Source organism: Ornithodoros turicata, chromosome 2 (assembly GCF_037126465.1).
Source record: "Ornithodoros turicata isolate Travis chromosome 2, ASM3712646v1, whole genome shotgun sequence".
In the NCBI taxonomy this organism is placed as follows: Eukaryota; Metazoa; Arthropoda; class Arachnida; order Ixodida; family Argasidae; genus Ornithodoros; species Ornithodoros turicata.
This window is the reverse complement of record NC_088202.1, coordinates 50,123,804-50,267,982: the sequence shown is the minus strand read 5'-3', so window position 1 is coordinate 50,267,982 and position 144,179 is coordinate 50,123,804. Positions and strand designations below refer to the sequence as shown.

Below are 144,179 nucleotides of genomic sequence, written 5' to 3'. Positions count from 1 at the left end.
GTACTAGCAATCGATTCTACACAACTGACTTTTACGTGGTGCACGCAGTTGCTTATCAACCAGTCAATAAACTTTTCTTCACACCTACAGAAACAAAGATGTACAATGAAAAAAGACGCGATAGCGAACAACACAATCCCAAGCAGTAATGCTGAAAGCGCGAGCATGTACGGCTGGATCAAGATTGTAAATCTTCAGAAGAACGCTGATAAGACAGCACACCTGCTAGCACCCTCTCCACAGACGAAAAAAAAAAAAAGCCAGGAGTACGGCTGTCGAGAAACACGCGGCATTAGGATCGGGATAGATTTGATCCACTACGGCGTTAGCTGTATCAGGTATGGAAAATAAAAGACAGGAACGCAGGAACGATGTTTTCCTTTTTTTTCGTTGTCTGAAATTGTGCTTATTTTGATGGATTTCGATAGATACATTTTGAGAGATGACAGCAACAGAAAGTCGCCAGAAAATCGCAAATCAAACTCAAACTCAAACAACAGAAAATCGTCATCTCTTAACTTTTTTGTTGTAGTTTCGAGGTGTACGACAAATCTACAGTATCTAAAAAATGCAGATGACATTGACAAGGCAACTAGCATTATTGTGATCAAAAGGGAGCAGAGTAATGCGTTATAATACAAATGGGCCAAGTGACCGCCTTTTACACTTGCGTTTTGCTCGCTAGAGAGGCTCCTGTGTTCGCGAGGAAGCGTGACATCCTATAGCTGTATCATAAATTGTCTTCAGGTATTAATAAGCCTCCTCCACCCCTCCCCCCAACAAAAAAGAAAAAGATAAAAGGAGAGAGCGAGAAAGAAGAAACGAAAACTAAGCCTCTCAGATATCTTTCCTAGCCGGTCGCATCAGTGTTCGATGGCTAACTAAAATGGTATACTTAATTAGCTTCACTAATTTTCAAAGATTGACCCAATGACAGCATCGAAGCCCTTGGAGTCATTGTACATTCTCTATGACCGACACGTTGGTGTCTATAATTATGAACCTATCCTCGATAAACTTGGTTTGACAACCTTAGCACATCGTAGAACCTCAGATATCACATTTTCCTGTGCAAAGTAGTACATGTTGTCTTAAGCTGCCGTTGGTCTATTTTCTGCCGTTCATTTTAGTTATTTCTTGTATTTGCATCCTTTTTTCATCATCTTCACATAACGTTCCACGTGCAGTGATGTAGGGTACGCACCTCCGCGGTGAAACACCCCATCTCATCGTCATCATTTATGGTTGTTGTTGTTGTGCCGTTCACTCCGACCACACCTTTATGTTAGGTTTTGTTTGATTGCTCACAGTTTAGCAGATACCAACAGACTTCGTAACAGCCATAACGTACACGCGTTTGCTCTTTATAACAACCTCAACGATGTTAGTTCTCCTAACAGCTGTCAAGTTTTTCGTTTTTAAGATCCTATACCCTTACCACGTGACGTTGCACACAAATCTGGGCTCCCCGTGTTGTTATTTCTTGTTTGTCTTCTCTTGTAGTCTCTTCTGCGCTGAGCGATTTCCTAAACCTGTGGTAGCGCACGGCCTTGAACGTAGGCTTCGCCGCAACGTGCTCGTGCGGCGATGTAAGGCTCCTTTACAGGTTCAAAATTTGGAACCCGAATGGAACCTTGAAGATGCCACTATTCATGCCCCAAAAATTGCTCAAAAGTTTTGTCCTGGCAGAGGCAAGATGCCATTAGAGAACGAATGCAAAGCGCTGCCAGCAGAATATGTAGCACGCGCTTTTCGTTCCAGAATACACAGGCTCTATGGGAGCTGTTTTAGGTGAAGCCTGCTTTACGTTTTGTCCCTAATTCTTGGGCATGAACATTTTCTTGTGCAAAGTAGTACATGTCGTCTTAAGCTGTCGTTGGTCTATTTTCTGCCGTTCATTTTAGTTCTTTCTTGTATTTGCATCCTTCCTTCATCATTTTCACATAACGTTCCACGTGCAGTGGTGTAGGGTACGCAACTCCGCGCTGAAAGACCCCATCTCATCGTCATCATTTATTGTTGTTGTTGTTGTGCCGTTCACTCCGACCACACCTTTATTTTATGTTTTGTTTGATTGCTCAGACTTTAGCAGATACCAACAGACTTCGTAAGAGCCATAATGTACTCACGTTTGCTCTTTATAACAACCTCAACGATATTAGTTCTCCTAACAGCTGTCGAGTTTTTAGTTTTTTATATCCCATACCCTTACCACGTGATGTTACACACAAACCTTTGCTCCCCGTATTGTTATTTCTTGTTTGTCTTCTCCTGTAGTCTCTTCTGCGATGAGCCATTTCCCAAACCTGTGGTTGCGCGTGGCCTTGAACGTAGGCTTCGCCGCAACGTGCTCGAGCGGCGATGGAAGGCTCCTTTACAGGTTCAAAATTTGGAACTCGAATGGAACCTTGAAGATCCCACTATTCATGCCCAAAAAATAGCTCAAAAGTTTTGTCCTGGCAGAAGCAAGATGCCATTAGAGAACGAATGCAAAGCGCTGCGAGCAGAATATGTAGCACGCGTTTTTCGTTCCAGAATACATAGGCTCTATGGGGTCCGTTTTAGGTGAAGCCTGCTTTACGTTTTGTCCATAATTCTTGGGCATGGTTTGACTTGGACACCCCTCGTATATGACTGCGACAGCTTATATCTTGTTTCTCGTTGATCACTTGCAACCTCGATGTCTCTGACGGAATCGTGAACGGAGCCACCGCGATCGAAAAGCACAGCGACTTTGACGAAAAGGGTTTCGATGACACCGAAATAAAAATAAATCGTTGAAAATAAATCATGTAAAAATCCACTTTCAAAATAACCTCTCAAAAATAAGCTCTGTTAATATTTACGGTGGCCAATTCCGCTGGTAGATAAACACTTGACGAAATCCACTGTTCAAGATATATCTTTCAAAGGGTTGCAATCTTTGAAATGCAAAAAGGGGTAGAGTATCACCACTGGCGACGAAACACCCCATTCATCATCTCAAAGTAAAGTTGTTGTTCCAAAACAAATCCTATCTGAGTGGTGGTCGGCCGAAGTTCCCTACGTCCGCCTCGGAAAATAGTAGGCTGTCGCTCTTGGTGTGGGCCTTGTGGGAATTCGCCTAAGAATGAGACTATTTTGCTGTATCGATTGTGGTCGCCGATTACCTTCTATGAGAAGCCACCGGAAGTACGTCTTCTGGTTTAGCCTCGTTCACGGCTCAACACGGCTCAAAGGTGCATGTATACCGTGGATCACAGGGGTGACACACACCCGCCATTGTTGTAACTACCCTCAAGGGGGTGCTTTTGGCAAAACTGCCATATTGTCCTTGTCGCACGTCATAGAAAACGTCATTTTGAGGTCATGTGACTTTGTTTACATGTTGTTTTGCCGCTAACCGACATATACGACCGTCATAACGGGAAAAAAGTATTTTGCCAGCGTAAGCTATGCGGTACCTTCTACCGCCAACATGGTAGCCCATTTCCCGTAAGTTTAAGTACATCGCATCGGGCCGCAGTGAGTCTTAACGCGCGGTCGTCATCACATCTTTGGAAGTCGTCAACAGTACAAGGTCTTATGTGCAAAACTGCGCGTTTTACTGCGAGATTATCGGATAAAAATAATTGCCGTGACCGAAAAACATCCAAAACGTCGCGCAGAAACAACAACCGCATTGTTTTCAAACGGTTTGACCGCGGATCACGGGCGCCGCCATCTTTAATGTCACTGTGCCTCGACGGTTGCTGTGACGTGCGACCAGGACCTGTCCAGGATGCATTGCGTTCGCCCAGCACGCTTTCGTTTACAGAGCAATACATTGGATGCCACTCCTGTGCCGTGGATGCTTGTTAGTCCTGTATACATACGCGAATCGTCTTCTGTACTTTTAAACTGGATATTTCGACTCTTCCAGGTCTTATCAGAAGACACAGAATTAATAATGGTAGAAATATTCATTAAAAAAGTTCGGAATGTGTGTTGCGGTTAGAACAACATTGTGTTGCCCTTAAATTAACGAACGGCACATTCCTTCTCTAAGCCTTACTATGATTTATTTTAACAGTGTTCATCTTGAGAGCGTGGATTTTTCAGCTGGTCATTTCCGAAAGTGGGTTTTCACGGGCGTATTATTCAGGGTGGACTTTTCGACGTTTTATTTTTAATAATTTATTTCGGCGTACGCCCAGGGAGTTTGCCGATGCGCGTGTGGCTTCACGTCGAAGGAGGCGACGAGCACTTAAAAACAGCTCTGTCGCTGTCGTTAAATTGATGCTACTGTAAGTTGCATCATATCTGCCAATTTTATTCAATTACGTTTACTCACTGATTTCTCTCGAGCAAAAACTCGGTCAAACTTGAACGACACCAGCACATTCCAAAATTGCAATACTGCTGAGCGCACTAGAACACCGCTCCTGTATAGCTGGATGCGTCAATAGACCGCTCCATTCGCGAGCAGCTAGGTATGTAAGAAAGGAAGCTGTGTATTCGTGGATAAAAATATAGAAAACTGCTTCTACTTGGTTTAGACATTTAGTTTGCGTCATATCAGTGGAGTTTGCGTTGTATCTTCAGTGACTATTCTCCGCACAGCCGTGTTTCCCTCATGAAGAAAAAGGCTGAGCTTGCTTTGCTGTCTGAGCGTCGCAAGATCGCGTCTATTTTTTACAAGATTTTCCACAACAAGGCATTACACACAGATATGCTACAGTGTGCATATTACAGTTCTTCGCGCCTTGACCATCCTAATAAAATAATGAGGCCATTTTGCAAGCACGACTTTTGCCAGGAATCTTTCTTGCCTTGTTCAATACGACACTGGAATGATCTTGACCATGATATTGCAACCATTACTAATCCTGTTTCATTCAAAAAGAGAATTGTTGATTTAATGGGTGATTTGAGCGTTTAGTGTCCACAACGCTTTTTAAGTTATACTGTATAATGTTCATTGTTTGTTTGTTTGTTTGTTACTGTTAATATAAGTGTTTTTGCCTATAACTTATGTTTTGTAAGTTGCTACTAAGCAACCCACGACTCCGTCATGTTATGCCTACGCGCCTTTGACGTATAATAAATAAATAAATAAATAAATAAATAAATATCTCTTACGTCGTAGCAAAAAAGTTACTTACTGTCATTCGCCACACGAGGATCGCAGCATTCGCTGTACGGCAATGCGTACAGCGCTGCGATGAGGCTCAGTACGAAGCAGGTAGGACTCATAGCGAGTTGAATGGCTCGAACTTGGGCGACTTCTTTGCTCTGCTTCAGTATAGGTGTTTGACCACATAAGATTTCACCCTTAGATATACAGATACCAGACGGGAAAAGGTAAGGGCAATCGCATGTACATCCGTTCAGGTGCGACGGTGACTTATTGGAGCAATATTTCTTGCAACACCAAGGAATAGCTGCGTGTGACAAGTTAGTAGATTAAATACGCGTGAATTATCTTCTTCGATGGCATTACGTGCTAACTTGATTCCAGCGGACAGCGGCCTCAGTGAAGGTACGCAGCCTTCTCCTGTACAACGTGAGATTCATCTTCATTAATTGTATTGTTGCTGGAAATAATGTGTCCGGAATGGAACGCATTGTGTCTGCACTCGGTGCTGCATTGTTGTTTTAAATTAATATCCCTCTGGGGAGGAGATGTCAGAGAACCATGCAGGCAATTCACCTCAATTCAATTTACCTGCGTGCCCATGATGGTCTGTCACGTAGCAGGCGTGTTACTTCCGTAATCTTTTTTTCACTTGCGTGCTCTTAAATTGTTCAATGGCTACATGTTCAAGTGCCTTGACGGCGATCATCAACCAAAAAGACCACGTCAGTCTTAACACAAAGGTAGCTTCCGGCGTGATGAGACACCTTACAGGGGAGTGTATTTCATAACGTAATAGGAACAGGATTATACGATTACTAGGCATCATGAGATTTCTGGCTATAATGAAATGCTCGTTTTTTTTCTCCTAATGGCATCGCTAGTGTTCAACATGAAGGACAGGGTTGCCGACAAAAAGTTGAAAACACTTTTATGCGGAACTGTCAACGGTATCGCTACCATATCATCGTTATTGCGTGCCCTTGCGACAAGTTACCAATGAGCATAAAAGGATTATGCAAGGGAAAACAAGCGTACAACACAGGACAAGATTATGAATGAATGAATGATATTTTATTTTCACTTCAATTTGTGCTGGGAGCCGTGAAAAAAAGTCGCAGTAGCGACTGCTGAAGCCAATTTCGCAATGAAGCTCATTTCGAATGAAGCGTCCGAAACAGTTGTTATTCCCTTGTGTCATAGGAACCTAAGAAGGAAGATGTTTTGTTCAAACACGAGTTGGTACAAGGCCTAGCGGAGTTGGTTTTTCTTGTTACGATGGTCACAATCGTCACCAGGTCGTATTAGAAGCTCGCACACCAATATGCTGAGCAATGACCATATGCTTTCTCTATCACACTTACTATCGTGTCTTCTACAGACACCAGAAAAACGGTAATTTTGGGGTTTCTACGTAGAGACCACGCGAAAGCGCGGGGAATGACGTCGCATCACGTGGTTTCCCTCGTAGAAGCCACAAAAGTGGCGTCTGTTTTATGCTTCGCAGTTTCCTCCTTTTCCGGTCGTTTCCCCCTCCCCGCGTGCTCCTGCTTCCCCTCTCGCCCGTCGCAGGCTTGGAAGGGAGGCTTGCAGTCAACAGAATTTGTTTCAAAGGGGATTGAAGACTTTATTTCGGCAATGTTGTAAAATTGTGGCAGTGATACAGTGAATATTGACTAGACTTGCAAACTATGCAAAATACCCTGTTCAGAGACTCAGACAAAATAGAAATGAATAAGAACCACACATAGTCAAAATATCACAGATTGCACAAAACGGCGCGGCTCGACGCCGCTGCTGCGAACCTATTTGCAAGCTTGAAACTCGCTACGAAACAAGTTTCGCTGGGATGCAGACCTGTTTGTTGCTCGGGGCATATGATCACCATATTTCAGCGGCTCTACATCTCTTTGTGGGGGCTGTTGATATGGCAGTTGTCACTGGTTGTGCAGAGTTTCCTCCATGCTTCCCATCCTGGCCTCGATTCGGAATTCTGTTTCAAGGCATAACTGTGACAAAGTAAACGACGACAAAGACGCATTATAAAGTGGATAGGAACAACATTAAGTGTAATAAAAGTCGCTATCGACAACAGTGAAAGGGTACGAACTATAGCTTATACTAAAACGATGATAGGTGAGGCAGCGAGGAGAGAAAAATGGTACATTGGTACCAGAGCAGTACCAAGTATGTAGGAGGAGAGATCAAAGAGGTATCTTACTGAATGCGGCTGAGATCAACACGCCAGTCAGGCCGAGCTTTCCATGACGAACGAATAACTGAAATCAACTCGTCTCGCATGCAAGGCGAACAACGCGGCCACTTGTATTACGAGCTTGCACATGTTTGACAGGTGAGTGTCAGCATTGGACGCATGTTCCTGGTAACACTTGTGCCGTGTACCGGCTAACCCAAAGAACACACGCGGTCCTCAGGACGTCCCCACAGTGTCATCGTGTCTTCGTCCTTGGAGGTTATCCTCAGGACGTCCTGAGATTAACACTCTCAGACTGTCCGTGAAGAGTCATTCCAGTACGTCCTGTGCCCGTACCTGTGGGTAGCTAGCGAGACGAGAAATATTACTTTGTTCAGTTTACCTGTTCAGACTTTCTAAACACATTTGTTTTCTTTTTGGGCCGATCCTGGGACCTGATTGATATTTTTCTGAAATAAAGGGTGGTCCAGGGTAAAATTCTCTGCATCTAAAAAGGATGACTGTCTATGATAAATGGAGCGCATTACTTGTGGAATGGAGAGAAACGCGCGATTCTGTCCCACTGCTTTTGACTTTCAAAGCTCCTACCTGAACGTCTCAAACCAAAAGGAGTAAGAAACACCGACTTTGCATTGATGTGGACCTAATACTTCAAAATACGGAGGATCGCGTTATAAGCAGTAAACAGTGTCTGTTTTGGCTTCGGAAGAGAATTATAGTACCTCTCGGAGTGGGTTTCTCGGACTCCGTGCCCCTGACAAGATTTTTTTGTGTCTTTTATATTTCTCTCTGCTTTCTTTTTAAACCGCTGCACTGGTTGTCGGTTATGAATTGTACTAGAAACAAAAGCGAGATTGTATTGCGGAAGTTAATCAAGATGTATGGAAAAAGAGAAGTTATCAGGACTGCGTCTGGTTTCGTATAAATTATACGCAGAAAAATGAGGTACAGGTGGGTGCAGGTGAAGTCGTCCTCACAAGGTCCTGCGAGTGTTCCAGGTTGACACCCTGAGGATGTGCAGATGACATGACCGGGAGTCCCACTTTAACACGGAGGTAACACTGGGAGGACCAGTTGATAACTTCCTGAGGATGTCATCGTCGTCCGGGGTTGACATCCTGGGGACGATCGCAGGACGTTTCTGTGTTGTTGGGGAATATCTGTCAGTCTTCGGTATGAATCGCACGGACATTTCCTCCAGGCGGCACGCTGAACACCAGTGAAGTCTTCGTTGGTGACGTCCACACCCACTGCGGCCAGCTGAGACAGATAATGGTTACTCAAACCACGATCGAAACGAGCCTCCGAAAGACAAAAACATCCTGTGCCATACACAAACGTTAGCGCTCGTAAAGTCCACGTTTAGAGGCAATTCTAACAGAGCTACAAACCGGGTACAGCTGATAACACATTAGCGTCTCTCAAATACCTTCACTACTCAACTTCTCAAGCATCACCACATAACTTTCGTTGACGTTCTGTCACGACCGCCATGACACTTCCATTCGCTCCTGCACCTTCCAAATGCTCGTTAGAAGCGTGGGGAAGTAACAGGTAGCCACTACAATAGTAGTGCTGCTAGCATAGTTATAGCAATAAAATTTAGTAAACGGAGGTGTCTTACCTGTCAAAGAATCCCAGAATCAGCAAAGCGGGGAAACGCTGGCGGCAAGGCATCGAAGAAGAGGTGTGACCAGTGCCGCGCCACCAACATATCTGGCCCCGTCGCATAGTTCACGTGACTCCGGTCCTCGACGCCAGTCAGGTGATCACTCCGAGCGCATAGAAACCACGGCAAAAATTTAGACAACACGAAATAGACGTTACGACGTCCGATTCCTGGTCACGTGATAAACGTGTCTTCTACACGGCGTACGCGCAAAAAAAAAAAAAAAAGCAAGACAATTTTTTTTGTATTTTCTTTTCTCCCGGGTCACGTGGGCATCTGTCGTCTAAAACTTCGGCCTTAAGCGTGAATCTAGAAGACACGGCAGCTCTTGACGGCACGATAGAAGACCTATTTCTAAGAGTGACATGCGCGTTGGTAAAATGAGGTATCAAACAATTTCACACAAACTGTGCTGTTGTGACGGTTGTGTGATGTTCTTCAGAGCTGCGCTTCTCCCTCATATGTGTGAGAGCGTAAGCGACGAAGGTAAGCATAAAGTTTTTAATGAAAAAGTTTTAAGTTTTAAGGAAAAAAAATACTGTAGATTTCTTCATGAAGAAACAGCCCGCATATAGGGATCATCTGATACCCTCGGAACACAAAGCTTATAACGATCGCAACTCGTGCCCCTCGCGCGGTTCCGGCCTTTGTTTATTCAACAATATTTGAAAAATATTTGCTCTCGAGTTGTGTTCCAGATAAGCTTGCACAATTTCCACGCTCAAGGAGTAGTTTGAGTGTCACGCCGAGACGCATACTGATGTTGTTGAATGTATTCCACTGTATGTGGTTTTTCAGGGTTCACTCACTGCTTTGTAATGCACTTTGCCTGTACTACGTAACCTAAATAAAACAGTGCCTTTTCAAAATTGTCTTATTATTCTTCTTTTGTTTATTATTCTAAAGATCAGTTTCTCAAATGAGGCTTTCGTCGCACAATCGATTAATTGTGTAGGAAATCCAGCGAACAGGTAAGGAAGTATGAAGGCAAGTGCCTCAGGACGAGAGCCTCGGACATTGCGAACAGAGACTGTTCTTCTTCTGGGAACCATCCTCGTTATTGGCCTGACATTTATAGGGTTAAGGATGACGTGCTAAAGGTTCCGTCGTCAAAGGTTATCCCTGCATGAACCTTGTCATGCCTAACCCTTTAAATCAGGGTGTCGAACCGAACCCGAACCGAAAACCGTACTCGAACCGTTATTTTTGCCGGAACCGAACCCGAACCCGAACCGAAAATTCCATGACACCGTTGAACCGGAACCGGAGCAGAACCGTATGGGAAATACGGGTTAAAGCCTCCCGGTCAACTTCAACCCTTCCGTGGGTGCTCTAATAGCCAAAAGCCGTTCCCTATTGTCAAACAAGAATGACTCGGACACAAGAGATGTGACTTACATGGTTTAATCTCTGCCGCCAAAGCACACAGCTATCTACAACGACCGTCACAGCCCGATTCTCCTCTGTCCCGTTGTTTTCCCCCACGTCCCTTCTCCTCCTGGGGTCCTCCCTTGACCTTGGGGACTTGCGGTCGCCCAAGGCCAATACGGAGTGCTAGCCTCCTACGAGGGTGCCATGGAGGACCCCACACCTCCCCCCACCTAAGGCCCGGTCTTGGGGTCCAGGAACTTGAGGAGATCTTCGTCCAGGGACGCAGGGCTCGGCGACGAGTCGACCGCCATACGGTCTTGGCCCGTGGTCACAGGCACAACTGCGGGATCAGCCGGCTGTGGCACTAGGATGGGCGCTGTCCCTCTGGGGTCCGTCCCGGCGATGAGGTCCGGGCGGAAGGCCCGGAGGATTTCGACGGCGGCTGCGACGGCCAGGTCCGCGGTGACCGCAGCAGGTGCCACAGGCCCCTCAGGTGCGGGTGCTGCCGGCGTGGCGTCCGGGATACACTGCGTGGCTCCAGCGAGGGCAGCGACGGCGCTAGCGTGGCGGGGACCTCTACCTCTGACGTGTGTAGGCTGGTCGATCACCAGGCCCCCGCACGTGGTGCACAGACGCGCAGCCTCCTCGTCGCTGTAGACCGCGGCCGGCTCGCTGGGGTAGCGGTCTTGAAGAGTCATCCCCCGGAAGGTGGCAGCCACGCTGTCCGGATCTGCACCCTTTAGTGGCCTGGGCTGGTGGCGCCACCGCGAGTGGGACACGAAGCTGGCCGTCGTGTCCCCAACCTGCGCCGTCCAAGTTGCTGCCGACCGGCGCTGAGGAGTAGCGGGCTGGACTGGTCGCTCCAGCACCCGTCGGTCCCATGCGCTGCCCCGTCTACTCCCGGAACGGGAGCGGGGAGCACCATCCTTTGGTCGTGCTCTGCTGCCAAGAAACCTGCAAGCAGTTGTGCGGAAGCACGGCATGGTTAACGAACGCGCAAATTGCATGCATGCGACCGCTGTCCCGCTTCTCGTGCTCCGCCGCGGGTGGAACAAGCCGTCCTAGCACGCCGCGTCGGGTGTGAACGCCCCGAGTTCTGTTTCGGCTCTCTGGACACATCGTCGCCCTCAGAGTCAGCCCCCTGATCGCGTTCATGGTAGCGCTTTAAATCACCAACACGAACGGGACCAGCCTCCTCCCCCGTTTCCACACGGCGGATTCGATATGTCAGGCGGGATACCCGGGATACTACCCGAAATGGCCCCTCCCAACGCTGAGCCAACGATGCTGCAAAACCCATCGCAGCATTGCTCAGTGGATGCGTTCGCCTTAGGACCAAATCCCCGACCTCGTACGACAGGGCACGATGCCCCTTATCGTACTGAAGCGCCTGATCAGTGCGAGCGATGTCTAGGCTGTCTCTTGCGCAAGTCAACGCGTCCGAAAGCCGACGTCGCAACTCGCCCGCGTACTTCGACAGGCTACGAGCAATCGGCGTGGTCTGTCTCAGCACGTTCTCCATCGGAAAACTAATGTCTTTCCCGAAGTTCAGGTACGCAGGAGAAAACCGTGTCGGCCGGTCCCATATCCGTTCCGACACCAGCTTCCTAAGCGGGAATAGCTCCACCCACTTAGAGAAATGATCAGTGACCACCAACAGGTACTGGTTCCCGCGTGAACTTCTCGGAAATGGTCCCATCACGTCGCACGCTATGATATGCCAAGGGTAGCTACTAACTACCGGTTGCAACATGCCAGGAGGCTTACCACCTCGAGGCTTTGCCTTCTGACATACCAGGCAGCTACGGGTAAAGCGCATAACATCCTGCCTCATACCCGGCCAAGTCACAACACGACATAAGTTATGATAAGTCTTGCTGCCGCTGCCGTGACCCGCCAGAGCTGAGTCATGGAAGTACCGCATAAATACCTTTCGCAGTCTCCTTGGAACCACAACCTTGAAAGGGGAAACACTCTCGTCCTCCTCGTCTAAGCCGGGTACGTATCGCAGCAAGAGCCCGTCATCACTCAACAAGTATGAGTCCAGGCAGCCATCAAAATCCCTGTCAACGTTCCCGGTGTCAGCTGCACTATTGTCCGCCAGCTTTCCAGACACCCGTTGACATACCCCGTCTGATTTCTGTGCCTCTAAGAGCTCTTCCCTGCTTACGACCGTTCCCCAAGCCGAGGAGTTACCCGCGGGATTCGAACCAATCGCCGCCACGAGATGTCCCCTCTCAGTCTGGCTTCTACAACCATTCCGGAGACTTACACACTTACCTGTGTTACCAGTCTCTCTTTCACCCTCCTCGCTTACCGCAAGAGAGTCTGCTCGGCCCCCATGTACGGACTGTACGACCGGGCCAGCATCATACTCATCTCTGGGCATAGCTCTGCCCTCCCACTCAGATTCCTTCTGTGCATCAGAACAGCGGGAACCCAGTGGCGCACGAGACAATGCATCAGCCGCCTTGTTCGTGCTAACCTTCAGGTACTGTACCTGATACGAATAACCCTGGAGCGCTAACGCCCAGCGTGCTAACCTGCCAGCCGGTTTCTTCAACCGCTGCAGCCATGCGAGTGCCTGGTGGTCCGTCTGAATGGTGAAAGTCGTCCCATCCAGATACATGTCAAACTTTTTCAATCCGAACATCACCGCCAAGCACTCCTTCTCCGTAACGGAATAATTCCCTTCCGCCGGGGCGAGTGTACGACTTGCAAAAGCGAGAGGGCATAAGTCTCCCTCATGCTCTTGCAGTAGCACTGCTCCAACCCCGTAATCACTCGCGTCCGTCTGCATCACGAACGGCTTGTTCAAGTCCGGCAACCACCATCTAGCTGTATCCGCTATTGCTTGTGTTAAAGAGGAAAATGCCTCCTCCTGCCTAGGACCCCAAGACCACTGCATATTCTTCCGCAGCAGCTCGTAAAGTGGCTTAGCCAGAGTCGCACATCGCGGAATGAACTGGCGATAAAAGCCAACCATTCCTAAGAACCTCTGCAAGCTCTTGATGTCATGCGGACGAGGATAATCGATTACAGCTCTCAACTTTTCCTCGTTCGGACTCAGTGTGCCACGATCCACTACAAACCCTAGGAGATCCACCTTAGGGGATGCACTCTGAACCTTCCCCGGATTAATTGTCAACCCGGCGTCCCTCATTCTACTCAGAACAGTACGCAAGTGAATGAGGTGCTCCCTGAACGACCTAGAAAATACCACCACATCGTCCATGTAAGCCATGGCATAATTGAACTTCGCGTCACCCAGCACGACGTCCATTAGCCTCTGAAAACTAGCGGGCGAATTGGATAATCCAAACGGGAGCCTCGTAAATTCAAACAAGCCTCTATGACAAGTGAATGCCGTCTTTTGGACATCCTCCGCCGCTACCGGTATCTGTAGGAAACCCCGACTACAGTCCAAGATTGTGAACACGCTGGCATTCCCCAGCGCGTACATGATTGACTCGATAGACGGAAACGGATATGCATCCCTCACCGTTAGGGCGTTCAGCTGGCGATAATCCACACACAGCCTTGCCGTCCCATCCTTTTTCGGAGCTAACACCACCGGAAAAGCCCAGGGGCTCTGCGACCGCCTAACCGCACCTGTCGCAACCATCTCCTCTAGCGCCGCGTCAAGAATCTCCCTCTTACGCGCGCTAAGAGGCCTCGGATTACACCTCCAGGGCCTTGACGTACCAGTATCAATCCGATGCTCTAAAACATCAGTCGTCCCTGGCCTCTCAGTGAACATCTCGGAAAACGGGAGCAAAACGTCAGCAAGCTTGGCGCGCTCTGCCCCTCCGCCCCCGAAAGATGCAACCACCCTCTCGATTACCTGTGGCGCATTCCCCACAGTGAGCACAGCCTCTCCGCTGTTCGGCTCATACGATTGGGTGCCCACGCGACTGGTTAAGTTACCAGCCGGCGGCGGAACCGCGAAAGGAATCAACGGACTCAATGGACCGCCGCACCGATACCCATTCGCTTTTAAATCGAGAATCAGTCCTTCTCGGACAATGAAATCCCGCCCCAAAATAATTGGAGTGGACAAACCCGACAGATAAACAAACCGCTGTCGGCATCGCCTTCCGCTGAAGCACAATGAAAGTCTCACAGCGCCTCCAGCATTCGTCACACCCGAAGCTAACCGCATGGGAATGTTGACCTTCCTGACGCGAACATTTCGTTCGCGGCAATCTGCGTATACGGCGTCCCCGATTAGCGAGAGCGTGGCGCCGGTATCCACCAAGCCCATGTACTCTTTACCAGCTATCGTTACGCCTATGTACGGCGCAGAAACGGGGACGGATCCCTGTACTCTGCAAGCTAATGGGGCCAACGCTAACCCGTCCTCGGCAAAATCTTGCGGCGAGGTACGAGACATACACCCCAAGCTTTCACCTGTCGCCGACGACGGATCAGGGCTAACCCCAACTCCCGCCGCCGGCTCTACTCGTTTCGCTGCGCTAAGCGAGAACTCCGCTGGCGGTGGGGACAGTTGCGCTTGTAATGACCCAACTCATTACACCCATAACACCTGGGCTGCGCGCGCCCGTGGTCCGCCAGTGGCAATCTGCTACTGGGGACTTTCCTGACCGGCTGTGTCTGCCGGCTCTGTACCCTTCGGGCAGGGAGACAATTCCTCTCCCCACGCGGACCGTCGTGAGAGTTTTCACAAAATCCCGCACGACGCCTCTGCTCGAAGGAAAAAGGATCCAGCGCCCGAGGCAAAGCGAAATCGTTCGCTCTCCCTCCCGTACGCCCGGCATCCGCCAACATGGATGCCACCTCCCTTCCCCTCGGAGCAGAATCCCGTACTCCACCCCACGCACATCCCGGTTCAACCGACTCTTCGGGTCGCGGCGGTGGACGGTACTGCAACTCAGACAAAAGATCTGCCTGAATTACACGAGCCTCTCGTGCAAGCACATCGAGAGAGTCAAACGTCCTTCCCCGTAGATAAGGGCGAAAACTAGGGTGGCTCTGCCGTATGACACGAGAGACCTTTTCCTGCTCACTAGCCCCGGGGTCGGCATTACTATAGAGCTCCTGAATCGCCCTCACGAACTCTATTAGGCTTTCATCGGCATGCTGGGTACGACGAACTAATTCCTCGCGCACCCGCATCGCGTAATCCGGGGGCAAAAACTCCTCCTCGAATCGCTGCCTGAAGTCTGCCATCGAACTGCGACGCTATCTGATAGGTCTCCAGTTCCAACAGGAAATCTGTGACCGACTTCCCGTCAGAATAGCCCGAGTACGTAGGGACAGCCATACTCGGATGGGGCCTCGGGGGAAAAGAGGAATGCGAGCTCGTTTGCACCACATTCATCTGTTGTGTCAGCGCGGCAACAAGGTTTGTCACCTGCAGCAAGACATTAGCAGTATCTGCCGCCATCGTCTGGGGAGGAAGAGGCGGCGAATTTTCAACAGCTCCTGCGCTAGTTCCGGCGATGGCGCCGTCCCCGCTTTGTTCTCCCGCGACCTCGGGGTCAACCCGATTATCGCCTGCCGCTGCATCGTCGCGGTCACCGGTGGACCGTGTAAATACCATCTCGCAAGTGATTAACACCCGCGAACCCCCAAAATCCTATCAGGGCCCCCAAACGGTGCGATCGGAGCCACTCCTGGATGACAAACAAAGGAACGGCCAAAACGTTGGGCGCCAAATATGGGAAATACGGGTTAAAGCCTCCCGGTCAACTTCAACCCTTCCGTGGGTGCTCTAATAGCCAAAAGCCGTTCCCTATTGTCAAACAAGAATGACTCGGACACAAGAGATGTGACTTACATGGTTTAATATCTGTCGCCAAAGCACACAACTATCTACAACGACCGTCACAGCCCTATTCTCCTCTGTCCCGTTGTTTTCCCCCACGTCCCTTCTCCTCCTGGGGTCCTCCCTTGACCTTGGGGACTTGCGGTCGCCCAAGGCCAATACGGAGTGCTAGCCTCCTACGAGGGTGCCATGGAGGACCCCACAACCGTAAAAAATAATAGCGGTAAGCGGTTCGCACCAAAACAATTAGGACATAAAAGAAGTCAGCATAAGAGTTCCTCTCTATCCACGAACGAAGTCACATTGGTATCATCATCACGCGCCTATATCATGGATTTCAGAAATTTTCACCTAGCAGTCAGACGACGACGTATAGTAAGTATACTTTCAGCGTCTTTTTAACATGTTGAAGCGCAGTTGTCCTTGTGAGCGCCGCGGCTAGCGCCCCACGCACTCGGTGCGGCGTCTACTCTTCAGAGACGAGGTGCCACGCGGACGAATGAAACAGGAATATAGTAGGCCAGTTACGTAGCTCTACAGGACGAATATGTGATCAAATAAGCGCAAAAGATTTCCCTTTACACGTGAGCAGTACAAATTAAACAAGTCAGAAACATGAGAAGTGGAGAAGGAGCGTACGCAGAACGGTGCCTGTTCGGTGGATTGGTCGTGGTTTGAAAAGTAAATGTGGTTCTGCTTATTGGTAGTGCAGTTGTGTCATGAGACATTGCCTTTGTGTTTTGGCTTAACTAGTACACTGCTGTGAGCTGGGACAGAGTAAGGCTGGCAGGCTTATTTCCGACATGCTTCAGTACGGTTTCAGATCGATTCACGCTGCGAAGGCAGTGTGCCGGCAAGTACTGTCGTCTACGTTACGCTGTCCATCTCATTAGGCTTCCTTGAAGTGTATCTTGCTCGCACTGTGCGTGTGAAAAAAGAGATTTTGGGAACAAAAAGTAGCAGGACTACACCGCTTGTACAGCGTGGACTGTATTTGCAATAAGTGTTCATCCATTTCTCATTTCTCTCGCTGGAGGGCTACCTCACCGCTAGAGACGTCAATGCAGACAACAGCAGTAAGCTATTAGCCACGCATTTCCTGATAAAAGCAGTTTTATGGAACATATAAAACGGAAGCGTTGAACCGGTCCGTGAACCGGTTGGGGCTAAGAACCGGTTAGCGAACCGGTTCGATTTTCGGCGTGGCCAAACCGGAACTGAACCGGAACGAAATCAAAAGACAACGCGAACCCGAACTCGAACCGAACCCGTATTTTTTGCGGTTCGACACCCTGCTTTAAATACCATGTCAATTACGAGGACTGTGCCCAGAAGAACACTGTATGTTCGAAATATCCGCGACACTCATCCTGAGGCACTTCCCTTCATATAACCAATTAGTTCAGCGTTTAACACCAACTCAAAGCTATATATTCAATAACTGGGAACGCTCACCCGGGAAGCCAAGCCGTGAATAGGGATAACCAAGTTCACAATGCATTGCACCTGCCGATATTTATGCAGGATTGGCGGCAGCCTCTTATTTTGCCGCAGGTGATGGAGAAAGGATATAGTGTCATGAGAATGGCATGCAGTCTCGGGGTTTTAAAAAAAATGTGTTGTACGTATAGCTCGCCATTCAGGAGAGATGTGTTTTTCATCTGGAACGGAAACGAGAAGAGATGCATTCTTGTTCCGCTTCTGTGATGATTCACGTTGTGAATGGAGTGTAGTGCGGTGGAAATTAAAGAAATCGTGAGTGCAGGAAATATAGTGCAAGTAGAATCTCGCTCAAAAACGAAGCGTATTACTACTCCACAATACTAGACACGGTATCCCGTCATCGCGTTAATATAATGAGGAGTAGCTGACTTACGTCAACAGCGTCTCGTACGTGACATTGTAATACCGCTTTGTAACACAGCGACGAACGAGCACGTGTAAGCCGGTCAGTTTGCCTCTGGAGACACGAAGCACGAGAAAAGAAGTATCAACACAGCTCGCAAATACCGGCAGTGACCTTGCAGCGAATGAAGAGAAAGGAAGGAAATCATCAAGAAAGGCTGCAAGCGCGCCAGCTGCAACAGCAGGTAGAAGCGTCATTTGAGTTCGTTGCCAAGGGTTCCATTCGATGGCTCTACAGAGAACTCAAGCGCCTGAATACACGTAATGGACTTTGGATTTGTCTCAAGAGACCGCAGGGATATAAATTACGAGCTTTCTGTGATGCATGGCACTAGTACTCGTCTTGAAAATACACAAACAAGCAAGGAAAGAAGTAAATTCAGGTTGCTTGAACTAGTGGGCTCGTGAGACGATTGGAGTTACGTCATTAAAAAAATTCACGGGCGGGCTATCAGTATAAGTAGAGCTCCGAGCTTTCGTATTTAGCCGAAAAAAAAAAAAACAAAAACGAAAAGCGTACGCCAGTAAAACTTTGAAGCCATATATGCTTTTGTCCTCTTCAAAGTCGGCAAAGCAGCATGGATGAAATTCAAATCATCTGCTTGAAAGTACAGTGTGACAGTAAAGGCTGGTTCACACTGACATGTTTACGCTTGCGGTTACGGGTTACGGGCGCTTACGGTGGGGGTTGCCATGACGACGAAGAGACGGCGCCCGCAAGATCGTTTCCGCAAGGAGTTGAGGCAACTTCAACTTTTCTCCCGCAAGCTCCGTAACCGTAAGCGCGCTGGCCAATAGGATAGCAGAAAAGTTCGGATGCCGCGCAAGCGTTTTGTCTCGCGCGTCTCCTTGCAAAGATGGCGGAAACATTGGATGTCTTAGAAGCTCTTATTCTCCAAATTGAGAAGTTTCCACGAAAAAAGAAAACTCACGGATGACAATTTGCATAGCAGTTGGTCTGTCAGGTGATATCTTCACTCAATGAATCTGTCCGAAGTAGCGAGTTGTACGTTGCACTGTCGACGATGGCGTTAAGTTAAGAACATAAACAGTTAACAGTTAAGAACATCGTCAAGGAATGCCTGTTTGTCTTCCAAAGCAGCCGGCACCGGAGTGCTTGACGCTCGACGCCATGCTACTCTGTGGCTCTATTTCACTTTTCTTCGGAAGGATGGCGCTCTAGGAGGCCGCTCCTCATTGGAGGAACGGAGCGCCGAAACGTAGTAATATGAACGATGGAGGAACGCAGCCGGCAACGAGATGGGTATTACGTAAGCGCAACCCGTAGCCCGTAAGCGTGAACGTGGCAGTGTGAACCAGCCTAAAGACCGCAAGCGATCGCTGCCCTGCGGCCGTATCAAGGGATATTCAGATAGCGAGATATTCACGTCGCCAGGTTATCTTGATACAGATGCCGTTTCCTGAAAAGTACGTCACGTAAGTGTAACGTTGCAGTGCAGTTCCTCATTATTTGTGTGAGTTTCGTTTTAAGGACATCGCTTCATCGCCGAAATCACTGAGCATAGCATCTAATTCTTGAGAAACAATAAAACCTGAACTGAAACACACTCCAAATATATGCCGTAAAATAAACTCCACAAACCTAGCCATAATGTACAGAAACAGGCGGGAAATAGTGATGATTCCTGGAAACTAGCGTTATAACTAGCGCAGACTCAGCGGTCGAAGTGTGGAATACCTGCGGTTGTTTAACGTGCGCAGAAATTTCAGCACACCGACGTACCGTATTTAACGCCCCGGCAGGGACCGTACCCGCAACCTTTGCGGTCACGCTAACAATCAACTGACCCACAGAAGCCGGTCAGGCGGGAAATAGTTCAAAACATGAAATAAAAGAAAATCCTACGTAGAATAGGTCACTAAAAACACCAGAGTAAAATGCATCTTGAAGAGAGTATAGAAGGCACCCAGAACATATATATATATATATATATATATATATATATATATATATATATATATATATATAGATAGATAGATACTCATTGAACGATGCGACAGCACCAGAGGACACGTGTTTCGCCGTGTTTGCGGCTCGTCCGCCCTGGGTAGCTGCGCATCGTTTGGGATTGGTAAACCAGGGGTCACTCAGCGAGCGATATACACCTGGGAGGGTGACTGAGCACTCCTCAATGCCACAGTGCAAGCCAGTGAATTATGAAGAGGGGGGAAAAGCCATTAAAAAATAAGTAAATGATGCTAGACGTGTTTGAAATTCAAACTTACAGATTAAAATGGCTTCTATGGCTGCACGTAGAGAAACAGATACTCATTGAACGATGCGACAGCACCAGAGGACACGTGTTTCGCCGTGTTTGCGGCTCGTCGGCCCTGGGTAGCTGCGCATCGTTTGGGATTGGTAAACCAGGGGTCACTCAGCGAGCGATATACACCTGGGAGGGTGACTCAGCACTCCTCAATGCCACAGTGCAAGCCAGTGAATTATAAAGAGGGGGGAAAAGCCATTAAAAAATAAGTAAATGATGCTAGACGTGTTTGAAATTCAAACTTACAGATTAAAATGGCTTCTATGGCTGCACGTAGAGAAACAGATACTCATTGAACGATGCGACAGCACCAGAGGACACGTGTTTCGCCGTGTTTGCGGCTCGTCGGCCCTGGGTAGCTGCGCATCGTTTGGGATTGGTAAACCAGGGGTCACTCAGCGAGCGATATACACCTGGGAGGGTGACTGAGCACTCCTCAATGCCACAGTGCAAGCCAGTGAATTATAAAGAGGGGGGAAAAGCCATTAAAAAATAAGTAAATGATGCTAGACGTGTTTGAAATTCAAACTTACAGATTAAAATGGCTTCTATGGCTGCACGTAGAGAAACAGATACTCATTGAACGATGCGACAGCACCAGAGGACACGTGTTTCGCCGTGTTTGCGGCTCGTCGGCCCTGGGTAGCTGCGCATCGTTTGGGATTGGTAAACCAGGGGTCACTCAGCGAGCGATATACACCTGGGAGGGTGACTGAGCACTCCTCAATGCCACAGTGCAAGCCAGTGAATTATAAAGAGGGGGGAAAAGCCATTAAAAAATAAGTAAATGATGCTAGACGTGTTTGAAATTCAAACTTACAGATTAAAATGGCTTCTATGGCTGCACGTAGAGAAACAGATACTCATTGAGCGATGCGACAGCACCAGAGGACACGTGTTTCGCCGTGTTTGCGGCTCGTCGGCCCTGGGTAGCTGCGCATCGTTTGGGATTGGTAAACCAGGGGTCACTCAGCGAGCGATATACACCTGGGAGGGTGACTGAGCACTCCTCAATGCCACAGTGCAAGCCAGTGAATTATAAAGAGGGGGGAAAAGCCATTAAAAAATAAGTAAATGATGCTAGACGTGTTTGAAATTCAAACTTACAGATTAAAATGGCTTCTATGGCTGCACGTAGAGAAACAGATACTCATTGAACGATGCGACAGCACCAGAGGACACGTGTTTCGCCGTGTTTGCGGCTCGTCGACCCTGGGTAGCTGCGCATCGTTTGGGATTGGTAAACCAGGGGTCACTCAGCGAGCGATATACACCTGGGAGGGTGACTGAGCACTCCTCAATGCCACAGTGCAAGCCAGTGAATTATAAAGAGGGGGGAAAAGCCATTAAAAAATAAGTAAATGATGCTAGACGTGTTTGAAATTCAAACTTACAGATTAAAATGGCTTCTATGGCTGCACGTAGAGAAACAGATACTCATTGAACGATGCGACAGCACCAGAGGACACGTGTTTCGCCGTGTTTGCGGCTCGTCGGCCCTGGGTAGCTGCGCATCGTTTGGGATTGGTAAACCAGGGGTCACTCAGCGAGCGATATACACCTGGGAGGGTGACTGAGCACTCCTCAATGCCACAGTGCAAGCCAGTGAATTATAAAGAGGGGGGAAAAGCCATTAAAAAATAAGTAAATGATGCTAGACGTGTTTGAAATTCAAACTTACAGATTAAAATGGCTTCTATGGCTGCACGTAGAGAAACAGATACTCATTGAACGATGCGACAGCACTGTGGCATTGAGGAGTGCTCAGTCACCCTCCCAGGTGTATATCGCTCGCTGAGTGACCCCTGGTTTACCAATCCCAAACGATGCGCAGCTACCCAGGGCCGACGAGCCGCAAACACGGCGAAACACGTGTCCTCTGGTGCTGTCGCATCGTTCAATGAGTATCTGTTTCTCTACGTGCAGCCATAGAAGCCATTTTAATCTGTAAGTTTGAATTTCAAACACGTCTAGCATCATTTACTTATTTTTTAATGGCTTTTCCCCCCTCTTTATAATTCACTGGCTTGCACTGTGGCATTGAGGAGTGCTCAGTCACCCTCCCAGGTGTATATCGCTCGCTGAGTGACCCCTGGTTTACCAATCCCAAACGATGCGCAGCTACCCAGGGCCGACGAGCCGCAAACACGGCGAAACACGTGTCCTCTGGTGCTGTCGCATCGTTCAATGAGTATCTGTTTCTCTACGTGCAGCCATAGAAGCCATTTTAATCTGTAAGTTTGAATTTCAAACACGTCTAGCATCATTTACTTATTTTTTAATGGCTTTTCCCCCCTCTTTATAATTCACTGGCTTGCACTGTGGCATTGAGGAGTGCTCAGTCACCCTCCCAGGTGTATATCGCTCGCTGAGTGACCCCTGGTTTACCAATCCCAAACGATGCGCAGCTACCCAGGGCCGACGAGCCGCAAACACGGCGAAACACGTGTCCTCTGGTGCTGTCGCATCGTTCAATGAGTATCTGTTTCTCTACGTGCAGCCATAGAAGCCATTTTAATCTGTAAGTTTGAATTTCAAACACGTCTAGCATCATTTACTTATTTTTTAATGGCTTTTCCCCCCTCTTTATAATTCACTGGCTTGCACTGTGGCATTGAGGAGTGCTCAGTCACCCTCCCAGGTGTATATCGCTCGCTGAGTGACCCCTGGTTTACCAACCCCAAACGATGCGCAGCTACCCAGGGCCGACGAGCCGCAAACACGGCGAAACACGTGTCCTCTGGTGCTGTCGCATCGTTCAATGAGTATCTGTTTCTCTACGTGCAGGCATAGAAGCCATTTTAATATGTAAGTTTGAATTTCAAACACGTCTAGCATCATTTACTTATTTTTTAATGGCTTTTCCCCCCTCTTTATAATTCACTGGCTTGCACTGTGGCATTGAGGAGTGCTCAGTCACCCTCCCAGGTGTATATCGCTCGCTGAGTGACCCCTGGTTTACCAATCCCAAACGATGCGCAGCTACCCAGGGCCGACGAGCCGCAAACACGGCGAAACACGTGTCCTCTGGTGCTGTCGCATCGTTCAATGAGTATCTGTTTCTCTACGTGCAGCCATAGAAGCCATTTTAATCTGTAAGTTTGAATTTCAAACACGTCTAGCATCATTTACTTATTTTTTAATGGCTTTTCCCCCCTCTTTATAATTCACTGGCTTGCACTGTGGCATTGAGGAGTGCTCAGTCACCCTCCCAGGTGTATATCGCTCGCTGAGTGACCCCTGGTTTACCAATCCCAAACGATGCGCAGCTACCCAGGGCCGACGAGCCGCAAACACGGCGAAACACGTGTCCTCTGGTGCTGTCGCATCGTTCAATGAGTATCTGTTTCTCTACGTGCAGCCATAGAAGCCATTTTAATCTGTAAGTTTGAATTTCAAACACGTCTAGCATCATTTACTTATTTTTTAATGGCTTTTCCCCCCTCTTTATATATATATATATCTATAAGTGAAGAAAATTAGCAGAGGCTCTTTGGCTGCACGTTGAACATATGTTTATAAGTCCCAAACGTCGCCACACCAGCACTGGACAGCTGTTTCGGCCTTACTAGGCCTTCATCAGCAATGCGTAGGTGGGCGACGTTTCAGCGAGTGGCGTCGGAAGGTCACGTGGAACGTGATGTCCTGCCGTCAGGGGGAGAAACTCATCTCTCAAAGCCCAGGTAGGACATGACGTTCCACGTGACCTTCCGACGCCACTCGCTCAAACGTCGCCCACCTACGCATTGCTGATGAAGGCCCAATAAGGGCGAAACAGCTGTGCAGTGCTGGTGTGGCGACGTTTGGGACTTATAAACATATGGTCAACGTGCAGCCAAAGAGCCTCTGCTAATTTTCTTCACTTAATACTATACTGGCTTCGCACTGGACTTTCAGAGGTGAGTTTCTCCCCCTGATGGCAGGACATCACGTTCCACGTGACCTTCCGACGCCACTCGCTCAAACGTCGCCCACCTACGCATTGCTGATGAAGGCCCAATAAGGCCGAAACAGCTGTCCAGTGCTTGTGTGGCGACGTTTGGGACCTATAAACATATGTTCAAAGTGCAGCCAAAGAGCCTCTGCTAATTTTCTTCACTTAATACTATACTGGCTTCGCACTGGACTTTCAGAGGTGAGTTTCTCCCCCTGATGGCAGGACATCACGTTCCACGTGACCTTCCGACGCCACTCGCTCAAACGTCGCCCACCTACGCATTGCTGATGAAGGCCCAATAAGGCCGAAACAGCTGTCCAGTGCTGGTGTGGCGACGTTTGGGACTTATAAACATATGTTCAACGTGCAGCCAAAGAGCATCTGCTAATTTTCTTCACTTAATACTTTACTGGCTTCGCACTGGGCTTTCAGAGGTGAGTTTCTCCCCCTGACGGCAGGACATCACGTTCCACGTGACCTTCCGACGCCACTCGCTCAAACGTCGCCCACCTACGCATTGCTGATGAAGGCCCAATAAGGGCGAAACAGCTGTGCAGTGCTGGTGTGGCGACGTTTGGGACTTATAAACATATGTTCAACGTGCAGCCAAAGAGCCTCTGCTAATTTTCTTCACTTAATACTATACTGGCTTCGCACTGGACTTTCAGAGGTGAGTTTCTCCCCCTGATGGCAGGACATCACGTTCCACGTGACCTTCCGACGCCACTCGCTCAAACGTCGCCCACCTACGCATTGCGGATGAAGGCCCAATAAGGCCGAAACAGCTGCCCAGTGCTGGTGTGGTGACGTTTGGGACTTATAAACATATGTTCAACGTGCAGCAAAAGAGCCTCTGCTAATTTTCTTCACTTAATGCTTTACTGGCTTCGCACTGGGCTTTCAGAGGGGTGAGTTTCTCACCCTGACGGCAGGACATCATGTTCCACGTGACCTTCCGACGCCACTCGCTCAAACGTCGCCCACCTACGCATTGCTGATGAAGGCCCAATAAGGCCGAAACAGCTGTGCAGTGCTGGTGTGGCGACGTTTGGGACTTATCAACATATGTTCAACGTGCAGCCAAAGAGCCTCTGCTAATTTTCTTCACTTAATACTATACTGGCTTCGCACTGGACTTTCAGAGGTGAGTTTCTCCCCCGGATGGCAGGACATCACGTTCCACGTGACCTTCCGACGCCACTCGCTCAAACGTCGCCCACCTACGCATTGCTGATGAAGGCCCAATAAGGCCGAAACAGCTGTCCAGTGCTGGTGTGGCGACGTTTGGGACCTATAAACATATGTTCAAAGTGCAGCCAAAGAGCCTCTGCTAATTTTCTTCACTTAATACTATACTGGCTTCGCACTGGACTTTCAGAGGTGAGTTTCTCCCCCTGATGGCAGGACATCACGTTCCACGTGACCTTCCGACGCCACTCGCTCAAACGTCGCCCACCTACGCATTGCTGATGAAGGCCCAATAAGGCCGAAACAGCTGTCCAGTGCTGGTGTGGCGACGTTTGGGACTTATAAACATATGTTCAACGTGCAGCCAAAGAGCATCTGCTAATTTTCTTCACTTAATACTTTACTGGCTTCGCACTGGGCTTTCAGAGGTGAGTTTCTCCCCCTGACGGCAGGACATCACGTTCCACGTGACCTTCCGACGCCACTCGCTCAAACGTCGCCCACCTACGCATTGCTGATGAAGGCCCAATAAGGGCGAAACAGCTGTGCAGTGCTGGTGTGGCGACGTTTGGGACTTATAAACATATGTTCAACGTGCAGCCAAAGAGCCTCTGCTAATTTTCTTCACTTAATACTATACTGGCTTCGCACTGGACTTTCAGAGGTGAGTTTCTCCCCCTGATGGCAGGACATCACGTTCCACGTGACCTTCCGACGCCACTCGCTCAAACGTCGCCCACCTACGCATTGCGGATGAAGGCCCAATAAGGCCGAAACAGCTGCCCAGTGCTGGTGTGGTGACGTTTGGGACTTATAAACATATGTTCAACGTGCAGCAAAAGAGCCTCTGCTAATTTTCTTCACTTAATGCTTTACTGGCTTCGCACTGGGCTTTCAGAGGGGTGAGTTTCTCACCCTGACGGCAGGACATCATGTTCCACGTGACCTTCCGACGCCACTCGCTCAAACGTCGCCCACCTACGCATTGCTGATGAAGGCCCAATAAGGCCGAAACAGCTGTCCAGTGCTGGTGTGGCGACGTTTGGGACCTATAAACATATGTTCAAAGTGCAGCCAAAGAGCCTCTGCTAATTTTCTTCACTTAATACTATACTGGCTTCGCACTGGACTTTCAGAGGTGAGTTTCTCCCCCTGATGGCAGGACATCACGTTCCACGTGACCTTCCGACGCCACTCGCTCAAACGTCGCCCACCTACGCATTGCTGATGAAGGCCCAATAAGGCCGAAACAGCTGTCCAGTGCTGGTGTGGCGACGTTTGGGACTTATAAACATATGTTCAACGTGCAGCCAAAGAGCATCTGCTAATTTTCTTCACTTAATACTTTACTGGCTTCGCACTGGGCTTTCAGAGGTGAGTTTCTCCCCCTGACGGCAGGACATCACGTTCCACGTGACCTTCCGACGCCACTCGCTCAAACGTCGCCCACCTACGCATTGCTGATGAAGGCCCAATAAGGGCGAAACAGCTGTGCAGTGCTGGTGTGGCGACGTTTGGGACTTATAAACATATGTTCAACGTGCAGCCAAAGAGCCTCTGCTAATTTTCTTCACTTAATACTATACTGGCTTCGCACTGGACTTTCAGAGGTGAGTTTCTCCCCCTGATGGCAGGACATCACGTTCCACGTGACCTTCCGACGCCACTCGCTCAAACGTCGCCCACCTACGCATTGCGGATGAAGGCCCAATAAGGCCGAAACAGCTGTCCAGTGCTGGTGTGGCGACGTTTGGGACTTATAAACATATGTTCAACGTGCAGCCAAAGAGCATCTGCTAATTTTCTTCACTTAATACTTTACTGGCTTCGCACTGGGCTTTCAGAGGTGAGTTTCTCCCCCTGACGGCAGGACATCACGTTCCACGTGACCTTCCGACGCCACTCGCTCAAACGTCGCCCACCTACGCATTGCTGATGAAGGCCCAATAAGGGCGAAACAGCTGTGCAGTGCTGGTGTGGCGACGTTTGGGACTTATAAACATATGTTCAACGTGCAGGCAAAGAGCCTCTGCTAATTTTCTTCACTTAATACTATACTGGCTTCGCACTGGACTTTCAGAGGTGAGTTTCTCCCCCTGATGGCAGGACATCACGTTCCACGTGACCTTCCGACGCCACTCGCTCAAACGTCGCCCACCTACGCATTGCGGATGAAGGCCCAATAAGGCCGAAACAGCTGCCCAGTGCTGGTGTGGTGACGTTTGGGACTTATAAACATATGTTCAACGTGCAGCAAAAGAGCCTCTGCTAATTTTCTTCACTTAATACTTTACTGGCTTCGCACTGGGCTTTCAGAGGGGTGAGTTTCTCACCCTGACGGCAGGACATCATGTTCCACGTGACCTTCCGACGCCACTCGCTCAAACGTCGCCCACCTACGCATTGCGGATGAAGGCCCAATAAGGCCGAAACAGCTGTCCAGTGCTGGTGTGGCGACGTTTGGGACTTATAAACATATGTTCAACGTGCAGCCAAAGAGCATCTGCTAATTTTCTTCACTTAATACTTTACTGGCTTCGCACTGCGCTTTCAGAGGTGAGTTTCTCCCCCTGACGGCAGGACATCACGTTCCACGTGACCTTCCGACGCCACTCGCTCAAACGTCGCCCACCTACGCATTGCTGATGAAGGCCCAATAAGGCCGAAACAGCTGTGCAGTGCTGGTGTGGCGACGTTTGGGACTTATAAACATATGTTCAACGTGCAGCCAAAGAGCCTCTGCTAATTTTCTTCATTTAATACTATACTGGCTTCGCACTGGACTTTCAGAGGTGAGTTTCTCCCCCTGATGGCAGGACATCACGTTCCACGTGACCTTCCGACGCCACTCGCTCAAACGTCGCCCACCTACGCATTGCTGATGAAGGCCCAATAAGGCCGAAACAGCTGTCCAGTGCTGGTGTGGCGACGTTTGGGACTTATAAACATATGTTCAACGTGCAGCCAAAGAGCATCTGCTAATTTTCTTCACTTAATACTTTACTGGCTTCGCACTGGGCTTTCAGAGGTGAGTTTCTCCCCCTGACGGCAGGACATCACGTTCCACGTGACCTTCCGACGCCACTCGCTCAAACGTCGCCCACCTACGCATTGCTGATGAAGGCCCAATAAGGCCGAAACAGCTGTGCAGTGCTGGTGTGGCGACGTTTGGGACTTATCAACATATGTTCAACGTGCAGCCAAAGAGCCTCTGCTAATTTTCTTCACTTAATACTATACTGGCTTCGCACTGGACTTTCAGAGGTGAGTTTCTCCCCCGGATGGCAGGACATCACGTTCCACGTGACCTTCCGACGCCACTCGCTCAAACGTCGCCCACCTACGCATTGCTGATGAAGGCCCAATAAGGCCGAAACAGCTGTCCAGTGCTGGTGTGGTGACGTTTGGGACTTATAAACATATGTTCAACGTGCAGCCAAAGAGCCTCTGCTAATTTTCTTCACTTAATACTTTACTGGCTTCGCACTGGGCTTTCAGAGGTGATTTTATCCCCCTGACGGCAGGACATCACGTTCCACGTGACCTTCCGACGCCACTCGCACAAACGTCGCCCACCTACGCATTGCTGATGAAGGCCCAATAAGGCCGAAACAGCTGTCCAGTGCTGGTGTGGCGACGTTTGGGACTTATAAACATATGTTCAACGTGCAGCCAAAAGAGCTTCTGCTAATTTTCTTTACTTAATACTTTACTGGCTTCGTACTGAGCTTTCAGAGGTGAGTTTCTCCCCCTGATGGCAGGACATCACGTTCCACGTGACCTTCCGACGCCACTCGCTCAAACGTCGCCCACCTACGCATTGCTGATGAAGGCCCAATAAGGCCGAAACAGCTGTCCAGTGCTGGTGTGGCGACGTTTGGGACCTATAAACATATGTTCAAAGTGCAGCCAAAGAGCCTCTGGAATTTTCTTCACTTAATACTTTACTGGCTTCGCACTGGGCTTTCAGAGGTGAGTTTCTCCCCCTGACCGCAGGACATCACGTTCCACGTGACCTTCCGACGCCACTCGCTCAAACGTCGCCCACCTACGCATTGCTGATGAAGGCCCAATAAGGCCGAAACAGCTGTCCAGTGCTGGTGTGGCGACGTTTGGGACTTATAAACATATGTTCAACGTGAAGCCAAAGAGCCTCTGCTAATTTTCTTTACTTAATACTTTACTGGCTTCGCACTGAGCTTTCAGAGGTGAGTTTCTCCCCCTGATGGCAGGACATCACGTTCCACGTGACCTTCCGACGCCACTCGCTCAAACGTCGCCCATCTACGCATTGCTGATGAAGGCCCAATAAGGCCGAAACAGCTGTCCAGTGCTGGTGTGGCGACGTTTGGGACTTATAAACATATGTTCAACGTGCAGCCAAAGAGCATCTGCTAATTTTCTTCACTTAATACTTTACTGGCTTCGCACTGGGCTTTCAGAGGTGAGTTTCTCCCCCTGATGGCAGGACATCACGTTCCACGTGACCTTCCGACGCCACTCGCTCAAACGTCGCCCACCTACGCATTGCTGATGAAGGCCCAATAAGGCCGAAACAGCTGTCCAGTGCTGGTGTGGCGACGTTTGGGACCTATAAACATATGTTCAAAGTGCAGCCAAAGAGCCTCTGGAATTTTCTTCACTTAATACATTACTGGCTTCGCACTGGGCTTTAAGAGGTGAGTTTCTCCCCCTGATGGCAGGACATCACGTTCCACGTGACCTTCCGACGCCACTCGCTCAAACGTCGCCCACCTACGCATTGCTGATGAAGGCCCAATAAGGCCGAAACAGCTGTCCAGTGCTGGTGTGGCGACGTTTGGGACTTATAAACATATGTTCAACGTGCAGCCAAAGAGCCTCTGCTAATTTTCTTCACTTAATACTATACTGGCTTCGCACTGGACTTGCAGAGGTGAGTTTCTCCCCGTGATGGCAGGACATCACGTTCCACGTGACCTTCCGACGCCACTCGCTCAAACGTCGCCCACCTACGCATTGCTGATGAAGGCCCAATAAGGCCGAAACAGCTGTCCAGTGCTGGTGTGGCGACGTTTGGGACTTATAAACATATGTTCAACGTGCAGCCAAAGAGCATCTGCTAATTTTCTTCACTTAATACTTTACTGGCTTCGCACTGGGCTTTCTGAGGTGAGTTTCTCCCCCTGACGGCAGGACATCACGTTCCACGTGACGTTCCGACGCCACTCGCTCAAACGTCGCCCACCTACGCATTGCTGATGAAGGCCCAATAAGGCCGAAACAGCTGTGCAGTGCTGGTGTGGCGGCGTTTGGGACTTATAAACATATGTTCAACGTGCAGCCAAAGAGCCTCTGCTAATTTTCTTCACTTAATACTATACTGGCTTCGCACTGGACTTTCAGAGGTGAGTTTCTCCCCCTGATGGCAGGACATCACGTTCCACGTGACCTTCCGACGCCACTCGCTCAAACGTCGCCCACCTACGCATTGCTGATGAAGGCCCAATAAGGCCGAAACAGCTGTCCAGTGCTGGTGTGGCGGCGTTTGGGACTTATAAACATATGTTCAACGTGCAGCCAAAGAGCCTCTGCTAATTTTCTTCACTTAATACTATACTGGCTTCGCACTGGACTTTCAGAGGTGAGTTTCTCCCCCTGATGGCAGGACATCACGTTCCACGTGACCTTCCGACGCCACTCGCTCAAACGTCGCCCACCTACGCATTGCTGATGAAGGCCCAATAAGGCCGAAACAGCTGTGCAGTGCTGGTGTGGCGGCGTTTGGGACTTATAAACATATGTTCAACGTGCAGCCAAAGAGCCTCTGCTAATTTTCTTCACTTAATACTATACTGGCTTCGCACTGGACTTTCAGAGGTGAGTTTCTCCCCCTGATGGCAGGACATCACGTTCCACGTGACCTTCCGACGCCACTCGCTCAAACGTCGCCCACCTACGCATTGCTGATGAAGGCCCAATAAGGCCGAAACAGCTGTCCAGTGCTGGTGTGGCGGCGTTTGGGACTTATAAACATATGTTCAACGTGCAGCCAAAGAGCCTCTGCTAATTTTCTTCACTTAATACTATACTGGCTTCGCACTGGACTTTCAGAGGTGAGTTTCTCCCCCTGATGGCAGGACATCACGTTCCACGTGACCTTCCGACGCCACTCGCTCAAACGTCGCCCACCTACGCATTGCTGATGAAGGCCCAATAAGGCCGAAACAGCTGTCCAGTGCTGGTGTGGCGACGTTTGGGACTTATAAACATATGTTCAGCGTGCAGCCAAAGAGCCTCTGCTAATTTTCTTCACTTAATACTTTACTGGCTTCGCACTGGGCTTTCAGAGGTGAGTTTCTCCCCCTGATGGCAGGACATCACGTTCCACGTGACCTTCCGACGCCACTCGCTCAAAAGTCGCCCACCTACGCATTGCTGATGAAGGCCCAATAAGGCCGAAACAGCTGTCCAGTGCTGGTGTGGCGACGTTTGGGACCTATAAACATATGTTCAAAGTGCAGCCAAAGAGCCTCTGGAATTTTCTTCACTTAATACTTTACTGGCTTCGCACTGGGCTTTCAGAGGTGAGTTTCTCCCCCTGACCGCAGGACATCACGTTCCACGTGACCTTCCGACGCCACTCGCTCAAACGTCGCCCACCTACGCATTGCTGATGAAGGCCCAATAAGGCCGAAACAGCTGTCCAGTGCTGGTGTGGCGACGTTTGGGACTTATAAACATATGTTCAACGTGAAGCCAAAGAGCCTCTGCTAATTTTCTTTACTTAATACTTTACTGGCTTCGCACTGGGCTTTCAGAGGTGAGTTTCTCCCCCTGACCGCAGGACATCACGTTCCACGTGACCTTCCGACGCCACTCGCTCAAACGTCGCCCACCTACGCATTGCTGATGAAGGCCCAATAAGGCCGAAACAGCTGTCCAGTGCTGGTGTGGCGACGTTTGGGACTTATAAACATATGTTCAACGTGCAGCCAAAGTGCTTCTGCTAATTTTCTTTACTTAATACTTTACTGGCTTCGCACTGAGCTTTCAGAGGTGAGTTTCTCCCCCTGATGACAGGACATCACATTCCACGTGACCTTCCGACGCCACTCGCTCAAACGTCGCCCACCTACGCATTGCTGATGAAGGCCCAATAAGGCCGAAACAGCTGTGCAGTGCTGGTGTGGCGACGTTTGGGACCTATAAACATATGTTCAAAGTGCAGCCAAAGAGCCTCTGGAATTTTCTTCACTTAATACTTTACTGGCTTCGCACTGGGCTTTCAGAGGTGAGTTTCTCCCCCTGACCGCAGGACATCACGTTCCACGCGACCTTCCGAGCCACTCGCTCAAACGTCGCCCACCTACGCATTGCTGATGAAGGCCCAATAAGGCCGAAACAGCTGTCCAGTGCTGGTGTGGCGACGTTTGGGACTTATAAACATATGTTCAACGTGCAGCCAAAGAGCATCTGCTAATTTTCTTCACTTAATACTTTACTGGCTTCGCACTGGGCTTTCTGAGGTGAGTTTCTCCCCCTGACGGCAGGACATCACGTTCCTCGTGACGTTCCGACGCCACTCGCTCAAACGTCGCCCACCTACGCATTGCTGATGAAGGCCCAATAAGGCCGAAACAGCTGTGCAGTGCTGGTGTGGCGGCGTTTGGGACTTATAAACATATGTTCAACGTGCAGCCAAAGAGCCTCTGCTAATTTTCTTCACTTAATACTATACTGGCTTCGCACTGGACTTTCAGAGGTGAGTTTCTCCCCCTGATGGCAGGACATCACGTTCCACGTGACCTTCCGACGCCACTCGCTCAAACGTCGCCCACCTACGCATTGCTGATGAAGGCCCAATAAGGCCGAAACAGCTGTCCAGTGCTGGTGTGGCGACGTTTGGGACTTATAAACATATGTTCAGCGTGCAGCCAAAGAGCCTCTGCTAATTTTCTTCACTTAATACTTTACTGGCTTCGCACTGGGCTTTCAGAGGTGAGTTTCTCCCCCTGATGGCAGGACATCACGTTCCACGTGACCTTCCGACGCCACTCGCTCAAACGTCGCCCACCTACGCATTGCTGATGAAGGCCCAATAAGGCCGAAACAGCTGTCCAGTGCTGGTGTGGCGACGTTTGGGACCTATAAACATATCTTCAAAGTGCAGCCAAAGAGCCTCTGGAATTTTCTTCACTTAATACTTTACTGGCTTCGCACTGGGCTTTCAGAGGTGAGTTTCTCCTCCTGACCGCAGGACATCACGTTCCACGTGACCTTCCGACGCCACTCGCTCAAACGTCGCCCACCTACGCATTGCTGATGAAGGCCCAGTAAGGCCGAAACAGCTGTCCAGTGCTGGTGTGGCGACGTTTGGGACTTATAAACATATGTTCAACGTGCAGCCAAAGAGCTTCTGCTAATTGTCTTTACTTAATACTTTACTGGCTTCGCACTGAGCTTTCAGAGGTGAGTTTCTCCCCCTGATGGCAGGACATCACGTTCCACGTGACCTTCCGACGCCACTCGCTCAAACGTCGCCCACCTACGCATTGCTGATGAAGGCCCAATAAGGCCGAAACAGCTGTGCAGTGCTGGTGTGGCGACGTTTGGGACCTATAAACATATGTTCAAAGTGCAGCCAAAGAGCCTCTGGAATTTTCTTCACTTAATACTTTACTGGCTTCGCACTGGGCTTTCAGAGGTGAGTTTCTCCCCCTGACCGCAGGACATCACGTTCCACGCGACCTTCCGAGCCACTCGCTCAAACGTCGCCCACCTTAGTTCCACTACCATCATAGTTTGGGTTTAATTTTTCGTTTCATTTCGATACAGGGTGTGTCTTTTAGGCCATATAATTTTTTCATGAAAAAAACTATAAGGGTTATAGACATGCTGTTTTCACTTCTATCATCTCTGGGTCGGTGGTCGTTCTTCGCCATATGTTGCTCGACGGTCAAATGACTAATTACTTAAAAATCGTTAATTAACTTTTTAATTATAAAAGCTACGAAGTTGTTCCAAACAGCACATCTGTTCCTTCCGGTGACCTGATATCGTAGGCGTTTTCGGAACAAAAATCCGTTCGGTAGATCGTCCGCGAGAAATTCGTGAGGGAACACCTTTTTTTTTTCTTTATTTCGTTCATGGCGCATATTCGGAGACGCGTCTTTCCTTCGCCCCCAGTGCGAAATGGTGAACGAGCCTCATGCGTCGACGATGCTGCCACGGTGCTGCCACATGCGTCGAGGATGAGCTTTAACTTGCGGAAACTGAACAAAAACACATGTATCGGGTGACGCTATCGGAACCGCCCTTACCTTGGGTTGCATTTTCTGTTTTCTTTTAATCTCTTCCCAGGACGCAAGAGGCGACAGTGTGCTCTTTCACCCCCTGATATTGGAGGTGAAGGAAAGACGGGACTCTGAAGATGCGCAATGAACAAAATAAAGAAAAAAATGGTGTTCCTTCACAAATGTTTCGGGGACAATATTTGTTCCGTAAACGGCTACGATATCAGGTCACCGAAAGGAACAGATGTTCTCATTGGGACAACTTCGTAGCTTTTATAATTAAAAAGCTAATTAACGATTTTTAGGTAATTAGTAGTTTGACGGTCGAGCAACATATGGCCAAGAAGGTCCGCCGGCCCAGAGATGATAGAAGTGAAAACAGTATGTCGCTAGCCCTTATAGTTTTTTTTTTAATGAAAAATCTGTATCGAAACAAAAAAGGACCCCCTCTATATACAGGGAGCTTGCTCTAACGTATCCAGAAATTATATTTAAAAGAAAAGCAAGTGGTACTTTTCTGCTACTTGAGTAAAAAACTGCTGAGTAAGAAAACTTAGGGCCGCTTTCACCAACGCGAGTTAAAGTTAGCCTTAAACTGAGATCACCTAACGGCGCGCGATGACGCTGACTGCAGTTTAACTTAACTGCGTTTCACGAACTCAAACTGCGAGTTTAGGATGACCAGTTTACTAATCGGGTTCTCTGGCATGTAGACCGAGTTTCATTGGTTAGATTGTTGGTTTCCGGTACGGTCGCCAGGTGGCAGTACGGGAGCTGTTTTGTTCTCCGTTCTCTCGGCTTCTTGCATCTACGCAGTACCCGAAGTACAACAATTAGGATAGTTTTGGTGTGTGTACACAACTTCCTTGCGAGTGCTACAGTGCGGATATCCTGGTTACTGCGTGTGCGACGATTGTAAGTTTTCCAGTCAGGAGATGTTGCCACACTGTGCTGCCAAGCTGCTTACGTCCAACATACAGCTACGCTGTACGCTGAAGTCATGACTGCAAACAACTGTGCACGGATTTTGGAGATTGTGTGACGTACTGTGTTCGGTTTGCGTCGTTCCATGCTACCGACCGGTGTGCCACGAAAATATTGTGTGTATCTTTGCTGTTTTACGTGTCTGTACTGCGGTAAGCAATTCGTAAGCTTGTCTACATCCCCTCCCACAATGCCTGGCTCCATGGAGATAGCATTACTGTACTACAAGCAGCACTGAGAAGCAGACATAATTAGGAACGCTTGCATGTACAAGAGCCTGTAAATTTATTTGCAATAAAAGAGGCAGAACAGCGTTTTTCACTCGTTTTTAGCAATTATTCTAATCTGCAATCATCTTACCTGTTATTATGGTCTGTTATTTCGCAGACGACAGCATTTTCGAAGCTCTGCCGTATAGGTATTGCTATTTATTTTCCCACGATGGCGAAACGAAGCCCGAATTTTACCGAAAGTGAGATATCTACTCTGCTAGACCTCGTCAGTAAATATAGAACTGTAATTGAAAACAAGAAAACTGATGGGAAGACAGTTGAGCAAAAAAACGCTACGTGGAAGAAGCTAACATCGGAGTTTAATGCATTATCAACTGTGCACTTGAGGGTCACTGAGCAGTTGAAGCACTGCTACGAAAATCAAAAGAAAAAATCCCGTAAGGAACTAGCAAAGCACCGGAATGCAGTGTTTCGCACGGGGGGGGGGGGGGGGGGGGGGTCCACCACCATCACCGCTCTCCAGTGCAACAATTCAGATTGCCTCTCTGGTACCTGGAAATCTACAGCCACTGCAGAACTCCTATGACTCGGATGCTTCAAGAATATTTGGTATTTACATCTGCTCAGTTATTTTGTTATCTTGGATATGCGTAATTCTCAGGTGAATGGAATTGACCTTCTTTATTTTTAGATGTCATTATCAATGGGACAGGTACAAACGAGATTCCTGTGGTAAGTCTTTTGCTTATTTTACTCCGTTCAGTGATGTTATGTTCTGTAGAGCTGAAAGCATTTTGCTGTCGTGTTCGAGAGAGAATGGCTAGAAACCAAGTGAGCTGGTGATTAGAACTCGTAATATGAAAATCCACAGACTAGGAAGGCACAAAACACACACATCGACAGTCTCAACTTGGACACTTTGTCCTTGTCATTTGTTTTCATACTTCCCTAGTCTCAGGGGTTGAAATATTATGAGATGTACAGATCCCAACAAAAGTTTACGGAACACTAGAGCGACGTATTTGTTGATCTCAGCAACACCCTAGCGGCGAATGGGAGTGGACACACGTACTGTGTGGTGCGTCGAGTACCCGGTCACCTGTTTGTAAGTCTGTCTGCTCCTGTTTGTAGCAACCGTGTCGCTCAGATGACTATATACGCCACTCCAGTGTTCCATAACCTTTGTCGGGACCTGTACAAGAGATTTATACAAGGCAAAGAACAAACATTTGCTCTTCTTGCTGTTCTTCCTGGCATTGGACCTCATATGAAAATCAAAATGGCATTCTTGATGCAATGCATTCATAGGCAAGCCAAGCTAGGCTTGCCTATCATTTAGTTTGTCCGCCAGCTAGCCCGCATCTACATCATAGATCTTGATGCAAAGCCTGCATTCTTCTTTTATATTACAGGAGCGTCGGATTGATTCTGAGGCATGTCTCAGCGGTGAAGATCTGTGGAATGAGGACACACATGAACAAGGCACCTCAAGCTCAACAGGACAGGCCACCACAGAAATATCTCGTTCTGGAACTCTAGCCGCTACAGCAGGAGCCCCATGTCTACCAGGTGTCCCAGGGACAAGCAGGCAAGTGCACGACACCTCGTCACGTAGGAGGCCTGCGCCACCTCGACGCTCTGTGATGCAGCCAGCACAGAGATCTGCATTATGGTACAGAAAACTAGCAAAATCAAAAATCACACTAAACCAGAAGAGGTTGGACGTAGCAAAGCTCGAGGAATCCATAGCTAAGGAAAAATTGATTCACGCACAGATGGACACAGAGTACAAGGCTTTACTCCTTGAGTCAGCTCAGCTGGACTTGGAAATAAAACGAAGACAATTAAATGCATGAGTGTGGGAACACGTAACCATAAACAATGTCTATACCCTCTACGACAATGTATTTATTGCTGCAAAATCACATTGAATACTTTAGGACAAGAAACTTCAGAAGAGTGAGTGAGAGAACATGAAGGGCTCACTGACACAATTTCCTCTGCGGCTTATCTCTGTGAGCTTACTCAAGAGCCTTTTTGCCCACTCCAAAAATTATCAGATTATAACCAAAATGTCGATTCCAGTGTTACCAGTTCTGAGCTCACAAAGCATCTTCAGGAATGCCAAAATTCAGGGATGACCTAAGACAGAAAGCCCCTTGTAGGCGTTTATAGAGATTACGAGCAAAGGAAATTGTGTAAGTGTGCCCTCTGTGTCAACCCACTTTACTCTTCTGAGGTTCCTTTGCCTACGGTCACCGTGTTTGAAATAAAAAATTGTTTTGTTTGAAAATATGTTGTCCTGTGTGTATGCCTCTTCCATCATATACAACCAGCTAGCCTGCATCTTATGCGTCCTTCATGTGTTCTGCTTATCACCATTCTGGTAGCAACTGCTGCAGATCCTCACGGCTCCTTGCAAAGTTTGCAATTATTTGGGCTCTAGCGCTTGTGGCTCCTGGCTCTAAGGGACCGTTCCATACAACATCAACTGATTCATGCTCGACAACTGACTCACAAATGTCAGGCATGCAATTGTCTTTTTGTTGAGCAATGTTATGCAACACCGCTGTTGCAACAATCACCGCCAGAGCAGTGTCAATCTTCAAACGTAGCCCCATCTTCAACACAGGAAACCTCCTCTTCCACACACCAAAGAGCCTTTCTACAGTGTTTCTTGTTGCAACATGCTTGTTCTGATATCTCTTTTCTGCAACAGAGTTAGGTGCTGCTAAGGGTGTAAGCAGATAGGGCCTGCAAGGATATCCGGCATCTCCGAGCAAATGACCCCCTAAATTTGTCTCGAGGTGGGCTCGAATTCTCGAGCTGTCAAAAATTGTGGCATCATGGGTAGCACCAGGCCACCTAGCAACAATGTCGGTGATCCGCAAGTCAGCGTCACATACACACTGCACATTAATTGAAAAGTAGCCCTTCCTGTTCCTGAACAGCTCTGCTGTGTTACCACCTGGTGACTGTATTGCTACGTGTGTACAGTCAATTGCTCCAATGACTCCTGGAAAGCCTGCAATGTCATAGAATCCGAGCATTGTCCTTTGCTTTTCATCTTGCGTTGATGGAAATTTTATGTAGAGAGGTGACAGTGAGGCAAGAACATGTGATACTCGCTTGATTATACGGCAGACTGTGGACTTGCTTATGTCAGACGTGTCGCCTATAACTATTTGAAAAGTTCCACTAGCATAGAAACGGAGGCAGATTAGGAGCTGGCGTATTGGTGGTACTGAGGAGTTCCTGTCTGATGTAAACTCGAGGTGCTTCTCAATTACCAGGAGGAGATCATACACTGTACGTTTCATTAGCCGAAATCTGTCATGAAACTGCTTGTCATTTAGGGCTACAAAAGGGTCCGTACTGTCCCTAGGATAATATCGTGACGGCTGAACTTGAAAACTCAGGTGTAGATCTTCCAGATCCTCGTCAAAGTACTCCATGGCTTTGCATTAGAAGTAATTACCTTCTGTCTGTAGCAGACGACACATATTTATACTGAAGACGATCATAATAATTAAAATATTTTAATGAATAGCCTACCATGTAAACTTACTTTTCTTTACGCGCGTTGCTTATGTGAAAATACGTTTTTCAATCAGTTTTCTTTAGTGTCAGCGCAAACTATGTTTTGTTTATAATCGCAGACGGTAACACACGCACGCATACACGTATGCCTTCGTAACGAGGTGCGAACTGGTTACATTCAGCTAACACCCAAGAAAGCTGTCAACATACTGTTCGACTGAAATGAAGCTATCTATGTGCAAGAATAGCAAGTAATGCTTGAAATGCAAGGACAGGTACACTAACATATGGGGTACAAGGGTCCGCGATGCTGCTGATAATCCACGTACTTTATTCACAACATCTGCGACACATCCCTGCAAAACGATGCTCATTTCGAGACCAATTTCTCTTCTGAAGCACAAATCCGCCACGAAATCTTCCGCTGCAATACCACAATACCAACGCCGCCATATTTAACTCACGGGTTAACCGGTCGTTGACGAGCGATCAAGAAATCCGTCAACTTTAACGGGAGATTTGGCTAACCGGCGTTCGTGAAACAGGGTTGGTGGTTAACCTCTAGTTTAAGGACCCTTGATCTCGGTTTAACTCTTAACCAGCGTTGGTGAAACCGGCCCTTAAACAAGTAAACTTGAGTAAGAAAAGGTACTGCTTCACTAGTAGCAACTGTTTCTTAGTCAAGTAGCTGAAAAGTAGCGCTGTTTCTCTTCTACCGCTCACTTTAAATAAAACTTCTGGACACGTTAGAGCAAACACTCTGTATATTACCGTATGATATGTACATACTAGTATACCTTCGGGAGCTGTCACGCAAAATATTTCTGCTGTGAAGCGCGTTTTTCCCCAGAAAATCATTAGTTGGTTTACAAGGCGCGTGCTAGCGAGGGAAGCCGCTTTTCTGATCCGCAAGACTGAAAGTTCTCTTGCGCTCCTTGTGCGCTGCACTCGTACTTTTTGTAAGAATGTGTATACCAGGCATGTGTAATTCTAATCTCTGTTCCTCCTGACATATTTTTGATCGAGCCCATCCCTGCCCATTTGAATGTTGCATACAAACTAACATCTCGCGCCAGACACAGTGTTTTTTCCCCTTCTTTTTCTCTCTCTGTACATTCCCCCAGTATTTCGGTTTCCATTGCAAACAAGACGCGGCAAATTTGAAGTACAGGGAAGACAAATCATAAAGACAGGAGGCCGGACGACAACGGGAAAGGTGTGTGAAGGCGGACGACAGGCAGAATTGCATTTTCGTTCTTCGTTTTTTTCCTGCTGTGCATGTGTTCCCGACGACCTCCTCCTGACCATGTAGCAGATCATATTTTTGTGAGACTATACTAACCACACTTGAAGACTTTCATCTGTGTGAGTTTGCGACCTTTCTTCTCTCCCCCCCCCCTTTCCTCTCTATCCTTTCTTCTCACTCCTTCTTGTTTATATCTAATAGCGCAATGCCATTCAGTGCTGTTCTTTAAGCGGTGTGGATTGGCCAGCATCTACGTACAGGGAGCCAATTTCTCCATATTATTCTTATTTTCACTCATTTATTCATCTGTTTGAGTTCCATAATTTTTACTAATCATATTCCTGAGCAGCTCCTGTTCAGCTTGATACACGAACTGAGCGTGTTCTTCTGTACCTTGTGGACGAACATACCTTATTCTTCTTGTCTCCTCCGCCGTATGAGGATTTTCGAAGGTATGCACTTCTGAACACCTAGCATCTTCTTTCTTCAGGTGGCGTTTCGAAGCGAAAAAGAAGGTCTACGAGAATATTCTTCGCCAGTGGAGCTAACATCCAGGGACGTTCCAGAGAGACTTTCCCAGTGAATATACCGGCGGGATGTGCAAGAAATTACCGTGTTACGTATAGAGGTACGTATGGTTGCAGTTGTATTGGCGGATTCGCGCAAATATCCGCACGACATCTTGTTTTGGAGATGGAAATCGAAGGTTTTGAAATCCGCACGGATAAAATGCGGATACGACCGCACGTGGATATTGTCCACAAGTTAGCATTATTGTCTCTGCCGACGTTCAATAAATGCATCCGCAATTTAGGCTACTTAGTGAACCCAAGGTGTATCGTACGTTGCGTTGCCGCGAAATTAACCGCTATATGATTGGACAACTGTGGAATACGTGTTCCCACACAGTTTCCATGCTCAACAGTAAAAGCGTCTGTCGCGTAACGTTTTCGGCAAGCAGATTCTTTTCCTGAGAAAATGCAATGCCCTCCGGATGTGCGGACATATTCAATATCCGCGCGGATGCGGATATTGGCAATGTTATCCGCCCCCACATTCAGTTACACGTGACATACACTACTCCCATAACAAAACATTAATAAAGTGCTTGGTTGGTTGGTGGTGGATTATTGCCGAGCGCGCTGCCGACATAAACTCTTTGCGTACGCAACGAACGAACGAAGACTTTATCACGACTGAAATCCCCATTTTTTTTCTTTTTCTGTCACATCACATCACGCAACGATATGACTGGTGCGCACTCAGCGTGCGCCGAACGTGACCTCGAGCATCAGACATCAGCAGGCTATTTCGTCGCGCACGCTACAACTGAAACTCTGAAATCAAACAACTCACAAAAATGGTGCTGACACCATGGGCTCAAACTTAGGCCGTCCTGATTTCCGGTCAGGGATGGCTACGTGTTTTTTGCGATCCATGCTTGTGACCTGCCTCGACTAGTTCCCATTGTTTACGTTAAACTGAAACTCTCCACTGTTCTACAACGCTTCGCTATGCCAGTTTTGCGAACCACTTTCAGTTTTTCTAGCACAACGAAACGTCCTAACCATCATCATCATCATTAAAGTGACCAGCTGTTGCTCTTGCGTATAACCTAGTTCCCATAGTACTGCGCGCCTCGGTGGGCTTCCTTCGCCTTTAGTTGTCCTTCATATCACGCTATAATCCATTTATCGGCGTTCAGTCGTGGCCTGACCTTGTAAACGGTAGCTCTACGAAAAACGGCTGGCTCAGCAGAGAACGTGGCTCGATATAACGCGATGATGTAACTGACAGGGCTCGTCTCCTAGGTCGGCTAAGGTAGCATACCGACTCCAGGCACTTACTGACAGAGCGGAGCTGAGGGCGTCGCCAAGTGTCGCGAGGCAGTTCTCGAAAAGGTGTTTAATTTGGTAATCGCTAATAAGGGCCCGTAAATACGTAGTCTGAGACCTCGTGATGATGGCGTACGGGCTCGACCATATGCAGGACTTGCAAGCTGGCTTCATCCCGCACAGCATGCCCCTTTTTTACTGTACAAGTACAATACAGTACCTTTGCATAAAAGGCAGAAGGGCAAGGGCGCATGCGAACTGGTACATAATCAACAGTGACACTCGAGACACGGAAGAAAAACAGGAGACGACACAACGACTGTCGTCTTTGTTTTGCTTGGTCGATTGTTTGAAGCAAAACTCGAAGCGCAGAACCACCATGCTGTCCCTTATGTACGCAAAGGCGGTAGCGTACGATGCAGTGGAAGAAAAAGCACCAGCAGTGGGATTCGAACCCACATCCTCGACAGCCTTCCACCTTTAATTGCCTCATCTTCAATAAAGAGAGAAGAAGAGACGCGCACTGAATGTGAGTGTGTTTCACTGTCTTCGTCTTTCGTCATTTTTCCAGTCCTGGCACCGGGTGCGTTGCTTTTCTCCACAGGGTGTCCCAGAAGAACGTGTCATTGAATTTTAATATAAAAAATTGCACCCCGAAGGACCATACGGTCAACGGCATTTGCCCATACAAGGCTTTTGCGACCTCCTGGTGTGAATGTCATGTAACGTAAGTTTACTTATGTAAATTTTTGCGAACTGCACTCAGAAATTTGCAAAGTAAACGTCGTTTTTTACCCCACGAGCTTGAAGGGCGAATTTACTCAAATTAATGATAATTCACAGAGATATTGAGCAGCTACCCCATCAGAAAAAATAGCCGAACATCATGCTGAACGGAGATCCCAGAGGATTGCGCGAGTCGAATTTTTTCAGGGCAATCCTTGTCAGTCCGACGAAAGGATGTTAGAAATCCAGCCCACACTTGCATCGTAGAAAGAGATAAAACAGGCATGGCTTACCGCGTCCGGCTTCCGCTGGGATCATGATCTCCCTCTTCCTATCTCAGGAAGTCATTTTTTCTACTATCACTCCGTGGGCTGGGTTTGCCACCTCCTTTTTTCGATCTGACAGAGACTGCGGTCAAAAAGTCGCCGCGCGTTATGCTGGGGTGCTCCGAAAACAATGATGTTCGGCTATTTTTGCCGATGGGATAGCTCCTGAATATCACTTCTCAATTAAAAGGAATTCGAGTAAATTCTCTTCATATTGGTGTGGTAAAAATGTGGCTTTACTTGGTAAATTTTCAAGTTCAGTTAACAAAAGTTTACGTAATTAAACTCATGTTATATGCCATTTACATCAGGAGGTGGCAAAAATCCGCTTCATTCTTTGTGGCGTAATTTTTGCTCCATAATTCAATGACACGTTTTCCGGGACACCTTGTATACAGGGTGTTTGCTCTAACGTATCCAAAAAATATATTTAAAGCGAGCGTTAAAAGAAAAGCAAGTGGTACTTTTCTGCTACTTGAGTAAGAAACAGGTACTGCTTCACTAGTAGCACCTGTTTCGTAGTCAAGTAGCTGAAAAGTAGCGCTCGTTTCTCTTTTATCGCTCGCTTTAAATAAAATTTAAAAAAAAGGAATTTTTATCTCCACTAAATAGAACAAATCATGTTTGATAGTGGTCATTCAAAACAAACTTTATTCTTGAAGAGGTACTCCGGCAAATTGAGAAAATATAGACAGTTAACTCTTGTAACTGGGCCTAGCCCGGCCAACATGTTACAACCAGTGGGGGAGTATGATACCAATAGCATGCAACGAATTATTTGATGCAAAGTAAACTTCGAACGTGTAGCAGGGTTCCAGGCGTCGGCAGGCAGAAGAGCATAGTGGGCTAGACAAGACGTGGACGATGTCGTTCCCATTTAGCAGTACCATATTAGGAACGTCGGGATCGACAACAGAATTCGGTCTTTTCTTGCCCTGCCTCAGGAAACTAACTTCGTATGCTCCCGCGGCATTCTCTCCCGTCGAAAACACGACTTTATGCGGAGGCCGTACTACTTACCAACCTGGACTAAACTGCTTCAGTGTGCCCCATGTGCTCCCGTAATACCGTACCAGCGCGTATTAGAACGTGTCTGGGCGCGAGCAAACAGCATGCCATCTTTTGAGTGATTCCACTTTCATCTACTCGAGTCATAACGCGTAAGATTCAAGTCATATTGTTGTACACCACAAATAAATGTCATCAAATTACGTTTTTCTTCGGCGAAATGGGCTCACCAATACGATTTGCCTACCGATTGCCGATTGCTTGTGGATTTGCTTGACCTGATGACTTTGTTGCACTGATTGACGGACACAGTCACAGTTTCGCTTTTCTAGGGTTCCCGAATGGGGCTGATATCGGCAATGTAATGCCCTTTCCCATGCCTCACTGTGCTTCACGTTTCCCTACACTACGCCTCCTTCTCCACTCGATGTCTTGTCGTCAAGAGCCGTCCTTGAGATCATTGCTTGGGCGCTGGTGAGGCGTAACTGCCGTCTTCTGTTGAGTCTGTCTTTGTATTTTACGTTTAGGTTACGGTTGCACAAGGGTATACGTCCTGGAAGGGTGAGTAGTGCCACTGCTCTGAAATGGTATTTAAAGAGACATGGAGAGACTCGAGAACGGATCTGTCGGGATGAATAGAAATTGGGGTTACAAGCGCTGACATACATTCGCACAACAGCTGCGAGTGTAACGCGTAATACCGGGGTGCAAGAATGCTTTCGATCTCGAGGGTTAGAAAACCTGTTCCCCTCGGCTGCCAGTCTGCAACCTCATGTACCTCGCTAATATAATATACTGAGGCGAGCACCTCTTTCTCTTTCTTTCTTTTTCTGCAGCGCCGCCCGTCCCGTGTCTCGACTGGTCGCTCTCGCTAGCAGATGATTCTCAGTGGCCAATACTGATCTCCGTGGCGCTCTGCTACCTGACGTCACGAGACGCGAGGAGCCGCTGGACGAGGTCATCGTCGCTGCGCGCTCTCTTGCAAAGCAATTTCCTTGGTAAAGTCGCACTTCTCAATTGAAATATTTTGCGTGACGGTTCCTGAAGGTGATATGCTCATATAAAAGCAGTAAAAAGATATATGTTCCAAGTGCCTTCTATATGCTCCTTTAACTATCCTGGAGAGATCATGTAACCATCTTTAAAGGATATCAGAATGTCATAGACGTTACCGTGGTATGCCTCCTTGAAGACTGCATGCAGAGCTACGGTGCTACACCTAGTTGGTGGGAGGAACCTTATGAGCGTACTGTTGTAGGCACATCGACGTTGCACATGACGCATACTTCAGTGCATTAGACATTAAGAAAGTTTTAGAAAATACATAGCAAGCAGACAGCAAATACTAGACGAGATGCATTTACAGGGAAATAACGCGCCTAATTTGCGTCGCTTACTTTAGGAGCACAAAGAATGTCTCGCCCAGCACTTCTGATTTCATCGAATAAACATGCTATACCGGCATTCTAGCCACTTCTCAGACGCGATGTGATGTAGCGAAGCAAATATAGCGTGTGCTCTCACATTTACATTTGAAGAATCCCCACTATGACTGAAATGCACGTGACTTTATTACATGACAATTGCGCTTATGAAGTAATCCGAAACGTGGAGAACTAATATTTATTGATGACATGTCCACGTAGATGACATATTGCTTCGACACCAAACGCTGGAATAGGTCACTCAGCTTCACGAATTCTCTTGAGCTGCAAAGAAAATGTGGAAATGAATGGAAAACGCAGAAAAAAGATTAGTACTTTATTTCGCTAGGAAAAGAGTGATTAGGTCCTTCGCCAGACAGAACATTTATTTCGTTGTCGCAAATGACGAGCTTTAGCAGACGTGTATCCCCTCAAAAATCAAGGATTCACGTTGATAGATATGTAGCTGTGATAATAACAAGTTCAACGTAAAAAGGGAGACTTCGGAATGATCTTTGAAAAAAAGAAAAAAAGAAAGGTACGCTTTTGATACATATTGGCCCCAAATACCGGCTATGGGCGTGGTTCCCCTCTTACGCGATGTATTCTGCGGAAATATGAGTTAATCTAAGCCGAAACCACAGTCGGGGGAGGAGGAGGCCAACATTTCCCTTTCCCAAAGCGCCCGAACGAAGGGTATGCAGAATCAACAGAAGTACGCTTGTGTTTTGCAGAAGTTTTGTTTTCTCGGAGTAGCAGAACTTGTCAAGTGACAAGTTCAACCCCTCCGTATTATTTTTAGTCCGTCCAACTCCAACGCGTGTGTCGCGGCCGGTCATCGCAGTTTAGGTACACTGTTCCGTCGGGTTCAGGCCATTACGACCCTGTATCCTTTTCGTCTGACTCGGAGGGGTAGAACGAGGTTTCTTCAGAGTCACAGGTGCAGCAAACAGCAACCTCCGTGTTGCACGGGTGTTCGCCGCGTATGACGAGTCTCCCCTCAGAGGAAGTGCTTCAGAGGAATTCTCCCTTCTTTCTACAATGTATGCATTTTTGGTTCTATCAGACTTCTGTCGATTAGCAAAGGAGATAATATCAGCACCGCCTTGTATATTGTATTCCTCATTGAGTCTGTTTTTTGCATACGCGCCCTGTTGAGTTGGCATAGGAACATCCGGAAAGAGCGTAAGAGCAGCGTGGCTCGGCAACACTTTTCGTTGTTCGAAGACTCCTAGCTCGAGCATCGGACGTGCTCTGGTGTCGAACATCTCAGATTCGAAATAGTAAGAATAACGCTCTGTGTCGAATAATTCAAACCATTCCAGTTTTCGGAGCGCTGGCTCCCACTCATGGAGGAGCTTTTGACCATTCGGGAAGCGAAGATAAGCAAGACTCGACGTAGAAGTCAATTTGCTTAGACGTACCACCTCCCAACACCTCTCATATCACTCATTGTTAGATGGACAACGAGAAAACTATACAAGGCATTGAATGAACACAAGCACAGATGAAGCGGACGCATACCCAGTGATGCCGGACGGCCGCCCGGTGTTGCTTGCAACACATTCTTCCAGCGGCAGCTCAGAGCGACCGCTCGTTACATTACCAAAATTATTTTGTGACATCTGCGCCGTTTTCAGCCGAGAAACAAGAACAACTTTATTTTAAGATGATGAATGGAGAGTTTTATCGCCATAGGCGATAGCCTACAATATTGCTCGTGGTGATGTGGGGAATAATTAGTCTCTTGACAATAAGGATGGAAGTTATATTCAGCCAAGATTTTCCGTAACTGCGTTCGAAATATGTCAACAATCGTAATAGTAACGAAGCTTGCAACCGATTTTCTTTCGAAATCTCCCTTTAAGGAACAAGGAAGCGGCATTGAACATTGCTCCAAACTATAATATGACTATGACAGCCGTGAAGCAGGCTATCACGAACCGCAATTTTTCGTGACGTGGCAACTCTAGTGACGTCGACTTCCCTAGTTACACTGTACGCTCTTTGAAGAACGTGAGGATATCTAGACAGTGCAGCATCTCTCTAGAGAGGCCTCCCGCACGCTATGCAAGTCACCTTTGCCCGTCGTTCCTCTGTAAGAGCTCATGACATTTATTGCGCAACACACTGCAGCCATCAACAAAACATTAATATCTTTTTACCGTTCCTTTAGGTACTGAATACAAGTTCCGTTTTCAATGTGTCGTATATATAGTAGCCTTCCCTAACTTGCAGGAAATCGTTTTCCACACTCAGGAGTACCACCATGGAAATGCGAATTAGTAAAGCTTTTTCTTCGAGCTTTAGTCACACGCAACTTCTACTCCACACAGCGAGCGTTCCAGAAAGCTCCAAATTCCTGCCTTGTAACCAGAGTTCGAGGTAACTCGTTACAAGTAACTCGTTACTGTAACTAAGTTCATTTTGTTGAACGAGTTCCTTTTGTTGGTAACTTCAAACTTAACTCGGTGCTTTTGCGCCGTGGTAACTTTCAGAGGAACTCGTTCCTTTTTTAGGTAACTTTGCCAAAGTAACTTAAGTTAAGTTCCAAGTTACTTTTAACTCGATTTTCACTCATGTCCACATATTTTCTTGCTTTCTCTCCGGTTCCTTCATGGCATTTTTTGCCATAAAACGTGATATTCAATCAATTACAGTATTTTATTCAGGAAGTAAGAACCGCTGCCATTGAAATGAAGCTGAACCATTGTGCGCCAACAGGGAGTAAGATGCAAAGCGTTCGAATAGATCTCTACCAGAGAAACGTCATCATGACATAGACAGACTGAAACTGAAACAAATCGGAAGGAGAGGGCTGGGTTCCACGAACGGCACTTCTTCGCTGCCTCCCATTGAACGAAAAGTAGGACCGAGGGTCGCTCCCTTTAAGGGATCATATCGTAATCCCCTCAAGACCATGGCTCTTGGGCGCGACCTTGTTCACCTCTAGCTTCGAGCGTAGTTCAATTCTACCAAATTTTGGCGCTGTCGAACACTATGACGTCATTTGTTTACAAACAGGGAGAAGTATATTGTTGGACATAAACGAAAACGATCTAAACGTGTTGCATTCCTCCGCAGGCAACTCAAGGTCTAACTCAACTGCTCACGCGCGCTGCACCTGCGTAATGGTATTTTGTGATTTTGTGTCCGAAGTAACTTGGAAGTAACTCGTTCTTTTTTTAAGTAACTCAGTAACTGCGCGTTACATTTCAGGCTGAAGAACTTCGTTATTAACTTAGTTACATTTTGCACACGGTAACTTAACTAGTAACGAGTTCTTTTCGACGGGTAACTTCTCAATCTATGCTTGTAACATGGAGATTGTATCGCAGCTATGCGTTTATCGAACCAGTCATGTGCGTACCTCCATAACCAACAGGGCATGGACAGGCAAATGGACGCACGAGAGGTATGGACCAACTAAACAGTGCCTTCAACATCCATCGCGAGTTTAAAGAAGCAGTGAAATGTCTCTAATTATTCGTGGATGGCTGGGGCGTCCCGTGAAACAATTGCTAGGGAGCTATGCGAATTGTTTCCGCTTGTACGAGAGACCGTTTCGAGTGTCACGCATGCACATTGCGAATAGGTGATGGAGTCATGTGGCGCGCGGTTCAGTACGAACGACCCACACGCGCAGAGCCGTTTCGTATTCGGCTAGCACGACAGTTGCCATTGCGAAGCAAGATGGTGGATGTTTGCAGGAGGGCTGTTGCAGTTCGACTGCCGTATGTTTACTGTTGCCGACTATGTCTACCCTCTGTGGTAAGTTGTGGCATTTCGCACGCATCAGCGTCCAGTCGTGGCGCCATAACATACGCTCCATGTGAAGAGGTTAATTTTTCAGTACATGTGAGGCGTATTAAAGCTACGTAAAGTGCTCATAGCTGTTGTTCTAACTATCGAGTGAGGTTCGTACACGGATGATTAACCTTTTTCGAAGCGGAAGCGAAGCTGCCTCTTACATTAATACTTATTCATCAACGTGAGATCGACTGTGCCGGCATCTACTTGCCCAAACGTTAACAGCACGGCGACCACCGTAGTTCGTTTCAACTGCAGTTTTCTGCAAAGGGAATGTTTGAAAGTACACTTCGATATTCATATTTACTACAACAGAACATGTCAATCGTACACCACGATCCAGTTGATGCTGAAATCCAACTGCAATACATTTGTGGGTGAACAATTCTTCCGATTTGTTAAAAGTATCTGTAGTTCGCTTCCTATAAGGTTTTCGAATAGGCAGAATCGGTCTTTTGGTTCGGGTACAAGGGACTCACTAAACCTCCCAAATGTGATTTTCAACGGTACAACGACGCGCGCACCTGGCCTGCAGCACGCAAGAGAGACCTCTGATGCACACACACTCATGTAATCCCCCAGATACTCGAAAGAGCGTGTAAGTGAACGAAGGAGGTTAACGACACCGTTGTTCTCGCCCTGTTCGCTGTCCCGACAGGGAGGAAGATTATTGCAAGGAGAATCGATCAGGCGACTAGTGACGTAACTTGGCGGGGTCGAAGCGTCAGGCTTTGTCTGTAGCTTCTGGACTCCACGGCAGTGGCGGACGAATTTTCGGTGGCCGACGAGAGGTAACGGCTGCTCCCCACGCACACCTACTGACGTTACGCGAGAGTACCGGGACGGCCGGATGGCTGGTTGGTTCTACGTTATTGTAAATTTCGTTGCGCAGTGATAGTACACAATGGATCAGCCATGACTAGTTCTAGACAAAATGATTATGCAAGAAGACTAGCGTGTAGGGACCACGCGCCCTGGAGTACCTGTCATATAACCCCTCGATCACTCCCCTGCCCCGCGACGGCAACCTGCAACCCATGAATCATCCAGCGACGAGTGCTGTCATTTTCCTACATGTAATGAATTGACATGCACAGATCTTGTGCTTGTTAAATCATCTGAAGCACTGCTACTCTCCCAATTGAATTATAGCAGCCCAGGATGTTATCTACCTGTCACAGATTCTCGAGACGTGCAACAACAATCCTTAGCCAGTTTGAACAATTAAAAGCGAGCAACAATTAATTTTCTTGAGTTGATCCACAAATCACAATCCATATATATATATTTTTTCACTAAAGCTAACAACACTGTTCATATGAAAGCATAATACCTACAAGCCAATTACCAAAACTGAACTATAAATTTTATGCCATATAGTGTGACTACCATAATCGTTTCTAGAAAAATACCTATAGCCTTCGCATCAAATCATAACACTCACATGCCAATTTCTCTAATAGAACTGTAATGACGAAACATCACCGTGACGTATGTCACTCGTGTGGCAACAATTTATTCCTCGTCTGCGTCTCAGCCATCTCGCGAGCCTATACAGAGCGCTCATCGTCGTTAACACCATTACAACGTAAACATGACGTCGGTAGGCATAGCGAAACCAAAAATTCACAGGCAGAGAACTCCGCCATTTCACAAAGCAGTATTCCCTCATGAAGGTCACGGGTGCCTTCTTTGTATTAGTGGTACGTACAAATGAGGTCACGTTTTTAGTTGCTTTCATGTCTTCATTCTGGTTCCCAGTCTACCGTGGAAAGCAAACAAGGCTGCTTCACAAGAGTTGCATCATCCGAAAGTCAATCGTGTGTGGAATGTGGTTTGTTATTACGACTTATTTCGCACTTGCTTTGACACCATGTGCATTCCGAGAGAAACAGACACCCTTCAGGCTCCAGAAGATGGAAGAGCCCGGTAGCCATCCATAGAAGGGCTTCGAAAAGATGGGGCTACTGGTAGAATTGACCAGAACAAGGCCATGCAACTAGTAATATGTAAGGAATTACAAAAAAATCTACAATATGAGAGGGGCATTCTTTGTCTTACTGATTTTTTGCTATAGTAGTTCCAGTCCACCATAGTTGGCGGCGCTGTCGTACTATCTGACGTCATTTGTTTGCAAACAGGGAGTGTCATGATGACTTGATACCCAGTGCATCATGTTCATATCAATCGAAACTTCATGAAATCATAACATAGACGGACAGAATCAAATCATGCCATAATAATTCTACCTGAGACGTATATCTGCTATCATAATCGTTTCTTGCTTGTAGTTACCGATAGTCTTCATATAGAATTATACACTTGCGAGCCAGTTCTTTGAGTTGCTACTACAGATTTTTCGGGGCATTGCGGAGGAATTACTTGCCAGGCCTAATCGTATCCATTGATATCCAACATCACACAGATATACAAAGAACAATCGTTCAGGAAGCAACGACATTACAGATACCGCACGACAATGTTCTATCGTTAAAGCAATGTCCAACGAACTCAGGAACCTGATGAATTATGTAGGAATTAGAGTCGAAGGTGCTTGGCAGGCTGGTTGCAATGGCCAATTTGAAACGGTAGAAAATGGTATTGTTGCGTCTCGTCGTAGCAACACACCCAGATGTATTGCCGGATTTTCGGCATGTGTTCACGAAGGACACCCCTACACTTCCGCCAGCAGTACAGACAGCAAAAGACGTAAGCTTGCAGGGAGTAATGTGTCCATTCTTCCCGCTGGTCATCCAGTCGACAAGCGAGCTTCTGGGCCAGACTCTCTGGATCCCCATTGCCATCCGAAGAGCTAAGCCGATCCCGCTGTCTGGGAAAGGGACATTGAAGGTGAAGACAGACGCCGTGCGTCAAGGACACACCACCGTGCGCAGCCAATGTGTTCTATTGTAAACGGTGTGACGTGTTGAAGCTAGACTGTATATAAAAGCGGGGAACTTCATGGCCTCCTCTGTCTGTTCACTTCGAGTCTTTCGAACACGTAAATAAACCACGTTGTGTTTCTCTTAATGGACCCCTGCCTGACTACCTCCGGCACCAGACCGCCCGGACCGGAAACCGCAACAACTGGTTCGCAGCACTGGGATGAATCTCATTGGCCGTAACCTGTCGCATGGGTGAGTGCTTACTGTTCCTTTGTCAGATTGTAACCAGATCGTGTCTAGAGTCTAGAACGATAGGCAAAATCTGTTAACTCTTTTGGTGTAGGAGGCACTAAGATTTAGCTCAATTCAAAAGGCTAGGGCACGGGAAATTTGCGCCCGAAGGAGAACCATGGACATGACGAAGTTGCGGGTACCAGATTTGTTGCATTTCCTTGAAGAAGTTGGTGGTAGCGCGGGGCAGGTAAAGCAGAAACCTCAGATCATTGAGCTCATTAAGAGTATTGGAGCAGATGTTTAGGAAATTGAGGAATGCTGGGAAGAGATCCTCGAAAGAAAACAAGACGAGGGAGTAATCAAACGCGAACGCGGGTAGAGTAAGGAAAGGCAAAAAGGGAGGAACGGCAGGCTAAAGAGGCGAGAGAGCATGAACTTACCTTGAAGAAATTAGAGCACCTCCGACTTGAATCTGAGACCTCTGCTAGGACGACTGTTAGAATGGGGGGGGGGGGGGGGTGATGATGAAAAGTTGAGGATAGAGGATCTCCTACAGCCATTCAAAATCGAGGAGAACATTGGTCTGTTTCTCGTGAACTTTGATCGAACCTGCGAGAGGGTAGGCTTTGACCGAGAGGCATGCCCACAAAAACTTCTCACTCTACTTCCTTGCGAAGCTACAGACGTTATTGCGAGGCTAAGAATGACGCAGGGGACTACGACACTGCAAAAACCGCTCTACTGAAAAAGTACCGACTGAGGCTTTTTGACAGCGCTTCCGTTTGTCAGAGAAAAAGGAGCACGAGTCTTAACTGGAATTCGCCTACAGTTTATAGAAAAACTTGATAGAGTGGCTCAAAAGCACTGAAGTTTTTGGAGGCTACCACAACGTCGTAGAGTGCGTGGCTGTCGAACAGTTTTATCGAGGCCTTCCTGACCCTATTATGTTTCGGTTACAAGACAGAATTAGTGAAGTCAGTACAGACTACCGCCGAGTTTGCGGAAGAGTATGTTACATGTAGAAAGGCGCAAAGTAGGGCCTCCGTTTCCTCTACAGCAACGAAGGAAACTATAGGGAACAGTCAGCACAAGGGAAACGCCAGCATAGAATGAGGTTTCATCCTAAACAAGTTAAGAAAAACGGGACAATGAAAGCGAGAACGGGAACGAGACCCGGCTGACATATTCCGAGGCAGAAAACAAAGCAAAGCCAAACAAGCAAACACCAAATGTGTTTGAGTCTAGGAGACGTTATGTGTGCAACAAACCAGGGCACTACGCTGCAAACTGTCTCAACAAGGTGGTGTTACCTTTTGTTAGTGACGGTGCCGGGAACGCTAAATTGTTGGAACCATACGTGCGATATATGACCGTGAATTGAATGTCGTGTAGGGTTTTGCGCGATTCGGCAGATAGAATGGATGTAGTGCACATGTCGTAGGTGGCAAAAGATGACTACGCCGACGAATCTGCTTGGATACAGCGGGTCGTGGAAGAGCACAGTGTGTGCTGTCCGACAACACGGGTTACAATTGAATGGCCGTTCGGAACTGTCGCGAATGAGGCAGCAGTATCGGCCAACCTTCCACGGGAGCATCCATATTTGCTTTCGAAGAAATCTGATCGACTAGTCAGGAACCGAGGACGATGTTTTTCAGACCAACTTGTAGCGGCTTTGACACGCTCTAAAGCAAGAGAGGTCGCTACAAAAAGAGAGTATGACGTAGACGTAAAGGCGCCCCAGGCTTAGTCAGCGCAGAAGGATGAGCAGTATTCGGACAAGGTAAATTCAGGAATCTGGGGGGATATTGTAAAGGCGCGGAATTGTTCGCCTGAGAAAAGTGCACATGACACACGGGCGTTTGTCGACCGCCAGTTGCGAGTGCCAGTTTCACGGAACTTTGAAAACCTTGCTAAGGTAAATCGAGTAACCTTTGCACAGATATGCGACCCCTCGTTGATGGAGCTGTAGAATCCTATGAGGGATGGTGTAGCGAAGAAAAACATCACGTTTTATCGGATGGTCTATTATACCGAAAGTACCAAGACCGAAATGGCAGGATATTTGAGCAGTTAGCAGTTCCTGAGAAGTACAGTAATGATCTTCTACACTTATCCCACTCAGCACCCTGGGCTGGACATTGGGTATTCGTAAACGAAACGAGAGATGTAGAATCATTTGTAAGGTCGTGTGATACATGCCAGCGGGTATGGAGGTCAGGGAACAGAAAGAAAGCGCTCAAGCAGCTGGTCCCGGTTATCACTGATACGTTCAAGACACTTGTGCGACTTCTCCCTCCAACAAAGTCATAACGCCGCTAGATTCTGACGGCGCGGCCCTCACTGAACTCAATTCTACAGCGGTTGTGGACGCCCTACTTTCCATTATTTCGCGCGTCCGCATCCCTGCCGAAATACAATGCGACAATGGGAGCGCCTTTACCAGTTGTCTCACGACGACGTTCTTTGAGAAAAGTGGGATAAAGATGATCCACAGCTTCATCTATCACCCGCAGTCGAACAGCGTGGAACGGTTCACTTGCCATTGAAACGCGTGCTCAGGGCCGGTACTTTGAAAATAAAAGGGATTGGGAAGCGTGCCTCCCCGCGACCATTCTCGCGCTCCGTTCCGCCCCTCACGAGACCACGGGCTTCAGGTCAGCAGAACTGGTTTACGGGAAGAGCCTCAGATCCCCCTTGCGTATGTTGGGGGAATCGTGTGAACGTTTGGGAGAAAACCCAGCAGTTGTGGAATATGTACTTAATTTGCTGCACCGGCTTAGCTATGCAAAAGAAATTGTAGAAGCGAACATGAAGGCAGCACAGAGAAACGCAAAAAACATATTACTAGAAATCAGCCAGAAAGTGTGTGTCCACTGTGGGAGACAAGGTAGTGCTGCTCTAACACGCGAAGCAAAACCATGTCGAAGTGCAGTGGGAAAGCCCGGCGAGGGTGGCTGAAAACATTTCAGAGACGAACTACGTTGGCGAATTTGGAGGTCGCCGGAAGTCGATAAAGCTATATCACAGCAATCTCATGAAACCCTACCGTGAACGAGAGGAAACTGTGAATCTAACTTTGAATATTCCCGAGGAAGCGATATGGGAAATTTCCAGTATGTGTGATAGCCAACGAGTAGCGGCCGAGGAGATAATGTCCTGCTCACGTCTATGGAGAAGGGCTCGAACCGGCACAGATCGCCGATATTGAGCAGATTGTGCTGGATTTTCAGGGCACTTTTCAGAAGAACCTGGCAGAAGCTGCACTGTAGCTCATGATATCGAACTCACATGTGACCAACCGTTTCGCTCCAAGCCATATAGAATGTCGCAAGGGCAGAACGAGATCATGGAGGCCGAGGTCTAGCACATGTTAGAACTTGGGGTGACCGAACGGGCGGAAAGTGACTACACTTCACAGATGAGACTGGTTGAAGTCCCGGGGAAAGATCCCCGACCTTGCATAGAATATCGACGCCTCAACATGATAACACCCGATGAAACCTATCCAATCCCAAACATCGAAGAGAGAGAGTACAAACCGTGAGCACGGCCAAATATATTTCAACGTTAGGTTTAGTAAGGGGTATTGCCAAGTTCCCCTAACTCAGAAAGCTAGCCGGTATGCCACTTCTTTGTCCCCATTAGGAATGTGTCGGCCTACGGCACTAGCATTTGGTCTCAAAAACGCTCCGTTTTGCTTCTCTAAGAAAATTGATGAAATACTGGACGTAGTTTTGCTCCGTCCTACATGGACGATGTTCTCATATTCTCCAACAGTTTGGAGGAGCACGTTGAACATATACGGGTGGTTTTGGACACTCTTCAACGCCTGCCTGACTACATGCGGCACCAAAGCGTTCGGACCGAAACCACAACAGTATGTGCCACTTGTCATTTTGCAGATATATGCATCATATATGATATCATGGCTCTACTAATTGCTACCCCACTGAACGCCGAAGAGCTGCTAGCAAAGCTTGTTTTTTTTTTTTTTTTAGAAATGAAGGCTGCAAGCATAACTCAGTCGAATGAGACCATCCAAGCTCTCGTGGATGAGGATTTGTTGGAGAGTGAATGCGAGACTTGAGACCAGTACCTGGAATCCTACACCACCATCATGGTCCAAGCCCGAGTAGCGCGAGACTCTTCGGTGACTCCTACAAGAGACGAAGGCGGTGTCGCTTACTAGCCTCCATCTTCTCTTCTCTCCTCTTCTCTAGCCTCTTACTGACGGAATCAGTCTGCTGAGGATGAAAGTTGACCGGTTTCCTTGTGAGCTTTCCCGATGGCAAGGGTTCAAAAATAAATTTCATGCGAGCATTCGGCGACGACCCAAATCATCAGCATTCACGAACGTCAGCAAAATCAAATATTAACGTAATCTTGTCATGGGATCGGAGGCTTGCGCTATTGACAGACGTCATTGATGACATACATGACAGCAGTGGACATGCTCGCGATATGATTTGGCAGTAACGAAGTTCTGATTAGTGAACATTTGGACTCTAATCAACTCTTGTTGACTTGGCTCCCGCGAAATGTATCGAGAATGTCGGAAGCTTGAGACCGCTTCATGAATCAGTCGCTGTCCGTGCCAGAAATGTGGAGATTCTAGGCGTACCACAGACTCACTACTTCATCACTGTGCATCAAGCAGTCATTTGGAAGATACCTTCAGTGCTAGAATATTATCGAGTGAATGGCACTGCTGCCACCGCTGGAAACCGCTGACCACTCTTTTGCAGTTCCTGGAGATGGAAATTGAATGTTGGGAATGGATTCGTATACCGAGCATTCCGATTGGTAATGGTGAGGATCGTAGTTCTCCCAAGAACATGGCGCTTTGTACTTCTGCATTCACTTTGAGCACCAGCGCTACGAAGACAACTTGTATTCTCTGCAAATCGGAGCAGCTCTCCTTGGAAACCTGCACTGCATCCCTAAACCCCAACGAGAAGCAGAACCAGTTGCGCCGTAATAGACGTTGTTTCCTCTGCGGGAAACAATCGCACTCGTCCAAGGAATGCACCACTATGCTACAGGTTCTGCTTCCAGAAGTGTAACAGGCGCCATCTAACACAGTTGTGTATAGAATATCCTTGTTGTTCCCCGTTGACGACTACAGGCTCAGCGACCTCTGTTACTAAGGCACTGATGTGGCAGCTTTTCCTACTCCAACTCCTCTTACAGACAGCCAAGACATGAATTCAAGGGTTGAGTGAACAACGACAATCCGTACGCCTTCTGCGTGACGGGGGAAATCAGCGCAGCTCCATTCGCAAGAATATCTAAGCAAAGACTGGACGGAGACCGCTACATACAGACTGCTTGCTCATTCACAGTCTTGGAACTTTCGTTTCAAGACTCACCGCTTACCGCTGCGTACAAGTGTTACAGCACAGTCAGTTCCCTTCCTACAGTGTCAAACTCGAGGCAATTTAATGTGACCATACAAACGCTCTAATAACGTTCCCTCACTGAACGCTGACACGTTTAACCATTTGAACGAATTGTGTCTCGATGTCACCAACAAATACACTCAGAAGTACAGTGCCTTGGGCCAATTGGTTATGGTTTAATGGCGCCAATGCGGGAAATTAGACGAGGACGAGAAACACACAAGAACCGCCGCTGCCAGCTAGCTTTATCCACACACCTATACACACTAAAAAATAGCTAATAGTCAGTTTTCGTGCATCATACCTTATGGCCTTTGTGAACGTAAGTGACAGCGTTGGTGGTTCTGCGCATGCGCAAAACGTAACCAGAGCTTCGCGCATTGCGCAGAACCACCACATTATCCCTTACGTATTTTCCGTTGCCTTCGAGCTTCAGGCACTTTGTGAACAAAAGAGTGGTCATGTACAGCAAGCCGAGAATTTTCATAATAAAAATTGTGATTTTATAGCGCAGCTCTTAGGCTCCCGTTCCTGCGTTGAGCGGCATCGGCGCTGCAGAGCGAATAAGGAGCAAAGCGAAGGATGAAAGTTTGGGAGAGCGTGAGGATGTGCAGCAAGAGTGAACAGGGCGCGAGGGGGGCAGCGAAGAAGGAGGGCACACTTGGGAAGCCGGGATGCATCTGGCTGCAGTTCAGTGAGCTTGGCTCTAAACTTGCGCCTGGAACCGTGGCGGCCGCAAAATCGCGGCAGTACCCAGTCAACACTGACTGTTGGTGGAACGTAGAATGTACGTTGTCTAATGTTGACTAATGTTGAACAATGTTGAATGTAGAATGATAACGCTGAACCAACGCTGTTTCAATGGTGAATTGTGAACGTAAAGAAAAACGTAGATTTTTCATGAAGGAATCTACTGTAGTTATACGTAGCAAATAGTTGCGTTTGTTCTACATTGTACCTTCAACATATTGTCAACCTTTATCACGAATGGAAACCCGTTGCTTCTTCAGTGCGCACCCAATTGTTTCGCACTGTGTTTTATTTTTACGTTCCACTGTGCCGTTCGCGTGTTGAGTAAGGCCTGTATGACGTGGTATTTATATCACTCATGCTGCCATTACTAATCATATTTATTTCTTTTATACCCTCATAGCATTACACTTTTTTACCCATATTTGTAAACGACTCATCACTAATCGCACGTATTCAGTAAACAAATAAAAAAAAACATTTTACCTTTTCCACACCATTATAATTATCGGTCACGGGAGGTTGAGGGACATAACAAGAAATCAATTTCCCAACAAGTGGGAGCCGTGCGGAACTACGTCTGCCTCATCGCCATCGACATTCTCCAACCGCCGTTTCAAATAGTCGAAGCTGGCGAGTGGCGAGGCGCGTCGTCGTGGCAGTTCGGTAGAGTGGACATTCATTTTGTCACAGGGAAAGGTCTGGGGAACATCAGCATCGTGCGTATTTTGTACTGCAATCTCTGGAGCATCGAGGCAGTACTGGCCAATGCGGTGAACAACTATGTTGAGCGTAGCACCGAATGCCGCACTGTGCAAGAGGCAGTGGTTCTTTGTTCTCCGCCCTTCAAGTTTCACAGGTGAGTTTTCTTTCTTCATTTTGCCTCACTTAAGATATGTGCGTCATTGTTTTCTCAACGAGCACATGTGGTAGAAGTGTGGTGCATAACAGTTTAGTATCCGAAGTAAACAACTTTGTGTCGTTTTCTGTACCTGCAGAATGTGGTTGCGTATCACTGACAAGTTTATGCGAACTGTGGGACTGTGTGTGGTGTGCGTGTGTGATATGTAGTTTGGTGTATTCGAATATTTATTTAATATGTTCTGATGATATCCTACTGGGGTAATGTTTAATGCTGTCTGGTTTATGGCTGCTGTAAATGCCTTCCGAGTATCGACATCAGTTTGCAACGGAGCTTTACTCCATTGTTGAAGTCGCACGTTCAAACAGTACATAGCGCAGTTATTTCAGATGTCACAAGTTGCAAAATGCACATATCTTTGTTCACATCTCTTCGAATCATGCACTATTTTATAGGTGCGCGTGATAACTTGAACTGGGAGTGGTGAAAGCAGCGGTGGCCTATTCTATGAGCAGTCTGATAGTACAGATAAGATTGGCTGCAAAAGAATTGAGTTAGCTTTCCACATCTGACTGCGCTGTTCTCCAAGGTTCCTTGTTTTATTTGTGTGTGTGTAACAGCTAATCTGGTTGTTGAGTGAGCTAGTGTCGCTGTTTGTAGTTTTGTATGAACTAATAGCTTCTGTTACAGTTATCAGAGAGCTTGAACTGCATGTGATTTCGTCACATCGATAGACAGCGTCACGCATGTGTAAAATGTGGACCTGGTGTCTCTCTACAACAATGGAGAGCAGGGCATAAACCAGAAGACAAAGACTTCGCTTGGACATGCCAGTGATTAGGCTGCTTCCGCGTCACACCATCTATACTCCGAAAGATGCTGCGGTAGGGGTCATGTATGTGTTCCCAGTGGTTGTAGAGTGTCCGGTTTTGACGTCTATTTATGGTAGTGTTTGAGCTGCTATCCCACTAGATGGAGTGACCTATGTTGTTGGTTATCTTTCATAGATGACCGTTGCGAAGAGGCGTAGCGACCATCCATGTGATTATTATTATCATGATCATTATCACTGATTATCTTTTTTGTACTTGTTTGATTACTTGATTTAAGATTTTAATAAACAAGCACATAAACGGTCACGCCCTTCATTGTCTTATTGAATAGTCATTATTACACATTTGTACTATTGTACTTGGACACAGTTAGGTTTGGGGATACCTGCGCTTTTGCCCCAGCAGAAGTGGAGCAGCATAGTAGGAAGAGGTAGCAGTGGACAACGTATCATAAACAGTAATTCACAACATTTGGTGAACGTTCTATCAACGTAGAAAAAACAACAGTCAACGTAGAAATAGCGTTATAAAATTATAGTGGATTCTACGTGTTTTTGACCAGACGTTTTCTACGTAGAATCTACGCTGCACGCTATCGCAGATTCTACGATGGTGTTATAGATTTGCAATGTTATTTCAACGTAGATTCTACATTTCGTGGTTGACTGGGTAACTTCACGAACTGGTATAGGGGTGCTACCTGAAGAACATACTATGCGTGGAAAATAAAGTCACTGGTGTATAACCTAACCTCAACAGCTGCGTTCAAGTTTCGCATTACAGACTATCGTCACTGTCCAGAGACTCTTTAATTACGTGTAAGATTCCCCTGGTGCAATCTAATTATTTTAGTAGGAAAGTCAGTCAAAAAGGAGGCTAGCTATTCCTTGGTAAATAATCAGTCCCTGTTTTGTGTGGATACCTTCACATTGTGTCAAGGGCCATCCAGTCGGATTCAAGACCCGTGCTGCAGTGTGTGGCTGTCTTGGGGATACGTGGGTCCCTCAGTCCTGTTGTTTCTTACATGCTACGAGTTTACAAGAAGGCGGCAGCTACGTGCAACACTGTCACATAACAATGAATCCCTGGGCATATTGGCATCAGCAATAATTTAGAAGCGAACAGTGCTGCCTTGAGCGCCCATAAGCACGCAGCTCTTTTTCCTGTAACGTTGTCTCCTAGCGACCGTAGGTACTTCAATTCGACCCTGATGCAGGCCCATGGACAACACGACATAGCCCACTCTCTTCAATCTGGTTAGACCCCGCGCATTCTCTTAAACTTTTCCGCGGCTACCATGCCCTTTTGCAGCGCTCTTCCACCGCATGATTCAGGAGGCTGAATGTTTCCTTTGCACCAGCTCTGAAACATTGCCTCGGTTGCATCTTGTGTTCCATCTGCCCTGCCTGTGGAGTGCACAGCGACCTCCTCCACATTATCCAGCCTATGGGCAGCATCGCCACTGCTGTAGGCTACGCTCATGGAAATTGGTCTGCAACATATTGACCAACTGCTGTTCGACATCGTCAAAATTATCTGATGCTGCCACCAGATGCAAGGCCTTTGTGTTCTAGCGAAGTTCTTGTGCTCGACTGGTCTGGGAACATATAAGAGTACCCTTTCCGCCATCATGCTCTTATTCATTCCCAAAAATAGAGATGGGACAAATCCAGAATTTTCCGAATCCGAATCCAAGCAAGGTTCTATGTATTCACGAATCTCGAATCTTTCGAATCCTTTCTTGAAAAGGAGATTTAAAAGCCAGGAAAAACACTTAAACTGCAAAGTGTTTTGAAGCACAATTTTGTATATTTGTTTAATGAAAACTAAATTAAATAATCGTTCAGTTTCAGGAGAAAACATACCCATACACTTATTGTTGTTATACACTAACATGTTGTTCATCGACTAAAGACATACATAAAGTCTCGAGTCTGAATTCTTTTCATAAAATTCAGGAAGAATAAAACGCAACACCATGTGACTTTTAAACTTGTAGTATAGGAGCTTTATGCTCTTATGCTGCAATTTTTGCGCTCCCCAGGGCAGCCGGCCAATCAGGTTTTCGGCAGAATCTGGAGGCGCCAATTGTACAACGATACAAACAAACGTGGTTGGTGGATTCAAAATATTCTATTCGCCATTCTGGACACTGGAATTCGGACTCCTGAATCTAGAATCCCTGCCTAGAATTCGAGGTTTCCTGGATTCGGTTGGCCCATCCCCCGGAAAAAACCATAGATTGAGAAGTTACCCGCCAAAAAGAACTCTTTACAAGTTCAGTTACCGTGTGAAAAATGTAACTAAGTTAATAACGAAGTTCTTCAGCCAGATATCGAACTTGCAGTTACTGAATTACTTTAAAAAAAGAACTATAGTTACTTCCAAGTTACTTCGGACACCAAATGGCATTACGCAGGTGCAGCGCAAGTGAGTAGTTGAGATAGACGTTGAGTTGCCTGCAGAGGACTGCAACACGCTTAGATCGTTTTCGTTTATGTCCAACAATATACCTCTCCATGTTTGTAAACAAATGGCATCATAGTGTTCGACAGCGCCTCAAATTTGATAGAACTGAACTACGCTCGAAGCTAGAGGTGAACAAGGTCGCGCCAGAAAGCCACGGTCTTGCGGGGATGACGATATGGTCCCTTACAGGGACGCGACCCTCGGTCCTGCTTTTCTTTCGGTGGGAGGCAGACAACAATTTCCCGTTCGTGGAACCCAGTCCTCTCCTTCGGATTTGTTCGGTTTCGGTCTGTCTACCAATGTCATGATGACGTTTCTCTGATAGAGGTCTATTCGAACTTTGCACCTTACTCCCTGTGCACAGTAAATCATTTTACACCTTTATTCGCTCAAAACAGGCGTATTCTTATAAAGACACCCTTTTTTATCCCACAAACTGTAGCAAATGGTGTAAAAAGAGCATTACTAAAGGTGCAATATCGACATACACCACGTGTCGATCACACGTGTCGATCATTAAGGGCGTAAAGTGAGCTGTTGAAAGAGGTGTTTACGTCTATACACCTTTTTTACACCCTATTTGAACTGAGAATATGGTGTTGAAAATTGTGTTTTAGTTCGTGAAAGGAAAATTATACTGGTCTCACAGCTCCACTCAGCAGTTCATCACATTAAAAACGATAACTTGAGTTAAAAACACAGTATTTGACAGGGAAGGATGTCAGCAATTTCGATTGTATCCTTGACTCGTTGGCGGCGGGCGTTTAATTAGAAAGACCAATTACCGTCACCGTTACAGACGTTTTTCTACACTTAACGTACATGCCTCCAACAAATTGTATTTCTGTATATGATCCAACGGATACGCCAGTATAGGCTACCGAGGGTGACCTGGTTTCTTCAAGCTTCGGCAGTCACGCCTATGGTACCTAACTAGGGGTGCCTATGACGCATTGCGCTCCGGGTTAGGTTGTACGATGGAACCACGGCTGGATGTTCAGGGATGTCACGGCTGCCGTGTTCAGGGTGGTGCTTGCCACAGCCTCAAGAACGTTTAACTGTATATCTCTGTATGCTGCCGCGGGATCTTTTGTTACACTTTGAGAGGGAGTGTTTGCCACTAAACAACTCCATCCTGAAAGGTGTTTTCAAAAGAATACTCCTCTTTATACGGTGTTTTTGTTTTCAAACGCCCATCATAATAGTGTATTATGAGAAATACACCTAATTAAAGTGCGCTTTAGGTAACACCCTTGATTCTGGTGTAAAGGCAACACCAAAAAGGTGTGCGCCACACCACAAGTCATTTACACAAAAAAAAAAAAAGATGGAAAGAAGTTTATTGTGTGGGCGCACAATGGTTCAGCTTCATTTCACTGGCGCGGTTCTTACTTCCTGAATAAAATACTGTCAATGATCGAACGTCACGTTTTATGTCACAAGATGCCATGAAGGAACCAGAGAGAAAACAAGAAAATATGTGGACGTGAATGGAAAGCGAGTTAAAACTAACTTGGAACTTAACCTAAGTTACTTTGGCAAAGCTACCTGACAAAGGAACGAGTTCCATAGAAAGTTACCACGGCGCAAAAGGACCGAGTTAATTTACAAGTTACCAAAACAGAAACTTAGTCGCAGTAACGAGTTACTTGTAACCAGTTACCTCGAACTCTGAAAAAATAAAAAATAAAAACAATAGGACCGTGCAGCAGCACAACAGTGGTGAATCACCTACCTCATCATCATCATCTAATGTTATGTCTTCTTGCTAAGGGCAGTATAATGTTGTGGTATAGGCGATGTTAACTGCGCCTGGACAAGGGTTGCATACATTTTTGTGTGGCGTTGGGTGACAATATTTGGATTTTCAAAAACCCAACAAATGCATCCCCAATATGTCCAAGAGACAAAACAAAGAACAGTTAAGCACGTATGCAACTAATGCACAACGCAACTAACGAATGATTTCAGTTTACAAGACAATAGTTCAAATATTCATACAACAAAAATGCCTCATGCCCTCACTGCACTGCCCTGTCCCTAGAACAGTGTCGAGGAAACACATACTTCTGAGAGTGTTGGGAGGGTCATATCATTCCAAAAATTGCACAGCAACGTGTATGGCCAGTGCTCAGTGACACAACGGCTAGCGCTGAGCAGGTTTTTTTTTTGGTCATCCAGGTGGGCCAGCGATGATTCTAAGATATAGTGGTCTTTGTGTTTAGTGCAATTTTGAATGACCTGTGTGGCAGTCTCCATGGCTCATTCGCTCCAATTTGGGTGTGTGAACGTTCTCAACTTTAAGTAGGAGACTGGTGCTGCATTGACGTGCAGTCTATAGATGATACTAATGGGACCGAGTAAACCTCTGAGATACTGCTGGTCCTCCATGAACCTAATAAAATTTGTAGTGACAATTTAAATGTTTGTATTGTGAGTGTAATGATTTGGTATGAACGCAATCAGTAGCTTTAAGAACATTTTCTGGTTCACAGAGCACGGTCTTGGAGAAATGGATGCCCCGGCTGTGCAGGCATTTGCACAGTGCCTTTCTCCTTTGACTGCGACCCTGTTGCTCCTCCTGATAAGAAGTGACGTCAGAGCGCTGGGGCCTCCGCAGATGCGGAAGAAGCACAGGTTTTTCGTCTATTTCATATCTTAGCACTTTTGGAACAAAAAAGTTAGTCAAGTAGGTAAGGTAGGTAGGTAAGGTATCTGTTTTGTAGATGGGTTTTCAGATGCGACCTACACCTAAAGAAACGGTTATGATAGCAACAATGACGTGAATATAGTATAAAATTTGGAGTGACAATTACGGCAATTTGCTTGCGAATGTTATGACTCGATATGAAGACTATTGTTCACTTTAACGATTAAATGATTATGATAGGCTTTGACATCTATATCTGTGAGTTGTGTCTGAACTCAAGTATAATCACTAGTGCTCTCTTTGAATTCTTCGAGCCTGTTAGGAAACGCTGTCGCGCATCTCGAGAATCGGTGATGGATGGATAAAGACACTGAGGTTGTTGAATTCAATTAGGACAATTAAAAATATTTTAGTGGATCACATTGCCATTGCAATATTAAAGCCTGCTCACAACATGATCTGCTCGAACCACCGATGAAGCAATAAAGTAATATCAGCGTGTGCTATAGAACTAAATATTTCACCTCGCCAAAAGAGCGACGGTGACGTTGATATTTCCGCCCTCACTTAAAGGGAGACTTCGCACCAAAACCGTGTTGGGGTCACAGTGAGACATCAATCTGTACCGTATGATATTTCAGTGAATACAATTTCTCATCCCTAAGTGGCACACATAATTAGAAAAGGGATATATCCCGCTGAGTGATTAGGCGCTCCTCCATGGAAAAGCAGTCCAGCAGCAGTGGGCTGCACCTCACCGGTATCCCCCGTGTGCCTCGTGTATGGCTTTCTGTATACGCTTTGCTTTTACCACTGGCGAATATCGAAACGAAACGAAATCGAGGAAGCAGATGACTGGTCATCCACGTGGCACGAAGAAGTTACAAAGCACGTGCTGAAAGACAGTCAGTGACCTACACGAGACTACCGGTGACGTCACGCATGGTACAGGAGCAAGAGGGAACCTTCAGGAGTTTCGGTTTCGGTTTGAACTTCCCAGCTCTTTTAGCAGCTAAGTCCCCAACTGTCAAACGGACTGGATTTCTCATTTCGAGGGAACGTATCGAACTTATTTACACAGCCATTATAATAGCTTCATTTCGTCCCGGAGTCTCCCTTTAACGTCAGAGGCAAAAAGTCGTACGCGATGTTGGCAAACCCATATCGCGATATGTTTCACGATCCTTTTTTGTTTTTCTGCTTCCTTCCTTTCGTTTCTTCATGTGTTCGTACTCTCTTGCCGTATCAGTTACTTCATCCTGTCGGACCCAGCTCGTGCCCTTCCCCGGTAGCATAAGCGTTGATATGTAGTGGTCACGCGCAAAGCTCTTTGTCAGCAAGCGTCACCCATAATAGGAGGAACCGGCTTGCACATCCTAAGCTCTCCATGGTGACTTGACTGGTAACAGACTACTTAGAACACAGACTTTTCTTGTTGCGTGAGCAGGAGTTCTTGCTACAGTGATCCTGCCGCCATGTTGTTCTTCACAACGGAAATGTACGCCTAGCGGGCCTCATGTACACGTAGTCTAATCCTCTTAGGTAGGTAGCCACAAGTTAATGCACTTATAGCGCGTAGCTCTTATTTTTTGTATACTGGGACCGGAGAAGTTAAATGACATCGTTTTATTTCTAAGAGACGGCGGTCGTGTGGCACACAAGTCCGAGGTTTTTCAGCGATGTGTGAAGCTGTCACGGGCCCATGGATATGGTCCGTGTTTGGTCTGGTTTGGTCATATTGTAAACATTTGAAATAACAAGTGAAACAAATATTTTATTCACAAAGAAAAGCAAAACAAAACAAATATCGTCAGACGTTACGTTTTTTTTTTTTTTTGTTACGCTAAGTGAGGGCGGAGATGTCGACGTCACCGTCGTTCTTTTGCCGACCACTTGAGGTGCGCAACAGACGGCAGAGCTGAAACAATGAGGTCTGTGGCGCGCACTGCGATTACTTTCGTGCTTCGTCAGTGGTTAGACCGCATCATGTGAAGATCAAACTTTAATATGACAATTGTAATGTGCTCCCTAAAATCAATAATTAAAAAGTTGATCAAAATATCTGTGTTAATTAGTCCCCTAATTGAGAATAAATACGGCTTCCTAGTAGTAGCCCCTTGCAGTAATCCAATGGCGAAAGTAAGGGCGTCCTAAGGTATCTCCCCTTTTTATGAAAATTTGTTGTAGCTAAAAAGAAACACCCTGTATATCACAGTAGACTAGTCATATCTTCAGAAGTTTTGCACTGCGTTGTGTAGGACACACTTTATGGAGACACATGTACCTGTACGTATGCGTACACTAGGCAGAGTACATACTTTTCAGTGTAGTTGAGAACCAATTTTTGCACTTACGGCATTTTGGGAAGTGGCTTTTGATTGGATACAGCGATTGGATCATTCGCACGCAGAAGTAATCTCCATAGGTGAGGAGTCGGTCAACGCCGGCGAAGATCTCGCACAGAACGGAGGGGACGAGATCCTCCTTTGGCAGACTGTTTACAATGCACTGGAAATAGTATTGTACCTTTGTGAGAACGCCGTGTGTCTTGTGAAAGGCTCCGAACGCGTGCAGAATAAGTAGCCCTACATCGAATTGCGAATAAGAAGCAATTTCGATTTCAGAATATCATTTGGAAGAGAAAAGAGAAAGAGGGGCAGTGAAACGTGAGCCTTTTGTGCCTTCGTGTTTGTGTTTGTTTACGTGTCTTGCCCATCGCTCAGGCTTGCCTATCATGGAATTTATCCACCAGCTAGCCTGCATTTACGCCATTTTATCAGTGAAACGTGCCTCTCGACGACGTGAAGGAGTTATGAAACAATGGAAACTGCGCGTCACTTAGGGTAACTGTTGTTGTTCGTAAATAGGGGATTGCGGTAACGCCATCCTGTGCTTTCATCAGCAATTGGCAAAAATAAAGGTCACACTTCCATTACGGATAGGCGGGAGATTACTATAGGGATGCCTGTGACAACATCTCTGCGGTTTGGACGAAAGGGCAGGCTTGTGAATCAAGAAACTCAAATAAGCAAAGTTTCCCTGAGCGTTGATGAGATAGTCGAACATATTAAGCGGTGCATTTCTTCACATCAACTGCAGAACGGGCAAAGTATTAGTCAGAGAGAGAATCCAATAGTAAAATAACACGCGAAATGGGGGACGGAACTCTACTGCTACCGCCACTGCTATGGGTGAAGTCGTGTCTCTTGTGAATTCTTGACTCCATCGAAAACGGCAGGTGCTTGCGCGGTGTTGCATGACTTGAATGCCACTGTGCTGATATACTAGAGCTCGTGCACTGCCCTTAAGCCTACCAGAAGGATGGGAGACATTGGCGAATTGTGGTGAGGCTGGGTCACATAAAGAATGACATAAAATTTTAGAAGTGCTTTGTGTCGAACCTGCAGCTGATGTCACATAGTGTGGATAAATGTGCGTAATGCAGTGATTTGAGATCTTGCAGTTGACTACAGAACGTAGATTGCAACCGGTCCTGGAAGCCTTAGCTGTAGCAAGATGCTTGTGGCTGAAGCGTTAATAGCCGCTGTATCCTTTTTCATTTATTTTTTTGTTACATAAACATATCACCCCGAATTCCCTGTAGAGCAGACTATAGCTCTATAGAGAGTCTATAGTGCTCGTTGACTAGACTGTAGCGTGGCAGGAAGACACTCAACTGGTTATCGCGGAAGGTGGGGAGGCCCCTCTGGACACTCTCCCATTTCAAATGAGCCACTGAAAATACCAGTGAACACGGTTGCGCTACTGCTACAAGTAGCGCTGCTATGTACGACACTGCACTAATGACCCAAACATGCGGTCTTTAATAAAAGCCATTACCTCTCGCGATGTTGACCCCTTTTTTCGCCCCGAAAACTACAGGGAACGGATGCTGTCATCGCACTGGGATGCTGCCTTTTTAAATTAAAACCCATTGGTCAAAATTAATTAGAACAACGCTCCATTTGGTTGCCACTGCGACTGTAAACACTGTGACACTCTTGTTCTAGTATATGTCGCTATTATAAGTAAAAATAGATATTTGCTTATGTTGTAAAATTGAGTCCATATAGTTACCATGGATACCGTGTATGGCGTTGTACTCACCAAGATTGTGTCCATAAAACCTTTCAGAAGTTGAGGCTGCAAAGGAAAGATAACTAAGTGTAAAATAACCAAACAGATGGAAGACAAGCACAACACAAAGTGCAGAGCTTCTGTGTTAACCTAAATCTCAACAGGTAGGTCTCTTATTGCTTGGATTTTCAGTATTGTGCAAGTCCCAAGTGCAATTTATTTGTCATTCGTACCTGACTGCTACAGAAGTGGCCAGAGTCTTCTAGGCACTGCAAGAGGTAATTACACAATCTTGACATATCACAATGTGAAGTTCAATGTTCACAAATAGATGTCTTGCAATTAATCTTATCTGTTGAACAACAGCTTTTGTTTACGTATTCAGAATGTTGACGTAAACCCCTATCATGACTCTGTACATCACAGAAACACGCTGTTCTTCCCCATTTTTTTTTCTTCAATAAACATATTCCCCCCACGCTGTTCTTTCATGTCAGAATGGACCACAAACACACACGGGACCTTTGGGTACCCACCAGAAGAGAAGGCACCATGAGAGCACCAGAGACACGTTTTAGGTGTCAAAACCAGACAGAGAAACTGATAAAATAGGTACACCCTCTCAAACCATATGGGGGAGGGTTCAGAAGTTTCGGTTCGGTTCCGGTTCCGCACCGGAGCGCAAAGAACAACGGTTCGGACCCGTTCGAACCCGTTCCATACGGGTTCATAACGGTTCAGCTAGTGTATAGTGAGGGAAGCATCCGCACTCTCCCCCCCAAAAAAAGCTAAAGTGTAGGGAACGTGACAAGAAATCTTCTGCAAAAACACCACTATATCGTGTGCATCGAATGGGGGACCTGCGAAGGACACGAACACGACAAAAGAAGAAATGGAAAAACATTAGTCACTGCCATCACGCAGTATATACTGTCGCGCGTCACAGCGTCTGCTTTGCAACCTTATACCTGAGGCTGGTCTTATAGAACGAAATAGTATACTGCTGTACAAACAGAAGCACAAGTACGGTTATCTTGATTTTGTGGTGATCGTGAATCCTGCCTTCGACGCCCGAACGAATACAACAGAACTTGTTCTTAAAAGAGATTGCAACATATTTGTTTCTGACGAGCTGTAACGTACAATCAAAGAATGACCGCAGCAGCGATGATTGCTTCGCACGGCCTTTACAGGCGAGTATTTTAATAGCTCAGGAACCCACATAATGCCTTTCGTGTTTGTTCCGTCAGCGCGCTTCTTTCCGTTTGTTCGTTGCCCCGGCATCTACTAGCCTAAACGATGTTCAACAAGGATGCTCATCGGTAGTGCCTTCAGCGGTGTCTGCACAAAACTCACCTGAGACCGCCATGTTACCCTATTATAATGCACGGAAGCCGACGTTTTCGCACTCTCTTAATTTTTAGTCGCTGAGTATGGCTTTCAGGATTTTTTGTAGCTTTCGCACGCATAAATACGCCATCGTGCGCCACCGGAAGTTCCTTAGGTAAGGAGACATCGAGTTACACGTGCAAATGCAGGTTAGGTTTATCTGCATGCACCCTGTATATGGTTATTCGTGATATTGTAGACATAATATGCTAGTCCGCTAAATAAGTGATTCATCGTATTTATGGTCAATATTTAGCGACGCGCGTAATGCTTACGTGATATCACGCTTCGACACCCCGCTTTAGAGGACATTGGAAGACGACGACGAGTAACAGCGTTTAGTACTTCGTGCACGTCCCTAACTGTGTGATTTGCTACGTCATTTTTGTTGTTATTGCTAAACATCACGGCACCATTACCATTGTTATTGCTAAATTGTCTAGGTGAGGAAACCACTACAGAGGAAGCGCAAGTAAAACACTGCGAACCAGGACAACTCTTGAGGGTTACTAAGCTGTAGATGTTTAGCAGAATTTCGAGAAAGTAAGTGTGAACTTGCACTGGCGACATTCCTCGCTAAGTGGAGCTGATATGAAATCTGCAAAGCAGTGCCGACTCATCGTGCTGTTGTCAAGCGCGCGATGCGTGTGCGCTCAGGTAGAGCAGAGGCCATTCGCGTCCAAAGGGGAAACAGAAGAGCCCGGAGTCGTTTCTCGAACCGGTTGGGAACACTATTTTGCTTTAGGTTCCGGTTCAGTTCCGGACTGGTGAAAATATAGCCGTTCAGTTTCGGTTCGGGTTCGTGAAAAAATTCCGGTTCAGCTCCGGTTTTCGGTTCCGTTCCGTTCGGTTCGACACCCTGATGCCAATATCTAACGGTTTTAGAATTCTCCGAACGGACTCTGACAAACCCCGAACATAAGGAATGCATGTAAAATTCTTAGGACTGGGAACTTCGTCACGACTGGGGGCATAAGTGATACTGTGTTTTTAATGAATCAGGGAGGGTAAGGGCTCTTCATGAGGATATTACTTATCTGCTGGCATTCGGTTTCTTTGGCTTCATCCGTGCAAGGGACTGCAGCTAGGCGGTTGTACAGGGACTTTATCACTGCATGTTTGTGCTCAGGAGCATGACACGAATAAGAATTCAAGACAGGACCATTGTCACAGGGCTTACGGAAAACGGAGGTGTCGATACTTCCCGAGTCGGTTCGAGCTACTAGAACATCAAGGAAGGGAACCTCACAGTTGTTCTCTTTTTCTACAGTGAACTGTATGTTGGGATGTATACTATTCAGCAAAGCGTGGAAAGAGGAGATATCATCATGTTTCAAAATCACAAAAGTGTCGTTCACGTACCGTTTATTTTTTGATACGTGAAAACCTAGAACCTGGTTTTCAATCTATTCCATCACTAGGTTCACTGCGGGAACTGAAACAGAGCTTCCCATCGGGCGGCTCTATTTGTTTGTACACTGGGCCGTCAAATTTAACGTACGTTTCCCCGAGGCAAAACGGAAGCAACTATCAAAGGGAGGAAGAGGGGGAGTTGGTGGTAGTTCATGTCGCTTCAATGCAGCACTGAGACGGGACGAAGGGCGGTTAAGACAAGGAGACAAACGTATCTGCAAACTCACAACTGACAGGAATTTATTTGCGCAGACAAATTTAAACAATCACGAAGGAAAATAGGTGGCGCACTAGCTACACAAAATTCTATGCCCCTAGTGTGGTCCACGTGGGCCCGCAAGGTCAACCCCACACTCCACGTTTAGAAACTCTTTTTCTAGGTCAGCCAACGCAAGGGACGGGGCACTGATACAATGTGTCCCTTTTTTGTGAATACAGAAGGCTTCAATTATCTCGCGTACAGTCTTATCAGAGTTCTTGCACAAAACAGATGTTTTATCGAAGCATGGTATGCACTCGCAGTCCCTACAGTGCAGGCCAAGGTGGCCTGATGGGGTGCGGCGTATAGTCGATGCATGTTCCATAAGTCGGACGTTCAAGCACCGCCCCGATTGACCAATATAACACGCACCACAATCTAGAGGAATAGAATATATGGTACCTAAGTCGCAGGCAACAAAAGGCTTTTTGTGGCGAATGCCACACCCCCGAACATTACGCTCTTTATTAATGTGTGAGGAAAGACTTTGCAACTTGCGTGGAGCAGAGAATATAACCGGAATATCAAACCTGCCCGCAATTCTTTTTATATTGTGAGATACCCTATGTACATAGGGTATGACCACTGGCCTGGCAAGGGGCATGACAAATGTCCTTTTCGGAGTAGATCCACTAAGCTGCTTTAGTAAAACCTCAGCCACATCTACTAGCACATTCTCAGGAAATCCTGCACATCTCAGTCTGGTTATTTGGGTCTCGAAGCTACTGTTCAACATGTGCTGGCACGATTTTACCAGAGCTGCACGCATTACTGATTTTGCCAAACCCCTCTTTACTAACTTGGAGTGAGCCGAAGCATATGGCAGGAGGCCTTTTTTGGACCTAGGGTTGTACTTATAACAGATATGCTGTTGGGTCTTGTGGATACAAAGGTCCAAAAACTGTAACGTGTCGTTCTCGGGTTGTTCTAAGGTGAGTTCCAAACCCCCCATGCACTTCCTGAATATCTCAATGAAAGCGAACAGATCTTTTTCATAGAACAGTAGAAAGTCATCTACATATCTACACACATGGTGGCGAGGCATACCTTTTAGTGTCTCCTCCATTAACTTGTCACACTTGCCCAGGAAAATTTCACAGAGAAGTGGGGAAACACGTGAACCTATGGGTGTCCCTGATTTTTGGATATAATACTTGCTTCCACTGTTGATCACCGTGGCCTTTAGGTAGCTGGCTAGAAGTTCCATGAACGATGCAACACTGATTCCAACACTATTTTGGAACGAAACTGGCGAGGTCCCTTCGATGAGATCCTGGACAGCCAGAAGAAGCCCAGATAAAGGTATAGAATAAAAAAGGTCAACCATGTCTAAAGAAACAAAACACAAGTCCGGAGTTTGCTGCTGTTGCAGAAACTGAATGACCTCCTCGGAGTTCTTGACGAGATAGGGATCAGGTATGTAGAGCCCTTGTAGGTGACGTTGCAGAAACCGCGAAACACTTCTTTGCCATGACTTACGCTCAATGATAATTGTCCGAAAGGGCATGTCAGGCTTGTGCGTCTTCGCCGTAAAAAAGGCTGAAAGGTATGGATCCTTCTGATCTGTAACCGCCTTGGCCAGTTTGTCGAGATTTGTCGAGCTTCACAAGAGCTCGAGCTCTTGCCTTTGCGCTAGACCGCAACATTGTCCCGCAAGAACTTCGGACATCGTTTGGCTTCATCACACCTACGCCCCAACATGTAAGGAGGATAGCCAAAATCTTGAGAGGTGAGTGCTGGAAGCACTATAGACTACAACAGGACCAACTGAGAACGTTGTGTTATGTTGAAGGTGAATCGGCAGAAGACTATGCAGGTAGATATAGTTGGTATCGAAACCTGAGTGAACAACTCAAGGAGGTGTTTTGGAATCGCAGACTCCGACAACTGTTGTATGAAAATAAGACCATCAAGCGACATACAACTCCACAAAGGGTTGTTTGTGTGGGAGATGCGCAGGTCCCAAAAGACATCAGCGATGCTTTGGAACTCGGCCCGAAATTTTGTGTGCAACCAAAGCTGAAGAGACCCGAGCTTTTAGGTCTTATTAGAAGAGTGGCGATCGGCGTTCCAGATGAAGCAAAATCCAACTGCATCGACCAAATGTTAGGAGCTGTCAAAGATTTCTCGCTTCGTTGTACCACTCCTATAAGGATGAAAACGATTGTTGACTATTTTAAAGAGTCACGTTATAATCTGGTGACTTCCGATAAAGAAGGGGGTTTTGTGATCCTCCCCAGACAAGAATATGATCAAAAGGCGTCAAATGCGTTGAAAAAGAACTTCATTTCCATTGGAGCTGAAGAGGCCGTGAATGCTCGCACTTCCATTATCAAATTGTGCAAAATGACTAATCTCGACAAACTGGCCAAGGCGGTTACAGATCAGAAGGATCCATACCTTTCACCCTTTTTTACGGCGAAGACGCACAAGCCTGACATGCCCTTTCGGACAATTATCACTGAGCGTAAGTCATGGCAAAGAAGTGTTTCGCGGTTTCTGCAACGTCACCTACAAGGGCTCTACATACCTGATCCCTATCTCGTCAAGAACTCCGAGGAGGTCATTCAGTTTCTGCAACAGCAGCAAACTCCCGACTTGTGTTTTGTTTCTATAGACGTGGTTGACCTTTTTTATTCTGTACCTTTATCTGGGCTTCTTCTGGCTGTCCATGATCTCATCGAAGGGACCTCGCCAGTTTCGTTCCAAAATAGTGTTGGAATCAGTGTTGCATCGTTCATGGAACTTCTAGCCAGCTACCTAAAGGCCACGGTGATCAACAGTGGAAGCAAGTATTATATCCAAAAATCAGGGACACCCATAGGTTCATGTGTTTCCCCACTTCTCTGTGAAATTTTCCTGGGCAAGTGTGACAAGTTAATGGAGGAGACACTAAAAGGTATGCCTCGCCACCATGTGTGTAGATATGTAGATGACTTTCTACTGTTCTATGAAAAAGATCTGGTCGCTTTCATTGAGATATTCAGGAAGTGCATGGGGGGTTTGGAACTCACCTTAGAACAATCCGAGAACGACACGTTACAGTTTTTGGACCTTCGTATCCACAAGACCCAACAGCATATCTGTTATAAGTACAACCCTAGGTCCAAAAAAGGCCTCCTGCCATATTCTTCGGCTCACTCCAAGTTAGTAAAGAGGGGTTTGGCAAAATCAGTAATGCGTGCAGCTCTGGTAAAATCGTGCCAGCACATGTTGAACAGTAGCTTCGAGACCCAAATAACCAGACTGAGATGTGCAGGATTTCCTGAGAATGTGCTAGTAGATGTGGCCGAGGTTTTACTAAAGCAGCTTAGGGGATCTACTCCGAAAAGGACATTTGTCATGCCCCTTGCCAGGCCAGTGGTCATACCCTATGTACATAGGGTATCTCACAATATAAAAAGAATTGCGGGCAGGTTTGATATTCCGGTTATATTCTCTGCTCCACGCAAGTTGCAAAGTCTTTGCTCACACATTAATAAAGAGCGTAATGTTCGGGGGTGTGGCATTCGCCACAAAAAGCCTTTTGTTGCCTGCGACTTAGGCACCATATATTCTATTCCTCTAGATTGTGGTGCGTGTTATATTCTTCAGTCGGGGCGGTGCTTGAACGTCCGACTTATGGAACATGCATCGACTATACGCCGCACCCCATCAGGCCAGCTTGGCCTGCACTGTACGGACTGCGAGTGCATACCATGCTTCGATAAAACATCTGTTTTGTGCAAGAACTCTGATAAGACTGTACGCGAGATAATTGAAGCCTTCTGTATTCACAAAAAAGGGACACATTGTATCAGTGCCCCGTCCCTTGCGTTGACTGACCTAGAAAAAGAGTTTCTAAACGTGGAGTGTGGGGTTGACCTTGCGGGCCCACGTGGACCACACTATGGGCATAGAATTTTGTGTAGCTAGTGCGCCACCTATTTTCCTTCGTGATTGTTTAAATTTGTCTGCGCAAATAAATTCCTGTCAGTTGTGAGTTTGCAGATACGTTTGTCTCCTTGTCTTAACCGCCCTTCGTCCCGTCTCAGTGCTGCATTGAAGCGACATGGACGGAAGCAACGACACAATTTCCTTGACAGAAAGCGCGGTGCGGTCAAGGAGGGTGCTGTCCTTACGCAAGTAATCTTTTGCTACATCGATGGCGAGAGTGATAGGTACATTCGTGAACAGGGAAACAACGTCAAAAGACACCATCGCTTCATCAGTGTTGATAACAACATCAAGCACTGCTGAACAAAATTCAGTGGAGTTTTTGACGGAATGCCCATTTTGGTAGAGTATGGGGTTCAGAAGTTCCACCAGGAACTTGGTACGTCGGTGCTCCGACGAAAGACACTATCGGTCGAAGAGGAACGTTTGGTTTATGCACCTTTGGTAATCCATGAGCCTTCGGTATTTCTCCGTCAGACGAGAAAAGGCGCTTGTATGTCGCGTCGGTGATGCTCTTGATGTCTCTTAGTTTGCGCAGGTGTTGAACAAGGGTTCGCTATGACTTTGCTGTAGGGTCATCAGCGAATCTCTCGAAACGTGACTCATCCCGGAGAATGTCTTTCATTTTGTTGTTGTATGTCGTTGTATGTCTGTATGTCGTCTAGGACGACAGTACGTTTTCCCTTGTCCGCTGGAAGGATTACAATTGCAGAATCCGTCTTCAGCTCCCGCAGCGATTGTCTTTCGTCGGTGCTCAGGTTCTCAGGAACAGCTTCCCATCGTTGGGAAATCACACCCATGAGGCGATTCCTTGCGTCGCTGACAGCATTCTTGTCTTTCACAAACCGGAGCTTGTCTTCGACTTCAGCTATAATCTCTTTACGTGGTACCTTCTTGATGGTCAAGAATGATGGTCCAAATGTTCCTCCTCGACCGATAGTGTCTTTCGTCGGAGTACCGATGTACCAACTGTCCAAATTCCTCGGGGAACTTCTGAACCCCATCCTCTACAAAAATGGACATTCAGTCAAAAACTCCTCTGAATTTTGTTCAGCAGTGCGTGGTGTTGTGGTCAACCTTGATGAAGCGATGGTGTCTTTTGACGCTGTCCCTGTTCACAAATGTACGTATCACCCTCGCCATCGATGTAGCAAAACATTACTTGCGTAAGACAGCACCCTACTTGACCGTACAGCGCTTTCTGTCGATGAAATTGTGTCGTTGCTCATGTTTTACCTCAGGGAAACGTACTTTAAATTTCACGGCCAAGTGTACAAACAAATAGAAGGCTGCCCGATGGGAAGCCCTGTTTCAGTTCCCGCAATTAACCTAGTGATCGGACTTGAATTCCGGGGACGTTACCGTTAGGTTGTATAAACGGTACGTGGACGACACTTTTGTGATTTTGAAACATGATGATGTCTCCTCTTTCCACGCATTGCTCAATAGTATACATCCCAACATACAGTTCACTGTAGAAAAAGAGAACAACTGTCAGCTTCCCTTACTTGATGTTCTAGTAACTCGAGCCGACTCGTGAAGTATCTACACCGCCGTTTTCCGTAAGCCCTGTGACAATGATTCTGTCTTGAATTTTTATTCGTGTCATGCTCCTGAGCACAAGCGGGCAGTGATAGAGTCCCTGTACAACCGCCTTAGTCGCAGTCTCCAGCACGGATGAAGCCAAAGAAACCGAACGCCAACAGGTAACAGATAAATAATATCCTCATGAAGAGCCGTTATCCTCCCTCGTTCATTGATTGTGGTGGTGGGGGTGGTGGTAAAAGGTCTCGCCGTTGTCGGCCTCACAGAGGTGGGCAACGTTACGACTGGCGCCCTGGGGGAATGTGCGTCCTGGGCCGACTTCTAAAGGAACTGTGCCGATATATATATGTCTGAAAGCGTCTGAAGAAAACCCAGGAAAAACCCCAGAGAGCACAGCCGGCACCGGGATTCGAACCCGGGTACCTCCCAGTCTCGACGTGGGTATCACACTATCACGTATGTCGCCCACTCATGACGACGTTCCCCCTCCTAAGAATTTTGCATGTATTCCTTATGTTCGGGGTTTGTCAGAGTCCGTTCGGAGAATTCTAAAACCGTTAGATATTGGCACAACCTTCAAACCGAGACAAACCCTCCGCGACATACTTTCGCGTCTCAAAGACTGTGTGCCCCCTATGCAACAGTCAGGTGTTGTTTACAAAATGCAATGCGGTGTCTGTGAGGTGTGCTATATCGGAGAAACAGGAAGAAAGAAAGGAACCAGACTTAAAGAACACATGGCACAGAAAACCGCCGCACCGAGCTCATTGAAGAACTGATCAAGACGGGCCACGCTTTCGACCTCGACAACGTGGAGACCTTGGCCCATGAACAAAGATGGGGGTCAGGAGGTTCTTGGAATCCTGGCACATCCACGACGAAAAGAATGCCTGCAACAACCACAAAGGACCACTGCCCGACTGTTACAAGGGCTTAGAAGACTTTCCCTTTTAGTCTGTCTGGACATTTCGCGTGTGTTCCCAAGCTGATGAGGACGTCCGTATAGGCGACGAAACGTCTTGTATCTTTTTTTACTGTTGTATAACCTAGTGTAATATACCCCTGTTTCCAACATGCTTCCTGGCTTTTGGTCTATTTTCATAAAATAGATAGCCGAAAATCCCTGTATTCCTCACATTAAAAGGGGAACAAAAAGCGGAAAGAGAAAGATATTGGGACTGACAGTTAGTTCGTGTGTTATGCTGTGAACTATCGTTTTAAGTGCGGTACTATTCTTTACCGCTTTTAAGCCTTTTTAAGCCGTTTTGAGGCCCGTCTCTCCTCACGACGCAACCTCTACTCCTCGTAATCACGCCACCTCAGCTGAGAACAAACAGACGCCAGGCGCGCTCGCTGAGCTCAGTGGGATCAGTGCTTGAACCAGTCTGCACAGCGTGTCTCGCGTGATGTCGCCCACGTGGCAGAGTTGCAGCGTAGGCGTTGTGCTGCGGAACATACGCGCAAGCATAGAGCTCGCAGATGTGCCGCTATTGCTCCGGGAGATGCAGACGTGATAACTGAAAACGACCAGCGTAGCAAAGCCTGGCGTCATTACACTCGGCAACATGTTTAGAAATTCGCACCTAATAATACGGGGACTTTAAGCGGAAGTGAACGCGTTTGCCGGAGACACCGCTGTTCCTACAGGAGGCCCATGGCAACCAGTGGTCGGGTTGCCGTTGCGCGCGCGCAAAGCATGCACAGTCACAGCGCAGGCCCCGTCCTTCGTCAGATGCAATGGTATCGCATTGCGTACGCGTTTGGTAGTGCGCCAAAGAGTAGAGTGCATTCTTAATTGGTACCCAGATACCGACCCCCGCCCGCCACCGCGCTGGGGGGGGGGGGGAGCTACACTCTAAATGTAGATGCCCCTAAATAAGAATAAAACGTGTGCCGGTTTTTTACCTGTATTTTAGCAGCTACCGTGTAACCCATCGGGCTGGGTTACAGTGTTGACTGGTTGACTGGTAACCCTGAAATACAGGTTACTCGCGATGCTATATAGGCCGTGAAGGTTACAAAACCTAGGGATGGCGCCGCCGATGTTCAAGCAGGGACTGCTTCCGAACTGTTTACCTTCTTGATCATAGGCAATGCACTTTAGGGCTTGTGATGACGTGTTGATAGGTTTCCCAAATTTTAGCAAGCCCAGCTTTTTTTCATGAACAAAATGATGAAGTAAACTTCTAAGCATGTCACCACGAACTTTTCAATGCACTATACCTATGATCACGACGGCAAACTTTGAGGGAGCAGCGGCTGCTCGGAATATCGATGGCACCATTCATGAGGTTTTGTACGGAACGGAACGCAACGGAACTTCTTCAAGGCAGGCAAAAAACCTGAATGCTTTTGAATCTCTATAGTCAGGTGCTGCGTTTTGCATAGTTTATTTTCTTTTTTGTCTCTACACCTTCTGCACCAGCTAAATCGCGGGAAACAACGAGCGACGTATATAGGGTGTTCAAAATTAAGCTTTCAGTAGCACTTTATAAATAGGCGAACAAAAGCAAACTGGTGCTACTTTTTCTGTTCCTTGAGTAAGAAACAGGTGCAACATAATTAGCAGCACCTGTTTCGTACACAAGTAGCGTAATGTTATCATCCGGTTTCCTGTCATCGCTGCGTTTGCGTAGCGCTCGTGCCAGCTTAATTTTGAGCACCCTGTATATGACTGCAATTACGATGGTGAGCAGTTTATGATTTGATATGTATGCACGTTTATCTGAATGTGTAGATCTACTCCCTGTTAATACTGTTATTTAAAATAGCGTGAGTGCAGTCTAGCTAGTGAGGGAGCTCTAAGAGCTCCTGCTCAGGCTTGTGACTGACTTTGTTATGTGTCTTTTCTTATAGCTGGCAGTTCGTCATAAAAATGCAGGACTCTTGCAAGATACTATGAATCGTGCGCAATAAGGGCCAACGTGACTGAAAGTGAGGTATGCTGCGTGAGTGTTGCAGGAAAAAATTTACAATTTTGTGCATGGCAATTCGAGTACATTTGCAACATGTTTTTCTACGTTTTTTTTTTTTCAATGAAACCGAATTCCCATTTCATTCACAATCGGGTATGGACAGCAGCACTTTTTACTGGCTATCAGGCGTGTACAATGTTGTGAAGTACACAAAATAGGACAGCAGATTAGTAGGAATGTGGAGAACTTGGCGTTGACTATTCATCTCAAAGCAGCAACACAGGACACGGACGACAAGTGAAAAAGCAGCAGTTCTATTCACTCATCGTTTCTGTCTTGTGTTGCAGCTTTAGGATGGACAGGATTGCTGATGGTTGATGAGTCTAAGTAATCTTGAGGTGAAGTAGCATTGATGTCTATTAGTACCAATTCGTGTCTTAAAGTGGTATATGACTTGATGTGACATGCATTTTTCTGAGATGCCAAAAAATCTGTTCAGTTCAATCTACAAAATGCAAAAAAGAACGCCGCCGAAGCCCATGGGGCACCCAGAACTGGTGTAAATCCGCCCATATTTTATCTGCTCACGGTATATTTACGTTTATTCATTTTGCATCTAGGTGGGAAGAAAAAGACACCGCGACAGGGAAGACTTCGCCGAGTCGGAGGTTTCGGACTCTGAATGTATTTTGTCAGCTGCTGAAGTAAAGAAGGCTAATGAAGAGGACACATACTGGCAGCAGCTTTGTCAAAAGAAAGAGGAGGAAATATCACATCTTCCTTCATGCTTTCTGTACATATTCCAGTCTAGCAGCACAGGCTGGCTCTACTGCACAGCCACAACAGCTGTTCAGAATAGAAACTGGTGCTGAAACCTGGCTCGGCTTCAATCAACTACTTGCAGGTGGGTTCCGAAGGAACCTCGGAATCGACTCCTAGCTCGGAAACGATTCCTGGTTCCACAACCGCCTTGCAAGTGGATTCACTTGAAAATGGAAACGTGTTTCTAATTGGAAAGCAATTCCTAGCTGGAAATGCATTCCAAGCTAGCAATCAATTCCTGGGTCCATAACCGACTCGCAAACGGATCCACTTTTTTCACCTGGGAAATCTGGCGTAACCTCTACGGTCAACGACGAGTAACGCTTATTCTGGAAGTTACGCCGGTTTAAATGTTACGTCTAGAGTTACTGGATTTATAGTGTGCGTGAACATTTCTCAGTACCCTCTATAGGCGTACCGGATGAAGCATATACTAAAATACCAATAGTTTGGGTACGTTCGTTAATCTGCTTGGATATCTGAAGTTCGGCCATAACTCCTGCTTCAGAAACAAAACTTCCGTGCATCATTTGTTTGCCCATGCACCTTGCTGGTTCATGTACCGTTGTCATTTGTTGCACATGTAAATGTCGCCTACACTGCAGGCCATTCCTGGACTTACCTTATCAGCTTGGAGATCACTCCGCAATCTTAGAGTCATGTTTTTCCTGCACGTCATATCCGAAGGCGTTGGCAGATCCTTACACACGTTAGGGCTTACGAGGGAGCGGACGACAGGAACGATACCAAGAACGGCCATAACCTTCAAACGCCCGAAGAATCCTAGACAATTGACAATTGTATTAAACTACTTTAGAGTGCTACTCAGGAGCAGTAGAAGACATAAAACCAAAATCTGACGTCATCTGTCACTGGTAGAAGTGCGAGGGTGCAGGCGAGCTGGTACATTGTAAAGCGACGATGAAACCTGAGACAAAGAACAGAAAATAACAACACGACACGTTCTCAATGACGTGTCATGTTGTTATTTTCTGTTCCTTGTCTCAGGTTTTTATCGTGGTCATGAAACATGTCAACGAAACATGCTAGTGCAAGCGAGAACGAACGCGATGTGAAGGCCACTGGCTATCTACTCTGCATAGTTCGGCCTTAAGTTCGTCATGCAGTTAGATGACGCAATACTAAAGAAGAAACACCATGGCGTTTCGATTTTCGAGACGTATTCACACCAGAAGCATCCTTTTTTACCAGTAAGTAATCAAAATCAAAATATCAAAATCGAATAAGACGTTGTAGCAGGTAAGATGACATATACGCGAGCTAGCTGGTGGACGAACTCCATCATATTTGAAGCTCGAGTGTGGGCAAGACAAATAACCACACATGAGGGACGTGTGTGTGTGTGTGCTTTTTACAGCGACAGCGATTGAGGGCTCAGTTTCGTGAAGATCCTCTCTTGCACGTCGCACAGACCTCGGCAGTTTTGACTTTCGCTTACTCACGTTCACTCACCACCCACTCAGTTCTCGGCTCGCTCACTCACGCTCACTCACTGTCTGCTCAGCTCTCGGTTCACTCATTCACTGTCACTCACCGTCCGCTCAGCTCTCGGCTAGCTCAGTCAAGTTCACTCACCACCCGCCCTGTTCTCAGCTCGCTCACTCATGCTCACTGACCGTCCGCTCAGCTCTCGGCTTGCGTATTCACGCTCACTCGACGCCCGATAAGAGTCTTGCGGTGTTAGTCTTACGGCTGTTCCTTATCTTCCATCACCCCCCGTGTGTTAACCTAGCGGATGAACACGACGTTGACAGCCGGATAGCTGGTCCAAAGAGCTCATTTCTGCACTGATCCGCGCAAGAAATATGTAAACGGAAACCAATTAATTACTCGGAAAAATCAGTAAGTGTCGACGCGGTTTTTTCTTGCAGTATTTTTCGCTGACGACCGCGATGCGCAAACCAGAGGTTCCGTAAGCGTTGAAGTAAAATTTAAAAGTTTAAAATTTTAATTAGTGAACGCGTGCAAATGGGCCGCTCACTACTCAGTTCATACCCGCACTGGCCACTCAGCACCACATTCGCGCACTCATGCTCAGTCACTGGCCGCTCAACTCTCGAATCGCGCGCTGACGTTCACTCAGTGCGGACTCACTCACTGCCCGCTCAGCTCTTGGTTCGCTCATTCACGCTGAGTCACTACCAATTCACTTCTCGGTCCGCTCACTCACGCTCACTCACCGCTCGTTCAATTCACGGCTCGCTCACTCGGGTTCAATCATGGTCTGCTCAGCTCTCGACTCGCTCACTCAGACTCACTCTCCGCCTACTCTGCTCTAGGATCGCTCACTCACGATCAGTTCATTAGCCGAATTGAACGTGAGTGAGCATGAGTGGGCGCGCTCATGAGTGAGTTTTGCCGAGGTCGTCGTCGCATCGCCGGAAACCCAGCAAGACGAAGCGAAGAAACGATATAAGAGAAATGACGAGATATTTTACAGCAGCAGCCCTTATTGTTTTTCTCGTTGATGACTTACAGCCACGATGTCTCTGACGGCATCGTAAACGAAGCCATCGCCATCATAAAGCACACATACTTTGACTGTTGGGTCGACCGATGCGAGTGTGGCATCACTTCAAAGAAGACGGGCACGGGCACATAAACAGCTTTGTCGCTGTCGTTGATTTGCTGCTACAGTAACTTGTATCATACCTGCCAGTGTCTTTTTTTTTGTTGCTGTTTTTGTTTTTCTTAGACTCAAGCTTCAAGTATGAAGAAGACGCTGTAAAAGGGAATGATTGAATGATGAAAAAAGCACTTGAATCATGCTGCGGGAGAACAGAGACGACAGAACTGATCGTTCTGCATATCTCACATTCGTAACAGACTTGTGTCATTGCATTCTCCACTTTTCACCGTTGGATAACACAAAAGTTGCACTATAATTCATACGACTTGGAACGCACTTATACAAACCAAACTTTGCCGTCCATCCCTGACGTCAGAGGAGCAAAACTTCCCTATTGGTTCTCGCAAGCACGTTAAGTCCCCGCGACCGCTTTAGGGGCGGGTATGTAGGCCACGATATCTCAGCCGCATGAGTTATTTTATGCAGATTCTAGGCACTTTCTTCACCTCTGCTCGTCTTTCACATCTATGCAACAGAACTTCGGGCGTCGGGTCACAGCTGCTTTAAGCACGTGAACATACATGCCGCATTGGAAAGGCATTCGACTGCCAAGCGAGAGATGCGTGGCTCCATTCCTGCCGCTGTCTCGCTTTTTTGACGACTGCCAAATTTCAGTTCACGAAAATATTATGCATTCAGCACGCATCCTCGCTTTCATTGCACGTGGTAAGTTGATGCGTCCTCTGCCCTCGGACCGGGATCATGGTACACCTCTTTGTCGACCACAGTGGCTTCACAGTATTAATACCCCTAAGATTTTTCATGAAAGCTTCTAATGAGTTCTCCTAGTTACTGACCTGGTGTAGGCGCGACGGTGCCAACAACATCGCTGCGAGGAATACGAGCGTCTTTGCTGCTGTCGCAGATGAAGGACTTGAGCACATACGTAAACTCAACAGCTGAGGAAGGATAAAGAATGAATGTTTGAAGCTTATCGTTGTGCTTCTCATAAAAGAGCACAATGACGCTATGGATACAATGATGCTTCTAGCACCTTATATTACTTATGTATTGTACTGAGATATGAAGGAGCAGCTGTTCTCTTACGAAAAGATTGGATGCAATATCGATGAACGTACACCAGCGCAGAAGTCAGTACATTTTTTTTCTGATCTACATTTAGCCACTTTGAAGCAGTTTCCAGGTTTCATAGCCAGCTCATAGTATACCCCTAGCCCCACCCTTACCTCGCATTGGCTGTTCTCTCTCCTTTCCACAATTTCTAGGTAACTTCTGGACGACTAGGCCTACCGTTCTGACTCATGGGCTGTTCTAACCACACATTACACATATTGGCTCGGCATTCGGGCAATAACGTTCATTTTGTTCCGTTGCTGTGACAGCGCAGGCATGCTTTTCTGTTGTGTGGTTTCATTAATAAACCTTCTCAGCTGCAAACCAGCACTTGTCCTTTGTGCCTTTCTCCGCATTGGTCGGCATTCTTCGAAATAACCATTCAGCACCACGTCATGTCTGGCCTAGCTCACTACCGATCACAACACATCACCATCCCATCCCATCGCACCATAAGCCATCATTCGACATCACCATCACAGCCCATCACATCATTACCCATCATTCAGCATCACCATCACAGCTCATCACATCACTACCCATCATTCTACATCAACCTCACAACCCATTGCATCATTACCCATCATTCAACATCACCATCACAGCTCATCACATCTTAACCCATCATTCAATATCACAGCTCATCACATCATTACCCATCATTCAACATCAACCTCAGAACTCATTACATCATTACCCATCATTCAACACCATAGCCCATCGTTCGACATCACACCCCATCACATCATTACTTATCATTCGACATCACAGCCCATCATATCAAAGGTCAGAATTCAACTTCAGAACTCGTTGAGTATGATGGACTTGGGATCTGAACTCCAGGGACCGGTTATGAGACTGAGGGCTTTGTATAGTGAGCATGCTTGCTCTTCGGCTTCGGGGCTTCGTGGTGACACGTGGCTTCGGAGACCGTGCGCCCCGGGTCCTGGGCATATGTCACCTTTGGGTGGCGGCTGTTTACAGTGACGTTGGTAAGTTAAACAGGTGTTGTGATGTTTGTGGCGTCGCGATGGTGTATGTGTGGGAGGGCTTGGCGGTGCGCCCCGAGTGAGCCTTGGCGGGGCGGGGTACCGATGGGGTTCTATTGAAGCGTGAATGCAAATACCAGGTGCGCAGGGTGAGGATTGGCGAGCTGCGTGGCGGCTGGTATGCCGCTGCCCTCCTAGTATGCGGGTTGTTGCGCAACGCGCCGATCGACTGCTGATTTCGTTACACTAAAAAAGGCATGGCAGGTCTTGGCCCTGGCATCCGGTGGCTTTATGGTATCAACTTTCTTGACGCCGCACGGCTGCTCATAGAGCTGACATATTTCCATCTTCTGCTACGTATGTGGTAGGTGGCGGTTTGTGGAGGGAGGTGGGAGGGGTGATGAAACTACTCGCCGGTGCTCGATAGTCGGTTATGGTGCACCGGGGAATGACCAGGATCCCATGATGGGAAGGAGGTATGTGCCAATAGCGGGTGCCGGGGAGAATCGTTACGTCGCCCCTGTTTTTCTGCGTGCGTTGAGATTTCTTTTTTTTTTTCTTCTTTTCCCAGTCGAGAGGTTTCGATGTGCTGCTGTTTGAACTGGGTTCCGAGCTTCTTTGCTCGCTGTCATTGGAGGTGCAGCCTCAGGCAATGAAAAGGCATAGAAATGGCAAAGGACATAGAAAGGGAAAGAACATAAAAAAGGTTGTGTCTCTGCATTACATAAGCACGTTGGATGTTTCAGGGTCTCGCTTATTATTTTTATTCTATATATTATAGAAAGCAAGGGCACCGTTTTTCATAATAAGTATAATTTTACTGCTGTTGCGTTTTTAATGATTGAATAAAGTAAGCAATATTTTGTGAAGTCTATGTAGTCATTCGGTAAGTAGTTGGGATAAAACGCTTAATTGGTTTGGGCAGTTTTTCTAGGCTTTCATGCATGGTGTTCTCTATAAAAAGTGAATGACATTTATAGCTACAAAAAATACAGTCGCATGTTCTATGGGCTGCAATAAAAGTGGCTAAGGGGCTTTTCTGTAATAGTTTTTTCTGAACTGTAATGCAAAAGTTCATATCATTGTTATTAGGATAAAAGAAATAGCCTTGTGATCGTGATTTAATGAATAATAGGATGGTCTCTATAAGCTCCTTGCCACTGTCTAGTGCATATCTATACATCCTTGAACCATGCCTGTGCAGCCTCAGACACGATGTGATGACCTCATGCAGTGGCAGCATACTGCTCCATTTTTTCAGGTGGAGCTGTCCATAGCAGTTGTGTTGACCATTGACCATTAGAAGAAAAAAACAGTGTAGCCATAAGGTAATGGGTGACATGGTGACCAATCAGTGCGGCCAGCAAGAGGGCGCAGGATTGAGTTTATTCTTTGCCTTTCACGGGTATGGACATCAGTCACCACTGGTGCATGGCATGCACAGATTCTGTCCGTAGCAGTTCAGTTGACCGTTAGTGGAAGAAAAGTGAGCCTCTGCAGGATCATGTCACAACCAATTTAGGGAGACCAGCAAAAGAGCACCAGGATTCAGCTCTTTGTTTGTCTCGCATGGAGCATCAACATGCGGATCCTTCCTGGTGGATGGTGTGCATTGATTCTGGAGGATTCTGTGTCGAGCAGACTTACAATGAGGACTGTTTTTGATCAAGTGCTGTGCACGTGGAAATACTTTGATACTGGTCTTTTCTACTTTGTTAATGTGCATTTTCTTGGGGTTTACTGTACTGACCGGTACTTTTTCTCTGCTTGCTTCCCTTTGTTGTCTAGCAGTTGTGTGAGGCTGTATTTTCCTCATGTGGCAGTACTTGTTGAGCAATGTCTGGACCTGTCCTATCCCGTTGTGTCTTATGATGCAAGCTTGCCTTTGTTGACACATTGTGCTGGTCATTGTGTATTTTTTGTTTTTGACACCAAAGATTCTTATTGAAGCAGTATCATTCTTTTCTTGAAACGACGATAGTGCTGACACACCCTTGCTCCGGATGGCTAGCATTGGCATTATTCTTAATAATTTAGTAACAGCATTATTTAGCAACCAAATTAGTTCACAAAGTAACCACTAGGGAGGCAGACGCATGACTTTTTAAAGCTCAGCTCCGCCGATTTTCGACTGCGACAGAATGGAGCCATGCTTGGGCTGTGCGTTCGTTTCCGCACAGGGAGCATACATGTGAAAAATTTTCACCCGTTTGTTTGTAGTTTTTAAGAAAACAATTTTTTAAATTTCCCTGGCACGGCGGTCCTGTGGTCGGCAAACCCTGACCAATCCCGGCTTCGTCCTGGCTTAGCCGCGCTCGTGGCTTGGCTAACGCCAAATCGTCGATGCGATAGCGGAGATCTATGGGCGAAGGTGAATGTTTTGGGTGTGTTCCGTGATAATTGCTGTCGTTAATAGCCTCAAAGATAGTTTTGCCGGTCTTCTTTAACAAGCCTTACAGGATGGCCTCGTTGTGCAACGACGGCCGTCGTGAGCGGACATTCTGTGTCCGCACTGTGCTTCATGCTACCAACAAGACCTAACACCTAACGTGTGACATACTCGTACGCATTCTCAATAGCTTTGCCAGCGCACTATGCGCGGACTTGCTGCGCGTGCAGAAAGCACCACCAAAGCTATTGAGAACGAGAACGAGTACGTGCTCGAAGACGAAGTATTTCTTATAAGAAACATGATAAAACGGTGCGGTGGTCCCCGATAGCTCGTGACAGCTATTTCAGCACGATACAGCGGCCATGACGGAGTGTAAACACAAACTGGTTGCCAGGCAGAGCTGGCTAGGTGTGGCTATCCAATCCGCGCAGTTCCAAGTATGACGTCACAAGTGGAACCGCCGCCCGGTAGTTTTTCTCAAATTTCTCACGAAGGAGTATGGAAATTTGGAAAGCAATGTGCGTTTATGAATGAAGTTGGGACCACGGTTCTGAATATCACAACGTCTTCATACTTTCGGAACAGCAGCGGAGCTGCACTTTAATGAAGAAAAAGCATCATGATTCAGTTCTGTATCTGGCTCTTGGATGGAACGGATGTGCAGCGCTTCTTGTGATACCTTTGTCCCCACATCGTTTGAGATTAGCAGTGACGTGACCGTGCATGTCACACGTTATTGTTGCAGTTCTTGTCAGTGCATACCCATTATTTTCTCTCTTCTATGGAAGCTGCCTTGGCCTCAGGCACGAGATTAGCGCTGGCATGATTCTTCATAATTTTGCAATAGAATTAGTATGGAAAGCAACCACTACAGGGTAGATGTGCGACTCTATGCAGAAAAAAAAGCAACAGGTTTTGCTTCTCTGCCTGGCTCTTGGATGGAAGAAACGTGCCGCACTGCACTCTTCACTGCATCATTCTTCGTCCCCTCTTTGTTTGCAATTAGCAGTGACATGCCCATGTGTGTGGGACATTCTTGTTGCAATTCTTGGCTGTGCATGTCCACCATCTCCTGCCTTCGATGAAAGCTGCCTTGACCTCAGGAACGAGAGTAGCGCTGTCGTGGTTCCTAATAATTTTGCAATTACATTAGTTCATAAAGTAACCACTAGAGGGGCGATTCAGGGGCATTCAGGGGGGAAAAGCTTCATGATTCAGTTCTCTGCCTGGCTCTTGAGTGAAATGGACACGTCATTCTGTGCTCCTCGTGACTCTTGCTGTGGTGTAAAGCGGGCTGATTTATTGTGTACAGTGTCTTTGTTGTTGTTGTTGTTAGCAGGGTGTCGAACCGAAACGTTTTTCGTTCCGGTTTTCGTTCCGGTTCTATCATAAACGGTCCGGTACCGGTTCTGCTCCGGAGCAAAAAATAACGGTTCATACCGGTTTTAACCGGTTCAGCTTCTGATGGGCATATTCATTCCCAGAAAAAAAACTCAATGTTGCAAAATGTAAACCCGTTTATTCCCTTTCTCCCTTTCTGTTTTTTTCCTTTTCTTTCTTTTCTTTTTACAAGGAATAGCAAGTCGACTTCTGCCTGGCTGACCTTTCCTTTTTACCTGCCTCTTTTTTTCTTTCGCAATAAACATATCCCCCCCCCGTTTATTCCGCATACATGGTATTTAACATTAATAGGCAGTTGAGAAATTGATATGCTCCTGGTTCCTGTAGGTAACTGTCTGTTCAAATAGGCGTTCTTCTCCCTTGAAGCGCATGATACAGACGGGCTTGTTTGTCGTGATGCCGTACGTAAAGTACTTTCTTGCTGGATTGGTGCGATCGTGTCCCATCCGAATGCCTGTTGCTGCTTCCTCGCCAGCAAGCACTAGCGCACGAGTACGACGCAAATCGAGGAACTCCTTCACTCACAAACGCGCTCGACGGCTTCGTTTTCTTTACTTCGTGTCCTGTCCACAAAAGAGGCGCCACTTCGCACGCGATTGCCTCGCGGATACGTAAATGTATTCAATTTCGCTGCTCTCAAACAAGGGACACGTTGCACAACATTACCGATAGAGAAGCCGTTTCGCAGCCGCCTTGGGTCGCTGTTTAGTTGAGAAGAGTTTGGGCAGATGAAATTAAAACGAACGCTACGGCACTTCGGTAGAGAGTCACAACTGGTCACATGTACCTCTAAGTCTATGTGCGCGAACGATAAAACGTTACAGCCTAAGAGCCTAAGGGTCATAGTATACTGACATACATTGCACCGTAACCGTAACCCACGTAAAGTATCCATGACATGACTTCAGAACACACGACGACAGTTTCATTCGCTAAACCGGCGACGTTTTTGCTTGGACCGAAAACCGTTCAATAAATTTTTCGGTTTCACTCCTGAGCGAAAAAAACGTATACGGTTTCGATTCGGTTCCGGTTCGCACCAAAATAGCGTTTTTTTTCGGTTTTCGGTTCCGGTTTTCGATTCGCTCCGACACCCTGGTTGTTAGTTATTGATGGTGCCCCTTGTTAGCATATTTGGTTCTGTCTTCCGCAAAGGTTTGCGTTCCTATGTCTTCTTGCTTGTTCAGAGCTCTTCAAACCTGCCCAGCCCTGCCATGATGACGTCACACCTGGCATCTCAGGATGTCCAAAGCTGGTGATCAAAAGAAGAACGATGGCACCAGCTGGTGTGATGCTTTGTAACTATGTAGTCACATGTCCCTGCAATTATGGACCCCGTGATGGTCAGCGGCCATTCCGGGCAACTTTCTTCGAGATGGTGTCGTTCATTTTAAATTACATCATCTCCCTCCACTCTCTTTCTATGTATTTTTTATGATCACAACTTGCAGGCAACAGGCAGAGCACTCTGAACATGTGTTAGATGCTCCCCAATTAGTGTATTGACTCATGGATGTTCCCAATTGCTGTGGGGGGTCCATTAAATAGCTGCTAGAAGGCTTTGTTTGTTTTCCTCTAGTTTTGGTCAGTGCTTACTACTAATGAATACCCCACTGCTCGTTACCTCATTAAATGTGCAAGCGGTTAAGCCCTCTGCTCTTCGGTTATAGCACCAGTTGAGACTGAGACCAACTAGAAACTAGTTGGGCCAACTGGTACCAGCTGATCGAACTGATTCCTGTTCGATAACAGATTTCGCCCAGTCACAGCTGAACTGGTTCAGATGCAACTGGGACTGGGTGAACTGTTTTATAGAACAGGGACCAGATTGATCGACTGGTACAAGTTGGCCGAACTGGTTTCTAGCCAGTCACCTGGGGCTGGTTGCAAACCTTATTTTTGAGCTGAGACCAGTTGAAGTGGCTCCACTTGGAGTGGTCCCTGTTCGGACATAGATTGGTTGACTAGACCCTTGTTCGACTTCTATGTGGACATCTTGAATCGTCCAACAGAGTATTTGAGGTGTTTTACTTTGAGCCCCAGCAGAGTAAGGTTTCTGGAGGGCTGAAAAGGCACAAGTAAATATGCATTCAATTGCAACATGCAATTGTGGTGTGTGCTTGGACAGTCACTTAATTTGAGCAGCCGTGACCACAGAAACCACACGAATTTCTCAATATTTTTGTTCTACAGCACCTGTCCACCCAGTCCCAGCTGAACTGGTCCAGACGCAACTGGGACTGGGTGAATGGTGTTATTGCGGCTGCATTTGTTGTCTGCTGGGCGTGGCCAGTGGGCACTAGTGTCATTAGGAAGGACACGTGACATATTGTTCATGATATATGACGCACGTGCGCTATGCTACTCCCCATCCAGTACTGAGAGTTGTCGAATGATGCGTCCCTCTCAGTTTTTCTGATTCAAAAAGGTGTAGTTCCACATACATCCTGTCTTTGATAGCACAGCAAGGAGCAATTTCATGACGATATTTACTAGGTGTCCAGGTTGTAATTCTCCGTAGTCGAGGAGGTCAAAGAGCCCTTTCAGGACACACTGCAACACCATAAGGAAAGCAGGCATGTGAATAAAAGCATTACGGGTCGAAGCATTTATTTCTGAAGACTTACTTTTACTAGGCTGGAGGGCTGGGACACACTTCCACTCTGTGAGAGGATAAAGTCGGGGACTCATTAGTTTTCTGAGTTACCAGCGACTCATTCATGACAGAATTCATGAGTATTAACAAGTATTAGTAGTACTACTGCAATATTAGTGTCCTGCCAAAACTATCCACACATAAACGCACGTCCCACATCCCACGTACCACATGGTGGAATAATAGACGTCTAACCCAGGGATAAGTTGAGACTTCAGGGCTAGGTCTAAAAGTAGACTAGGTCTACGTCTAGGTCTAAACTAGGTCTAGTAGTACAAAAGTAGTAAGTAGTAGTAGTCTACTAGACCTCTACGCGATTAGATGTTTAGTGAATGTCTGCATCTAGATGTCTGCTAGACCTCCAGAGTTTTAGATGTGATTTAGGCATGTACTACAAATCGCTCACGAGACACCACCGACCCTTTCTAGGCTAAAAATCTCCCTTTCGCATCGTAATAGCAGCTCGTGTGAATTGTGGACCATACTTAAAAACTCCCAATGTCGTGTCTTTTTTTCACTGCACGAAACATAACCAGCAAACACAAGGTGTCCAACTAAATGTGAACAGATTTTGTTTAAATAAATATATATATATATAGTGAAAAAAATAGAATAGGCTCTTTGGCTGCACGTTGAACATATGTTTATAAGTCTCAAACGTCGCCACACCAGCATTGGACAGCTGTTTCGGCCTTATTGGGCCTTCGTCAGCAATGCGTAGGTGCCCGACGTTTGAGCGAGCGGCGTCGGAAGGTCACGTGGAACGTGATGTCCTCCAGTCAGGGTGAGAAACTCACCTCTGAAAGTCCAGTGCGAAGCCAGTAAAGTACTAAGTGAAAAAAAAATATTTTTTATAATTGGGGGTTTACGTCGCGAGACAACTGAGATCATGAGCGACGCCACAGCGGTCGGTCTGTGGATTGCTTTTGCCCACCTGAGGGTTCTTTAACGTGCGATGAAAGCTCATCACACGGCACCCCGTATTTAACGTCCCTCGCGGAAGACGGCGTGTCTAAGCAACTTGTACCCTGCCACCAAGTTGCTGGCGTCCTCGGCCGGGTTCGAACCCGCGATCTCGGGATCAGAAGGCGAACACGCTACCGACTGAGCCACCGAGGCCGGTGAAAAAAAAAAAAAAAATAGCATAGGCTCTTTGGCTGCACGTTGAACATACGTTTAAAAGTCCCAAACGTCGCCACACCAGCATTGCACAGCTGTTTCGGCCTTATTGGGCCTTCATCAGCAATGGGTAGGTGCGCGACGTTTGAGCGAGCGGCGTCTGAAGGTCACGTGGAACGTGATGTCCTCCCGTCATATATATATATTACTTTTCGAGGTGAAGTCAGTTGCAATACAGCATATGCTGAAGGGCACTCCTTAAGAGGGGATACCACCTCCGGCGGCCCCATGTATTTTCTATGGGACAAACTTTGCAGTCTCTTTCGGTAAATAATGAACCGATTTTCACAAGACTGGTTTTGTTGGATAGTATTCGGAAATGCGCTTTGTCGCTTCAGGAAAAAATATTGCTTTTCTCAAGACATTTTTCTAAACGCGTTATTGAAGTACAAAAAATTACCAAAATTGGATACTCAAACTTTGACACGCTCTGATAAAAAAAACTAAGAGACCTATGCGGAAATTTTCCTGGAGCGGCAAAGCAAAAATCTTTCTAGAGCATTTTAACACGAGGATCATCCACATCCGATTATCTGTTCTCTCGATATATGATAAAATGTGAAGGTTGGTAACGCGCTGCATTTTGCGCCTTCCTGTGGCGCCATATCGCGGGCTAAAGGGGTACAAAGAATCCCTCCGCCATACAGCAGCGTAAATCCAACACCCTATCCTAGATTCCCTTTCCTGAAAGGTTCCATTCTCTCTGATGAAGTCTTTGAAACAGCTCTTTATGGGAGATTAGGTAAGGGAATGACAAAAGCGTCTGCTGTTTGGGATTGTTGGAGATAGTATGTGTGTCGCAATCTCCCAGTCTGTTCCCTGCCTAGGGTTTTTCCGACCTGATCGGTATGGCAATGCAAGTTTTCCGGCAGGCAAGTCTGCAGCTATGTCGATCACCCTTGTTTGTTTTCTGTGCACAGTGGCCGCCAATTTTTCGGTGAAAGGACCATGTATCCTACTTTTATATGGTGCTGTCTTTGAAAGCATACAAGTGTTTAATTGCACTGAGTATGAAAATCGGCACTGCTTTTGTTATTAGTTGCTCCGGTGCAGGGTTTTAGGAAAAAATGCCCCCACCCCCCAAATAATCAAAATGCCACTGAAAAAATTATCAGCTGGAAGAAATGTGCACACAAAAAATGTCCCCTGAGGGACATCCAATATTGATGCGCGTGGGATTGTTCACTTTGGACGTCGGCTTTTTGCTACAGTGTTAATAAACACGGGGGGGGGGGGGATATGAAGATGAATTAAAGAAAAAGGAAAAAGGAAAGGTCAACCGGAAGCGAGTGGGATCCGGACAAAATGTCCCCGGACGAAATGTCCCCAGATGCCGTCCGGTTGCACAGCCGTTGGTACCTCAAATGTGACAAATGTTTTTCATACTATCATGTGCAGGGTTGATTGATTTAAATCAGCCAGATTTAAATCACCGATTTTAATCGCGATTTGGGTCATGAATATTAATCAATATTTAAATCACCTCCCTTATGTTATGTTTGAATTCGAATAGTAACATAAAACTGGAGACGCTGGGGAAGATGAGACTGAGCCTGGAAATATATTATACTTCAGTGACTTTTAGCGCAAACAGCGTCACGTGACTCCTTCCGTGGTTCTCCTGCACACTGGCAAACATTTGGTTACACATGGCGGGTGGTCATTCCACGAGCGTAGAACTTTTCCAGTTATTTGTTTTTCCTATTACTATTCGGTGTAATTCATAATATATAGTTTTCAAATAGATGTCCATTTGCATTAGCTAGTAACTGTTAGCCGCACTGTCAGAAGTCTAGACGCCCTTCTTTGTATGTGCTCAAAAAGTGATTTCGCTACTAAGAGGTGGCACACGGAAGCCATGAGGTGAAGATCTGTCTTAGAAGACAAAAATCAACTCAGTGATTTAATCAATCATATTTAAATGAAAAAATCTGAATAATTTGATTTTTTAATCACGATTTTTTACAACCCTGATTATGTGGAGGTTGCGCATCCTATAGGCCGTCAGAGCAATTTGACTTCTTATTTACGACGTACTGCTCTACGTGCGGTTGGGCCCCGTCGGAGTGTCTTGTGGGTATACCCGCATTACCCGCACGCCATTAATGCCAGTAATTTTTCGCACTCAGTAAAGGGAAAAATTTCGAAAAGTAAATAGTTGGTAGCTATTTTTCAGAACTTTTGCGATGCAAGCTATGATCAGCCGGTCCCCGACGTTGCATTGCATGAAATATGTCGAATATGGTGCTCACGTTACTTTTTAAAATACTTGCGGGTAAATGCGTGTTGCGGACGCGGGTGGCACATGCGCGGGTCGCGGGAGGGTGCGGGTCAGGATTTCGGTACCCACGCACACTTATAGACCAAAACGCATATTTTTGCGTTTATATATATATAACTATACTGTTTATACATGTATAATTGCAATTTATTTAAGCAACAGCTCCTACTTCCATAATTGTCCCACTCTGCGGCACGCTGCCCGTCAGTTAATTGGGCGTAGCTCTTAATTGGGTCGTAGTTGCAGTGATCCGAGAAGTTGGCCCAGGACACAGTGTCTCCACGGGGCATTATGCCGCCGAACAAGAACGCATTTGAGGACTGGCAGACGGCTGAGTGACGGCAGCTGGGGACATTTTGTCCGAGGCCTTTTCGGGGGACATTTTGTCCTACACCCGAAGCGAGTAGTCGTATATTCTGTTTGAATTCCGAATCAAACATGCAATTCAACGTTCGAATTCCTAATCGCATCGATGTTTCTTCCAAACCGAACACATTTCAATAATTGATTGATTGGTTATTTAAAAGAAAACCAGGGAGAAACATTTCAATAATGTCGAAGCGGCACACGTTAGACTAGAGGGCATAAAATAATGTGAGCGCTGCTCCAGCATGGAAAGCAACGGAGGACACGAAACGTCTAGGTAAATTGTAGCAAGATAAGCTAAGTTGATAAGGAAATTTAAAGATTACGTCCGTTTCATGCTGAATAATGATTTCGCATGTGGTGGATACCATGCGTACGGGTGTAGAAAAAAATGGTCTTGTGCCCGTTACTCGACAAAAGTAATTGATTACCGTTACCGTTACTTCTACGCAAAAGCTAATTGATTACCGTTAACAATTACTCGACTCCGAATGTGATTGAGTAACGAGTAGAAAAGTAACGCGTTACTCCGGTCGTTACTCTACATTCACGCAAATTATACCCGTCCTTGTGTGCCTCAAGAAAAAGAAGAAAAGAAAGAAAGAAAGAAAGGGAAAAGAAAAAGCTGTTCAACAGCGGAACAGCTGAAGAACAGCAAAAAACGCAAACGCGTAGAAGAGGTAGATCTGTACGGCTACTGTATTTATGGCCCCGGAAGCCATTGACCCGATTGTAGGAGAACATTGCGTGGAACTTCCCCATGACTCACTAAACCCCAAAAAGCTTCATGTACCACACCTCTGGTGTAGGAAGGGATTTGGGAGGGCGACAATGAGATTCCAGAACGTTATTACAATGACCTCCGCTGGCTATAGTAGAACTAGAGTCACTAAAAAAGAAGAACCCAACTAAGGCTGAATGAACGTCGAATGAACGTTTCATCAAACGCAGATTCACCGAATCCGAAAATCGAAAAAGACTGCAGATGCATACTATAAACAACGTTGAACTAAGGTTTTATATGGCTGTTAATTCATTATTTTTCGTTGTACCATGGCGAAATTATCTTCGTAGCACCCGCAGATTTCGGGTAGCTTAGCGCACATATCGCTATCCCATTTCAGATCTTTCCCTACCAATGAAAAAGGTGCCCAGAAAATGTAGAGGTTGCTCCCAGCTTGGGGTAATTTTTTTTTTTTTTTTCAATATGTGTCCTACTGGTATGCGTGATTGTTCCGCACTGTTCTATTCCGCTGTGCTGTTCGTGAATGACAAAGATATGAAAATAACCAGTGGTCTCCCCTCTTCAGCTGAAAAACCAAACAAACAAACAAAAAAGAAGAAAAATTTCGCATATTCGTTTTGAATACAGCTATTTACAATTCGTTTCGCATGTAGTGCCGCTGCGAATTAATTTCTATCGGAATGAAGTTCACCAGGGCGCCGACAATCGCTCATCGGACAAAAGCTCACCCAACGATATCGCTCACATTTTTACCGACTGCGACTCTTTTACTGCCATGGCCTTTTCTTTTTCTTCTGTGGGTTCAAATGTCCCCGGACGAAATGTCCCCCGAAAAGGCCTCGGACAAAATGTCCCCAGCTGCCGTCACTCAGCCGTCTGCCAGTCCTCAACTGCGTTCTTGTTCGGCGGATTAAAAAATCAAATTATTCAGATTTTTTTCATTTAAATATGATGAATATTGATTAAATCACTGGGTTGATTTTTGTCTTCTAAGACAGATCTTCACCTCATGGCTTCCGTGTGCCACCTCGTAGTAGCGAAATCACTTTTTGAGCACATACAAAGAAGGGCGTCTAGACTTCTAACAGTGCGGCTAACAGTTACTAGCTAATACAAATGGAGATCTATTTGAAAACTATATATTATGAATTACACTGAATAGTAATAGGAAAAAGAAATAACTGGAAAAGTTCTACGCTCGTGGAATGACCACCCGCCATGTGTAACCAAATTGTTTGCCAGTGTGCCGGAGAGCCACTGAAGGGGCCACGTGACGCTGTTTGTGCTAAAAGTCACTGAAGTATAATATATTTCAGGCTGTGGTTCATTCCCAGGCTCAGTCTCATCTTCCCCAGCGTCTCCAGTTTTATGTTACTATTCGAATTCAAACATAACATAAGGGAGGTGATTTAAATCTTGATTAATATTCATGACTTAAATCGCGATTAAAATCGGTGATTTAAATCTGGCTGATTTAAATCAATCAACCCTGCACATGATAGCATGAAAAACATTTGTCACATATGAGGTACCAACGGCTGTGCAACCGGACGGCATCTGGGGACATTTTGTCCGGGGACATTTTCGGGGACGTTTTGTCCGGGGACATTTTGTCCGGATCCCGAGACTCGTAAACATCAAGCATAGACATGAAAGAACTAAGATGTGGGTTCGAGTCCCACAGCTGGCTAACCTTTTCAGTGACTTTCTCCTTTCATCGTTAATCAAGCATAGGTTCGCTTGCGTGTGTGTTTTGCAGATTGGAGAAATTCTATATGGTAATGTAATCAATCAATCAATCAATGCACCACATTTTTTCTGTGAATACACAGCACTTGGCTTTACGAAAGCCTAGCTTCTATCTGCGAAATGTTTTGCAACTCCCAGCCAAAGAAACATCAGCAGGTCAATATAATTTTAAAGAAATAAGCGCAGCGAACGAAACGTAACACTTCGACTTTGCGTGCTGGTGTCGAAGAACTCAGACATGGAATAATAATAATAATAATCAGAATATCAACCCCAGAAGTCAGGAGACGCTGTCCACAAAGGGACAATGAAGAAGAACAACAACAACAACAACTTTATTTTCGGCCTTGGAGAGTGGGGAGTTTCATCGCAACAGGCGATACTCTACCCCAGTGCTTGGTGGAATGGGGGAATAAAATAACGAGCCCCTTTACAATAACGATCGAAGTCTGATGGTGTCCAGAAATGTCAGAAGAGCTTTGAGCGCAGAGCGTTGCTGGGCTGGATTGGGCCAGGGACCAAGCAATTTCGGTAGGGAGAAAGGGCGAGAGTCCAGCTGACGAAGAGACTCGGAGAGTGTGATTCGGGAAGGTTCGTAGTGAGGGCAATGAAGAAGAATGTGCTCCAGATCCTCAAGAGCACCACAGTGGCAACAGGTGGGAGAATCAATTTGTCTCAAGCGGTAACGCCACTGAGCTGTAAAGGCCACATCGAGGCGCATGCGGTGGATTAATGCAGCATCCTGACGACATGTGTTTCGTGGCATGCGGAAAGCGAGCATGGGATCAACTCTGTTCAACATAGAGGGGGGAAGAATGTCGGTTGTCCGTTGGCGGGAAGCCAGGGGTGTCACTAGACGTCGCAGAATTGAACGGCGGTCTCCTCTGAGCAGAACAATACGGGTCCGGTTCCGAGACGAGAGTGCTGCTTCTGCGGCGCTGTCGGCCTGCACGTTCCCCACGACACCACAATGGGCTGGAACCCACTGGAGAACCAGCCTGTGGCCTGCGGCGTAGATAGTGTGGTAAGCCATTAACACGTCGGTGACTAGGGGTGCGGATGGGCCTCGTATGCCGGAAGTTTCAATTGCTTGAAGTGCAGATTTGGAGTCTGTAAAGACTGCCCATTCCCGGGGTGGAAAATCAGCGATGTGTTGTAGAAAGAAAAGGATGGCATAGAGTTCCGCAGCTGTGGAGGAGGTTGGATGTGAAAGGCGTCTTCCGTGCACGACGCCTTCGGATGGAATGACGAAGGCTGAGGCGGACTTGTTGTTTCGGGATGCGCCATCTGTATATGCTGCCGTAAACGTAGAAAACTTCTCGTCTACCAGAGCATGAAAGTGGGCTCGGAGGACTTGAGGGGGGACCTGATCTCTTCTTTGCAGAAGGTTTGGGAGGCGTACAAACGTGGGCGGTACCGGGAGAGACCAGGGGGCTTCCGGCGGTATAGTGTCCTTAGTTATGAAGCCAGTGAGAGTCTGGCGTGTCCTCTGCGCTACTCGATAGAAGTTGCTTCCAGGGCGGTATCGAATTTTCCTGAGTAGCGGGTGGCGGGGAATGTGAGCACGCAAACGGAGGTAGTGCCGAGCCGTTTCCCGTTCACGGAGAACTTCAAGCGGGAGCTCACCAGCTTCAGCCAGTACTTGTCGTGTTTCAGCCATTCTTGGAACTCCGAGGCATCGACGAAGGCTTCGAGCAAACTACTATCGAGCAGGCTTCGAGCAAACAGGGACCGAAGCCTTCGAAACAGGGACCGATGAAGAAGAATTCGCCTTGGTCGGACCTGTCTTTTTTCCTTTAGCTCAGTTGACCTTGGCAACCCACACAAGACGGAAGATCCCTGCACCTCAATAGTCAAGGAGGTCACACGTGTTTATGGAACTACACAATCCCGCGGAGGAGAAACTCGTAACAGGGGTATTCATTAGAGCTTTCACCTTGATGAGACCCGGATGTTTGTGTGGTGCCATCTACATGCGACAAAGTCGTGAATCGGAGATGGCTCCTCGGTGATATCCCCTCTTAAAGGGACGGTCTCGTACAGATCGAGCGATTCCGAAACTTAGCTGAAATTATATAAAAGAGTACTACAGAAACACAGTTGCGAAGTTTCAACCAGAACAACGAAGTGGTTTTCGAGAAATTTGAAGGAATATGCCGTGACAGCAGACGACGGAAGTCGCAGCTGATTCAACTCCCTCTCATGCAACGTCACATGTGACGTGGTTATGGTATTTATGGTGGCAGGTCGCCCATTGGGCGACCGAAGCGCAATGCACAATACAGTCGGAGGTGTATGCGCTTTGCGCTTGGAAGCTGTCACGCGCGATAATGTCTGATAGCAAATTTAGTGATAGTGACGGGTCCCTGTCACTAAGCGGTGAAGATGAGCTCATCGGCGCCGATCGATTGAAGAACCGGGGACGTCGATGAACCTTTAGCTACTGACCCTTTGCCACAACAACGTGGTTAGCCAGTGAAAGTAGTAGATGATCCGGAATCGATTGACGGGTAAGACTCATCCATAAAAGCGCACTTTTTTGCGTATATATGTTCCGCCTGATCGTGACACCATTCTAAATTGTACAAACATTGCAGGTGTGTGTGTAGCCACTGCTCGCCAATACCAGCATGTGTTGTGCGCGCAATCCGGAACCTGTTTCGATCCGTCACGTACACATGGTGTTGTATTCTCCTGAAAGGTGTTGTAAGGTTTGTTTTAGTTGCGCAGCTTTTTATTTGCATATAAAAATGTGTGTTTCATGGTACGTTATGCAAAATTTCAGATTAGGGCATTTCGTCATATGTATCAGAACTTGGATAGACTGCTGAAGAAAGCTGCTCTCTCTATCCATTCCCGCAAGCGGCAGGAGGTTGTCAACGTGATAAGTGAAGGCTTTCCATTCATGTCATTACACCTGGAGCAAATGACAAAATCAAGGATAAGCTGATCTACGTCAACGTCTTCAATTACCCCTGGCCTATGAAAAAAAGCCCTTTTCAGGACCATCCAACATATATGCATCAAAGACCATGCTTCTGCATCGAATAAGCCCTTATCATCATTGATGATTATAATATTTCATATCAAAAATACCTAGACGTGCATTACGAATGTGCAAGATGGAACAGCCGTATTTTTGCTAATGTTATGGCGGTGTGCTCATGAGCCCATACTAGCTCAGATTTTGATTGTGTCAGGGGTTGCACACTAAGATGTCCAGCACGTTGAATATAAAAGATTTGGAAATGTTTAAAAACTTTCAAAAATACCTAGACGTCCATGACAAATTTGTAAGATGGAACAGCGGTTTGCAACATGTTTACATGTGGTCTGGCTTATTGTTACTCATGTTACACCGGTGTGTTCATGAGCCCATACTGGCTCACATTTTGATTGTGTCAGGGGTTGCACACTAAGATGTCCAGCACGTTGAATATAAAAGATTTGGAAATGTTTAAAAAATATCAAAAATACCTAGACGTCCATGACAAATTTGTAAGATGTAACAGCGGTTTGCAACATGTTTACATGTCGTCTGGCTTATTGTTGCTCATGTTACACCGGTGTGTTCATGAGCCCATACTGGCTCACATTTTGATTGTGTCAGGGGTTGCATACTAAGATGTCCAGCACGTTGAATATAAAAGATTTGGAAATGTTTAAAAAATATCAAAAATACCTAGACGTCCATGACAAATTTGTAAGATGGAACAGCTGTTTGCAACATGTTTACATGTCGTCTGGCTTATTGTTGCTCATGTTACACCGGTGTGTTCATGAGCCCATACTGGCTCACATTTTGATTGTGTCAGGGGTTGCACACTAAGATGTCTAGCACGTTGAATATAAAAGATTTGGAAATATTTAAAAAATATCAAAAATACCTAGACGTCCATGACAAATTTGTAAGATGGAACAGCGGTTTCAACATGTTTACATGTCGTCTGGCTTATTGTTGCTCATGTTACACCGGTGTGTTCATGAGCGCATATTGGCTCACATTTTGATTGTGTCAGGGGTTGCACACTAAGATGTCCAGCACGTTGAATATAAAAGATTTGAAAATGTTTAAAAAATATCAAAAATACTTAGACGTCCATGACAAATTTGTAAGATGGAACAGCGGTTTGCAACATATTTACATGTCGTCTGGCTTATTGTTGCTCATGTTACACCGGTGTGTTCATGAGCCCATACTGGCTCACATTTTGTTTCAATATCAGTGGTTGCAGACTAACATGTCCAGCACGTGGAATATAAAGGTTGCGGAAGTTGAGTGTTTATGTAGTCATCTTTTATTGTCCCTTATTGTAATGTACGTCCACAGCACTGACCAATTGTGTTAAAATTGGGTTGTTGGTATCAGGTAGTCATAATGATGTTCAAGCAGCAAGCTCTGAGCAACCTGTCGTCCTATCCTGTCAACAAGGTTGTCTTGTCTTTTGCTGCTTGAACATCATATAATCACAACACTGATTTGTGGATATAACTTACATATTTATATTATGCAATACTTTTCTCACATCAGCAATGTGCAGGGAAAAATTAAATAGAGCTGTGAAGCCTGCGAATTGGAGTTGTTATATTTGTGACCCATTAATAGGTGTTGATTCTAGCACAGGAAGGAGTGCCACTCGCATCAGTTAGTGTCAGCTACTGAAGGGGTACAAGACAACATTATTGAGCATAGTTTGACGATATACTGCTCCGGTAGGGATAATACCTTAGAGAGGCTATATGCAAAACAAACTGATGTAGCCTGCTGGATCAAGCACTTCCTTCTCGCAGTACTATACCGAGGTACGCGGGACTGCCGTTTCGTGCGGTGCCGACAATTTCTGTACACATCACTTTTGGCTATTATCAACAAAGTAATACCCACATTTCAATACTGCGTGTATCCAGTTCTTTGGACACCCTTGCCGCTAACAGTTGACTGCGTGACGGTCGACATCTTTTAGTTTGAGCTGCGTCCGGTGCCGTCCCATACATATCGTGCTCGCAGAACGTCTCTTACCTCATATGGATCGTGAACGGAACGTGCGGAGTACACGCACGCGTGTGACAATCAGACCTTTTGTTGAAGATGCTTCGAGTGTGTGACTCCCAACAGGTGCTTTTCTATATCCACTTTCGTCACATTGTCGTCGACAAAAGAGTTGTTATACACCCGGGTTACGTTTCCGCCACTTCCATACGGAATATTCTTTTCGCAGGTAAGACGAACTAGAAGTGCTCAAAATACCGAACGATGCGAGACAAGTTAGTAAATAAGCGTCAACTGCCTTTATTAGGTGGATTCATCCACCTAAACTCCCGCTCGAAATGAAGATGCGAGACGTATTGACATTGTTGTTCGGCCACATTTGGGTAGTTTCATTTTAAATCGAACAACGTGTGAAAGTCGTATTTTTTAATTCGTCCTGAAAAAATATATGTTAGAGGACAGTTCAAACGACGCAGATCGCGCCACGTGCGACGCTCGTGCGTGGAGTAGCCTCCGCTTAGGAGAGGGGGAAAGTCGGAGGCTGCTTGGGCGCGCTTTCTTCTGGACCGACTTTGACGGGATCTAGCACCGCTGACTTTATGTCTAGGAACTGGAGGATTTTTGTGATTATAGGCTGCACCATAGACACTGTCAACAGCCACCCACAGAACTCTGAGCACCAGAGAGTTTCTGTTAGAAAATGCCAAAATTGGCGTAAACGTTCAAGAAGACCAAACTTTGTTACCAATTTTCTTCTTGACGGAACGTCTGAGAACATCGAACTTAGTGCCATTCGATAGGACGTTAAAAGAGCTTTCGTGGTGTATAAAATTCATTTTTCTCATCCCAGTTGTTTCTGTGTTATTAACTTGAGAATCACACATGGTAGGCGAAAATTGCCAATGTTGCATCTCAATTTTCTCAAAAATGCCATCTTCGATTTCCTTGATTATTTTTCAAAAGGTGGCGTCATGTCTCTACTTTAGACGTCAAGTGAGACAATCTTTATTTTTGCCTGAGAGACGCGCAGCGATTTTTTTTTTGTCAGGCAGGGTGCACGAGGCTGCGGCCTTGCGCGACCCACCCACGAGCTTTCAACTCTTCTTTGCTACAACTAACCTCTTCTTTGCTACAGGTGTCCCGCTGACGGAGAAATCAATGACCACACTGCGTGAGCTTGTTGTAGTGTCCCCAGAGCATCACTTTACGTTTACCCAATGGCCTCCCAGTTCCGTCAGGCTCATTCAAACCGTGGGAGAGTACATGAGTTGCCTGTGCGCCCTTGACGAGAAGCCCCAGTTCGACGAACATACCGACAAAGCAGTGAGAAGAAACGAAGCGCTTCGTAGAGATCTTTATTCACGGGTAACATTAGCTTTTGTTTCAGGTTGCCGACAGTCCCTCAGGCAGTGTGAAAGGCGCATCCTTTTCATTGGTAAAAGAACGAAAACCGAAAGTTTCGAAAAACGTAAAATGTGCCCATTGCGAGACCCCTGCAGGTGGTGGCTGCTACCATTGGATTAGCATCATCCGATAGCTTTAGACATGACCTTTCACATGATATAAAGTGGCTGGGTTCAAGCGCATTCTTTGTCCGCCTAGTATCGCAAAACCACGAGTGGTACGCGAAAATTTTGCATCTTCGATCTTAATTATTTCTAAAAAGCCGGTATATTTTTCACGATTTACACCACAGGGGCAGAATTGTACCGGTACTTTGCGCTGCTGGTAAAGTAGCTTTTCTCTTTTTGATTGAGACGTAGGGCTACCTTTCCGCGGAGCGATTTTTCCACACAAAGGCGCTCTTCGTATGTTTACGAGCGCGTTTTGCTTCGTAGTCTTTGCTTTGTAATTTAATGCCCAGATGTTGCATTATGTACTTATTTTGCACTTATGGTACGTATGTTTATTTTTTCCTTTGAAGACGCAGTACAATACTTTCGTGGGCGACTTGAACTTGCTATTACGCACTTTCATGGGAGTCGCACGCACGATGTGTGCGTATACGCACGTGTGCATATTCACTATTCTCCCGCACATGTGCTTGAGGCAATGCACATACGCACGCTATGAGGCTGTCGTGCGAGGTAATATTAAGAAGGCAGAACTACGGCCACAGGGGACAGAAAGTTACAACACCTGAGAATACAAATTTGTGGTCGCGTGGTTGCAGTCGCCTCTTAGCTTGGGCGCAATAAGTGATAGTTCCGAAGGTGTGCATGCTCTCTTTAATTAGTTTTATGCTCCGTAGCGTTATTTCGGAACCACGACGAGTGGTGCAAAACCCGTTAGACCGCTGTGATGACAGCTGCTGCTCTCAAGTATAACACGTTCGCCCTCACCGAGATGTGTCAGTGTCACCGTGGGAATCTTAATTTCCGACAGAACAACGCACAACTAAAATCCCTCGTTTCCCGTAGCCGTAGGTACCTTAAACTCTCGGTGTGGTCTTCAGTAGTCCTTCTGGCATCCATGCGCTTGAACCCATTCACTTTGTATCATGTGAAAGGACATGTGTAAAGCTATCGGATGTTGCTAGTCCAATGATGGCAGCCACCACCTGCAGGGATCTCGCAATGGGCACATTTTACGTTGTTCGAAACTTCCGTTCTTCGTTCTTTTACCAATGAAAAGGATGTGACTTTCACACTTGCTGGGGGACCGGTGGCAACCTGAAACAAAAGCTAAGATGTTACCAGTGGATAAAGACCTCTACGAAGCGCTTCGTTTCTTCTCACTGCTTTGTCGGTATGTTCGTCGAACTGGGGCTTCTCGTCAAGGGCGCACAGGCAACTCATGTACTCTCCCACGGTTTGAATGAGCATGACGGAACTGGGAGGCCATTGGGTAAACGTAAAGTGATGCTCTGGGGACACTACAACAAGCTCACGCAGTGTGGTCATTGATTTCTCCGTCAGCGGGACACCTGTAGCAAAAGAAGAGGTTGAAAGTCGCGTGCTCGTGGGTGGGGCGCGCAAGGCCGCAGCCTCGTGCACACTGCCTGACAAAAAAAATCGCTGCGTGTCTCTCAGGCAAAAATAAAATATTGTCTCACTTGGCGTCTAAAGTACAGACATGACGCCACCTTTTGAGAAATAATCAAGGAAATCGAAGATGGCATTTTTGAGAAAACTGAGATGCAACATTGGCAATTTTCGCCTACTATGTGTGATTCTCAAGCTAATAACACAGAAATAACTGGGCTGAGAAAAATGAGCTCTATACAGCACGAAAGGTATTTCAATGTCCTATCGAATGGCACTAAGCCCGATGTTCTCAGAGGTTCCGTCATGAAGCAAATTGGTAACAAAGTTTGGCCTTTTTGAACGTTTACGCCAAGTTTGGCATTTTTTAACAGGAAATCTGTGGCTCTCAGAGTTCTGTGGGTGACTGTCGACAGTGTCTATGGTGCAGCCTATAATCACAAAAAACCTCCAGTTCCTATAGACATAAAATTAGCGGTGCTAGATCCCGTCAAAGTCGGTCCAGAAGAAAGCCTGCTCAAGCAGCGTCAGACTTTCCCCCTCTCCTACGCGGAAACTACTACACGCACGAGCGTGGCACGTGGCGCGATTTGCGTCGTTCGAGCTGTCCTCTAACATATATTTTTTTTCTGGGCGCATTAAAAAATACGACTTTCACACGTTGTTCGATTTAAAATGAAACTACCCATTTTACAATACGCGTCTTTCGTTTGACCAGACCCCATACAGCAAATTTATTGCCGTCGCCGTGATCCTCGAGCACCTTTTGGAAGTGGTCTGCTCTCACCGCTGCAAAAAGGCGCGAGAGCAGACGATTTGTTCATCCAATAAGCGGTCTGCCATAGTAGCGGATATCGCTGTTGCCAACAGAAATCGCAATGTGCTGGCGCTGTTCTTATCAACTCAATTCGTTTATTTAATAACCGTGACGATTCTGGACGAGCGAATTCACAGTATTACGTTTTCAGCAATGAGGAATCGAGTGGTACGCTTTGTGGATGGGCCAGGGTGTACGAGACCGTCCCTTTAAGAGGGCAGCAGCAAACTGCTACGGCCATCTCCCAGTTGACATTGAATAATTAACTTTTTAATCATAAAAGCTACAAAATTGTCCGAACGAGAACGTCTGGTCTCTGTGGTCACCCGATACCGTAACCGTTTTCAGAACAAAAATCCGTCTGATAGGTCGTCCGCAAAAAGCCCTTGAAAGAACACTTTCTTCCTTTATTTTGTTCGTTGCGCATCCCCAGAGAAGCGTCTTTCCTTCACTCCCAATGTGAGACCGTGTAGGAGCACAGTGCCGCCTCATACGTCGAAGATGAGCTAGAACTTACGGAAACAAAAAAAAAAAGAAAGAAAAAGTACCGGGTGACGCTTTAGGAACTTCCCGTATCTTGGGTTGAATTTTCTGTTTACTTTTAATCCTTTTCCAGGACGCGAGACGATAGTGTGCTCTTTCACCCTCTCACATTTCGGGTGAAGGAAAGACGCGTCTCCGAAGCTGCGCAAATGAAAAAAAAAAAAAATTCTGTTCCTTCACGAGTTTTAGTGGACAATCTTTCGAATGGATTTTTGTTCACATAGCGACAACGGCATCAGGTGAGCGAAGGAACCAGATGCTCTCATTGGGACAACTTCGTAGCTTTTATAATTCATTATTGAAAATAATTAGCACATCGCCTTAGGAGTTTGTTGGTGCTTTGGAGGCGAGCGAATAAAGAAGACATTTTAGAATCTAAGAAGGCAAAGCAGGGATTCATTGCCAAGAAGAGAGTCTTAATCTGCAAGCGACACCATGTTTGTGTTTCTCCTCCGACAGTCCCGTAGTATTTACATGTGAGTGTTCGAAGGGAACAACAGCTCCGTTGGAAGTGTAGTGTCACTAGAAAATCATGGTGACAGAGTTGATCAGGAAAGTCGTGCGATGCGTCGACATATGGTACTTTCGTTCCATTCTTCTTGATTAGGAAACTGTCAAAGAAAAGCATGGGGTATTCCCAACAGTCTGACAAGAAATTAGTAGCGCAAATTCCTCTTTTCGATGTCGATGCTCTTCTTCTTGCCGGCATTCTGTCCATAAGCAAGAGAAACGTGTACCGCCATACCGCTTCCCTGTTCGGACGCGCACTCGCACCACCAGTCGCAGCTTTTCAAAATCAACGCCAGGTGGGCACTGCTTGGCTGGAATCGTGAATAGCTGGTGGACCGTTACGTCGCTTCTTCGCTTTCTCTATAACATTAGGAAGACGAGTGGCATGCGAATTTCAACTACTGCCGGCCTTGGTAGCTCAGTCCTTAACGTGTTGGCTTGCTTAGCACAAGATCCCGGCCTCAATCCCGGCCGAGAACGGTAGCGAGGGAGGTAGACATTGCTTCCACCTCGTGTGTCAAAGATTGTTTGGTGCATGTAGAGAAGACCTCAGGTGGTCGAAATTATCCGCAGTCCTACCCTGCGGCACGTGCATCATTTCATTTCACCAAACAAATACTCCCGACTATATTTTTGTTCAAGCTGCGCCGTGGTGTAGTGCCAAAATTGCCAAAATTTTGGTTTGTGGTGTGTTGTAAATAGAGGAGGAAGGCATGCAAACGGTTGCTTCCCAACCAGGGAGAGGTTTTAGGTTCCGCGCAGCGTCTGTACTTGCTAGAGGCTCACAATGACGAAGGTATCACAGGCCTGTCCGGGAGCATGTTGTAAATAGAGGAGGAAGCGGGTGCCAACAGTTGCACGGGAGAGGGAACAGAGACACGAGGAAGTCTATTGACATTGACATTAAACGATTGCAGATGTTGGTAACGGGTCTGCGAGTGTTCCTTCCATGCGTAACATGGTGTATGCCTTCTTTGATGCATGCTTATGAACGGCGACTTTAATATTTTATCGCGTGATCCGTAATTTTTGACAACCACCACAGTAGTGTATAGATTAACTCTACAGCCAGAAAATGACGTCAAACAGGAAATGACGTCATCAAGGACGTATGACGTCACTCCAGGCCGCAGCCGCTCCGCCCTCATATCAGTGAGGTCAGTGGATAAGATAGTGTATCCACCGATTAACTATCAGTGACATCACATAGTTAATCTTAGTGATATGATATCAATGATAAGATTAAAGAATAATGACGTCATGGTGAAACAAACTAGGAATCGAACTTGGGTCCTTTAGGTTGTCAGACGAGCAGCTCCAGCCACTCGACCATGGGCTCTATTTTTTTTCTTTTCCACCTTTATTTTTCAGAGCTTACTACTCTGAGTCACGTCGACTCAATACCTCGCAATACCATGCACAATACGACAAAATCACAGAGGGAGAATACGATGTTTCTCCTCTATACCGGACACGTTAATAACACAATTTCTACAAAACATTCAGCCTTTCGCAGACTGTACCTAACCACTCAGGCACTTCTAAGAGCTGAATACAAGCTAACTTTACCTGCAGTAGTTCGGCTTTGAAATAATTCATAGGAGGACACAAGGGCTCTTCGTTCCTATCGGCCATACGAAGCTTCCACAAACAGTACATGGCAACAAGAAGAACGATATCGTATCTCACATTTTCACCGGGGCGTAATGGGAGGAAGCGGATAGTGTGAGGATTAAGCGAAAGACGGCGCTTAAGGACTTTGAACTGTAAGTCATCCCAAAAGAATAAAGCTTCTGTGCAGTCCAGAAAAAGGTGATCGACAGTCTCGGGCGTGTTGCAAAATCTGCAATTCACGGACCACGGAACATAGAATCCCTTCTGTTGAAGCCAAGCTTTCACGGGCAGTGTGGACGTGTGTAATTTAAAGAAAAATGACTTCATATTGGGCTTGACCGGCATCTTCCTGACTCTGCACAATACATCCGTGCCGTGCCATCCGGAGGGGATTTGACGGTAGACGGGCACAGGAAAGAGTACATCGAGAAGATGAGCTACCAACGTTTTCTTGGCGACAGAAAAGAGGTACTCTAAGCTGAATCTAGCCTTCAAGAAGTTTAGGCTCTCGACAACCTCTTTGTAGAACCCGCTTAAGCGTAGACTTTCTTCGTGAAACCCAACATATATATCGGGAATGTAGTTGTACGCAAGGGCCCGCTTGATGGTTTCCAGAATCGGGTGTGAACTCTGCCTATAAAAAAACAGTCTCATGACGAGTTGCTTGATGTAGAGATGCTGTAAGCCTAGTCCGCCGTCCTTGACTTTCTTGAACAGGTTTTGTCTTCGCATCCTTTCGAACGTTGAACACCATATTGTGGTGGCAAATATGCGATGACAACGATGTATAATTTTGCGGGAGCATTGCAGGACTTGCAAGAGGTAAATCAGCTTAGCGGCCAGAAAAACATTGCACACAGAAGCTCGTTGAAACATTGAGAGATCTTGTTTTTTCCAGGTCGAAGCATGTGTCCTAATGTTTTGTAATCGCTCCGACCACAAGGAGGTCGTGTTACAACTTTTGTCTAACGGGACCCCAAGGTAGCAAGGACCACGGGTTTGCCACTGAACGCCACAAAAGAATTCCGGGGCTGTTCCCCATTGACCGCACCATATCCCCAGAGATTTGTCCTTGTTTAGACGTGCCCCAGAGACTTGACCAAACACATGAAGTTCGTTAATAACTTTGACGACACTTGGCTTGTCTGTCACGAGAAACGCAAGGTCATCCGCGTACGCCACGACCTTCACCACAGCGTCGCGAAGCTCGAAACCACGTATGTCATCACGAGAGATGATACGCTGGCATAACGGCTAAAGGTATAGATCAAATAGTAGGGACGACATGGGACAGCCTTGTCGTACTGAAGCTCGAAGGGGCACTGGCGCGGTAAGAGTGCCGTTAATTACCAGGCTCGTTGCAACCTGTTCATAGCACAACTTGATTCGGCTTACGAACTTGTCTCCCATGTTGACGTAATGCAAGAGCGAAAACAAATAATCGTGACACACCCGATCAAAAGCCTTAGAGAGGTCCACTTGCAGCAGGGCTACATGACTTCCTTCAAGTCGACACCAGTCTAGAACTGAGCGGACAACATGGATGTTTGTTTGTATGGTCCTGTTCCTGATTGCGCATGTCTGATGATCGCCAACAAGTTGTGTCACCACAAGCTGGAGCCTGGCAGCAAGTACTTTGGCATACACCTTATAGTCCACATTACAGAGTGTGATAGGCCGATAATCGGTCACCTTGGGTAACCGTGTCTCCGCCACTTTTTTGGGTATGAGCACAGTATGGGACCTTCGAAAACTGTGCGAGAAGATCCCGTTAGTCTCAGCTTCCGCGTAGACGCATTGTAGAATGGGCACCAGCAGGTCCACGTACCGCTTGTAGAACTCAGCTCCCAAGCCATCAGGTCCAGGAGAGCGGTTAAAATTCAAACTCTGTATTGCAGAATGGATTTCCGCCTCTGTAATTTCAGCGTCCAGGACATCTTTCTCTTGCTCGTTTAACTTGGGCATATGAGAGATAAACGACTGGATCAAATCGTCGTCCACCGTGGCAGTTGGCCTCCCAAACAGGTTCTCATAGTAGTCAACAAATATTTGTTTCATGCGTTCAAGGTCCGTGACAACATGTCCTTGGTCCACCAACCGCGTGATGAGTCGAGAGCCGGTGTGCTTACGCTCTCCTGCAGCATGACTTTTAGACGCGGTCATATCCGGCAAAAACCTCTTCGTTCTCGATCGTACCCTCGCGCCTTCATACCGATTGTTGTTGAAAAGTTCAAGACGGAGACGAATCTCATTTAAATCTTCCAAGAACGTCCCAGGGTTATCTGCTTCCAGTCTTGTGAGTTCTTGTTGTGCTTCCTTTAACATGTTCTCTTCATACATTTCTAGGTAGGCTAGCACGTTACTTCTCTCTATTGCAAAGGCTCTCACGTCTTGTTTGAATGTTTCCCATTTAGCAGCCCAATTTCGCGGGTCATGTTGAAGCCGTGAAAGATTGGCCACCACGCGCTCATCAAAAACTGGATCTTGGAGCAACCTAACGTTCATCTTCCACAACTTCCATGACCTGGGGCTGCCCAGCCTAGGAGGGCGACACCCAATAGCGACCTTCACGAGGCAGTGATCAGTAAAATAAACAGGGTGCACTTCGTACTCACACACCGTATTCCACTGAGCGACAGAAAGATAAATACGATCCAATCGTGCGTGCGATGTACCTTGAAAGTGAGTGTATCTTATCACTGGCTGTGTGCTGTATTCGCAGGCATCTCTTAAACCATAATCACGTGCTATTCGCTGCAGACACTCGGCACTGCGGTCCTTCGCTTGAGAGGCAACGCTCCGGTCACTAGTTGACCATGGGCTCTACATGTTTACTTGCGTCGCTAATCAGGATAGAATTGTGTGGGGTGGAGACGTCGTTTGATTTCTTTTACGCCAGGTGGCGTCATGGGGAGTTGAGTTCGTTCATCTAGAGATGGCAGCACTTCCAGCAAATTTACCGCCGTTCAACAGATGGCGCTACCGATAGATATAGCACTTGGTAACAATGGGCCGCTCAGGTTACATGCGACACGCACACGCACGATAAGATAGCTCAGAAAACAATGGAAATCATGTATCGATAGTGTGAACAATGGGTTCCCAGGTTTCAATAACATGCGCCGCCAGGATAAGGTAACGGTTAACTCAGGTAAACAATGGGAACTCACGTGTCGATAGTGTTTGATAGGCACCTGGATGCACATTTAATGACACTTAATAACACGCAATGACGGTTAATAACAAGCAATGACATGTAATAACACGCAAATGACATGTAATAACACGTAAATGACATTTAATAACACGCAATAACATCCGATGACATTTAATAGCATTTTCCGATCGGGTTGACGTCCCGATCAGTCCGTCACCTAGGTTGGTTGCCGCGTCAGAGCGCCAGGTAGGTTTCCGACCATGTGTAGTTTTGGTTTCGGTTTGAAATTACCACCAAGCGCCCTCTAGTTTTCAAGCTTTGGCCGTCTGTAGTTTCAGTTTCGGTTTGAAAAAACAAATGGAAGTCGGGGCCCGCCACCTAGGTTGGTTGCCGCACTAGAGCGCCAGCTAGGTTGGTGTCTGACCATGTGTAGTTTTGGTTTCGGTTTGAAATTCCCACCAAGCGCCCTCTAATTTTCAAGCTTTGGCCGTCTGTAGTTTCGGTTTTAACAAAATGGATGTCGGGACCCGACGCCAAGGTTGGTTCCCGTATAGTTTATGACCATGTGTAGTTTTGGTTTCGGTTTGGAATTCCTAGGTTTTGAATGGTTGCAGAATCCACCTTGTTTCAAGCTTTTGACCGTCTGAAGTTTCGGTTTCGGTTTGAAAAATGCATGGCGCGTGACAGCATGATTTTTTTCCCCATGCCACTGTGATAAGTACACCCAAATAATGATGTATGTCGGAGACCAGACAACAGTGTATATATTCCTTTTTTTATTTTAGCACATTACTTTTCTACTCTTTTATTTAACTACCGAAGGATATGTTACAAATTACCAGATTCTTGCTTGGCATCATCCTTGTACAAAAGCAATCTGGAAAACAAAGGAAAACGAAACATCCTGTGAATGCTTTTCTCAATCAGAACAAAGTCTGGGACGGCTAAGATCTTGATCGGGTGCCACGCAACAACAACAAGCAGCATTATCAAAGAGTCGGCTAACGTTCCCACTTTCCGATATGTCTCTCATATTGTGTCGTGCATTTGCGTTGGAGTACGGCCTTTGGACATGCCACACGCTAAAGTAAATAACCCGCTGACAATACCCTCAACAATCACTATAAAGTAGAGGTGTTCTATAGACATGCATTTCCAAACTTGTGTTGCTCATTGTGACAACAGCAAACAACGGATCGAGAAACAGCGCATGACCGCGTATTGTGGTTACCAGCTGTAACGGTTTCGAAATAAAAATAACCAAAATGGCATAAGGGCGAGGGTATACTCACATCTTGCATGACGAACTAGCACTGGGAACGGGACAGAGAGAAGAGGGTCGTCCATGGAGGTTTGTTCACAATCACCGGACTCAGTCTTCGACAGCTAGCTTATAAGACCCGTGATTTTTGTTTTATTTCAAGGGAAGGAGGGATCACGTGAATGCATCGTGGACAGCTTCTCCTTTCGCAGGAGCAGCATGTGAAATGCGATACCTCTTGCCGACACGCTCTTCTTTCTTCTTCTTTTTGTATGATAACACAAGCCGCGAAACACTGTGTCGGAGACACCCGTCTGGCTTTTTCCAAGCGCTCTTTGGGAACGCCAACCACACAAAAACATTATCGTCCTCGCAAGATGTATTTTCGACTGCCGCACAAAGTAAATAGAGTTATATATGTGACAGTTGAATGAAATCCGTGCTTGATAGTGTACGTCAATAAGACGCTGTCGCTTTGTAGCAAGTTGCATGATCTCGAAGCGAGTGGAATACTCAAACGGTTTCACTCATTCTTACGTGACCGTTAGATTAGTAAAACGAAGGATGCACCTTGAAACGAAAGAAAAAAAAAAGGAATCGACTGTATGGAGCGCGGAATACATTTCCTTTGGAGATTCCCAGATGACTTGATTTCGACGATTATTCGCTAATCGCTAGAACTTCAAACAGCACAATATTCGTCTCAACTTGAAATGGTTCCATAAAATGTGTCCCCTTGACTGCTGTTAAACTAATTTTAATAGGTCCTTTCGAGCAAGGTATGCTTTCTGATTAGGCGGAGGTATCCAGTTTGGCTCTCACGTTTAACCATGACTTCTTCATTTTAATATCGAACACTTTTTCCTTGAAGTGCATGTAGCTTCTCGTAAGGAGAGCAAAATGGTATCAGCCGAAAATTGCCTAATGGTTCACGGCGCTTGATATGGTCATCGAGTTCAATGAATGTGGATACATGAGATGCTGAAACTCTCACAAATGAATTTCTGCTCTTCAATCATCGTTGATCCAAACGATGCAAATCCTACCAGATATGAACACAAGGTGTCAAATAGAACTCTGTTAGCGTCCCGATATGTATGCGGCTGACATATGGGTGATAGTGAGTATAATAGGGAAAAAATGCTTAAACATATAACCAGACCGCGATCTGTAAATATATGATAGTCTACATTTCAGTAGGTTAGGTTTAGTAGGTTCTCCCCTCATCTCTATGTTGTCGATCTATAAGAAAGCATTCAATTAGGTCCAAATTACGATCTTTCAATTGATAGATTCGAAATGATAGCTTTCCAACTCAATGTCGAATAATTATGGATGATATAACATAAGGTATTGGTTGGCGTGCTTTATCCATCCTGGGGTGTGCTAGCTGTTCACTTCATCGATTTCTAATAGCATAGAATAATTGATTCCTTACACATACCTGCTTGCGAATCGTTCACATGTTGCTACATGTTGGTACATATAGCTACATTTGATTATCACGAATATGGAATACTTAATTCTCTTGTGAGTGTCTGTACAGCTTGAAATGGGATAGTATCTATTCTTTACATGTGTTGTCTAGAATGTCTTATAGAAATGGTTTGCCCGCGTGTGGACATTGAGTCTATCCACCATGTCGCCCTGTTAATGGATGATTTCTATCGTTTCTTGCGTTAACTATTTACAATTATTGATAAGATTGGTTGCAGGTGGATCTATCCCTGTCTCTCGAGAAAGGGATGGAGGTTACATATTTGAGTATCAGATGTCCTATAATTAAAAAAATGAATTTGATTTGATTGTCATCGTATGGATTGAAAACATCTTATTGAAGCTAAAAAGCCGTGTCCCTGATGTAAAATAATTATCGCCAGCTTTGATTTCATTCTTCAGATAGAAACATAGTGGTGGTGGTTTGTCGTTTTCATAGACTGCTTGAGTCTCACTCCTCTGCCTCTGTCGATTTCTTGGTGACTGCCTAATATGTTGTGATAGACTTGTTCTGGGTGGTCGGTTTCTATCATAAAGAATAGTTATTTCTAGCATTGACTTTTTATTTTTTTAGATATTAAGTTGTGGTATAGAAAATTCAGTGATTAATTTGCTGGACCTCTGGGGATTGATTCCTCTGTCGTAGAATAATTACAGTTAGCTCTGATTTTATTCCCTAGATGTGACAAAAAAAGTGGGGTGTAGATAACAAAATATTTTTACTCGTGTTTTACTTGTGCTTACCGTCATGTCATACGATGCCAAATAAAGTTTAACTTGATACATTCGAATTGGTAACTGAGTCTTAATAGTTAGCCTGGATGACCTGATACAACACCGAATCGACATTGTAAGGAATGGGAGTATGCAACGTACATAACTCTACGATTTCTATAATATCTAGGGAATATAATCAGAACTAACAACAATTGTTCTATATCAACCCTCCCAGCAATAGGCCATCCATCCAAACGCTCACTTTTCTATGTCACAACTATTTTTAATATCTGAGAAGGAAAATCAATGCTAGCACCAAGTATTCTTTATCATAGTAGCCGACCAGCTACAATCAATCTCTTGTAGCATATTATTTCAGTCATCAAGGAATCGACAGAGGTGAGACTCAAGCGGTCTATCAAACGAAGAACAACCACCACTATGTTACTATCTGAGGAATAAAATCACAGCAAGGGATAATTAAGTCTCTGTATGCAATACGGGGATAAGTCGAAAATCCCAAACCGAGAAAACTGCGAGTGAATATTTGGTAAAGTAGTTGCAGATAAGTTCCCTCGAATAACGCAAATGCAAAATGTGTAACATATATGCGTGTGTCTACTCTACATGCATGTCCCGTTAGCGTCCTTTCTGAGTGTGTGTTTTAGCAGAGATTGAACAAAATTCAGGAGCATGACATATCCCCTTTTTCTATATAACAAGCACGCACAGGGCTTTCGTGCAGGAAAAAAACACTTTTCATGGGTCGGACTTTCATAGTGACGGCAGGATGTCCGAAGTAACCTTTGTGCAGTGGAGCAGCCTAGATCGTGATTATCGTGCTGCTAAACGAGCATAATCTTGAAAATAATGTTCTGTATGACCAGCAAAACATGACTTATTAGTATAGTGAGCACGTTTTCCGATTAAAACGCTCAGTAGCACTGCTGACACTGTTACGTGAGGTAGGAAGAACATGTTTTTCGACTGGAAGTCCAAGTTGATTTCTGCACCCAAGCAAAATTTAAGCTTTAATATAAAGGGATATTAAGCTTATAATAGGGAAAATTTAACAAAAACACTAAAAGGGGATAATTTGACTTATCCCCTTATTGCACATAGAGGTTCAATCATTTTATGTGAAAAGCACAACCTTTAATTCCGAGAAGCGATTCTCAATCAACATGCTGGCAATTAACTATTATAGTATGTTGCTAATATTATCCGAAACGATCGACTGCACAACACAACACAGGATGGATAAACCAGCATAAACAACATGCTGCATAATGTAAAACCCCGAGACTAGGGAACACGAAAGGACAGACACAACACGAAGTCGTTTCGTGTTCCCTAGTCTCGGGGTTTTACATTATGCACCATCTTCACCAGCTCGCTTGTTTCCTAGCCATTTTTTTCACTGTCATAAACAACATGTTATATATTTTCATCGCGGTTAATTACGACTGTATGAAGCGCGGAAGACATTTCCTTTGGAGTTTCCCAGATGACCTGATTTCGACCATTATTCGCTAAAACTTCAAAGAGCGCAATATTCGTCTCAACTTAAAAATGGTTCCACTCCTGACTGGTGTTCAGCTAATTTTGATAGGTCCTTTCCAGCAAGGTATGCTTTCTGATTAGATGGAGGTGTCCAGTTTGACTCTCACTTTTAACCATAACTTCTTTATTTTGATATCGAACACTTTTTCCTTGAAGTGATCTTCCAACTTACGAATCCTTCGTTTGCCGTCCTTGTCCTGAGTAGTGATGAATTGAGAGTGTACCAAATAGTGGTTCTTTATGATAAATCGATTGAATACAGCATTCATCAGTACAGTCAGATGTCTTAGCCGTGTACCATAGCGTTTTAGGAATAAGCATTTGACTGCCACAAACTTGCACAATCTCATGTAGCTTCTCGTAAGGAGAGCAAAATGGTATCAATCGAAAACTGTCTAATGGTTCACCACACTTGATATGGTCATCGAGTTTCAATTAATGTGAATACATGATATGCTGAAACTCTCACAAATGAATTTCTGCTCTTGAATCATCGTTGATCCAAACGGTGATGTCAACTGCAAGCCGCAAATAATTGCATGGATTTGATAGAGCGGGCACATCATGTGATATGACTTAAAAAATACTTTCCCTATCAATATACAGATGGAATGGCAAGAAAATCTGTAATGATTCATTCGATATACACTGCTTGGATATGGTTATTCGATATGACCGATTTCTTTATGAAAGGCAATCCATCAGCGAGGATTCCTATCACATCCGAGGCTGAGTATTTCAGTGTTCCCAGCCCCATGTCATGCTTTCGAAATCAATGTTCACTATCCAAATTATAGAAGCGCTATCCTGAAGACGGTTTGCAATTAAAAATTTGTACACATAATTAACGATTGAACAAAGTAACTGAACAAAGCAAACAAAAATGATGAACAAAGTACCTTAATCAAAGTGATACATGTAAAACGTTTGTGCCTCTGTCACCTAGTGAACGATATGAAGTAAGAAAAAAATATTAGTCATGAAAGAAATGCTAGTGAAAGAAAAGCAAATAAAGATTATGTTTTGCTTGATGGGATAAGTTCTTTGAAGTTTTGATGATCATTTCGCACTTAACAGATGCACACTGCTTACTTATGCTCAAATTTGACCGTGGTTTTGTAAACATTATTTAGTGTCCTTTTCAGATGTTCTTGCTTTCACTCGATTGACACTGACACTTCCTGATCCTTCAGATTGTCTTCTTTAATTAAACTTGCGTCACCCACTCGTGCCATGCCTTCTAAATAAATGTTATCTGTTTTTTCTCATCGTGATGTGTAGCATAGTAATGCTTATAACATAGGATGCGCAGACGACAATTACAACATTTGTCTATTTTGAGGCTGTTGTCATTGAAGTTGTTTTCAAATCCTACCAGATACGAACACAAGGTGTCAAATGTTACTCTGTTAGCATCCCGATATGTATGCGGATAACATATGGTGACAGCGAGTATAATTGGGAAAAATGTTTAAACATATAAATAGACCGCGTACTGTAAATCTATGATAGTGTACATTTCAGTAGGTTAGTAGGTTAGGTTAGGTAGGTTCTCCCATCATCTTTATGATGTCGATCTCAAATCCAAATCTTATCCAAAGATCCAAATTACGGTCTTTCAATTGATAGATTCGAAATGATAGCTTTCCAATAATATCAGTATGTAATAATTTTCTTGAATCATATAATATATGGTGTTGGTTGGTATGCTTTATCCATCCTGGATGTGCTGTTCGCTTCATCGATTTCTAATAGCATATAATAATTAATTCCTTACACATACCTGCTTGCGAATCGTTCACATGTTGCTACATGTTGGTACATATAGCTACATTTGATTATCACGAATATGGAATACTTAATTCTCTTGTGAGTGTCTGTATAGCTTGAAATGGGATAGTATCTATTCTTTACATGTGTTGTCTAGAATGTCTTATAGAAATGGTTTGCCCGCGTGTGGACATTGAATCTATCCACCATGTTCGCCTGTCAATGTATGATTTCTATCGTTTCTAGTGTTAACTATTTACAATTATTGATAAGGTTGGTTGCAGGTTGGTCTATCCCTGTCTCTCCAGAAAAGGATGGAGGTTACATGTTTGAGTATCAGATGTCCTATAATAAAAAAAAGAATTTGATTTGATTGTCATCGTATGGCTTGAACCACTTATTGAAGCTAAAAGCCGTGTCCCTGATGTAAAATAATTATCGCTAGCTTTGATTTCATTCTTCAGATAGAAACATAGTGGTGGTGGTTTGTCGTTTTCATAGACTGCTTGAGTCTCACTCCTCTGTCTCTGTCGATTTCTTGATGACTGCCTAATATGCTGTGATTGACTTGTTGTGGGTGGCCGGTTTTTTATCATAAATAATAATTATTGCTAGCATTGATTTTTTGTATTTTTGAGATTTAAAAAATACTTGGGGTACAGAAAATTGAGTGATTGGTTCGCTGGACACATCTCTGGGAATTGATTCCTCTGTCGTAGAATAATTGCAGTTAGCTCTGATATTATTCCCTAGATGTGATAAGCTGGAAAGGACCTATCAAAATTAGCTGAACACCAGTCAGGAGTGGAACTATTTTTAAGTTGAGACGAATATTGCGCTCTTTGAAGTTTTAGCGAATAATGGTGCACCACACGCATATATGTTACACATTTTGCATTTGCGTTATTCGAGGGAACTTATCTGCAACTACTTTACCAAATATTCACTCGCAGTTTTCTCGGTTTGGGATTTTCGACTTATCCCCGTATTGCATACAGAGACTCAATTATCCCTTGCTGTGATTTGATGCCTCAGATAGTAACATAGTGGTGGTTGTTCTTGGTTTGATAGACCGCTTGAGTCTCACCTCTGTCGATTCCTTGATGACTGAAATAATATGCTACAAGAGATTGATTGTAGCTGGTCGGCTACTATGATAAAGAATACTTGGTGCTAGCATTGATTTTCCTTCTCAGATATTAAAAATAGTTGTGACATAGAAAAGTGAGCGTTTGGATGGATGGCCTATTGCTGGGAGGGTTGATATAGAACAATTGTTGTTAGTTCTGATTATATTCCCTAGATATTATAGAAATCGTAGAGTTATGTACGTTGCATACTCCCATTCCTTACAATGTCGATTCGATGTTGTATCAGGTCATCCAGGCTAACTATTAAGACTCAGTTACCAATTCGAATGTATCAAGCTAAACTTTATTTGGCATCGTATGACATGACGGTAAGCAGAAGTAAAACACGAGTAAAAATATTTTGTTATCTACACCACACTTTTTTTTGTCACATCTAGGGAATAAAATCAGAACTAACTGTAATTATTCTACGACAGAGGAATCAATCCCCAGAGGTCCAGCAAATTAATCACTGAATTTCCTATACCACAACTTCATATATAAAAAAAATAAAAAATCAATGCTAGTAATAACTATTCTTTATGATAGAAACCGACAACCCAGAACAAGTCTATCACAACATATTAGGCAGTCACCAAGAAATCGACAGAGGCAGAGGAGTGAGACTCAAGCAGTCTATGAAAACGACAAACCACCACCACTATGTTTCTATCTGAAGAATGAAATCAAAGCTAGCGATAATTATGTTACATCAGGGACACGGCTTTTTAGCTTCAATAAGATGTTTTCAATCCATACGATGACAATCAAATCAAATTCATTTTTTTAATTACAGGACATCTGATACTCAAATATGTAACCTCCATCCCTTTCTCGAGAGACAGGGATAGATCCACCTGCAACCAATCTTAGCAATAATTGTAAATAGTTAACGCAAGAAACGATAGAAATCATACATTAACAGGGCGACATGGTGGATAGACTCAATGTCCACACGCGGGCAAACCATTTCTATAAGACATTCTAGACAACACATGTAAAGAATAGATACTATCTCATTTCAAGCTGTACAGACACTCACAAGAGAATTAAGTATTCCATATTCGTGATAATCAAATGTAGCTATATGTACCAACATGTAGCAACATGTGAACGATTCGCAAGCAGGTATGTGTAAGGAATCAATTATTCTATGCTATTAGAAATCGATGAAGTGAACAGCTAGCACACCCCAGGATGGATAAAGCACGCCAACCAATACCTTATGTTATATCATCCATAATTATTCGACATTGAGTTGGAAAGCTATCATTTCGAATCTATCAATTGAAAGATCGTAATTTGGACCTAATTGAATGCTTTCTTATAGATCGACAACATAGAGATGAGGGGAGAACCTACTAAACCTAACCTACTGAAATGTAGACTATCATATATTTACAGATCGCGGTCTGGTTATATGTTTAAGCATTTTTTCCCTATTATACTCACTATCACCCATATGTCAGCCGCATACATATCGGGACGCTAACAGAGTTCTATTTGACACCTTGTGTTCATATCTGGTAGGATATGCATCGTTTGGATCAACGATGATTGAAGAGCAGAAATTCATTTGTGAGAGTTTCAGCATCTCATGTATCCACATTCATTGAACTCGATGACCATATCAAGCGCCGTGAACCATTAGACAATTTTCGGCTGATACCATTTTGCTCTCCTTACGAGAAGCTACATGCACTTCAAGGAAAAAGTGTTCGATATTAAAATGAAGAAGTCATGGTTAAACGTGAGAGCCAAACTGGATACCTCCGCCTAATCAGAAAGCATACCTTGCTCGAAAGGACCTATTAAAATTAGTTTAACAGCAGTCAAGAGGACACATTTTATGGAACCATTTCAAGTTGAGACGAATATTGTGCTGTTTGAAGTTCTAGCGATTAGCGAATAATCGTCGAAATCAAGTCATCTGGGAATCTCCAAAGGAAATGTATTCCGCGCTCCATACAGTCGATTCCTTTTTTTTTCTTTCGTTTCAAGGTACATCCTTCGTTTTACTAATCTAACGGTCACGTAAGAATGAGTGAAACCGTTTGAGTATTCCACTCGCTTCGAGATCATGCAACTTGCTACAAAGCGACAGCGTCTTATTGACGTACACTATCAAGCACGGATTTCATTCAACTGTCACATATATAACTCTATTTACTTTGTGCGGCAGTCGAAAATACATCTTGCGAGGACGATAATGTTTTTGTGTGGTTGGCGTTCCCAAAGAGCGCTTGGAAAAAGCCAGACGGGTGTCTCCGACACAGTGTTTCGCGGCTTGTGTTATCATACAAAAAGAAGAAGAAAGAAGAGCGTGTCGGCAAGAGGTATCGCATTTCACATGCTGCTCCTGCGAAAGGAGAAGCTGTCCACGATGCATTCACGTGATCCCTCCTTCCCTTGAAATAAAACAAAAATCACGGGTCTTATAAGCTAGCTGTCGAAGACTGAGTCCGGTGATTGTGAACGAACCTCCATGGACGACCCTCTTCTCTCTGTCCCGTTCCCAGTGCTAGTTCGTCATGCAAGATGTGAGTATACCCTCGCCCTTATGCCATTTTGGTTATTTTTATTTCGAAACCGTCACAGCTGGTAACCACAATACGCGGTCATGCGCTGTTTCCCGATTCGTTGTTTGCTGTTGTCACAATGAGCAACACAAGTTTGGAAATGCATGTCTATAGAACACCTCTACTTTATAGTGATTGTTGAGGGTATTGTCAGCGTGTTATTTACTTTAGCGTGTGGCATGTCCAAAGGCCGTACTCCAACGCAAATGCACGACACAGTATGAGAGACATATCGGAAAGTGGAAACGTTAGCCGACTCTTTGATAATGCTGCTTGTTGTTGTTGTGTGGCACCCGATCAAGATCTTAGCCGTCCCAGACTTTGTTCTGATTGAGAAAAGCATTCACAGGATGTTTCGTTTTCCTTTGTTTTCCAGATTGCTTTTGTACAAGGATGATGCCAAGCAAGAATCTGGTAATTTGTTACATATCCTTCGGTAGTTAAATAAAAGAGTAGAAAAATAATGTGCTAAAATAAAAAAAGGAATATATACACTGTTGTCTGGTCTCCGACATACATCATTATTTGGGTGTACTTATCACAGTGGCATGGGGAAAAAATCATGCTGTCACGCGCCATGCATTTTTCAAACCGAAACCGAAACTTCAGACGGTCAAAAGCTTGAAACAAGGTGGCTTCTGCAACCATTCAAAACCTAGGAATTCCAAACCGAAACCAAAACTACACATGGTCATAAACTACCGGGAACCAACCTTGGCGTCGGGTCCCGACATCCATTTTGTTAAAACCGAAACTACAGACGGCCAAAGCTTGAAAATTAGAGGGCGCTTGGTGGGAATTTCAAACCGAAACCAAAACTACACATGGTCAGAAACCAACCTAGCTGGCGCTCTAGCGCGGCAACCAACCTAGGTGGCGGGCCCCGACGTCCATTTGTTTTTTCAAACCGAAACTGAAACTACAGACGGCCAAAGCTTGAAAACTAGAGGGTGCTTGGTGGGAATTTCAAACCGAAACCAGAACTACACATGGTCGGAAACCTACCTGGCGCTCTGACGCGGCAACCAACCTAGGTGACGGACTGATCGGGACGTCAACCCGATCGGAAAATGCTATTAAATGTCATCGGATGTTATTGCGTGTTATTAAATGTCATTTGCGTGTTATTACATGTCATTTGCGTGTTATTACATGTCATTGCTTGTTATTAACCGTCATTGCGTGTTATTAAGTGTCATTAAATGTGCATCCAGGTGCCTATCAAACACTATCGACACGTGAGTTCCCGTTGTTTACCTGAGTTAACCGTTACCTTATCCTGGCGGCGCATGTTGTTGAAACCTGGGAACCCATTGTTCACACTATCGATACATGATTTCCATTGTTTACTGAGCTATCTTATCGTGCGTGTGCGTGTCGCATGTAACCTGAGCGGCCCATTGTTACCAAGTGCTACATCTATCGGTAGCGCCATCTGTTGAACGGCGGTAAATTTGCTGGAAGTGCTGCCATCTCTAGATGAACGAACTCAGCTCCCCATGACGCCACCTGGCGTAAAAGAAATCAAACGACGTCTCCACCCCACACAATTCTATCCTGATTAGCGACGCAAGTAAACATGTAGAGCCCATGGTCCAGTGGCTTGAGCTGCTCGTCTGACAACCTAAAGGACCCAAGTTCGATTCCTAGTTTGTTTCACCATGATGTCATTATTGTTTAATCTTATCATTGATATCATATCACTAAGATTAACTATGTGATGTCACTGATAGTTAATCGGTGGATACACTATCTTATCCACTGACCTCTCCGATATGAGGGCGGAGCGGCTGCGGCCTGGAGTGACGTCATACGTCCTTGATGACGTCATTTCCTGTTTGACGTCATTTCCTGGCTGTAGAGTTAATCTATACACTACTCACCACCAACAACGGTGAAAATCAATACTCATGCTTACACTTTGTAATGAATATTTCTATATGCATATTCAGCGCATATTTTTGGTGCATGTAGGTATGTTTCTGTGCTAGCAGTACTAAAAAGAAAAACGAGCGCCAGAAGACTCTCTGATATACATAAACGATATAAGAGCCCGAATGTGCCGCTTCTTTATGCGCTGGAGCCCTCATCCACACCACATCTGTACCGAAGCGATGTAAAACTAATAGCGCGGGAGCGCCAAGCTCAGCCCTCATCTCCTATCCTTTACAGATGCCATCCAAGTGCAGTGCCACCGAGTAAGCGACTCAAAATACAAAGCTGAATGGCAAACCATTCCCCTCCCTTCCCATACATATGATATGTCCTATATAACAACCCAAACGCGACGCGTCTTTACCTTGGAGCCAATGGCACACCAAGGTGATCACACCTGCGATGCAAAACTATATTGCGTGAGAGCACCAATGTCATACCTCCTCAGTTGCTCCTTAAGGATGCCATCCATCCAAGTGCAGCGGCGCCCCAGGCAAGCAGAGCCCGACTCCACAAAAAACTCAACATCACATCACCTCATTGCTCGTCACTCAACATTAAACTCAACATCACATCAGATCATCGCCCATCAAACTCAACATCACATCATTGCCCATCATTCAACATCACATTCATTTTGAGTGATGTCATGGTGAATGATATCGATGATAGCCATAATGAGTGAATTCGCCGACCCATGTACGCGGGTGCCCGTACAACCCGAAGGAGTGGTGATGACAGTTTTGTGAATGCTGGAAGGGTCATGGGGGTCTGATGGTTTGCCTTAATGACGCATGGTTTTTAAACATAGTGGCTCCGTGCAAACCAGCAGAGACAACAGCCTTTCTGCTTGTTCCACAAGTGACGCCAAGTGAACCGTGCCTCCATGCATGGGCAGGCAGACCTCACTTCGCCCTCCTCTACGTCTCACCACCACCACCACCACCACAGATGACGCCGGCGAAGACGCGCAATGGCTGCCGCGCGCCACTTCACCTTCCAGCCAGTTCTACCGGCACCATCCTAGCGTGAGACCAAACACATCTGCTTACTGGGACATTCCATTATCGGCGGTCGGGAATGATGTAGGGGAATACCATCTCATCTACACTATCATTTCATTTCAGGTGAATTTGTAATCTGTGCACCCTGTCATGTGTTTGCCCGGCCAGATTTTCCACACACAGCGTATATTGGCTTGCTTTAGGAGGGCCACATTAGTTCGAAGTATCAACTAAAACCAGGGAACCTTCGTGCAATGTTCCCAAGCAGCACACAATATTGGGCACATATTGGCTGGTCATTGGCGATACGGGTCCAATATCGGGCCCGTTTCGCCAATATTGAGAAAGTCCTGGCAATATGGGGCTCATATTGCCAAGTTTGAGTCAATATTGGGAAAATCCTGAGAATATGGGCCCCATATTGGCCCATGTACACCCCATATTGACATACACCCCATATGACCCGTGTTGCACAAATGCCCAAGCAGCACGGCAAGATTGGAGGTTGAAGCCTGTGAAATGCAAAATTCAGTACATCGTTACATCCAACAACTTCCCGCAGATGGTACACATTGTTCAAAACAGTCAAGATACGAGGCAATCTCATTGTAACGTTCACTAGAACTCGACAACTCAACTTTCCACGTTCTAGAAGCAGCCGCCATCTTGCTTCGCGATACCAATGCCAATAGCTCGAGCCGACTGAGAGCGAGTGTGGTCGTTTGAGCGAAATCACGCGTCGTACAACTAATGCGCATGCGCGACAGTTGGATCGGACGTTTCATACGGGCTAAAATGTCGCTGGTTCCTGTAATGATAACGGAATTGCGACAGGTCAAGTAAAAAACACAATGTTTGATAGCAAGGAATGGCTCTTCTGTAAAGTTAGGTGCTTTTAAGTTGCTGCAAGCAGTGTGAGTTACTGTGGCGTACGTCCGTCACCGTCACGAAAGTGTTTCGCTCCTTTGTACTCCCGGAACGAGTTGGAAATTTTTAGTTCATACTAGCGGTGTGCGCTGCGCCGTCATGCCGTCGCCGGTTAACTGATCGGCGCGCCGCCGTTGGTGAACGAAACTTAGGTTTTTTCCTGCGGATTTTACGAGACAACACGGTGAAAACACAAGTTTCTGGGAATAATATTGTGGCTATCCCATAGATCGTGCAGTTATTATGGAGAACTGGAGGTTCAGGTCTCAGCGGCAATGAAACAGCAATGGTATTGGCACCGCCAGCAAAAGATGATAGCAGCTTCGAGGAGTGCATCGGGGGAAAGATTGGGAGAAAGAAGACAAACATGCTAGTGTGAAGTAGAACACAGCACGTGCCTAATTTTCAGGCCCAGGCCCGGCTGCTACGGCCCGCATCAGGCCCGGGCCCGACATCTTCTATAGATTTTCAGCCCAGCCCCGGTCCGAACCGACCCCGCCGGTCCAGACCCAGCCCGTACCCGACTGTTTCCATGCTCAGGCCCGGTTCCAGCCCGCCTCTGCTCTATACACTCTTACACCCGTACCTTTTATTGTAACTTTTAGAAACATGCAACGTCTATATAGACGTAGATTTCGAGATTTATTATAGGTTACACCACTGTACCGTATATTTAGAGGCTAAAAGCTACCGAAATCATGTCTTTAGAGCAGCAACAGAAAAAACAAAAACAGCTTGTTGTAACCTATAAATGTACCCTTTACTCCGACACTGTAACTTCTAAGCAAAATTTCCAACGACTATTTCTTTGTTAGATTCTTGTCGTTTGTTTTTCTTCTGTTTTGCAGCATAATGCCGCGTTCCAGCCTCCCATTCGAGACGACAGTTGCGAATCTACGTGCACGCTTTTATTTTATATCTGTTTCAGCGTCATCTGCGTCGACTGCATATTATCACTGCTGTATCAACACGGATTGTAAGTTTGCAGTCTGGCATACTGTTAGCATGTTTCTTTCTACAGGGTGGAAAACCATTCCAATGCCGCAACCACCAATATATCCGCATTTCCGACAGTCTATTTCGCTGCGTAGCCGAGCCTGGTCTAGCCACACTCAGAGCGGTTTCCTTGAAACTCCGAACGCTCAACATGCGTCCGTCCGTTGACAGGTGCAATCTGTTTTCATCAGTGATTTTGCTCGTCAATGTTCCTCGCGTTCATCATAGCGCAGTCAGGAACAACGGGAATGCGAGATGTCGTTACCAAACAGGGATATTTTCGGTGTTCTGAGGGGAAGGTGTAGTGAGTGCGAAGATTGCAAAGAATACATAACCGAAAAGGAACATCATCCACTGCAGCTCTGGTTCACACAGCTTCATACACTGGGTAAGTGTACATTTTGTGCTATGTACGTGCATTAGTTTGATAGCAAGAGCTGTTAGCGCATGTTTGTTGTGATTATCGCAAGCGTTCTGCGCGGTCATGCATATGAACGCCACTTACGCTTGCTACTTTTCGGCTCTTACTTGGTCGCCAAGTCAACACACCGGCGTGCATTTTGCGAGCTGCGGATATATTCCTCGATATCTATAATTCGCAGCTTCCTACTTGTTATATTCTTACGATGTGCTAAGACTCAGTCGCGAAGCGAACGCCTTCCCGCATTTATGATGTTCTCTCAGCGTACCTTGTGCTTTCTACGGATGTAATTCAGCAAAACATTATTTCGTCCACGTTGCTTCTAAATGCGGATGGAAGCTCTGCATTGTTCCAAATAGAGTTATACAACGCAACAAGTTTTACCATATTGATGATGATAATTAGGGGTTTCATGGCGCAGCGACAACGAGTTTTATCTTATTGCTAGCCTCCGATTTCACGTATGTAACGGTCAGATCACATTTAGTACGTACTTGCTGCTAGGTGTCATGCTAGGTGTTCTACTTCCATTAAACTTCTACTAGTTGCGAGTCTGCAGGTCTTCTGTCGTCATTGTTTTAACCTACCTGTCCGCGTCTCTTGGACTCCAATTGGACCCATATGGGCTGCCAAGATTGCCAATATTGGTCCAATATGGGCTGTCAATATTGGACAAATATGGGGAGTGCAACCAGGCTCCATATTGGACTAATATTTGCTTGCTGCTTGGGTTGATACCAGTTAAATTGGTCTCTGAAAAAGCAAATCGATCTGATCCGCTTCAGAATAACCGTGGTCGAAAATAGAGGCTACGCAATCTAAGTTGTAGAGTGCGATATTTATTGATCTCCGCTGCTACCTATAGCATGTAGGACATTTTGACGCAAGACACTGTCTAGCATATAATTCACTTAATATTGCTTACCGGCTCCTTAGAGCACAAGTCAACACCACCAGCGAAACACTGCAAGAAAGAGAGTTCACTAAATCAAGCCTATGTATCAATCATTCTCTGACGGATCACGACCCTTTCATATCATATTCTCACATCCGTACTGTACTCTATAGACCTATATCATGGAACAGCAGTGTTTCAACGCAGAGAAAGTTCATTCAATTAAAGGAACAGTGAAATGACGTTTAATATTGTAGAGACGCGACACAGACAAGCGGTCTGTGTCAGCAGCAACCATGCATGCAAAACAGTACCGCTTAACGTTGCCTTACACCTACGCAAATTTACAAAGTCGTTCCGAAAATCACCCCTGTTCGAAGTGCCGTGGCGTTAGAGGCGCGGCACGATGTGCTGCAGTCACGTTAGCAGCACAGTGTGACGAAGGAGCAGAGTGAAAGGAGCCATCAGCGAGTTCCCCGATCGTCACTCCCATCGGGTTCGTCCGCCGTGCAGTAACGTATATCACTTACGAAAATGAGTTTCGAATTTCTATGAACATCTTGTTCACTCCTTTTTGAGCCACAATAGAATGTCAATGCGAATTGAGAGCGCTCAAAAAGAACCCAATAGAATATTTATTGCCCGATGCTCATCACAGACTCTACCCAGTTATGTTAGTTATGTTCAGGCTATGTTATTCAGTACAATGTATGTTGAGAGTACTCTTTCTCTGCTTCTCTCTTCTCTGCTTCTCTCTTTCTCTCTGAGAGTACTCTTTCTTTGCTTGTCTCTTGCGGCTTAACCTTCATCATCCATTATGATTGATTGATTGGCACATACAATCCATAATTTCTATTCTTCATTCATTCTCCGTTCTCTTATTCTTTATTCTCCATAAAGAACTCTAGGACACATGAACGGGAAAGAAAACTATTTTTTATGTCCCTTGTTCACCATCCATTCTCATGTGACTCGTGCCTGCGGCTTCAGTGTGACACAGTTTTGTGACGCACTCTGAGAGTTTTGTCAAAGCGTCAACTTATCAGCTAGGTTTTTCATGCACCGCAAAATTTGGAAAAGCAATAAAGTATTTACACGAGTAAAATGTTAATTTACAGGACGATTGCAATGGAAGGTCAAGCAACATAAAAGGTTGCAACGTATGCGGTTCGCAACATGTAAGTATTGCACTGCGTGTCAGGTCATTTATAACTTTTAGCACAGGGTTACGACCCATTTAATATGTGACATAGACTCTACGAGCGCGGTGCGTAGCACGAAAGAATGTGTTATGTGAAGCCAACTTGTCGGCACGACTGTGCCACGGCAATGTCGATCGCCGCGAGCTCCTGCACGATGGCCAACACGCGCAATGTTTATTCGAAATCGTGCCTTACCAACACGGTTCTCACGTGCTGTCTTGTGAGGTTTGGAGCGCGGTCAACTTAAAAAGCAATGATGACACTTAATATGTGGTAACACATTATTGGGGCCGAAATCACTACGTTTTGACATCGCTGGCACTCTTTGAGAGACATACAATGCGTTTCAGGTATGGAGGTGTAAATGGTTACATACTGCACTGACCGAATTGAGCAACACATAGGGTGAACTCCAGAAATCAGACATCAAGCTCAAACATATGTAACTTACAGTTTCAACACCGAGCACGTCCGGCAGAGAAACCTTCACACAGGAAGCTGCAACATGAGATGTTCAAGTGTCAAATATCCCGTGATTGTGCGAGTGAAAGGGGGGCTTATGGAAATCAATGACGATAAATCTAAATGCATGACAGTCACTTCTCTGACAGTCCCATATATGTACAGATACACAACTCCGCATTCTTCACTGCAAAGAACCTCTACGTATAAATATCTCGGCATCACTATAACAAGCGACCTCACCTGGTCCTCACACATCAACTCCATATTGACTCAAGCAAATAAATCATTAGGCTTTATTAAGCGTCAGCTGCACCTGGCCTCACCTGGCAGGAGTATGTCACGAAGTCTCTCGCCTACACAATCTTAGTCCGACCACAGCTGGAACATGCCTCTACAATATGGAACCCATCCCAACATCTCTTAATCGACAAAGTAGAATCTGTACAGATCAGAGCAGCGCGGTTTATTGTTCGTGATTATCACCCTTTTTCCAGAGTCTCAGCCATTAAAGCCCAACTCTTTCTTATTCCTTATAATACAGTCACCCTCTTTCCCACCGCATTTACTGTAAACCTCCTCACATGTTATTCCCACGACTTGATCACCCGTGCAAAGTACTTAATCCACCTACGCGAACAAAAAAAAAAAAAAAAAAACATCCTCTGCTCTCCGCACCAGCTGATGGTATCAAACTGGAACGACCATCCTGCCCACATAGCATCAGAACAAAATATATCGTCATTTATTTCCAAGTGCTATGATCATTTTCACAACGAACGAAATTCTTTGTTTTCAGTGAACGAATTTTGTGTATTTTTGTGTACATCGTTTTTGGTATTTGTATTGTTAGAACCCCCCCCCCTTTATGTAATCGCCTTCACAAGGGTCTTTAAAGTAAATAAATGAAATGAAAGCATCGAAATGGGAAAGAAAAGAACACTACGAGAGTTCCTTTTCTGCCGTTAACCTTCGTGACATATGACATGATAGAGCACATGTCTGCATCATGCTCCCTCTGCGAGTCTTCATAGTGAATTCTCTCGTTTGTATAAGAACATGGCCAGGTTGCATCAAGGCAGGGTGATGCCCGTCTGTCGCATTATTGCAGACAGGGCTGAAGCACATGATAAGCGAAATCTGTTATGATATAGGGCAATCAGAGTGATCAGGTAATTGTCACATCAGTTTGTCACTTCTTACAAAAAAAAAGAAAAAGAAAGAAAAGCCTCGTGCAGAGTTTTCGAGCTTTCTTCGTTAATATGCTGACGCAACAACAAGACCTTTATCGGGAGATGATGAATGGGGAGTCTCATCGCCGGGGGCGGTACTCTACACCAGTGCTGGTGGTGATGCGGGGAATGAAGTAATGAGCCCCTTCACAATGCTGACGCAAATGTAAAATTACGTGGAAAATGTTACGTCATAATGCATTAAAAATAACTAAAAACAAAATACCATAACATGCCATTCATTGCACGATGTGATGTAAAACATCCTAACAATTCCGAATGCTTAATATCAGCATTCGGTGTAGTGTAGTATAGTATAGTGTAACGTTGTTTTTCACATTTGAGTCATGTCCAGACCTCCATAGGGAAGAGAAGAATGCTGCTTAGACTGGAGAAGGTATGTGTCATAGAAGCAGGACGCTCTCCCCGGCATAAAGAAATTTTAGTGGACTTACTGTGCATAGGAAGTGGTCTTGTGGAGGAGCTTGCAGCGTGCGGTAATACGAACGTTAAGTACACGAGAACCAGGTAGATAATGTTAGGATTCATGGCAACAACTGGAGAAAAGACTATATGCGCTAGGTGTGTCTATTATTTGCCAGTTACGCGGATATTAGATAGCTTGTGTTTATAAACCCACTTGCTCGTATGTGAACAATGTGTCATAAATGTTGCACCGCAGGACGTGGCAAGAGTAATAAACGGGGGTTGTCAGTAGAATTTTGTGACTGACATCTGTAATGCCTACTTCCTGCTTTTAAAGAGTACAGACAAATTCGCCACCTGCGCGAGTTTACGCAGATGTACGTAGATGTTGGACAATAAATTGAAGTAGGAGTATCCAACTAAAAAAAAAATGAAGAGGAGAAACGGTGAATGAAGGTTGTCACCGTTGCCTCGCAGATATTGCCCCAAAGAAAAAGACAACAGGAGAACGAGGGGACCGTGTCGGTTAGTTGTAGATTGCTAAAAGTACAGAATGCCTGGTTAATGATCACTATGACACGAAGAGTTTTTTATGCAGGTAGAAGGGCTCTGCAATCTGCTAGTGACATTCCTCAACGCGAGGTGCCTCCCACAATATTCTGCCGATTGCCATCTTTACTTCAGTGGTCGACGTGGTCCAGAATAGAAACCCAAGATCGATTCGGGTTCCTTCTGGTAGTGGTTTATGAATTGGCGCTCAGATTTATGTGTGCACCGCAAGTCCTCAAGCTGACCGCGAGCAATGGGACACATCCGAAATGGCTGGGTATGCCTAATGCTAACGTGGCATAACGTAGTTGTTATGCACGCAACTGAGACAGAGAGAGTGTGTGACGTAGTCTATTTGTTTAGCAGTACGACCGCGAGCCAGATCACCCAAGGTCGCCATTTTCCCATGTATTTGTTCCTATCCCGATGCGTGCAATGCCGGAGGCCGCCCTTAGATACCCCATTGTTACCAGACGTTGGCTTGCGTGGATTGTAGCGCGCTAAAGATCCAGTTGAAGCACAATCCAAGCCAGGCCAAGTCACCGAAGGAGAAATGGACGACTGCAGCGCCTGCGGCGCCTGGTACGACAGGTACGCTATGTGATGCACGCAGCCGTGCACTAGATCCTTCCGATCGCTCAACACGTTTAAAAACGGACCAAAAAGTTAAACACGACAGAGAAAGTTGTTATACGCATTTTATTTGGACATATAAAGACTAGATTCATTCGCAGAAACAACAAAAACATTTTGCCGCTAAACTTAGCGCGCTGAAGTGATCCGGAACGGCAACAGTGGGGTATCTAGTGGCGGCCTTCTTCGTTGCACGCTTTTCCGAGGTGAGTTTGGGGGACCTGCCGCGAGCCTTCCAACTTCTTATGTGGCCCTCCACAAAAGTGCGGGAATACACCATACAAAGACAACACGTTTGGAGCTCACCAGAAATTACAAAAGGAAAGGACTTTTGCCACATAGGTCACCGCAAGGTATTTGATGCCATCATGCATGCAACATCCAATGATCTAGAAAAAAACAAAAAGGAACAAGCACAAGAGCACATTTTCTTGAAGATATACACGATGCTGGAGCACATCAAACATCACCAAACACACTGGACGACAGGCGAGGCAGTGTAGAGATACCAGAGATACACAAGGCCAGAAATGTATTCCTCCGCGAGCTGTGTGTGTACGAGCGCGAGCCGCTGTCCCACTGGCATCACCGCGGAGCTAGCCGACTTCCCGTGGTTCGGGGATTTTTAACTCGTCGGTGCGGGGTGCTACCCCTCCTCAGACCGGCGATGGAGACGTCGAGACGGCTTTTTAGGGCACGCTATGCGAGTGACCGGCGGTCGACGATCACGAGGTAATGCCGGTGTGCCGGCTGCGTTTCCCGTCTGTGCGAGGTGCTGGCCGCCACCGCTCCTGCGGCTATGGGCGGCCGGGGGTCCCCGAAATCAACCATTAAGAATAAATGTTTAAGAGTAAAACATTCAAGAATTATTCGCTTAAAAAATACACGGTTAAAAATATATCTCCTAAAATAAACCGCTTACTATCACCGCTTAGAGATCACGGTTTAATAATCCACCATTAAAAATAAACTGTTTCAAAATCCCCTCCATGGAGGCGACTGATTGCAATTTGCGCCGGGTTAGATCATGATATGTTAGGTTTGTTTAGTTTGGATTTCTTTTAGTTTGGGGTGGTTTAGGCTAGTTTGGTCCTGTGAGGCTAGTTTAAGCCCGTTGCTCGCAGTTTACGTTGCCTGCTCCAGCCTGGAGCGCACAAGCATTTAAGCGTCGCGCTGAAATGTCTAGAAACAGCACGTGCGTTTGCCAGAGAGCAGGCGATGTGTCTGCAAGCTTCTTGCTTCTTCTTCAGCATGCGCCGGGATGAGATGTACAGTTTCGTGCCCGCCCTGGAAGTTTCGCGATGATGATTCGTGGGAATAAAAACGCTAAAGAATCCACGGTTAACAATATACCGTTAAAAATAAATCGTTTCAGAATTCCCCCTAATCCACCTTATAGTTGCTAGAGTCATGTGGCTTTGTCCACTTCTTCGTGTTTGTAATTATGCCACGTTAGCACTAGGCATACCTAGCCATTTCGGAGGTGTCTTATTGCTCGCGGTCAGCTTGAGGGCTTGTGGTGCACACACAAATCTGAGCGCCTAGCGCTCCTTTGCACGGAATAAAGTTCTTTGGTTGGCAGTTAAGTGCAGTGTCTTTGTCTTCTTTATATACGTCGTATATACGTGTATATATCGATTTTAAATACGAATCCGAAGGCGTGCACTTCACGCGAGACAGCAGCAGTTAAACTTCAGCCAAACCAAAGCTAGACGAAAAACGTAAACGCGAAAAAATCTTTTTTTTTGTCGCATTAGCGGCACAGATGTATCGTACCCCAACGCTTCTCCAGCGGCGGAAGCAAGCTGACCAAGTCAGCCAAATATTGGCTGACCTCTCTCAACACTTCTCTCTCAACAACAACAACAACAACGTCTGAACTGTTGATTACGTGAGATTAAAAAGGACGGAACATGACGCTGTAATACTTCACGTGTATATTGGCAGAAATGGCAATTATCTTATTATTTATAACTTTTAAAACCGTAACGGTCGTTAGCACTACTTCATCGAGCGGACGGCGTCAATTGACGGCTCAGCGGCTCAGCTCTGAAGCCCAGTGGAGCACCTCTATATGAGCACTACACCACTGAGCGCATGGAGTAGTCAGCCAATCAGAGAGGGTGAATTCTGAACGATTTATTTTGAGCCGTTTAATATTGTACAGTTTATTCTGAATGGTCTATTTTAAGCCGTTTGATATTGTACGGTTTATTCTGAACGATTAATTTTTACGCCCGGATATTCGGGTGTTTATTTTGAAGCGATTTATTCTAAACGATTTATTTCGGTATACACCCCTCCATGTCGGGATAGTTGACAGTGGGTTTCTCGTCGGTTCGTCATTGTGGCTGGTGTGGTCCGGCGAGAGTGAGCTCTGAATCCTGGACGTCGAGGTGGCTTCTGGGTGGGGGGTTTTGAAACTCGTCCGTGGCGGGAGAGCTGGCAGTGGTTTTCTTGCAGGTTGCGGGATTTTGAAAACCGTGGGAGTATTACTAGGATTTATTTTGACAGGATTTATTTCGGCACGATTTATTTTAACACGGTTTATTTCGAAACGGTTTATTTTATAACGATTTATTTCGGAACGATTTATAAGATTTAAGTCATATGAGCACGCTGTTGAATATACAGGTTTAAAAATAGTGTGCTAACCGGAACGTTTTTGCTTTTACGCAATATTATTACCTCCACCTCAAAGTCTGCTGTTGAGTTGCGCACTTCGTCTGCGGAGTGAGGTGAAAGGAGTTGGAGAGCTCACTAAAGCGTTAGTGCACCTGCTGCCGAGTATCACTAGCAGATGCTGTGGGACAGCGCACGAATGACACTAGCAGCAACTGTCACTCTGTTAAGGTGACACTAAATTAATCCATGTGACAGGGGTATTTGAATGTAGTCGTCATGGTACGTAGTAAGATGTTGAGCATGTATGTCGTTGTATTGTTGACTGACTAGATGAGTCACAAAATTAGTGAGCCCATCCTCCTTATCTTTTATCCTACCACTCCCTATATCCTTAATTTACTGATTTGCTTTGCGTTATGTAGACGTTGAGCATGTATGTCTGTCGTGCACGACACGTGTGCAATGCCGCTGCACAATTTCGAGTAACGAAACATTGGTAACATCACAAACACTCCACGCGATGGAAGCAAACTGGAGTCTCGGGTGTGCAAGAGCACCGTGCGTTGGCAGAAGTGGATGTTTCTGATAAAGAAGAATACTGCATAAGCGGGCGAGCTGAAGGACGAAATTCATCAAAGAGAATGCTCGAGCTTGGGTGACACGGACGACAGAGAGGGCAGAGACAAAGACAGATTTATGGGTATAGTTCCCTATCATGACCACTCGTTTTTGAAAATTAGTGAAAGCGTTTGTAAGGTAAATATTGCGTAGAACTGAGAGGATGGTCACATACTGAATCTAAACATGTAAGAATTATAAAATTCTTTCGAGTAGGACTTTTTATTTGCATTTCAACAACCCCTTCTGATGCACTTCTAGCGCAGGAGAAACACGGGAATGCTAAGCCTAACGAATTCGAAACTTGCCATCTTGCAAAATGTAGGGTCGTTGAATTGGGCTCAATTACCTCACTTTATTGAGGTAGGTCAGTTTGGGTTTGGCAGATTGGGGTCCCCACCTCCCCCCCCCCCCCACACACACACTAGGTGGTGTGATAATTTTTAAAGTATTGCTACGCAGGTACTCAAAATACTTTCCTTCCTCGTCAATACGTATCCCGCACACTTCCCCGCCCTATCCACTGCACACTGGAGCTTCCCTTTGTGTTTTGTTTTTTACCTTTTTTTTTTCCAATTCACGCATCTGTCATTTATCCTCCTGTACAGTCGGCTGGTCCATGTTTGGCCTTGCTTGTGAATTTTCCACTGCTTCACCTAGGTGCATGTGGAAAAATGTTAAAACTTTGTTGGGCAAGACTGCTGAACGCAAATCTATTGACAGTGTCTTTGTCGGAAACAGGACTCTAACCGGACAGGAAATGGTGGAAAGTTTTAATAGATTTTTGACGAACCAATTCTTGTCCAATAATAAAACGACAGCAGCCTCTGCGTATCTATCTTACAGCTTTCCTCACTCACTTTTTCTTAGGCCAACAGATGAACACGAGCTCTTGTATTCTTTCTCTTAAAAATACTAAAAGTACTGACGTATATGATATGCAGATTACACCGATCAAAATGGTAGCTAAAGCTTTTCACTTTAGCTCTCATGGCTATTCAACTCTTGTATTTCATCTGGGGTCTTTCCACGCAAAATGCAATTATGGTGATACGCACATAATCTCAAATTATCATCCCATATCTATCCTTCCACTTTTTCCGAAAGTTTTCGAAAAAGTTATATACACCAGAATGGTAGATTTCTTTGAGCGCTTCTATATGTTAACATCCGCAAAATTCGGTTTCCGCAAGTTTAAATCCACTGCAATGGTGCTTTTAAATATGAAGGACGCCATATTGCAGAATATTGAAAAAAAAAAACTCCTTACACTAGGCATTTTCGCTGATTACTCCAAAGCATTTGACTCCCTGAATCACAGTATTTTAATACAAAAACTTTCGTGCTATGGTGTACGGGGTTCAGCACGGTCCCTACTTCAATCTTACCTCAGTAACAGAGTTCAAACCGTAGTTATTGACAACCTTCGGTCATCACCACGCCCTATCACGTGTGGAGTTCCGCAAGGTGGTTTGCTGGGACCCCTCCTCTTTAATATCTATATTAATGATGTCGTTAATCTCTGCCCCCGGACAAATTTTGTGCTTTACACTGACGGCACCAGCAAGTTTCTCTCTGGAACGGTTATTAACGAATTAATCGTAAGAGCGAATTCGTTGATGCACACTTTGTTGACATGGTCTGAAGCGAACATGCTCAAACTAAACCCCACCAAAATAAAAGCAACTGTTTTCTGACCAAGAAATCAGAAGATTAATGTACAGAATTGCCTCTACTTAAATGGGAGAAAGGTTGACATAGTTGATACGGTCAAGGTCTGAGTGTGCACTTTTCAGCCACATTGTCTTGGGATACCCACATACAGTACGTTTGTTCCAGGATTTGCTCCATTTTGGGAATACTGCATCGATGCAAATATTTTCTCTCACGTCAGGCACTAAAATCAATATACTACGCGCACATCAACTCGCATCTTAGTTACTGTCTGTTAGTTTGGGGAACAACTTCCAGGCATTCAATTTCCAAACTACTGGTTCTCCAAAAGAAATTTTTACGTATTCTAGAAGATGTGAGCTACAACTATATGACAGCGGGGCTATTCAAGAAGTATCGCATACCCAGAATTCGCAACCTTTATTGCTATAGTCTCATTCTGGTGTACAGGAGGGCACTTAAGGAAAACTTGAGTGACCTTCTGGACGTGGCGAGCTTAGAAATTACCAATCCTGCTTACAATTACCGCCACCCTTTAACAGTTCCCTTAAAGACCCTTAGAAACTTCCACAGTGCAGGACATTGTATGGGTTCCACAGGTTGCAATATAATTTAGTTGGATTACTCAATGATAATACACGCAATTTGCTGTCTTTACACAGAAATGATTTGCTAACATATTTTTGTAATTTGGAATAATCACTACTGTATATAAACATTACATTGCTGTAGCATCGGTAAGGTTCAAAGTTGATCTTTGTTTAATTCGCTATTGATGATTGAGTGACATTTCTGTACTCGTTTATCATTGTGCATAGTGTTGCATACATTGTGATTATTTAATGTGCTGCTGTAGGGAGTAGAGGCCTTGTAAATTCTCCTGTGACTTTTTAGCCTCTGCTCCTGATCACTTGTTCGATGAAATCAATAAATAAAAATAATGCCAGAACGATTCTTAATAATTTTGCGATTTTGTTCAGAAAGTAACCGCAAGAGGGACAGATGCGTGACTTTATAGAGGAGAAAAAAGCATTACGATTAAGGAGGAGAAAAAAGCATTACGTATCGTTCTGCGCTCCTGTGACTGGTGTTGTGGTGGTGGTGGGCTGATTTGTTGTGTAACTATTTCTTTCGCCAACTTTGTCCCCGCTTTGTTTGCGGCTTTCATGCCCGTGCATGTCGGGTGCTGGTTGCTTTTGTCCAGGCATCCCCGCTAATTTGCATTGGGAACGACAGTAGCGCTGGCGTGATTCTTAATAATTTTGTCATGAAATTAGTTGAGAAAGTAACCGCCAGGGGGTTGCAGATGCGCGACTTTGTAGAGGAGAAAAACTATTACGAGTCAGTTCCAAGGTATATCTAAACTGGTAGCGAAAACAAGCGAAAATACTAAATCAGATCCATCGGCAAGGCTACCATCATGAGGTGCGAGCGATCCTGGGTGTTGACAGTAGAGGTACGATCGTGTAACACAAAAACTTTAGAACGTGGCCATGGGTTGTGTGCGTACTAATAGGTTATTCATAATTTCAATGTAGAAAAAACTTTCTGTTGCCGCACTCGTGCACATATACGAAATCATCTACCACTCGAGTACGTTTCCGTATCCTGCTCCTTTGCGCATGTGTCACAGTGGGCGTGTTCATCGGTGCATCTGTGTATCCATGCCGTGTGTCCATGCATTGTAATGCGGAGTTCGTATACTTTTTGGGTTAAACAGGTAGCGACGTTGACATCTCGGATCTGTAGGCCAAGATTAAAACATGTGAACTGATGAATACAATGCATCCCCTGTTGCAGGCCCCGCGAAAAAAAAATTTCATGGGACGAGCGGCCATGATAGCGTGAGAGTTAGCAGGAATCAGCTGTGCACCAACGATGTCATGTTTTGTTCCAATGGCTACTCATTGAATAAATGCAAACGTCTAATCACTGCATGTGCATATTGCTCTAGGTAAGAAATGGAGCTTAAGTGACCCTTCCTCGTTTCTGTGTGATATCACGGTGCCCTTCTGTTTGGAGTTGTCAAGATATGCGATAACTATATGTATTTCGTATTGATATGTTTCATTAAACCTGATACGATTTATTTTTCTATGTTCTCGTCTGGTACTGTTGCACGGGTGAGGAAAAGGGAATACAACGCAAACGAAGTGCGCTAACGAGAACGTGCCATAGTCAATTATGCACTACTTATTAGTCATACTGCTGACGTCACCTGTGACGCCATTTATTTACAACCGTAGTAGTCCACGCAACGGATGGATGGCGTTGACCGTCTCTATCATGGCGTCATTCTGAAGGCACAGGGGCCTATGGGGGTTGTGGTACCTGCTTAGATATACCTCGTCAGTTCCCTGCCTGGCTGTCGGATGGAGCAATCGCATCATCTGCGCTCCCCGTGACTGCTGTTGTGATGGGCTGCTTTCCTTCTGTGCATGATTCTTTTTGTTGTTAGCTATTGATGGTTAGCATATTTAATCTTGCTTTCCTAGCCTCCGTATTATGAGTGTTTTTCTCCTTGCATGTCCAGAGCTGCCCAGACATGCCATGATGACGTCACAGCTGACGTCACAGGATATCCAGATCTTGTGGTCATTGCTGGAGATGCTTTGCAACCTGCCTCTGTGCTCCGTCGTGCCCAATGATGCCCAGTCGCCCGCACCGGTCGCCCAGATAGCGTCTTTGATTTTTAAATAAATTATTTCTCTCTGTCTGCTCCATTTCTGTTTAGTTTTTTTTCTACAACCCGAGTTTTGCATAGAAAATCCACGACAAGTATTGCATTGAGTCAGATTATGCAAGATTTTAAAATTTAATTTTTGTAAAACTTAAAGTAATTTTAAAAATTGTAAAAATAAAAGTAATAATAAAAGCAATTTTAAGTAAAAAGTGCAATACTTGCCGTGGATTTTTCTGCAAAACGTGGGCTGAATACTTACTACTGTCGATATGCTTTTACAGCCATATAGCCTTTATATCACATACTTAATCCAATTCTAGGCCTTTGGAAGTGCTTTACTGCCGTTCGATCTTTCATGTCATAACTAGTCATATCTGAACTTCCTGTGCAAAGCATAATGCTTATGCACAAGCATTTATAGGCATATTAAGGTAGTTTCACAAACAAACGTGCCAAACATTGCTGAATACCACAACTCAATTCTGAGAATACCAGCACTACCTAGCGTTCCAGACCCCCGAGCAGAACGGGAGAAACACCAGAAGCAACACGCCCACACGCTGACAGACCACAAAGGAAACGTAACAAAACAAGTGCACCACCACACAAAACCAGCATATCACATAATAGAAGTTCAAGGTATAAAATTGGAACGACACGCCCTCACAAGAGTACAAAAAAGACAGGAAATAACATGTACGTGACAGTATTTTACACAAAAAACGTAAGGAACCCAATCATGAGGGATTTCTGCAGCGACCCGTGGCAAAATTTTAGCGAAGCAACAGGGGAAGCGCTCACAAACAAGAAAATATGTCACAGCTTACATGCGTTCCTATGGGCTGTAATCGCTCTTTTGAGCACCGCAATATGGCGACCGGTTGGCGTACCCTTTGCCGCGATACTCTCACAAATTCGCTATCCAGACTTTTAAATAGAGTTCAGTGGCCGTGACATGATCGATGATATCAACAAAACA

The 144,179-nt window shown here is 45.7% G+C and overlaps 1 protein-coding gene across 1 annotated transcript; it reads right to left on the bottom strand.

The window, feature by feature from the left end:
- Positions 1 to 46,182: 46,182 nt before the first annotated feature.
- LOC135383452 (uncharacterized) lies at positions 46,183 to 134,608 on the bottom strand. The gene is made up of 11 exons (XM_064612896.1): positions 134,448 to 134,608; positions 132,750 to 132,796; positions 131,127 to 131,165; positions 93,438 to 93,473; positions 93,255 to 93,363; positions 85,752 to 85,853; positions 82,927 to 83,087; positions 70,259 to 70,294; positions 70,056 to 70,091; positions 68,303 to 68,456; positions 46,183 to 46,338 (listed from the first exon to the last, which is right to left on the bottom strand). Exons 1-11 carry the CDS (start codon positions 134,539 to 134,541, stop codon positions 46,322 to 46,324), a joined length of 831 nt encoding a protein of 276 aa, XP_064468966.1. The 5' UTR covers positions 134,542 to 134,608; the 3' UTR covers positions 46,183 to 46,321.
- Positions 134,609 to 144,179: the final 9,571 nt, after the last annotated feature.

Coding starts and splice junctions, on each gene's coding strand:
- LOC135383452 (XM_064612896.1), bottom strand. CDS start 134,541: ATGAATCCTAACATTATCTACCTGGTTCTCGTGTACTTAACGTTCGTA. Junction 132,797..134,447: donor AAGACCACTTCCTATGCACA/GTAAGTCCACTA, acceptor CTCATGTTGCAG/CTTCCTGTGTGAAGGTTTCT. Junction 131,166..132,749: donor ACGTGCTCGGTGTTGAAACT/GTAAGTTACATA, acceptor TCTTTCTTGCAG/TGTTTCGCTGGTGGTGTTGA.